Source organism: Nicotiana tomentosiformis, chromosome 12 (genome assembly GCF_000390325.3).
Source record: "Nicotiana tomentosiformis chromosome 12, ASM39032v3, whole genome shotgun sequence".
NCBI classification, from domain to species: domain Eukaryota; kingdom Viridiplantae; phylum Streptophyta; class Magnoliopsida; order Solanales; family Solanaceae; genus Nicotiana; species Nicotiana tomentosiformis.
The window spans coordinates 129,948,896-130,074,123 of record NC_090823.1 but is presented as its reverse complement, the minus strand read 5'-3'; the positions used below and the strand labels follow the sequence as shown (position 1 = coordinate 130,074,123).

Sequence of the window (125,228 nt, the reverse complement as noted above, 5' to 3'; positions counted from 1 at the left end):
TTTGGGAATGGTTGTGAATTGTTTAGAAATTTAGTTGCTAAAAATATTTATCATTTACTCTATGAGTTTTATCTTTACTATTTCATTGAAGAAATTTTTATTTCAAAAATACTAAAATGGGTAATTAAGTTAATTGTTTATGGTTGGCTTGCCTGACAGTGGTGTCCGGCGCCATCACGATCTTTTTGAATTTTGGATCGTGACAACATGGTATCAGAGTACTAGGTTCACGTAGGTCTCACGAGTCATGATCAAGTCTAGTAGAGTCTTGCGGATCGGTACGGAGACATTTGTGCTTATCTTCGAGAGGCTACAGGGCTGTTAGGAATACTTCCCTTTTTGATTTCTCATCGTGCGATTCGATTCCTTTGAGGCTTATGCCTACATTTTCTTCCTGTTCAATCTTATGCGACGTGAAGCGCTTGTTATTAATTGGGGATCGAGGAAATTTTTAATGGTACTACAGATGTAGTACAGGATGCTTCTCCCTGTGTAGTTAATTCGGCTATTGTCGTCGCCTTGCGAAAGGCCGCTCTGTCATTCCAAATTAAGTATCAGTACTACCTAAGGTTTTGAGATTTGGCATTGATTGTTATGACGATTCGTGCATTGTTATCGCATAGTGTTTATGAAATGGTAAAATGCCCGTCTATGTGTCAGGGCAGTAAACGACTTGAAAGAAGGTTTTCTAAGTACATGATTAAGAGGTTCCATGTTTTAATTCCAGCGGAGAAAAGGCAATCGGACTATGAATGTTCAGGTTTGGGGTTGATGGAGTAACGAAGCTTCATATTTTCGAGTGTGGTAGAGTTTTCAATTTTGATGTGGTGTCATCGCCTTGTAAAATGCGTTAAGGTTCACCAGTGTTATGGTTTTCTTCAACTCGCCTTCACGACAGGGTGTTAGGAATTGGTATAGGGGAAGCACTCATTAGAGATCGCGGTGTGCAGTGATTCAGGATCGGAGCAGCGTTTCTAGTATTGATGTCTCTAGAAGGATGATCGTTAGAAAGGTTTAAAGCTGGTAACAAGCTATTGGTTCAAGTGCTACAGATACGGATTTTGAGTTAAGGCAACAACTGGGTAGCGAATGATGAGGAAGGACATGTGGAAGGTGCCTTGCGGTGGTTAGGTTTCGAAAAGGCCAAGTGTAAGAAAACAGAAGTAGAGTAGTTGCTTAAAGGAGATGGTTGACCAAAGTGGGAGAGTGGAAAGGTAGCACATGGGTTATGTGGTAGGATGATTACACGTCTTGAGGAACGTTTGGAGTAATTTGGGATGTAGAATGGACAGTGACTAGGTCTACGGACTTAAGTTATAATATTAGCTGCTATATTGAGGAAGATTAGATACAACATGAGGGAGTTGCTTGATATGAAGAAGGATACAACATAACTTTGGATTGGAATGTATTGTCGCACCTCTAGTTGACGTCTATGAGGAGTGAAACGGACTGGTGCAGCTGGTGAATGAGCTTGGACTCAGGATGATCTACTGATTTCGTAGTAATTGCACCCAGTGCAGCGGCGTTGGAATATGTCGGCATGTAATTTCCACAGGTGGGTTATCTCATGTGAGCAGGTTAACGGTCGTGTAGTGTTGACGAAGCTTCTGTGAAGAATTTTACTGGCTACCTGGTAAGAGATTTAATATGTAAATGTGGCTAGTGGTTCGGAGTGTTTATTAAAGGTTAATAGAAGGATTTCGAGAAAATTTGGCGAGTTGCGTGTGCAGGATCATGTCAACGATGAAGAAAGAATCTCGGTGGATTCCAAAATTTTGTAATTGTAGCTTCAAGCTAAGTGGGAGAGCCCCACCGTCTATGATTGGATTGCGTAGTGTCCACTTGTGTGGTTTCTGGTTATTGGTGTATTTGTGGGTCATTGCAACTAAGGAAAGAAAATATCAGTGGTAATTTGAGCAAAGGATTTGGGGAATGTGTGCCATATTTGGCCTTATCAATTCATATTCAGGTTTTTGGGAGACTCAGAGTTTATGCTTCGTGTAGATGTAATGCACAGGAAAGTGAAACAGTCGGATGTTTCCTTGATAAAGTGTCCATGTGCTAGCAGGGCCTTGGAATTGATCATGTTTGGGAACAAGTCAGAGCAAGTGACTCTCAATAACGGTCCTAGTGGATTCAAAAATTTAAAGTGTGGTGTCTAAGGATCTCGAGTCTATGGTATGGTTGAGTATCGAGCTTTTGCAGCAGATTATGAAATGGGGCTTGGAGTACTCTATGTTATCTTCAGGTTGTGGTGTAGCATTAGAGAAACGGAAGAAAATAACTTCAGATTCATAAAAGAAGTATCAGAATGGGTGTACCAGTTGAAGATGTAAAAAGTGCGCACAAGAAGGGATATGAGATATTTAGTGGGTTTTGAAATAGCGTGGTCTCGTGAAATAAGGTCACTTGGGATGAGTGCAGATTTGAGTTCGTGATGTAATGAATGGAGCTATTATTATTTCTAAGGCAAGTTGAGAGTAAATTGAGAAAAGACAGATCAGCTAACAATGGTTGAATCGACACGATGATGGCAATGATCAGTTCCTTCAGCGCATTGAATTATGCATGTTATTTGTGGCGGTACGTGCGAGGCTTGACGGCCGCCATAATTGATTTTATTTGGAGGAATTCAAGTATTATGACATGTTATATGTTGAGGGATCTCAGAAGAGCTATGGTAGTTTAGACCACTACTTGAGGCTGGTATTTTCTACGTATATGGGGATTCAGTCACGTATTGCAATGGTTCTCTTGAAATGAGTTAAGAAGAAGGTTTCTATACGATGAAGTATTTACCCTATTAGTGGTTCGGGAGTTATGATGGAATTCTTGTACTCCTGCGCATTGGCGTGGCTAAGTGCACTAAGTAGCATGGGATTCGAAAGTTGAGGATTTAAGATTTCAGTTCGGTATTGACAAGGATGTCATGAGCTCGGATAAGCATGAAAGGGATTTAGATGTTTAAAGTAAGATGGTATTGTTTTTGCCATCATCTAAGGTCGATGTCAGGTGTAAGAGACCTTGTGTATTGATTTATGGATTCTTGATATGCTTTACAACATTAGGGTAACTGGTAGCATGGATGTGCAGACTTATTACATGGTGCGGAAGGTCGTGGGAGTGTGTCTCACGGAAAGATTGTGTAAGAGTGACATGTAATCACTTGATTGAGTGAAGATTGAAACCAAGTATGAAGATTATGGTAATATCGCTGATTTGAGAATTTGTGCCTGGAGGGCGCTCGGTTCATTTGGTTGTGGATTGTGGAAGTTTGTTCTGATTATGATGTCTATTATTGTGTGTTATGGGGAAAAGGGTTATTGTGGATCCTTGAAAGGTTATTAGCCTAGTACGGTGCAATCAGAATCGGCTTGAGGTTTGTGGATGAATTTAAATATGAATACGGGCTATATATCAGGCCGGATGTGTTTATTTCAGCATAAAAGCTCCCTATGGAGGAGTATTCGGACGTTGGATGTCGTTTCATCGTCAGTTATTTCATGTAATACTATATTATGCCGTGTGAGTTATGAAACGGATTGATAAATTTCTTATGTATTGAGGTTCCGCGTAGCGATGGTGTTATGTGAGCAGGATAGCTCTCGAGATTCAGATCATATATCGTACCTTAGTTGTGCTTGAGTTTTGTAGCGTATGGCGTTGTCGGTCCTTCCAGGGATGATACTATGCACTGAGCGTGCTTGTGTTCGATATTCGGATATTTTATAGTAATGAGCATTCTAGATCGGTAAGTATTTTCTTATAGATTCTTTTTGTGCGGATCGGGTGGCACGCCGCCATGGGTATGTTGTTTGGATCAGGTTGCACGCCGCAACGGTATCATGTGTGGATCGGGTTGCACTCCGCAATAGTGTGATGTCGAGTATAGTCACCTATATTCTATTTTGTGTGTTTTGTGTCCCGTTTTCTGACGAAGGTTCATGACACCTTTTCAGTTGTCTAATTAGTCACGTGGGTTGAGTAATCCTTTCCAAAGTTCGTTTTCCTTATGTATCGTAATCGAGTCCGTAACTTATTAGCTAATTGTGGTGTCATATGAGGCTTTTTGATCGTGTCTGAGGTGGCTTATTGCCTGAGCAACTTATACTTGGTGAGATGAGATTATTGGATTCGGGATCAGTGCAATCGGATTATATGGAGTGTAATAAAGAGCAAATACCATTATTTAGTTATAATGAGGCAATGGTTCTTGCCAGAAGGAGAAACTCAATAATTGTTGACTCGACAGTTGGTTATGAATTTCTACACGTTTCTTCCATCGTGGAAGCATTTCAAGAGTTGGAACAAGACTTATATGTATCATGAGGTGTGTTGTGAACATCAGATTCGTGAAATTTTGGCTATTGTTATCGGAGGATGTTATTATAGTCATGTGAATGATGCGGTGCATGGTCTAAATTCAACAAAGGTATGCAATCCTGTACTGGTGCATCGTGTAGTGATTGATACGACATTCACAGGTTGGAAACAGACATGGTGGAGAATTCTGGATGTTAGAATTGGGTTCTAAGGCTTATTTGCCCAAATAAAGGGGAGAATTTTTAGATTGGCTCGAGTTAATGTGCTCAACTGGGTGTGGTAGTACGGGTAGGTGTACGAGGTGTTAAACAGTAATTTTGGATAACTCTGGAACACTCCTTAGCACGTTCGAGGACGAACGTATATTTAAGTGGGAGAGAATGTAACGACCCAACCGGTCGTTTTGACTTTTAGAACCTCATTCCCCTAAATACAACTTCCCGTATATGCTTCAATGATTTATGACTTGTGGGGATAGTTGGTTCGGGATTTGGAAGTATTTGATTTAAAATCGGAATACTTGGTTCCTTAAGTTGGCTTTAAAATGCCAAGTTTGACTTTGGTCAATATTTTGAGTAAACGGACTCGGATTAGTATTTTGACAGTTTCGGTAGGTCCGTATCGTGATTTGGGACTTGGGCGTATGTCCAGATTCAAATTCCGAGGTCCCTTGCCCGAGATATGGAATTTTGATGAAACAATTAAAAAGTTTAAGTTCAAATAGTGACCGGATGTTGAATTATGTACAAACGACCCCCGGAATAGAATTTTGATAATTCCAACAGCTCCGTATGGTGATTTTGGACTTAGGAGCGTGATCGAAATTTTATTTTAAAATGTAGTAATTTCTTATAGAATCGATTCCTATAATTTTTAGTGATTGTATCGAATTATTTTGGCTAAATTCGAGCGAGACAGAGTTGGATAATCGTGGAAAGGGCCTTCTAGTGGATTAAACTGGAGCAAAACGAGGCAAGTCTCTTGTCTAATCTTGTGAGGGAAAAATTACCCCATGGGGATTAAATTAAATAATTGTTGCTAATTGCTGGGGCTACGTACGCACGAGGTGACGAGAGTCCGTGCGTAGCTACTATTAATGCTAAAGTTCGGGTAGTTTAGGACTCAAAGCATGAATTTATCTTATTTAAATAAATTATAAAAAAAAAATTTCATCCTCTCAAATTTATCTTATAATAAACATACTCTCATTCCCGGAGGTACATAAGAAAAATGTCCTCCTTTCTTGTGGAGCGGGCCGAACGCCTCGGCAGGATAGATGCATTTATGGATCGTGCCGCACGTCCCTCGGTAGTGTACACGACACTCTGGATCAGTCCGTACGTCCTCGGCAGAAATCATGCTTAATAATAATAATAATTACACGATACATTAATAGTTTATTTCAGCTTGCGAAGCTAATTGATGAATTGGAGAATCCTTGAAATTTAATGAATTATTATTCCTTCTTGTTAAGGAATTAATTGTTATTCCTGTAAATGAGATTAATTGATAAATTAAAAATTATTTGAATTGAAGGAATTTAATTAATATATTGTGAATTGTTGCATTTAAAAGAATTTTATTATTTATGTTGATTAAATAAATTATTGTAAATTCTGTGAATCATGCTGATTTAGATATTCTAGTTTTATTTCAATTATTATTATTGACCTATAGTGAGTGTCAAAGTCGGCTATCTCGTCTCTACCACTTCGAGATTAGGCTTGATACTTACTGGGTACACATTATTTTCGTACTCATACTGCACTTGCTGCACATTTTATTGTGCAGGTACATATATGTATAGCGGTCTTGTGGGCGCAGAGGTGTGGTTAATAATTGTGGGGACATAGGTGAGCTGCATTCTATATTACGATCCGCAGCTAACAAAGTCTCATTCAGAGTTATTATATTTTCCTGTCTAATTTGTATTTTAGACAGATGCTGTATTTTATTTTAATTCCCTAGTAAATGTTCATGCACTTGTGACACCGGGTTTTGGGAATGATTGTGAATTGTTTAGAAATTTAGTTGCTAAAAATATTTATCATTTACCCTATGAGTTTTATCTTTACTATTTCATTGAAGAAATTTTTATTTCAAAAATACTAAAATGGGTAATTAAGTTAATTGATTATGGTTGGCTTGCCTGACAGTGGTATCCGGCGCCATCACAGCCTTTTTGAAACACGGGGATAAAAATATACTTAGAAGTACATTGACCAATATTATAATTTTTGCATGTATGACGTTATTGTCAAAACTTCTATATACCATCTATGTGCTATTATATAATCTATTCGGCGAATCTAAGATTTTCAGTAGCATGACAGACATATTTGTTTCAAAATCAATCTATATGCAATGAAAGATCAATTTTAACTTAATTTATTGTATATACGGTGGCACCATACGTAAGAAAAAATAAACTTGACAATAAACCTGTGTGGGAGAAGGCCATTTGATATTAAAATATTTAAATATTATTCTTGGTAGTAATTATTGTTATCATCTTCCCTAAGTCAAAAACTGAAAAATATTTATTTTTACCATAAAATTTCGCAATCAATCTTTTATTCAGTTGATCGACATATTCATTTCTGCTAGCTAAGATAGCTTTTTAATTTCTATCATGCAATTTCTACAATTGCGTTTTAATCTAATGATAGAAATATATTCCTTAATAAATGCACTATTATTACCATTGGGATTGATAATCAAGTATTGAAGAACCTAATTATTTTTTATTAGATGCTCTTCTTCATTTCCGACATGAAGCAAGAAGTCATTAAATATTGGATCTGTTCTTACTTTATATTTTTTATCAGTTGAAACTTTTTCTTTTCAGCCCATTAGTATAATTTTGGCAAGCTAGTTTTTACCGTCACTGCTTTCGTTGATTTTGGAATTATTGGTAGTACTTGATAGAAATCACCTTCCAAACCATTAATTTTTCACCAAACGGTTCATTGATATTCAATATAACTCTAAAACTCTGGGCAATTGTTTCGATCATTTGACACTTAGCCATAAGCGCTTCATCCCATATTATCAATTTTGCTTTCATTATAAATTTAGCAGCATTATTATGTTTTGATATATTTGTGATGGTTATTTTAATTGTTTGAAGAGGTATATCAAATCTAAAGTGAGTGACCTCATAATAAAATCGTTGTTGGTACACCATTTGTTATTATTGCTAATAATATCATGCATCTTGATTTAACATTTGTAAGTAATTAATGATATAAAAATATTATTACGATTCCGCCGAAGGTATTTAAAAGGACAATCTCGCTATACTAGAGTCGACTCTTTATAATATAGTCTTGAAAGCTTTTTCTTATTTAGGATTTAGCTTTGATTGTGACTCAACAAATAATTGTATGGCTATTTGATTCTTAATACTATGCTAACCTTTTTTATTTTGTGTTCTAACCTAAAAGTAATAGGATTACATGCATGACTAAAAATATGTCTCTACCCCGAAAGTAATTATACTAATAGGAAACCTAACGTGTTCCTAAAGGTATTAGGTTTACATACTAACATGTAATATTATATGTCTATGCTCGAAAGTAATTATACTAATAGAATTCCTAACGGTAATCATGTAGGATTCCTAATATATAGTATTATGTCTTAAAACCAATTGGATTACAATGCTAATATCTAGAATTTTGGTTATATTTTTTTTTATTGTGAGTTATTATACTTAATATTATAAGATTAATTTTTGAAACCAATAGTATGCATGCTAAATATTAGATGATGCAAGAATCAAGGCCTATGTTAGATGATATAACATTCTCTTAGGTTGGTTTTTTGTTTTGGCACATGCATTATTCTAACGTGTAGTATTCCACTTGTATCCTTTCCTTGTGAGTTCTTGTGTTCAATATTTTTAAGTTTATTTTGGTCCATCAACATTATACTCATGCTTTAAAGCATATTTGCAGCAGGTTAATGAACGCGAATGTAGTCAAACGTGAGTTAAAATCAAACAAGCATTCTATCCTAAATATTAGATGATATAACATTTAGGTTGGTTTTTGGTTTTTTGTTTTTGCATAGGCATTATTCTAACGTGTAGCATTTCCTAACGTGTAGTATCATATCCTAAAATTATAGGATTACACGGCTAATGTCTAGAATTCCGGTTATGTCCTTTTTATTGTGAGTTATTATTCTTAATATTATAAGATTATTTTTGTAAACGACATTGTATTCATACTTTTATAATAGGAATTTTTACCTTCCTATACACTATTTGAAACTTTATTACCCTCCCTACTCAAGTTTCAATTTAATTACATAGGCATATACAATTTACCAATTATATACACTTTAGGAATTAAACGAGCATCCCTTTATATTAGGAATTGAATAAGGAATCAATTATTTCCCATCCTTATTCTCTCTCCCTCGCTCTCTCCGTCTCTCTCTCTCCTGCCTCTCTCTCTGTGTCTCTCAATCTCTCATTCTCTGTTCTTTCCCCAATTTTTCTTCCTCTGATGTCCTCTATTTTTTATTCTTTCATGTTGTATATATTTTTAATGAAATTCATCAATGGATTTCAATCGTTTTACTATAGAGTTTTAACTTAGCAATTTTCTTTCATGTTGCACAATTGATGTTCAAATTGAAATTGTCAATCAATAAATTTTGAAGGAGTTTGACTCTCCGCCATTGACAGCCATTAAAAAGCTTTGAAGCTTTGAAATTGAATTTGAATTTGAATTTAGATTTTCAAAAACCATTATTTGTTTGGATTGGGTGTAGTTGCAAACAATTGAAAATATTGTTTGGAGTTTATATCTCAATTTTGAGGGTGTTTGGTGAAGATTCGACTTGATTTTGGCTGAATATCAGATTGAAACTCGAAGAAGAAGAAAAAAAAGAACAAGAACACATGACATACTTACGAAATTGTAGTAAAGTTATGTCGCGACCCAGTTTTCCCTCTGTATGATGTCGTGACGGCACCTAGTCTCTATGACTAGGTAAGCCTAACATTTTACGGAACAAATAATATGAAAATATAAATTTAACCACTAACTCCTCATTATACTACACATCATTTCCAAAACCCGAAACATCGTGAATCATACACTACAGAAGGAAAATCTAGTGTCTCTATACATCAGAGTCTATCAAAAGAAAATACAGAAGATAATAGACACGGGGAAGAGTAGAAGGGGAATCCGAGGCCTGCGGACGCGGCAGATATACTTTGAAGTCTCCAAAGATATCCCGACTCGCCGATAGTGCAGCTGATAAGGGGTACCTGGATCTGCACACGAAAAACATGTGCAGAAGAGTAGCATGAGTACACCACAATCGGTATCCAGTAAGCGCCAAGCCTAACCTCGGTTGAATAGTGACGAGGTCAGGTCAGGACCCTACTAGTATAAATAATAATAAGGCAAGGGAAGAATGAAATATCGCAGAAAAATAAAGACTGAAATTTAACAAGAAAGAATTCATAGAAGATAGCAGCTCAGTGCATTGAAATACAACAGGGGATCTCCCGAGATACCGTCTCGTAGTCCCAAACGTAAATGTGCAGGAGGATCTCCCGAAATACTGTTTCGTAGTCCCAAAGTAAATATGCAAAGACAGGGGGATCTCCCGGAATATCGCTCCGTAGTCCCAAAATAAATATGCAGTACAGGGGAATCACCCGGAATACAGTTCCGTAGTCCCAAAGTAAATATGCAGCCAAACAATAGAATTCAATAGTTACGGCACGAAATTCTACAGTTCAACCTAAGTACCAGTTACGGAAAGACAGGTAAATTCACTAAACATGCTGCACGTAGTTCAAGTAAATAGTTAAGGGAGTAGGCATGCTATTCTAGTCTAGCAGGATACTACACATGTTGATGAAACTCAAATAAGAAGGAAATCAGGTTATTACTTAGTAGAAAAATTGGGTTTTTACACAATTAGCCCGTGTATGTACTCGTCACCTCACGTACACGACGCTTATATATCAAAAACAGTACAAATCCTCTGGGGAGTTCCCCCCCACAAAGTTAGGTAAGCCACTTACCTCGAACCAAGCTCAATCAATCGGTCAAAATGCCTTTCCCACGGATATCCGATTCTGAATGGCTCAAATCTAGCCAAAAGTAATTACATATCATAAATACAATCATAATAGACTCATATGATTAATGAAATCAATATTTTAACAAAAATTCTGAAATTCGCCCCAAAAAGTCTACCAGGGCCCATGTCTTGAAATCGGGTAAAAGTCACAAAATACGAACTTAGTCGAGCCCTCAAACCACATAAAACAATGCTAAAATCACAAATCATCCTCCGATTCAAGCTTAAAGAAACATGAAACTTCCAAATCCGACAACCGATGCCGAAACCAACCAAACCACGTCCGATTGACCCCAAATTTTACACACAAGTCATATTCAACATTACAGACCTACTCCAACTTTCGGAATCGAAAACTGACCCCGATATCATAATTCTCACTACCGGTCCAAATCTCCAAAAATTCGACTTTCGCCATTTCAAGCCTAAATAAGCTACGGACCTCCAAAACACAATCCGGGCACGCTCCTAAGTCCAAAATCACCCAACGGAGCTAACAGAATTGACGAAACTCCATTCCGGAGTCGTCTTCACATAGTTTCAACTATGGTCAAAATCCTAAGACTTAAGCTCCCGTTGTAGGGACTAAGTATCCCCAAATACTCCGAAACCAAAAACAAAACCTCCCGCAAGTCACATAAGAAAAAAAAAGGGCTATTACTCTCAAAACGACCTTCCGGGTCGTTACATCCTCTCCCTCTTAAAACAATCGTTCGTCCTCGAACGAGCATAGAGACATACCTGAAGTGGTGAAAAGATGAGGATAACGGTTGCGCATATCCTGTTCGGTTTCCCAAGTTGCCTCTTCGACCCGCTATCCCCTCTACTGAACCTTCACAGAAGCAATATTCTTTGACCTTAGCTTTCTGACCTGCATGTCTAAAATAGCCACTGGCTCCTCAACATAAGATAGATCCATGTCCAACTGGACTGAGCTAAAATCCAATACATGAGCCGGATCACCTTGATACTTCCGGATCATCGAAACATGAAATACCGGATGAACTCCTGCTAGGCTGGGAGGTAAGGCAAGATCATAAGCAACCTCCCCAATATGCCGCAACACCTCAAAAGGACCAATGAACCTTGGGCTCAGCTTGCCCTTCTTTCTGAATCTCATAACGCCCTTCATAGGCGAAACCCGGAGCAAGACCCGCTCTCCAACCATGAATGCAACATCGCGAACCTTTCGGTCTGCATAACTCTTCTGTCTGGACTGGGCTGTGCGAAGTCTATCCTGAATCACCTTAACCTTTTCCAAGGCATCCTGAACCAAGTACGTACCCAATAATCTAGCCTCGCCCAGCTTGAAACAACCCACTGGGGACCGACACCGCCTACCATACATAGCCTCATACAGTGCCATCTGAATGCTGGACTGATAACTGTTGTTGTAAGCAAACTCCGCAAGTGGCAAAAACTGGTCCCAAGCACCCCTAAAATCTATCACACAACCGCGGAGCATATCCTCCAGTATCTGAATAGTGCGCTCGGACTGTCCGTCTGTCTGAGGGTGAAATGATGTGCTCAACTCAACCCGAGTACCCAACTCATGTTGTACAGCTCTCCAAAATTGTGATGTAAACTACGTACCCTGGTCAGAGATAATAGATATCGGTATGCCATGAAGCCTGACAATCTCACAAATGTAGATTCGAGCTAGCTTCTCGGAAGAATAGGTAGTCATCACAGGAATGAAATGAGCCGACTTGGTCAGCCAATCCACAATCACCCAAACTACATCAAACCTCCGCTGAGTCTGTGGGAGCCCAACAACGAAATCCATAGTGATTCGCTTCCATTTCTACTCCGGAATCTCCAACTTCTGAAGCAACCCACCTGGCCACTGATGCTCATACTTCTCCTACTGGTAATTTAGACATCTGGCCACATACTCTACTATGTACTTCTTCATCCTCCTCCACCAGTAATGTTGCCTCAAGTCCTGATACATCTTTGCGATACCCAGATGAATAGAGTACCGCGAACTGTGAGCCTCCTGGAGAATCAACTCACGCAGACCATTTATATTGGGCACACATAGCCTGCCCTACATCCCCAATGCACCATCATCTCCAATAGTGACTTCCTTAGCATCACCGTGCTGGACCGTGTCCTTAAGGACAAGCAGATAGGGGTCATCATACTGACACTCCCTGATATGATCATAAAGAGAAGACCGAGAGACCACACAAGCCAATACTCGACTCGGCTCAGAAATATCTAATCTCATAAACTGGCTGGCTAAGGCCTGAACATCCAACGCCAATGGCCTCTCTACTGCTGGTAGATATGCTAAACTCCCCAAACTCTCTTCCCGATGACTCAAAGCATCGGCCACCACATTGGCCTTCCCCTAATGGTACAAAATAGTGATATCATAATCTTTAAGCAGCTCCAACCACCTCCTCTGACGCAAATTAAGATCCTTCTGCTTGAACAGATGCTGCAAACTCCGGTGATTGGTGTAAATCTCACAAGGAACACCGTACAAATAATGCCGCCAAATCTTTAGGGCATGAACAATAGCTTCTAACTCAAGGTCATGGACATGATAGTTCTTTTCATGCACCTTCAGCTATCTGGACGCGTAGGCAATCACCCTACCATCCTGCATCAACATCGCGCTGAGACTAATCCGCGATGCATCACAATATACAATATTAGACCCCGAACCTGTAGGCAATACCAATACTGGGACTGTAGTCAAAACTGTCTTGAGCTTCTGAAAGCTCTCCTCACATTCCTCTGTCTACCTGAACGGAGCACCCTTCTGGGTCAGCCTGGTAATAGGAGTTGCAATAGATGAGAAACCCTCTACAAATCGATGGTAATACCCCGCCAAACCAAGAAAACTCCGGATCTCTGTAGCTAAGGACGGTCTGGGCCAACTCTGCACTGCTTCAATCTTATTTGGATCCACCTGGATCCCCTCACTCGATACTATATAACCCAAGAATGCCATCTAGTCTAGCCAAAACGCATACTTTAAATTTTTTGCATATAACTTCTTTTCTCTCAAGGTCTGAAGCGCAGTCCTCAGGTGCTGCTCATGATCCTCCCGAGTCCGAGAGTACACCAGAATGTCATCAATAAACACAATGACGAATGAGTCAAGATAAGGCCGGAATACACTGTGCATCAAGTGCATAAAAGCTGTTGGGGCATTGGTCAGCCCAAAAAACATAACAAGAAACTCATAGTGACCATATCTGGTCCTGAAAGCAGTCTTCGGGATATATGGCTCCCGAATCTTCAACTGATGATAACCTGAACGCAAGTCAATCTTGGCACCCTGTAACTGATCAAATAAGTCATCAATACGAGGCAATGGATACATGTTCTTCACTGTGACTTTGTTCAACTGGCAGTAATCAATACACATCCGCATAGAACTATCCTTCTTCTTCACAAATAAGACAGGAGCACCCCAAGGTGACACACTGGGCCAAATGAAACCCTTATCAAGCAACTCCTATAACTGCTCCTTCAACTCCTTCAATGCAGGATGAGCCATACGATATGGAGGAATAGAGATGGGCTGAGTGCCCGGTAATAAATCAATGCCAAAATCAATATCTCTGTCGGCGGCATGCCCGAAAGGTCAGCTGGGAACACATCTGGAAAGTCCCTCACTACTAGAACTGACTCAACTGTAGGGGTATCAATACTGACATCTCTCACATAAGCTAGATACGCGTCACACCCCTTCTCAACCATTCATTAAGCTTTAAGAAATGAAATAACTCTGCTGGGAGTATACTCTAAGGTACCTCTCCACTCTAATCGTGGTAAACCTGGCATAGCCAGCGTCACGGTCTTAGCGTAATAATCAAGAATAGCATAATGGGGTGACAACCAGTCCATGCCCAAAATAATATCAAAGTCCGCCATGCTGAGTAATAATAAATTTGCTCTGGTCTCAAAACCACTAAGAGTAATCAAACACGACCGTTGCAAGCGGTCCACAACAAGAGAATGTCCCACAAGAGTAGACATATAAACAGGGGAACTTAAAGAGTCCCGCGATACGCCCAAATATGAGGCAAAATAAGAGGACACATAGGAATATGTAGAGCATGGGTCAAATAATACCGACGCATCTGTATGTCAGACCGGGACAATACCTATAATGACAGAATCAGAAGTGACTGCCTCTGTACGAGCAGGAAGGGCATAATATCTGGCCTGGCCTCCCCCTCTAGGGCGACCTCTACCTCCCCGACCTCCACCTCGAACTGTCTGAGCAGGTGGGGTGGCAGCTGGTGCTGAAATCATAGCCTGAGGACCCGTGGAGCACGCTGTGGCTGAAAAGTCTGTGGAGGTGCACCCCTCCTAAATTTGGGGAAATCCCTCACCATATGGAGAGTGTCGCCACATTCAAAACAAGCTCTGGGAGGGCGTGGCTGTTGTGGCTGGCTCGGGCCAGATCTGCTAGACTAGCCTCTAGGAACACCCCGTGCAGGAGGCACACTAAATACTGACGATGCATAATAAGGCGCCTGGGGCCTAGAAGGCAGGAGGCACACTAAATACTGACGATGCATAATTAGGCTCCTGGGGCCTAGAAGGGGCTGGAACACCATTGGCGGCTGGAAGAGCTGAATGAACGGGGAGGCTCATGTAACCCCTACCATGGCGAGTTGCTGGGACACGAGCTCCAGAATAATAACCAGTCTCTCGAGACCTATTGGCCTCCATCTCCTCTCTATCCCGGGCAAGCATGCCCTCCAATCTCCTGGCAATACTCACCACCTGATGATAAGAAATATCTATCTCCAACTCCCAGGCCATACTAATCCGGATGCTGGGGTGGAGTCCCTCAATAAACCGCCAAACCCTCTCTCGAACTGTGGCAACCAAGGCCGGTGCATGTCGGGCCAAATCACTGAAGTGAACTGCATACTCTGACGTAGTCATAGCACCCTGACGCAGCTGCTCAAACTCCGCGCGCCATGAGTCCCTGAGGCTCTGAGGGACATACTCTCTCAAAAATATATCTGAGAACTGAGTCCATGTAAGTGAAGCTGCCTCAGCCGGACTACTCAACTCATAAGCACGCCACTACTGATAGGCTGCTCCTCTAAGCTGGAATGTAGTAAAAGAAACCCCGCTCGTCTCCGCTATGCCCATAGAATGGAGAATACAATGACACTCCTCTAGAAAATCCTGAGCATCATCTGTAGCCAATCCGTTGAAGGTAGGTGGGTGGTACTTCTTGTACCTCTCAAGTCTGAGCTGCTCCACCTCAGAAGTTGCTTCCCTAACCTCGGGCTGAGCTGGAGCTACCGGCTACATTGGTACAATCTCTGGAACCTAGTCGACCTGAACCCGCTGCTCTGGAGTACCGACGACGAGAGTCTGTGCTCCTCCCCGGCCTAAGATGTGGCAGGAGCAAGTGGAATCAATCCAGCCTGAGCTAAGGTGCTGAACATGCTCAGAAACTGGGCTAGAGTCTCCTGGAGGGCTGGTGCAGAAACAGGTACCTCAGGTGTCTGCCTTCTAGCTGGAGCTATTGGGGGCTCCTCTGTAGTAGCTCGTGCGGGTGCTCTGGCTGCACCACATGGACGTCCTCAGCCTCTACCCCGGGCCCGAACTCTCGCGGCTCTAGCAGGGGGCGCGAGTGCCTGGTCATCAGATCCGCTTGTACGTGTCCTCATCATCTATGAGAGAATAAAATACAAAAGTTTAGAATTTTTTGAAGTCAACAATTTTTCTCACGACAAAGAATCAAAGGAGTGAAATTTTCCTAATAGTTCCATAGCCTCCCGAAGATAAGTACAGACGTCTCCGTACCGATCTGCGAGACTCTAATAAATCGGCTTGTAACTCACGACACCTATGAACCTAGAGCTCTGATACCAACTTGTCACGACCCAGTTTTCCCTCCATATGACGTCGTGACGGCACCTAGTCTCTATGACTAGGTAAGCCTAACATTTTACGGAATAAATGAAATGAAAATATAAATTTAACCACTAACTCCTCATTATACTATACAGCATTTCCAAAATCCGGAACATCGTGAATCACAAACTACAGAAGGAAATTCTAGTGTCTATATACATCAGAGTCTATCAAAAGAAAATACAGAAGATAATGGACATGGGAAAGAGTAGAAGGGGACTCCGAGGTCTGCGGACGCAATAGATATACCTTGAAGTCTCCAAAGCTATCCCGGCTCATCGATAGTGCAGCTGATAAGGGGTATCTGGATCTGCACATGAAAAACATGTGCAGAAGAGTAGCATGAGTACACTACAATCGGTACCTAATAAGCGCCAAGCCTAACCTCGATCGAATAGTGACGAGGTCAGGTCAGGACCCTACTAGTATAAATAATAATAAGGCAAGGGAAGAATGAAATATTGCAGAAAAATAAAGACTGAAATTTAACAAGAAAGAATTCATAGAAGATAGAAGCTCAGTACATTGAAATACAACAGGGGATCTCCCGAGATACCGTCTCGTAGTCCCAAACGTAAATGTGGAGGGAGATCTCTCGGAATACCGTTCTGTAGTCCCAAAGTAAATATGCAAGACATGGGGATCTCCCAGAATGCCATTCCGTAGTCCCAAAATAAATATGCAGTACAGGGGGATCTCCCGGAATACCGTTCCGTAGTCCCAAAGTAAATATGCAAGATAGGGGGATCTCCAGGAATACCGTTCCGTAGTCCCAAAGTAAATATGAGGTACAAGGAGATCTCCCAGAATACCGTTCCGTAGTCCCAAAGTAAATATGTAGCCAAACAATAGAATTCAATAGTTACGGCACGAAATTCTACAGTTCAACCTAAGTACCAGTAAAGAAAAGATAGGTAAATTCACTAAACATGCTGTACGTAGTTCAAGTAAACAGTTAAGACGAGTAGGCATGCTATTCTAGTCTAGCAGAATACTACATATGCTGATGAAACTCAAGTAAGAAGGAAATCATGTTATTACTTAGTAGAAAAATAGGATTTTTACATAATTAGCCTGTGTAAGTACTCGTCACCTCACGTACACGGCGCTCATATATCAAAAACAGTACAAATCCTACGGGGAGTTCCCCCCCACAAAGTTAGGCAAGCCACTTACCTCGAACCAAGCCCAATCAATCGGTCAAAATGCCTTTTCCACGAATATCCGGTTCCGAATGGCCTAAATCTAGCCAAAAGTAATTACATATCATAAATACAATCATAATAGTCTCATCTGATTAATGAAATCAATATTTTAATAAAAATTTCGAAATTCGCCCCAAAAGGTCGACCCGGGCCCACGTCTCAGAATCAGGTAAAAGTCACAAAATACGAACTTAGTCGAGCCCTCAAACTACATCAAACAACGGTTAAATCACAAATCATCCTCCGATTCAAGCTTAAAGAAACTTGAAACTTTCAAATCCGACAACCGACGCCGAAACCAACAAACCACGTCCGATTGACCCCAAATTTTGCACACAAGTCATATCTAACATTACGGACCTACTCCAACTTCCGAAATCGAAAACCGATCCTGATATCAAAATTCCCACTACCGGTCCAAATCTCCAAAAATTTGACTTTCGCCATTTCAAGCCTAAATAAGCTACGGACCTCCAAAATACAATTCGGACACGCTCCTAAGTCCAAAATCACCCAACGGAGCTAACGGAACCGACGAAACTTCATTCCGGAGTTGTCTTCACACAGTTCGAACTACGGTTAAAATTCTAAGACTTAAGCTCCTGTTTTAGGGACTAAGTGTCCCAAAACACTCCGAAACCAAAAACAAAATCTCCCGCAAGTCACATAAGCAGAAAAAGGTACGGGAGAAACAGTAAATAGGGGATCAGGGCTATTACTCTCAAAACGACCGGCTGGGTCATTACAAGTTGTAGTATAATTGTATGTAAATTGTATTCTGTTGTAGTTATATATATTTTTTATTTGAATGTTATATGAAAGTTGAAAAATAGTTGTATAATGTATGAATCGTTCTATAAAATTTTTATTTAAGTTATCAATACAATCTTTTTACATAAAGTTATTGATATGTATCAAAATTGTAGTAAGAGAGAAAGTTTTGATTAGAATTTTAGAGAGGAAGAAACACACACCAGATACAAAATATACAAAAAGACATATTATATAAAATTTGTATGAAAATTATATTTAAGTTGTATGATGTTGTATATGTATATTAACTGGGTAAAAATAATGTATGAAAGTTGTAGATAAGTTATAAATAAGTATATATTGTATAATAAGTTGTATGAAATTTATTTTTAGTATGTATGTTGTTGTATATATATCAATTTGTATTAAATTTGTACGAAATTTGTTTTTAAATATGTATGTTGTTGTACCATCAAATTGTATAATATTAATTGTAAGTACGATGTATCCATTTTTGTGCTGATTTAAATAGGTTTCATTAATTTATGATAGATTAGTGTATTATCTAAGTTAACCAATCAAGTGAAGCAGGATACTTTACAAGCCCCGCACGATAGTTATTAACCTCGTAAAATCTTTGGACAAAATTTTGATACATATCAACAATTTTATGTAAAAAGATAGTATTGATAACTTAAATACAAATTTTATTCAATGATTCATACATTATACAACTATTTTTCAACTTTCATACAACATTCAAATAAAAATATATATATATATATATATATATATATATATATATATATATATATATATATATATATATATATATATATATATATAAGTACAACAAAATACAATTTACATATAATTATACTACAATTTTACAACAATTTCGTAAGTATATGGTATGTCATGTGTTCTTCTTTTTCTTCTTCGAGTTTCAATCTGAAATTCAGCCAAAATCAAGTCTAATTTTCACCAAACACCCTCAAAATTGAGATATAAACTCCAAATAATATTCTCAATTATTTGCAACAACACCCAATCCAAACAAAAATAATGGCTTTTGAAAACCCAAATTCGAATTCAAAACTTCAAAGCTTTTTAATGGGTGTCAATGGTGGAGAGTCAAACACCTGAATACTAAAAACTCTTTACTGCTCATCGTCGAGGAGGATTTTCATCTAACTCATTTCAAACCTCTCCAGTTACCGTCATGATATGATGACAAGCTAAAAAGCTTGTTGATAAGGAAAAGAGATAGTTATCTCCTAACACTACGCTAACACTAAAAAACTGTTAGATACCAAAAGTATCTACTCAACTAATAAAGCTATATATGGCTTAAAATAAGTAATACACATTTGGAAGGAGTTTTATTGAAAGAGGGGTGGAGAGAAAATAGGAAAACGATGTAACCAAATCTCCTAATTTAAGGCACTAATAATGGATTGTATATAATTTATAAGTAATTCTTGTTTAGGGCGGGTAATATACAAAATTAGGATAATTTTAGTAAATAAGTTTCAAATATTGTATAGGAAGAAAAAAATCCCTTTATAATAATATAGATAATATTATACGATTCGAATTTGAATTAGTGGGAAAAAAAAGAATAAGAAGTTGAGTAACAAGATCATAAAGAATTTGAACAAGTGCAATGTAGTCTCAAACTTTTGATTTGTGGCTACAAAATTACAAATATACTATTTGTGTCAATCAGTGGCAGAGCTAGGGACGGAGAGGGATTTTCAACCACCTTCATCTGTAATTTTTTTTTTATATATGGATATATGAGATGCTGAATCTCCTTAGTTTTTCATGTATTTAATTTTTGTTATTTTTTGAATCCCTTAATTGAAAATTCTAACTCCGCCGCTGGTGTCAATACAACTGATCATTGGTACCATTATGATTTAAGGACAAATTATGCATGAATAGAATACTTAATTTACCCTAAGTTAAGTTATGAGTCCTTTAAATATTCATTTATTCCTGCATAGGTAACTATTTTAACCCCAACCAATTGGTATAGCTTATAACTAATCATTTGCTTCCAATGCATAATATCTTAAATAAAATATTGTTTTCTAGAGATTTTATGTTTTCTGATTGATTTCTAAAGATTTTATGTTTTCTTAGACTATTTTTCTTCATGTGATTTTAGGCGTGAAGTAAGATAAATCAAGTAAACTTATGTAGGAGGCATTTGCACAAATAGCCTTTTTGAGGTCAATATTTAAATTTTGTCCCCATTAGTTCAAGCACTATAAAAGCCAAGTTTTTCTCAAAATCGATTTTTTAAGTTATATTTTACCTCTCTATAACAGCAACAACCATATTTATAGCAGAATGCTCTTTGTAAAATTACCCATCTATAACGGCCATATAGAATCTTTAGGGTTATTAATAATAATTCTAAAGATATGCACATAATCTTTTCCATTGAACAAAGTTTTTATTTTGCATAAGACATAAGATGTCAAGATTTGCACATGATATCTTTTTCATTGGACAAATGCCAACAAATATTTAGATAGATTTAACCGTTAATCTCTTAGATTGTCTTCAAGAGAAAACGATTGGATACCTTTTTGCTGAAAATTTGGACACAAATCTTTGCCAAATCAAACATTGTATCGTCAATAAGATAATAAAATCTACGAAACAAGCTACAATTATAAAGTTCTTCCATTAATCTTGAAAGAGTTTATTTTTTTTAAGTAGATTTAAAATATGCGCCTTAGAAGTTTAAATCTTTATACGTTTAGTTATGAATTTATTAATAATGTATTAATTTTCTTCAATATTTAACAAGTGAAATATGCATATCTTTTGAGATTTTAAATTTGAATAATTTGGCCTCGTTAAATTACAATCAGATTCCTAGAATTCTACGCGTACTAGATAAAATTACCAAACATATATTAGATTAATAACACAATAATCAAATTGCTATTAAAGTAACTAATTTACCATATATATACAATAATATCATATTAATTCAATGATCAAATTGATATTCAAAGATAATTAATTGTTTGAAACGTACACTTCTTTGAAGCGCATGGTTTCACTCATGAAATGATAATTAATTCCTTGTTTTACATTGTTTCATTGCTTTAAGCTAATTTTGATAACACTAGTCTTTAAAATCCCAAAATAAAGCTTTCAATTTGTTACAAAACTGCACTAAGTTAAGTCCTCATTCTAGGACCAAGAATGCCTACAAATGTTGAAAAATATGAAGGAAGAGAAGCATCAAATATGGTGGAACTAAGCTTGCCATTGTCCAAAACTTGGGAGAAGTTGCTTTAGAATCTTGAGAATTGGGAATGTCCGATCCATTACCGTACACGACGTTTATATTTGTTGGTGGTGGCGGATACAAAATTGGGATGATCGAGATTCCTCCACTTGTATTGTTGCGTCCTACCGCCTCGGGAGGAATCAGCCCACCAGCAGCCCTAGAAGAGAGATGGCAAATTAATGTGATGGCTAACGTATTTGACAAGGCTATATTGACAATCACATCCATATAAATTAAAACTCAAGTTTAAATAACGGTAATATTGTGAATATTTTAACTTCTTTTATACTAGCTAATAGTTTAAACGAAATTTTCGTTTAAACTTTCAGATCACCTAAAATATGTTATATACAGGTAAACCATTCGTAATAAGTTGGACTAGCAACCTGAAAAGTCAGGCAAGAATTATATAATGTTATAACAAGTTAAATTACATTTATTTTTACAGTGTTAGTGTATATATAATTAAATTATATTATAAATAAAAAACAAAAATTAAAAAGAAAGACAACCCAAGAACAGCAGGAACATCATCAATACAATCCCAGTCACGCACACTAAGAAAGCACTAATATATATAAAAGGAAGGAAGAAAAAAGTTTGCTCATGCCGTTCTACTTTTAAAAAAAAAGAAAAGAAAAGTAGCATTATTTAGGGAGATAAAGTGGAAGAAAAAGCACTTTTTTTTAAGGAAACAATTTTTTTCCTATTGTCTTTTCTCTTCATATTTGACGGTGTATTCTATACCTCTTTTTCCCTTTAAATTTTGAACACCAATATGTTAATGTATGTTCAAAAATTCAACACTAAAAAGAAGTAAAAAGATAAGAAATCCAGTAAATTTTCATAAGTGGAGTCTGGAATCAAAGATAATGGGTACTAAAAGGAAATATAAAACTGAAACACAACTCTGAGAAGAAAAGGTAATAGAAAATCACGAATGATAAAAATAACTCAGAGAAATATGGAAAATAAATGACTAATAAAGCAAGTTTAATTAAAACAACATACCTCGGAGAAGCTGGGTAAACACAAGATCCATAGCCTAAGAAAATACAGAATAAATCACAACTCAGCCCATTAATGCCTCTGTTCTAGCTATTTTGTATAGATTTTAACTTTTATATAATATAGTAAGAGAATTTTTATTCTATGAAATTACCTAAAAATAACAACATAAATAATATTTATTCGTACCCAATGTTTACATGCATCAAATCAAATAATTAAACCTTTAGCGGTTAAAAATTAAAGGGACAATACAATCACTTAACCATAGTTAAATACATTCATTTGTTTGCTATAAATACTGGATGCTGAGTAAGTTTTTACATTATTCATAATAGGTGGAGCTGGTTAAAAGGTATCCTGATGCACAATGTATCTCGCGTTCGCGCAAGGTCCGGGAAAGGGCCGTACCCTAAGGGTGTGTGATGTAGACAACCTACCCTATTGCAGGCATTAATGACTGATTTCACTACTCGAACTCGTGACCTATAGGTCATATGGAGACAACTTTACCGTTGCTCCAAGGCTCCGTCTTCAATAGGTGGAGCTAGTTATAGGAAAAAAAAACAGATAATTAACCAACTATTAATTACATATCAAACTACTGAGAATGTAAAAATTATTTTTGCTATCATTATGCATTAGAGATGGAGAAAGAGATTACTTGGATCAGTTTTGGCAATAGTAGCAGTGCCAGAAAATTCACAAGAGCCAGGGGCTTCATTCTTCCTCTGATAGAAACTATTATAAGCATAAGAAGCATGATTTTGAATAGTATTTGGGAGATAACAAAGGCCAGAAGATTGAATAGGTGCACAATCAGCACCATAGCTACAAGCATAATCTAAACCTCTTTGCAAAGCTTGTGCACTTGCATCACTTCTAACAACACACCATGTTGCTTCTATTGTCACAATAATAATATTTAGGCTGCAAAATATGACTACAAGTATGGATATTTGTGGTGCTAATTCCATGAACTTATATACAGTGACGGATCCAACCACGGGTTTAGGGTCGATAAAATAAGTGTTTCAGACCTAAAGATAAGAGTTAGATATATATTTCAGAATCTCTACTCTCAACTTAAAACTCATTACGTTTAAATTTTGAATCTATCAGTGTAGTGTATGTTATGAGAGTTGGGAAATGATGAGCAGGGATTTGGTAAAGAAAGAAAGAGAGGGAAAAAGGAGAGGAATGATTTACAATTGTGGACAAAGCAGACTGAGAATTAAGTGGAATGGAGATATATATTGAGTTCTTTATTTATTTTCTTTGCATGTTTATGTAATTTTCTTTTTTACTTTTATGGGTGTTGTGCGCTGTGTCATCTTTTTCTTTTTATCTTTTCAAATTATTGCTTTTCCGCGTTGGGAGTTTGAACCTTTAGGAGCTTTTACTTTCCAATCAGATTATACACATATTACTAAAGTAATATGACAGAGATATTGTAAAATTTTATACTGTCTTGGATATAAGCTAAACTCTTATAATATACTGTAAACATAGTACATAATAATACAAATAAACATTGGATTTTTCAGTTTGTTAGAGTGATTGTTTTATTATTTTTTTAAAAATTTAAATGGCCTGGATATAAAACTTGAGTTTGGTTTTGAGTTAAGATATAATAAATTATTTTACATAGTAGCATTGACCTATATTATATCATTTTATTCAATTCAATAATTGTGGTTTTAGTTTGAACTACCACTGAAGCTCCAAGCCTCCAATGCTCTCATTAGCAATAATTTTTGTCTATATATTAAGTATTCAATTAACAAAAACAAAAAAAAAAATGAAACTTGATTGCACTTTCTGCTTTCACAATCACAGTTAAAGTCGTTTAAATAATTGAAGCTTTTTTACAAATCCGAACACGCTAATCTTGGAGACGTCACTTTGACCCAATTAGTTATGGCATAAAATATTGTTCCGATAAAAGTATTTCTATGTATTATATTGAAGAATATTTCGTAGAAGCAGAATTCGTATTTTATGAAGCATAAAAGAGTAAGGTGAAATGGGACATCGCGACATTACACGATGAAGATAGTCATTAAAAGTAATGTTTTTACGTGGTAGAGCATACTGTACTAACAGTGTAGTACTTGTAGAACACTACATGACAGAGAATAAATTATCCCGGGATTATAATATAAAAATTAAATAGTGATGAGATTATTTAGTCAATATATTTTTATTGGAAGATGTTTGGTTCATTTGACTAAAAATGAGATATATAATATAAATATGTGTTTGGTATATATTAGATAAGTTAGGATACACTTTTTTTTTCTTATTTTAACCTTGGATTGTTTAAATACTTTGGAGAAGAGCCTTGGAGAATGACATCTTTGTCATTTAATTATTTATTTCACGATTAATTAATCCCGAGATTATTATTGGACTAATTAATCCGGGATTGCTAATCCCAGATATAGAAATTCAATCAAATGCGAGATAAAATAATCATAAATTTAATCCCGATATTATTACCCTTTATCCCACGTACTAAACGACCCCTACGTTTAGTGACTATTTACATCCCGTTGACCCTTTTCACCTTTACTTTACGACCACATGTCATACATACAATAATAGTAGTAGTAGTAGAATATTTTTATCAGAACAACATTTTATGTCATACCTAATTTGGGTCGAAATGATTTCTCCAAGACTTTTAACGACTTTCACTATGATTTTGAAAGCAGAACCAATCAAGTTGTTAAACTCGTTCTTTAATGAAGTCAAAACTATTTAAAACATGTCAAAATAAGACAAAATTGATTTAAGTACCTAATATATTAGAAAGAATGAAATAAACGAATAGTAGCATAAAGTATAGGAAGGATGCACATTCCTTACTCATTCACTCACAACATTTGCCCAATTCAACAGTTCAGTGGATTTCGACACGTATTATAGATGTATACATATGAAAAATTATTAAAAATGTAACAACTAGTAAACTCTAAACCGATATTTCAAAAGTGTAATCAGTTCTGTGGTAAGAAACTAAAGGTTGAACCAGTTTGGATTTGCCTCTGCAGCAGTTGGTTTTTGACAATCAGCGATATTCTTGTCTTTGCGTATGAACTATGATAGTTTTGCCAGAAAATTCCAGTAGCTGAAATGACTATTGGAGCTTCTTCAAATCCTAATCATTCTGAATTCAAAGCCGGCAATATAGTCCTTTGTTACATGCCAAGGCTTCAGAAGCCAACCAAACTGCGGCCAAAGCATGTTTCAAAATTGAACTTGTTGAAGATATGATCAAGGCTCAAAAGAATGGTGTATGTACAAGCAAAAGTACTTTTTTGAAAAGCTCTCGTCGATATTTTCTTAATCTGAAAGCAACATGTCCAACTCCGGATTCTCAGATATGTCAATGTCATAGTCAGTACTTGTAACCTTAGGCAAAGTTTCGAGTCGAGACGTACTATGCGAAGTCTCTGCTGTAGCGTTATCTACTTTCTCACATATGCATGAAGATGGATTTTCATGAAATACGCCCCAGCTTGGTCCGACCTCCTTAGGCTCTCCCATGAAACCTCTCTGATATTTACAAACTCTATATACAAACTCCTTCTCTGTCATGTAATTTCTGTTTAAAAACAAGCGATATAGTTTCCTACCATTCGGGCGAATGGTAGGCTTATGACCAAAATATCTCCTGTATCCAAAAGAAAAAAACATAGTCAGCCTCCAGAATACCTATTAAAGGGTAGTCCGGTGCACTAAGCTCCCGCTATGTGCGGGGTCCGGGAAAGGGCCGGACCATAAGGGTCTATTATACGTAGCCTTACCCTGCATTTCTGCAAGAGGTTGTTTCCACAGCTTGAACCCGTGACCTCGAGAATACCTATTGCACAACAAAATTGAAATAGCAGAAAGGGAAGCATCAGACCTTCGCCCTGCTAAAATTTTCGCCATGTTTCCGTGGTTGTTGGTGACAAATACATCACTTTCATCACAAACTATGAAGTCAAGAGCGGCCATTCTAGACGAAAACGAAGAAAATGGTTCTAACTCATCCTTGGTGGCAAGGGTGTCCTTTGTGTAGAAGTTTGGAAAGAGGGCTTTCAATGGAGTTAATGTCTCTTCTCCTCCGTATATTTCACCGGATGCTACATATATATGAACATCTTCGCCATATCCAAGTGATCTCAGCATCAAGCCGACTTCTTCAGGAGTTAGAGGGCATCTTCCATGCCTCCTTGCCTTATCTGGGTCACTGTCCTGAAAGTATATTGGAAATAGAGTTCACATATCACATTGTATGAAAGTAGGGCTAAAAATTGGCTCGTAGCGTAAGAACATGTTCTTTACACTGCAAACTGTATGTATCTCTGTGTGTGTGTATATACAAAGACAAGGATAACTAAAATCAAGTTTACTACACTAGACTATGTAGCATAGTCGCTTCACACATCAAAAACAGGCTTAACACTGTACAAGAGGCTAACGCGCAATGGCTTTCTCTGATAGAGGCTCGCTTCTTCAAGTCTCGCTTGCTGCTTTTCCTTTTGATAGGAGTAGGTGGTTGCAGATTGCTCGCCGTCCACTAAATGAGCTTTCACTCCCCTGTCTCTAATCTTAAGTAAAGTGAAGTCAAATCAATGAAGTGAACAGCCCAACCTCTTTGTTTAAAGCTTTGACAGGAAGCTTCTACTCGTTGAAGCTTTGTTTCCCTTAATTCCGAAACATAACAATACCGTTGTGTTGGACTCTTCTCTTTCTGATAGGTAGTTCCCTCTTTCTACACAATTGAAAATCTGAACCAAAAGTGCTTTTTTCTTTCTTTTTGATAGAGAAAGATATGAACCTAAAAATTGCAGCACCGGGCATAGGTTCAACAGTAAAGGAACTAGAGCACGGGATGTGTGGCAAGCGCACATCACAAGTTCGAACTCTGCCAGATATAAGTGGAAGGAGGGTAGAGGGGAAGACACATATCCCCCGAGTTTCTAACTTGTGTGCAAACGAGAGACGGGCTAACTACAGGGGATTTAAACTATCCAAAGAAGAGAAAGAACCAAAATTCAGATATAGATCGACAAAACTTCAGTGCATAAACGGAACAATCAAATATTTGAAGCTCACAATTACGACGATTACTTACATGTAAAGTTTTCCACTTCTTCCGTATCTTGCCCAATTCTCTCCTCTCCTTATCCCCCCCTCCATAGTAGCATCCTGAGAATGCAAGCATATCGGGTTCAAACCTGTTAATGGAAGTATATTCACCATCAGCACCTAAGTTGTGCGGACTCTCCAAAATGCTGCTACACCCATGTCGGATCCTCCAAAAATACACTACTTTTGGAGGATCCAACACACACCCGGCGACATTTTCGGAGGGTCCGAGCAACATAGATCAGCACACTATTTCTTCTTCTAATATTAGTTAAAACATCCATCAAACGTTAAAAATAAATTGCCGTAATCAAAATAATATGGTGCTTCTTATCAACATTCCTTGCCACAATTCTCATGTATGATAAATGTTCCTGCAATGTCAATCATAACTTATACCCAAGAACCTACATGCTAGACTCTTGGCAATGCATTTAACTTCCTGAAGAGGCAATAGACAAATTAAATAGCACAACACTTATAGTAAACATAAGAAATCAAACAGGACAAAGGAAAGTGGAAAACCATAACATTAACAAGGATCAAATACTAACTGTATATATGTGACATAAATGAGAAAAATAAATAAAAGTCTAACCTTAGGTGAAGAGCGATAAAATGGCCGCTCCTCATCCTCATTCGCTGGACCAATTTCTCACCCATTCCAAGTATAGGGTCAGCAAACTTCAATGCATGATAATTAACTCTGCATCTAAGCTTTTGCAAATCTGTATCCAGCTTATTTGCAAGTCGATTGTCAAACTTGGTGATCTGTACAGCCTGTTACAGAAGCAGATGCTATATAGGTCTAGAAATATCAGCATTCAAACATATCATATCTTATATACAGCATAGAAATATCCGTATCCAGGATGATTTATACAGTTGAAGAATGAATTTGCTATTTTGGCAGTGTATCTAGGTCTGAATATCAAATTTCAAAAACTAACTTGAAGACCAGTAAACCTGATTCAACTAAGCGCAACAACAATCTCCTCAACCTCTAACCTACAGAGATATAAAGAATAAAAGTGGATATTTGGAAACGATTGTCTTTTGACATGCATCTAGTAGTATCCTCACTTGACGAAGAGCTTATACTCGCATCCAAGCTAAATGATATTCCACCAAAAGTTCCAACATATTTTACTATCACATGGATCAGTGATTACTATTCACAAAGTGTATGCATTTGGATGATATTTATATTGAAGTTGAGAAAAGAGTATTTGAAGTTAAAGTATTGGTATACTCACATGTTTCTTGTTAAGTACAGGCAATACACGATTTATATAGCATCGGTCAGTGCACTTTCTAGGAACTCGCATTCTATAAGGTGACCAGATTTGCCCTCTTCTGAGTGGGAGTTCCTTTACAATTGAAACATCTTTTGCTAGATATTTTATAAACCAATCAACATCAAAAATATCAGAGAAGCCGCTGCAAGGAAAAGGCATAGTTCACTTTGCAGTTACTTGTACGATTACCAGCTCTAAAATATATATAAACAATAAGCTAAAAGATGATTAAAAGTAACCAACTATACAAAGTAAAAGTAAAAGTAGAGTATCATTTTCAGCTGCTCACCTTGAGTCTTTCCAGTAAGAACTCTTGTCCAGCTTCGGAACAACAAGAGTAGCATTTAAAATGCGAGCTGCAACAACAGCATCAGTTATCTGTCATTGAGATGAGAGAGTTTACACCATTAAAATACAGAACCATTTTACATTCCGTTTGATCATTGTTTTTCGATGTGAGTAGAAGTTAAACTATGCAGTAGTTAATGGCAGGAATGCTATAGAAAATGCTACACATTACAAAGGCATACATGTGTGTCATTCTTCAATCAGTAATATTATCTCTCTTTCAAGTTAAAATAGAAGAGTCAATTGCTCAAAATGTACAAATATTTCCAACCATAGACTCATAAGTTATGGTTTATACAATTCCTCTAGGATGAGTTTGATAAACAACAATCAAATTTCTTATTGAGAGCCAGTGCAAAGCACGTTTGCTTACCCCGGTTCTTTGTTGGTTAAGACCTCCACTTGTTACAATCGACAAGTAACGATTTGGATGAGTGATGTCCTGTGCTTCTGCAAATTTTACAATGACTCTAATTAAGAAATCGCAGAGTAAAATGAGATTACCAAAAATACAGTACGGATTAGTTTCTTCCAAAAGCTAAAGCAATACAACAACAACCTAAATTCCACTAATTGAAAGAGGGATGAAGTTTTACGCACTTAGGAATTCGTTGCTAGCATTACTGCATCCATAAAAGAACTTGGAATTTCTGGAACTCCAGATATCCCCATCGGATAGTCCTCCTGATCTAGCCTTGATCTCAAGAACCAATCACACAAAAATTTAGAAAACTTAGATCCAATAAATAAATAGAAACTGTAGAGAAAACAAGAAGACAGGAGATTAACCGGAACATGAGATTGAGAATCTTCAAAATCATTATCAGCATCATTTTCTCCCTGCAAATACAAAATTACAATCAAATTAATACTTCAAAACACACACACATATCGATACATAATACACACACATTGCATATATTGTTGTGTGGTAATTAGCTATCTCGACTATTCCGTTGTATCGCCAAAAATCTACCGAGAAAATGGACATGCATTACATATGTATCATTGTCTGCGAAGCTATTTCGACTATTCCATCAGATACCTGCTACTCGAAAATTCTACCAAGAAAATGGACATGCATTATGTGTGTGCGCACGCGCTTATGTATATGTAGACACACACAAATATATCATCGTCTAGAAAGCTATCTCGGCTATTCCATCAGATACAAAAATTCTACCGAGAAAATTAATGGACATGCATTATATGTGACTATATATAAATATAATATATAGAGCTATCTCGGCTATTCCATTTAATACATCGAGAAAATTAATGGACGTGCGTTATATGTGACTATATATAAATATAATATATAGGGCTATATCGGCTATTCCATCAAATACCTGATACATGGAAATTCTACCGAGAAAATGGACATGCAATAACAGGTCAAATATAAATAATATAGGGAGAAACTAGAGTGAGTTGAATGCCATACCGAGGAACGACGACGGGGAAGATGAAAGAGACGATTGCCATTGGGAGAAGGAGCGAGAATGGAGAGGAAAAAGATAAATAGGAGAAGAAAACCAGAGGCAGCGGAGATGGCCGGGATTAGCCACCGTCTACGGCTATAATGGTGGTGGCGCCGCCGAGAGAAGGCCATGGGAACGGTGGTGGAAGAAGGAAGTATAGTATTGATTCACCTCCAGTTTCCCTTAATTTGCCGATGAAGATGAGAGGGAATTGCTGTGTTAATCTCTAGACTGCTTATACGAGTGTCATCGCACGTACTACATTGCTGTGTTATTATGTGTACATATCCCCAAAAAATCCAAACTATACTACTTACATATATGGTTAAGTAGTATAAAATAGAGTGAAAATATAAATTAATTGATAATAAATTTTGTAATAAAATATATATAAAAATATGTATCATGTATTCATTAGGTTAATATAAAAGCTAGCTATGCTTGACATATCTATATTGAAAATAATTGCAATGTTATAAAGAAGAGAGATACATAGTCTATGCTTGATATTTCTAGGGGGTAAACCTAAAAAAGAATCCTTATATATATATATATATATATATATATATATATATATATATATATATATATATATCCCTCGGCCGTGTCATTCAATTCGCTCCAATAGGCATGCAAGGTTCTGTAATTAAAACAACTAATTCCTTCTTAGTATTAAGACTTCATTTTATAAGTTCAGGTAATTATGATTTTCAACCCATTTTTTGATTATTCACTTTGTATTATCTTGATGATTAGTTTAATCCAATTGATGGTTTTCGCTAGGGGTGTTCATGGTTCTGTTTGGGCCGGTTTTTTCCTAAAAAGAAACTAAACCAAGTAAGTCGGTTTTTCAAATATGGGAACCAAACCAAACCAATTAAGTCGGTTTTTTATCTATTCGGTTTTTGTTGGTTTTTGTCGGTTTTTCTGTTTTTTCGGTTATTTATCGGTTTTTTCTTAAATATGAGACATACACTACCAAACGCATATTACGGCGACTAATTTTCAACGTAACACTATCAAACTAATTGCCCTTTGAGAAATCTATCATTTACCAAGATATATTGATGATAATTGACTCAAATAGTGATGAATAATTTAAGTACTCAATTAAAAATCGATTATTTTTAACATGAAATAAATTATTGTACTTAGCAAAAGAAAACTACCAATCAAACTAGAAGACAAAGAATTAGATTATTATAATAACAAAGAACTAGACTAAAAATACAAATGACTAATATGTACCATAAAATTTCAGAAACTTTATAAAAATATACATATATATATATATATATATATATATATATATATATATATATATATATATATATATATATATATATATATATATATATATATATAATAATAAATTTATATAGCTACTTTTATAGTCGGTTTGGTTCGGTTTTTTTTTATTTTTTTTTTATTAAAATCAAAATCAAACCAAATTTGATCGATTTTTAAAATTTAAATCAAAACCAAACCAAACCTGAAAAGTGTCGATTTTTTTAGTCAATTTGGTTCGATTTTCGGTTTGGTTCGATTTTTCGGGTTTTTATGAACACCCCCAGTTTACGCTTTCTCACTTTCTCATTGTTAGGTCTACTGTGTAGCGCATTATCACTTATTTTTTTCTCAGCTTGTGATATTATACTGTATGTGTGACTGAGTTGAACTTTCTAAAATCTCAATATATATATATATATATATATATATATATATATATATATATATATATATATATATATATATATATATATATATATAATATACTTTGTGATGTATACCGTCAAAGTTTAGGGTAGGATCCACTTCCATCAGTTTTTTCGACCAAAGTCCAAACAATACTTTGCACATCATGGACATTATTTAAAGCATGTTAACTAAAATAAAAAAGTAATGAGATGTTAAATTTTGGTCCTTTGGATATATAGTAGTATTTTCCTTGACCAAACACTACCTAATAGCAAAACATAGAGGAAGTATTTGAGGCACGTCAAGACTCGAGACCCCTTCCAACCAAGAAAAATAGTATTACGCCTCAGTACCAAACAAGTTAGGATAGATACAGAGGTGCTTTTGCATATGATACAACAGCATATATACTAAGTGAATATTATGCACATTTCAACTTCCCAGAATTGAAGAATCAATTAAAGGCTAATAACTCCATGAATGGTACAATAGCTGCCCTTCTCGAGTCGAAAATAAGAGCCATTTCTGCTAGTAATTTGGAAAAGAAGAATTAACCCAAATAGCCGTTCACTCAATTCGTTTAAATTAAAAATAGTCAATTGAGGTATAATGTATACATAATTTATGTGTTATATGTGTATAATCAACATATAATATATGTATATGGAATATGGTCAAGATTCAAGAAGGGTTATTAGAAAATGACGGTCTTGATCAAATGAGTAGAATGCCATCTTTGGATATGGACATTATATTAGATGCACTTCATTGAAAATAATCTGATCAAATATTTATAACTAAGGATGTATCCATTTACAAGATTGGGTTGCTCTAGTGGTGAGCACCCTCCACTTCCAACTAAGAGGCTGCGAGTTCGAGTCACCCCAAGAGCAAGGTAAAGAGTTCTTGGAGGGAGGAGCCGAGGGTCTATCGGAAACAATCTCTCTACCTAAGGGTAGGGGTAAGGTCTGCGTACAAACTACCCTCCCCAAACTCCACTAGTGGGATTATATTGGATTGTTGTTGTTGATGTATCCATTTACATTTGGCTGAAGGTTATTACAAGATCAAGAACACACATACTTGGTGTTTTCCCTTTCTTTCTTTTTTGCTTTTATGATATCAAAACACAGCTTGGATGATCTGTTTTTGTTATCTACTAGGTTTTGCATCTTTTTTTGGTTATGTAACCTCTAGCTATATATAGAGAGGGGATAACTATTAACTTTCTTTTTGCGTTATCCTTGAATATAATTTAATTCTTTTTCTCGGTCATTTTAAGAGACGTTTTGATCTTAACATTCCACATGGACAAAAAACTCACGTGACAACGTGGCCCTCGTCTTCATTGGGTGAGATTGATTAGGGGGTCGAGGCTATCAAATAGTCAAATATAAGAGGGCACTTAGGACCAAAAATAATTCAAATGCACACTGAATAAGCAATTCCAAACTTCAGGGTTCCGTGTTATGCGGGTGAAATTCAAAAATAGTCAGATTTACAAATGGTAATTGAAAAATAGTCATAGCTTCAAAAGTAATCGAAATTTAGCCATTTTTCATGTAAAGATAAATCTGAACGAAAACACTGTTCAAAATCCGGAAAATATTTTAGCATAATATACTGAAATTCGAATTTTAAATGTGAACTTCCAGCATAATATACTGGAATCCCAACATAATATATTGGTCCAGCATAATATACTGGAATCCCAACATAATATATTGGTCCAGCATAATATGCTGGAAGTTCATACACAGGTGCTCCAATCTCTACTATATTATGCTGGAACTTTTCGTGTGCTGGAGTTCCAACATAATATGCTGGAAGTTCATATACAGGTACACCAATCTCCAGTATATTATGCTGGAACTTTCCGTGTTGCAGTAAAATAGTGGTTATTTTTTAATGACTTTGCAAACGCTGACTATTTTTTAATTATCAGTCCGAAAATTAGTTAGCCCGTGCTATTTTTATGTGTTATGCCTCTCTTCAACTATCCAATCTATGGGCTTTGTTTTGTGTTGGCCTCCGATTCTGGCTTGGACTTTAGATGCAACTGGCCTATAAACAACAATCCAATTCTAGCTTGGACTTAGATGCAAGTGGTCCATAAATGTATTTGGGTGACTTCTGGTTTAACCAAAATAACGGTTGAAGTTAAGGGTGGCAAGTGGGCCGGTTCAGGTCCGGGATCGCGGGTTAAATGGGCTAAACGGGCCAGGATCGTTTGGCCCGATTTTAATGGACCTGGGTCGGTCTTATGTTTTGGGCCCGCCAGGTTCGAGACAATTTAACCCGCCAGGGACCGGGACCGGTCCCTTAGCAGGCCAAACGGTCCCAACGGCTATATTTTAAAAAATAAATAAATATAGCCGTTGGGCTGTCAAAAATAGCCGTTAGCTATTTATAAAATAGTCATTTAACCCCTCCCCCTTCTCCCACAACTTTGTTTTAACCTCAAACGTTTTATAATTACACTTTTTCCCTATTTTTAACTATAAATACCCCCCCATTCTTTCATTTTTCTTACAAAATTATCAATCTATCACAATCTCTCTCCAATTTTTTTCTATAATTGTTACTATTACTTACTTTATTGTAACATGAAAGGACCAAAGTATGGTACTTTTTAGCTAGTATAAATATGAGATGATAGAAGATCAAGTTTTAGCTCAACTCATATTACAGTTTTAACTAATTTCTCACTCTTAGATATATTATCCTATCTATCGGCTAGCTACACCAGTAACATAGCTAAATATAATGTCGCTTAAAATCACAGCAGAGAATTTGGCAGCTGGTGACCCCATTAGCCATATTATATATAGTATAATACGATATAAGATTGTATATCTTTTAGCTATGCTACTGGTATAGCTAGCCGATAGAGAGGATAATATATCTAAGAGTGGGAAATTAGTTAAAACTGTAATCTGAGTTGAGCTAAAACTTGATCTTCCATCATCTCATATTTATACCAGCTAAAAAGTACCATACTTTGGTCCTTTCATGTTACTACTAAGAAGTGTGTGTATATATATATACTATAGTATAGTATAGTGTGTGTGTATATATATATATATATATAAGCTATATTCGTAATTAAATATTGAATATTAAAATTTAGGATGTTAAATAAAATTTAGGTCACAATTCTATAATAAAATTTACAAAGCATTGTCTTAGATATTTTTTTTAACATCCTTTTGTCTCTAATATCTATTTATTTATTTATTTATTTAAAAACTGTTGGGCCCACTTAGCCCATTTAGCGGGCGGGCCAGGACCGTTTAGCCCGGGACTAAACGGTCCTGGTCCCGGTCCCGGTCCCGGACCTGTCCCTACAAAAAGACCACTTAGCCTGGGACCATTTAGCCCGTTTAATTTGGGACCGGTCCGGGACCGGGACCGTTTGGATCGGCCCACTTGGCCGGTTTAGGCCCGAGACCGGCCCACTTGCCACCCTTAGTTAAAGTACACAAATAGTCCTCAAAGTAGATGGTCTTGAATTTTTGTTTTCGCTTGCTCAATGAACAGAACTTTAGGTTTAATTAGTATTACCCCTCGATTGGCTCATGAGCAATACTTTTAACTCTTGACCTTAAAGTTAGCGGAGACCAAAAGTTAAAAAACCACCCTAAAAAGTGTTTCTTCTTCTTCTTCTTCTTTTTTGTGCAAAATAACCATCTCGATAACTTTTGGTTTTAATAACCAAAAAATTTCAATGTATTGTCTTTGCATGACCATTTAGAAGTATTGTGTTTGCATTAGAATTACAGCTTGTTGTACATACGCAAGTGGTGGGTTAGAATTAGAAACACTCACTAATACTTATATTATGGTAGGTTCTCTATCTCACATTTCTTGGGGTGCGACCCTTACTCAGATTCTACGTGAATGCCGAAATGTATTTTGCACCAAATTGCCCTTTTTATATTTATGTCTCACATAAAAAATACTACAGAAAAGCTACATCCGCCGCTAAGTACGGGTCCTTCAATATTACTAATCATTTGCTTTCAATAACTTCATTTATTCTTTCCTTTCACATCAAGAATTGTAAAAAAGAAGAAGAGGATACTACAATGATGTTAACCTATGGACATTCTAAAGGGAAAAAAAGCAAGTGAATATTGAGAGTTCTAGCTCCATATATCTCTTTTTTACTATGTGTTTGGAATGACATAAAATGTTTCTCCAAAAATTAAGTACAATAATATTTTGTTGTTTGAAGGGAACTTTCAACCAACGATAGCATTATCTCCCGAATGACTTATAGATCACGAGTTCGAAATGTGAAAACAGTCACTATACGACCTTTCACCCGGTCCTACGTGAACGTGGAATGCCTTATGTACCGGGCTGCCTTTAAATTAATATTTTGCTGTTTAATTGACAAAAGAAATTTTTCTCACAAGATGATAAATGACTTTTTGGAAGGAAAATCATTTTTTCCGCGGTTATCTCAACTCTTAACTTCAGATTATCACTAATTAATCAACCCTGAATATTTATTATCAAACTACTCAAAAGTGTCGTCAAAACGTTATCCAATTTGCTAAACATTATTAACAATCTCTACTACACGTTTTTCTCCAGAAATATTTCCCATTCCCCAAATACCGGGAAATGTTCTTCTCAAACACATTTGGATCCTTTGCTCCTTACTTAAAAAAGCTAAATATCAGATAAAATGAATGCTCCTTAATCCTTTACCGGACAAATTCAAAAATAGCCAAATTTACAAGTAGTAATTGTAAAATAGTCACAATTTCAAAAGTAATCGAAATTTAGTCACTTTTTATGTAAATATAAATCTGAACGAAAACACTGTTCAAAATCCGAAAAATATTCTAGCATAATATATTGGAGTTCCGTATATTATACTGGAACTCCAGCATATTATACTGGAAGTTCATACATGGGTGCTCCAATTTCCAGTATATTATGCTGGAACTTTTCGCGTGTTGGAGTTCCAACATAATATGCTGAAAGTTCATACATAGGTGCACAAATCTCCAGTATATTATGCTAGACCGGTCCGTGTTGCAGCAAAATAGTAGCTATTTTTTAATGACTTTGCAAATGTTGGCTATTTTTGAATTACCGGTCCGAAAACTGGCTAGCCCATGATATTTTTACACAAAAAAGGTTAACTCTAGAAATACAAGAAAATAATTACTAACGTCACAGGAAAAAAAGTGCAGCCAAAGTGTTCAAACTCGACATTTACGATACTTAAAGTAAAGGAAAATGTAGAGAAAGGAACTAAAAGGAGAATAGCATTACATTTGAGCAAAGAATATACCAAATAGAATGCATATCTTTATGTCCAAAATCCAGTTTTGGCCCTGCCACATTATGGATTTACAAACTAAAAGATAAAAAATAATAATAATTAAAAAAAAGTAATCCCATGAGATTCACGAGTCACACAATTTGTACATTGATACTTGTCAACCGATAAATTTTCATTTTTGTATGGTTCTTGTCAATAGACATAATATAAAAATCTTTGTATTTTTCAACTCTTACTGGAAACGACTTTCTCGAATTCCACCGGTGCAAGATTAAATTAATGTAATCTTGTAAGTTGCAATCATAAAGGAGAATATTTTATCAGACGAGTAGAGTAATTAGATCACTGTGTATCGTGGGAAGATGATAGTGTATACGCAGACCTTACCCTTACTTTGGAAGGTAGAGAGATTGTTTTGTAAACTCTCGACTCAAAGAAAGATGAAAAAAGAACGGTAGCAACAAGTAAGGCTGTGCATAATTTGGTAAATACCGAATTACCATACCGAAATCAAAAATTTTGGTATTTGGTATGGTATTTGGTTTATATTTTAAAAAATATTTGGTATTTTTTTAAAAAAATACTTAAATACCTATATCGTACCGAAATATATATTGGATTAATTTTAAATATCATGTCATCCTTGATGTTTCTAGTTTCATGTTCTTTTGTTAAAGCATGTGCACCACCTATTTTTGTCTATGTGGTTAATGGATGTTACCCGAATGGTTTCTGTAAACAACACTTGTGAAAAACTTATTTTGGTCACAATTTGAGAAGCTTACGGGTGTCTCTTGCATTATGGAGATGTTTATGAAGTTTGTAAACGTTATTCTAATCTTATGCTCCTGTTTATATAAGTCCCATATATGATGTGTAGTGGTGTTGCATTCATAAGATTGATTTTGCTGGCTAGTTATAATTTTAAATTTGCTGGCTAGTTAAGATGTTATTCTCTCCTAAATATAACATTTAGAAACTGCTTTAGAACCGAACAAACTAAAGTTACCGTACCAAATAAACTGAAACTGAAAGACGAAAAATCGAAACATACCGAATTTAATTAGGTACGATATTGATATAACATTTTAGGATACTGAATACCGAAAATCGAAATATCTAAATATAATACCGTACCGACCGACGAACACTCCTAGCAACATGCTGTAACACCAACTATCAAGTTATAAAAACATCGAAGTGAAATCAGTAACAAGTTATTATTCTAAGACAATAAGATGAAAATGCAAGAAAGACTTATGATTCAAGCACGACAAAGAATAAAAGAATTTCTACAGGAGTAGCAATTCTAGTGTACTATAAAGTCAAGAGGCAAAAGAGAGATGCTTTGGTTATAGCAGCAAGAAGGGAACAAATGACTAGAGGTCTTGCTTCAAAGAGATAGGAGATTACCCTTGAGTTTTGCATGACAAAAGTGTAAAGAAAATGAACAGGACCTAACTCATCCCCAACAAGTAGCTCGTGATGCGAGGATTGTCGGATACAAGACCTCACAGCTTCAACCAATATAGAACACTTGACAATGTTGAAGATAAAATTAAGAAAATAGAAAGTATACCATCACGATTGTCATGTGATCAGGAGGCGAGTTTGAGCCGTGGAAACAGTCTCTTGCAGAAATGCAGGGTAAGATTGCGTATATATGATAAGACCCTTGTGGTAACGCCCTTCCCCGAACTCCGCGCATAGCGAAAGCTTAGTGCACCGGATTACCTTTTTTTTTTACCGATTTTGAAATGGCCAGCCAAGAATTTGGATGAAATGAAGACCATCACGATTGTCGAAGACAACTCCTCGTATCTTCAACCAATGTAGAACACTTAATAATGTTGGAAGATAAAATTAAATAAATAGAAAGAATACCATCTTTGGCGACTTAAACATTTAGATAAGATTGTCACATAATTCAATATGATATAATAGCAAGCAGACGTCCCAGATTCAAGTCTCACCGCCACCCATTATCACAAAGAATTTTCACGTGATAAAGCGTGTGTTTAAGCCATAAGTAAACTAAAATGTACGCTCTTTAACAACTTTTAGATAAATAGCCACACAGTGTCACAAAAAAGAAGTCATGCAAGCTTTTCGTCTGCACGAGGAATCTTTCAGTGAAAAACTATAAGGCATTCTGATAATTTTCATTGTATTCAACGTACTTTTTTGCTTTTCTTCGCCAAAAGTTAATTAGACGACAAGTATTTTCGTGATTTTGTCCAACGCCTATTATCGGATTTAACTTATATACAATGACTATATGTATAAAGTTATATTATCATTTCACCTAAAATCTATTGTAAGAGGTACCCGACAATATATGAAAATTTTACATAATCATGTCTTCAAACCCGTGGTAAGAGATAACCTGTTTTACTTTCATATCACCAATTTCACCTAGAGTTTTAATTTATGTGCACGGACGGCATAAGACTTTTTTCCTACCCCATCAAGGTCAAAGTGACATACAACATGTAACGGACTATAAAAACACTTAAAGTATTTATCAACTTAGAAATAAAGTAATCATTTGTAATAATAGATAGTGTTAAAATCTGGTATATGAGATAAATTCAGCTCACTTATTATGAGCAGTTATTAGCAGACGCGGACCTATGCAATAGGTGAGGGGTCAAGCAAAAATTTCATGTATACATGTATATATTTTTAGAAAATAGTGATATATTAATAATGGTTTACCCTAATACAAAACAAATTTTGGTTGAATCAAAAAGTATATCTACGACCTTCAATTCTTGAGTCCGCCTCTAACTATTAGTAACTATTTTTTAGGTGATATGATAGAATAAAAGTTATTGTACACCACCATGAGTGTAGAAACATTAGATTCTTTAATACTTTGGGTATTAGAAAGCCATTACACATGCACCAGTATAGAGGCTTGTGAACAAATATTTCTCAAGAATATGCCCCTCCTAGCAGTATAAATTAAAGCCATTGGTGACTGGTGAGTGGCATCAAACATAATCTGCAGTTATAACAAGTAGTGAGAATGGAGCCTTTAGGTGGGCTGAGCAAAAGAGGAAAACAAGAAATTCAACCACAGATTTCGGTACTAGGAATGGAATTGGGACGACCTTCCGATGAGGAAGAAAAGGAGAAAAAAAGAATTAAAGATCAATTATTTCAAGCCTGCATGGAGAATAGGTGGACAGGAGTTAAGCAACTGTACATCAACGACAAGTTTGCCCAAGAATCCAAACTCACTAAATCTGAAGATACTGTTCTTCACTTAGCTATCTCTTCTTACCAGCCACATCGAGATGACTCTTTACAGAAAACTCATCTTGATTGTATTAAGGATATGGTAAATAAAATACCAAAGGAAAATCGATTGTGTATCTTAAAACAAAAGAACGAAAAAGGAAACACACCTCTTCACCTTGCAGCAGAACTCGGAAGTGTCTCCATAATTGCGTGTTTGGTAAACCCACAAGAACCTGAACTCATCTGGGAGATCAATTCAAAAGGGGAAACCCCTTTATTCGTTGCTGCTTATCGTGGCAGGCTAGATGCTTTTCTCTACCTAGATGAGTGTTGTCAAAATGAAAAGAGCAGAAAAGATCCAATTGTACTTTGCAGGAGGGGAGATGGGGATAACATTCTACATGCAGCCATCTCTGGCGAGTACTTTAGTAAGAGCCAAATCCCCTTTTCTTGTTAATTATCAAACATTTTGTTACATAAGTTTGCATACAATGTCTTCTTTCTTGTGGGATAGTGATATTAACAACTTAATTTCTTGTAACAGAGTTGGCTTTTCAGATAATAAAGCGCTATGAGCTACTTGTCAACCGTTTAAACTCAGAGGGCATGTCTCCTCTACACTTTCTATCTAGGATGCCTCAAGTATTCAAAAGTGGAAGCCATTTTCGGTACATAGATAGCATTATCTACTACTGTAAGTATCTATAGTCTTTTTGGTCAAAAAGTGGCATAGATAAGCCCTTTTAACAAGGATTTAAATGCACCGACACATATCGGGGTTCTTTTTGTCCAGGCATAACTGTCGAAGAGCTAAAGATAGAGAAATATAAAACTGAAGGCATAGAAGACACATATCGTAGACTCCCAGATAACTGGAAACTCCCAGATAACTACCAAACACTGGTGGACTTCTTGGAACTACTTTGGAATGGGACTGCAAATTTTCTTGGTGGGTAGATTTACCGCACATGATCAATGTCTTATATTTAATCTATATCGTACATTATACTTGTACAAAAATTGTTAGGGAGGAAATGCCAAACACTCAAATCAAAACGAGAATGGTTCACTTGCTTTTGGGGTTTCACTAAACCAATCTCCTTTTGAAAATGCACTAACAAAGTGTTTGATAGACTGTTGTTGGCACTTTCTACCTAAGAATTTTACATTACCAAGACTGATTCTCTTCTCTATCTAGATTACATTAAGGAAATCTGGAAGCAAGCAAACAAGTCTAAAGGTAAGTGATTACATAGAAACATCTTAACTCATTCATGTTGACTTAAATAATTGACCAATCACTTTTTGAAAATGAACTAACCAAATGGTTCAAGCGCCTCAGGAGAGTCCTGTTGGCATTCTGTACCTAAGAATTTTACATGGTCAGAGACTAATTCTCATTTCTATCCAGCTCTTACTGAAGAAACTAAAGTGAAGCGAGATAAGAAGTCTCCAGGTATGTGACTATGTAATAAACTTTTCAGGTTGTATGGACTTAACCAGGTTATTTAAGTGGCCATAAGGCCGAAACTATGATATATAATATTTTTTCATGAGGAAAACTCTTACTAGTGCTAACTTATTTTTCTTTTTTCTTCGCACCAAGGCAATCAAGATGATCCTGAGAATCCCCCAATTCCAGGTGAAGGCATACACATGTATACACTGCAGTTGAAACTAAATGGTACCTCCAACTATGATAACTAAATATAAAGGGCAGCCCGGTGCACTACGCTCCCGCTAAGCGCGGGGTTCGGAGAAGGGCCGGACCACAAGGGTCTATTGTACACAGTCTTACCCTACATTTGTGCAAGATGTTGTTTCCACGGCTCGAACCTGTGACCTCCTGGTCACATGGCAGCAACTTTACCAGTTATGCCAAGGCTCCCCTTCTATGATAACTAAATATAAATCATCAAAATATGTACACAAATAATCAAGAAGAAAAGGTGCATCTGATTAAGCAGGAACCTTCCAGTTTATTAACTCATTATATCAATATTAAGAAGTAGACCAATCTCTTTTGAGCATCTCATCAGGAGTACGTTGTTGCCACTTTGTACCTAAGAATTTTACACATTCAAACACTGATTCTCTTTTCTATTCCAGCAACTACTGGAGTAACCAATGTGAATCAAGACAAGAAGTCTAGAGGTATGTGATTACGTATAAACCTTTCAGGTTACGTCGACTTAACCAGGTGTTTGTCAAACAAATTGAGGAGCCGGAGTAAATCCACCAAGAATTAAAATGAACATCTATTGGAAGAATAAAAAATCTATTACTAAATGGATTACTAGATTAGTAGCACACTAATTAAAACAAGAAGAGTGTATATATGTATGTATGTGTGTGTGTGTGTTACTTCTTGAGCCTCTTCATATGGTTACACCAATAATTCTTTACATGCCATTTTTCAAAACATATTCCCTTCAACTTTTCTTTTGGGAAAGGCTTTTCGTTGCTTATTCTGTTTTAGAGTATTCTTTAGCTTCCAATAATTGAAATCAAAGCATTGAGCTAACTTATTTCCAATTTATGTGAACATTTTCTAGGTGAAGAGCAATGATAAAAAAAATCAAGAAATTCTCCAACATATTTGTGCTAATAACTAATCTCTGGAATTTCAGCTCAAGGGAAGAGAAATGGCAACTTATTTCCAGCCAACTACACCACCTTTATCAATTTCGTCAAATTACTAATGAAGATTTTGCTAATTGTAATGGGTATTGGTAAGATTTTCTTAAAACATTTCTCTTCAATCATGCATACATTTCTTAACTATTGAGTGCAGATTACAGTTGCAGATTAGAACATAAACTTCAATGAGAAAGTAAGAAAGAAAGTGGTTTGACAAATTCAAAGGCCTAGACCCCCCCCCCCCCCCCTCCCCTTTTTTTAATAACCGTAGTGTCCGGACCAGCTTACGCGCACCTCGACTAATTCCACGGGATACCTGCTACCTCCCATCAGCAACAAATATCATGTAACTCTATCCACCAGGACTTGGACAAGATGGAAAGAAATCACTTACGGTTTTTAGCCTCCGCTGGGAACTGAACCTGAGACCTCATGATTCTTCACTTCTTTGACCACTATTCTTGGGTGTAAGGCCTAGACCCTTAAAAATGATTCTTCAGCAATCCCATCCTTTTTCACATTTTAAATTTGTTCATGAAACTTTAACAAGTTTGCCTTTCCTTTTCTGTTCTTTTCTTTCCACATCATGTCATAAGGTTTCATCCTCACAAGGTAGGGGTAAGGTTTGCGTACACACTAACCTTCCTGAGACCCCACGGTGTGGGATATTACTGGGTATATTGTTGTTATTGTCATAAGGTCTCAAATCTTGTTGCATGCAGGGCTCCAAAGGACAAAGAAATTAGAGGAAAAGAAGAAGCACCATCAATGGGCAGTTAAAATTATGAAGTTGATGATTGAGAAAGAAGAAAGTTACAAATTCTATGAAAATACTGGGGAGAAGCCTGAAGATAAGGACCTCTATGATCAAGGCCTCTATAAACAAATTGGAAAACCTCCTCCAGCACCTCCTCCAACAGATATTAATTTAGAAAAAGCAGAAGAACCTAGTGACATTGCACAGATCAAGCAACCAGCAACCTCAAGCACAGATAACAAAAAGAAAGATGATATCAAATCTGGTAAAGAATCTCGTCTCTTTCTGGTCATACCTGTGTGGCACTGAAAACTTTTGTTCTGTGTCATCAAGATTCTGCAATTTTAAAAACTCAAAATCTATCATGTCAAAATGCTGTAAATTTTGTTCTAATATTCCAAGTTAGGATCAATTTTCTTTGAAGCTATATGTTCCCTAAAAGCAACTAGAGTAACTATAGTTCTAAATACAGAGTTGTCGAAGACCAAAGCGACACCCCTATTAGTGGCATCAAAGATGGGTATCGTAGAGATGGTGAAGGAGATCCTTAAAAAGTTCCCCATAGCCATTCAAGATACGGATTCTGACGAGAAGAATATCTTGCTTTTGGCTGTAGAGCATAGGCAAACAGCCGTCTATAACTGGTTAATAGGACAAAAGTATCCAGAGCGCGTGTTTTACCATGTGGACAAACAAGAAAACAATGCAGTACACTTAGCTGCATTGTTTCAGAAGCACGAGTTGTGGCGCATCCCTGGTACTGCGTTACAGTTGCAAGGCGAAAGGAAGTGGTACAAGGTAAGAGATCTCTAACAACCATCCTTTTTTATATCATTAAGGATTAAACTTACATACGTTAAAAGAATTTTACCCGTCATAATGCAGTATGTGAAGCACACTTTGCCAAAGCAATCATACGTCCGTTATAATAAAAAAGGTCAGACACCAAGAGAGATCTTCAGAGAGACGCATGCAAAGTTACTCAAAGATGGCACTGAGTGGCTTGTCACAACCTCAAATTCGTTCTCTGTCGTTGCAGCACTGATTGCTACAGTTGCATTTGCTACAGCTTCTGCAGTCCCAGGCGGAGCCGATGATTTTGGCCGTCCATACCTTGAAAGTCAACCTGCTTTTTCAGTATTTTCTATCTCATCACTTGTTTCTCTTTGCTTCTCTGTCACGGCCCTGGTGTTTTTTCTAGCTATCCTCACATCTCGATGCCAGCACAGTGATTTCGAGAAAGACTTGCCAAGAAAGTTGCTCCTAGGATTAACTTCGCTTTTTGCATCAATAACTGCTATCTTGGTCTCATTCTGCGCTGCGCATTTCTTTGTCCTCCAGGATAACTTAAGGAGAGCAGCATTTCCAATATACGGGGTGACATGCATACCTGTGGTGTTTTTTGCATTTAATCAATTCCCTCTCTATTTTGATCTCATAAGGTCATACATCCAACAGCTACCACTTCGTAGCTATAAGGTGTTTTATAACGAGTCCTCAGGCGCAAGTAGCTCAGATCAGACGAAAGAAGGTAAAGAGAAGGATGATTGAAACAGGTAGAGATTATGACAAGAGGTGAGCGTTTACTTTAGTTTTCCAAATAAGACTGGGTTGTTGTGTTCCAAAAAATGTGGAATTCCAGGAAAGGTTTCCCTTCGCTGAGAGGAGGCGAGGTGGAGATATCATTTTTCTGTGTTTCCTGAATAAACTTGTACTCTCTAACTAAGAGTTACATGGTTTCATATACGTTGTTTCTGTACTAAAGCTAGTTAAAAATGTTTTTTGATCCCTTAATTTATATGAACTTGAGGGAATCTTTGGGAACTCACCATGTCTAGATAGCGCAAAAAATGTATGTTCCTGTTTGTAATCCTTATTCGGAAGAAGAAAAGGCTCAGCTTTTCAAGGTTCAATTTTCATTCACTTATGAGTAAATCCAAATTAAAAGATTACTCTTAGGCTACCTCGCTCAAACTTTAACCAAATATGGATAAGAAATCAATGTTCTTCTTCAGTAAACTTTAGAACCCAAGCAGATTCAACTAAGAAAAAGGAGAGGACAAGATATTCAGCAGACCTAATAAAGACACAGGAGTTTAAATAGCAAAAGGAATGTTGCAACAACTAGCCTATGCAAAAATAGAAGCGGAACATGCTAAGAGCGACTAATCTGCCAAGCTGGTGTGGTTCCTCAAAAGTATTACTCTTTAACCAGATTCTTTTAAATTGTGGTTTTTGTCTCATAATATGTTAACCACTGCTAACAGATCGTTGAACCTGTGGTATAGTCGATGAATAAAGCATATGGAACAATAGAACACACATACACACACATCATATATGTGTGTGTATATATATATGTATATATATATCAGTGTTGTCAAAGGCGCGCTTAAGCCCTGAAGCGAGGCTCAAAACACGTTGAGCGCTTCGCCTCGCTTTGTGGGCGCTTTAGTATCACATCAAATCTCTAAGGCATAGTTTTCCTTGCCAATGAGTGTAATCCTAAAAAGGCGACCTTAAACAATTGATATTTCACTTTATCGTGAATTGTTTTTCAATTTCTTTTTCCATATATTTGTTATTCATGCTTATAATGATTAGTCTTGGACTACATGCATATTTTTACTTTTTTCTCTCGTTGCGCCTTTTTTAATTAAAGCTCACGCTTTATTTGCGCTTTGCACTTAAAGCCCCAACGGACTTTAGAGCTTTTTTTGCGTTTTTCGCCTTTAATAACACTGATATATATATATATATATATATATATATATATATATATATATATATATAAGAGAGAGAGAGAGAGAGAGAGAGAGAGAGGATGCATTTTTCCTACTCAAGCAGTAACTTGGGCCATTTGTGATATGGCTATGTTTTGGAGACGAATTATTAGGTAAAGTACTTATTCAACATGTCCACTAATATATTATTAGAAAGAAAACATAAAACTTTTTGTACAAGTAGCTAACATTCAATGCCTTACTATCTAATGATCCACAAAAGATGGAAGAAACAGCAGAGGTTTAACAACAGGGACCTTACATCTGAACACTGGGTAGAGGTCAATAAATAGCAGAGTGATAAGTTGTTACCAGCAGTGAAAAGATAACAATTGTTGTGCCTTCTTACTCATAATCTTCCATATTATCCAATAGAGGATCAATCCCAGTTTGTCCTCAGCGGTTGCACATTAATACCGTCAGCTGCATGCTTTAAAGAGGTCATTTGCCCAGCAAAACTTGTTCTCAAATAACTGCACAACATCTCTTCAGAAAACAATATGGGGCATTAATTGGATTGTCTTCCTCGGATAGGAGCAACTGTGATGGAAGATCCAAGGCACAGTATTAGGAACTCCAAGCTCAGAACCATTTGAACCCCTGTATTTTGTTTATCGGTAAATTCACAGTTCAAAGTTTTATGATGTCACAAGGGGAAAAATTATAGTAATCGTCATGTAGATTTACCATACCTCAAGAGCTTTGTTGCATTCCTACAGAAACACTTCGAGAACGCCTTTTCTTTGACATGCCCTGAAACACAACTTTCATACCATTACTTCTTTGCTCAAGGAACAGATGATGCAAGAACAGCATGGTGATTACACTTAAAATTTGAAAAAGAACAGCATAGATAAGGTCAAAAAACAACTCTCAAGGTACTATGTAAACTAAAGAAAAAACAAGCAATTTGTCCTGAGCACCAAACTTTTGGAAGTACCATTCAAATTCCACAAAGATGAACAGATCAACTTTCTTTCTTTTTTTCTTTTTGTAGGGCCTAAATTGTAGGATGACAGCACTAAATGAGTGCTTATCTCGCGTCATCAAGACACCATCAACAAACAAGGTCAATTTTTAGAATAGGTGGAAGAAATGGACGCAGAAAAGCAATTTGGAGTGATCATAGGTGGACAATCAAGTGGTCAACACAAAATAACCACAAAGCCAGGCCCAAGAAAATGTCAAGCAGAGGCCACAAATAAACAATCACACGATGACTTGTTGACATTCATTTATAAATAACAATTCCGCGACAATACAAGACAATATTAATTAAAAGAAATATGTATAAACTTATTAATAATGACATGAACATCATAAACATGAGGTTCTTTATCCAAGGTCAAATTACATGGACATTTTAATCCCTGATATCCATCCGTCTCATGATACTTCAAACACTTGTCTTTTCCAGAAACATTAATACAAGCTCTTTCACAGGTTTCTGTATCTGGATTTTCTTTTAGCACTTCCCCTCCAAGCGAAATGGCATGATCAGGAAGCTTCTGGTTTACATCAGAGGTGTTAACCATAAGCACCATCTCTTTCTCCTGAAATTCTTGGCTGCTATAAGAATGCTCTCTTAGGTCAACTTGCTTTTGGGAGCTGGCATCTTTATTCTGTTTTTGTATTGGTGCCTTTCCCCCCAAAGCAGTATAACTTTTATTATCAACAGAAATTACCTCCACGGAATTCCTGTTTTCTGCCTCAAACGATGTACTAATCTGATGAAGCATAAGAACTGGATCCTCAGTAGGATCGGATGAAGCATCAGCACGTCTTAGAGCATCCGCTAAAATCCCACTATCAACTGTTGATTCCTCATTTCCAAGATAAGACATCTGCCTATACACTTCAAGTTCCTTCTCCAAAAAGTGTTTCTCCCTCTCTGTCCGCACCAGGATCTCCGTTAGAACGTTCATTTCCTCTTCAATTAATCTCTGGTATTGCCGGGCGTCCATTTCAATAGATGCCTTCTCCTCTTGTAGACGTAAGATCATAGCCATAGCCTCATGTGATTTCTTTCCTTCTCAAGCTCAAGGGAAAGAGCAGCTCGAGCATCTTGTTCGTATTCTAAGGCTCGTTCCAAAAGTCTTAATCTCTTTTTCTCATCGAAGTTGGAACCGAGTTCGCCATTATATCTCAGTTCTTCAACGGATGCAAAGTTCTTTCGGATGTGCTCAACTTTGAGAAGATGGTATAGAATTGGAACGAGGAGAGTCAAATATTTGAAACAAGTTAGGGGAGTAAAATACCTATACTCTTTTTCCGCACTCTTTTTCCGCCTTACTAACGTTTTCGTACCGGGTTTTCTTATAAATTTTTTAGCGAGACAATTAGCTATGCTTCATACTAAATATGTTTACTCTTTTTTTTTCACTAGAATTTTTTTCTCACGGGTTTTTTTCCTAGTAAAGTTTTAATGAGGCACATTGTTATAAATATATTAAATTATTGATGTTTATTTAGTAGTCCGTTGTAAATAAGTTTCATGAAAAAGCTTATCCATATGAGATTCCGCCGTAATTATGTTTATCCATTTAGTACTCTATTGAAAATAAGATTCCTGAAGAAGCTTATCATTTTGATACCCCGTTATGGATAAACATTACTCTGGTAGAAGATTATCTATATCTGGTACAGTAGCAGCTTACAAGCAACTTACAGAGCAGCTTGTAGTAGCAGTTTGTAGTAGTAGCTTGCAGCAGTAACTTACACAACAACTTTCTTTTTTCTATAAATAGAGGAGATTTCAGTTCATTATGTAAATCAGTTTAAAGTTGAATAATGAAAGGCTTACGGAAAGGCTTACGTGAAAGGCTTGAAATACATCTAATGGATGTGGTTACAGCTTATCTGTACGGGTCACTTGATAATGAAATTTACATGAAAATCTCTAAATGATTTAAAATGCCTAAAGCATATTCAAAATCTCGGAAAATGTACTCAATCAGATTACAAAGAACTTTGTACGATTTAAAGTAATCTGGGCGCATATGGTATAATCGCCTGAGTGAATATTTGCTGAAAGAGGGTTACATAAATGATGTTATATGTCCATGTATTTTTATAAAGAAAATGACTTCAGAATTTGTTATTACCCGAATTGTATATTTTGCAAGTGTTGATTATGGAAGACGATGAATAGTAACTTGGAGGCAATGGACAATTGATGTAGTATTATTAACGACTTCGAATGGGTATTAAAACATAAGAATGAAGTTGAATGGTCTAGCATGTAAAACTATTTGGCGATTTGAGTTGTTGGAGGCTTGTAGCCAACTTATGAGCCATATATGGAGGTTGATCAATATCTTAGATCATATATTGATGTAATAAGGATATCTAATTATAGATATCGACTTGTTGGTGATGTTGAGCATTTTAATCAACATTGGAATGATGGAGGAGGATTGAAAGCTTGTGAATGTTAATAAAGCAAAAGCGAGGTAAGTTGATTAAAACTTACTCTTCTTGGGGAACTTTCTCTAAAAGCATGTTTCAAGTTAATACTTAAGTTGTTTGCAAATGTGCTTTCGTGCTTGTGGGGACAAACAAGTACGGATGTCTCCATGTATTAAAATATTATGTTGCATATGTAGTGTCATGCTGTTTTATAAAAAAATTATTTGAAATCTTGTTGGCAAAATGACACTCTAGGTAAATGTTATAAGTTTTTATCAAAACTTACGTATTTACAAGAGTATACATATTTGAGTACTAAAGATAAGTTTTCGTGAAAAGTATTTCTTTTGGAAATTGACGAACAGAATGGCACTTGTGGTATCTTTTAAATATTGATGTTAAATTTTTAAAGGCTTTAGTATGAAAAAGATTATTTATTTAAATTTTATTCAAGTGATTTAGATTTTCTATAAATTCAATAATTTGATATAAATAGATCCTTTGAGGCTACTATGCTATGAATTTATTTTTGAAGTATCAAATATTTTGGGAGTTACTTGTGTTCGCCAAGATTGGCTTCAAATATATCTTGTTCGTTGTCATGAAACTATACGTGCTGATGTAGGCGTAGATTGTCACTTTGTGGTATAGACTATGACAGAGTATTCTCCCTCGAGAGAGTACTATTTTGTGCTATTATTAGCATGTCTGAGTCGATTTGTACGGCACTACGATGAGACGACCTGAGCAAGTAGGGTATATGATAATTGCCGCTAGGTACATAACATAGTTGACCTTCTTATGTCGGTGATGGTATAGTACTCCCAGTGAAAGGTAAGGATGATTTTCTTATGTTTAGGCCCAAGGAGCTAAAACAGATTTCGATGACTTAAAGCAAATAGAATGATTTTATATGATTTTATCCAAAATCTTGGATTGATGTAAATGCTTTAAAAGTTTATATTGTGGGTTATATTTTACTTGATTATTATTTAAAATAACAAGGGTCATGAATTGATAAAATATCTTATTATTTTTTTATCAAATATTGGTGCATTATTTTTATAAAGTTTGTCCCAAGAACTTAAGTTAGAGAGAGTCTATGACACTTATTGAGTACCGTTCTGGTGTACTCAACCCTTAGTGGGCCCCCTCTAGGACCCTACTTACTTTACATGTTTCAAGATGATGTACGATACGTGCCATGCGGTCAGGTTTGGATGACTCTCTTTCCTAGGTATTATGAAGCACCACTTTTATTGTGTGGTAGCTATCATGTTCGTTCTTATTTTATTTTGTTGGAATTACTCCAACCGTTGGTTTTATTCTTTAATATAGAGGCTCCATAAATAGTTGTGAAAGGTTATAGTAACGGGGTTGTACACGACATATATGAAAGTATATTTATTATACTTAGTCTCATTGTTATTATCATGAAATACGTCATGTGTGATTTTGAATTAGAAAAGATTTTTATCATTTAATTTGAAAATGTGTATGATTTTCAAGGAGCTTCCGCAATTAAATTGGTTTTCATGCATATAATTTGGGTGCATCACATGGTTTGGTTCGCTCGGATCGTGTAGTGTGCCGGGTGCCGGTCACGTAATTTTGGGTCGTGACAAACTTGGTATCAGAGCACTAGGTTCTAAGTCGAGTCCTAGGAAGTCTATGGAGTCGTGTCAAGTAGAGTCCCTCTTATCGGTCTGTTGCCGGCCACACTTATATCGGGGAGGCTACAATGACATATAAGGTGTTTCACTTTCTGCATACTCCAGATCATGCGTTTGTGTCTGAAGTGAGAGTACGTATTCTCGATCTTATTAATTACCTGTTGTGTGAGATATAGAAGTGATGAGAATAAAGCTCAAGGTTCAAGTAATAATACAAGATGTTTAGGCTAATTAGCCAAGAAGTGTCAGATGTTTTCAAAATGGAAGGATAAGTTGAGAATAAATTGGGATTGATACAGTCAACACGTATGACTTTGGTGAATAAGAATTATCAGTCGAATACTGAGAGATCATGGAAGAAAATAAGGTGATGATGTCAGCTAGTATTGTCAGGATGGTGTCCTGACTTAAAAAGAATTTTACTAAAGGATGCGAATAAAGTCATCTATGTTAGACCCTAGATTTAAGTTCAGGATTTTTGGTCAAGATGTTGGAGCGACTGTTTACTATGGTAATCACCACTAACAAGTTTAACAAAGGTACAAAAAAAGAATATTGTAAATGAAGATGTTGCATCTTAAATTATCATGACAAGATATAGAGAGGTGATATGGATCTAATTGATAAGTGAATGAGAATTAGTCAAGTTTGTGGTAAACATAATATGACTCATAAGAAGTATGGCATAGTTAAGACAGTGTCAATAATGACCAAAGACACCTTCCCCAAAAAAAATAGGGACTTCTTGATCATCTGAAAAGGGAATATTATAAGACGAGAGAGATGACCCTTAATTGTACTTGACACCGGATTTTCCCTAAGCATGATAGGTTATCGTCATGATGGTGTCATATGTAATTGAGGTGGCACACAAAAAATAAAGTGTCATGTGTAAGTACGAGTTGAGGATAAACGAAGCATGCCATATGTAAAAGATGGGCATGACAAACTTGAGTTACTCCAGCTATACAAATAAAAGTCAATCTTTAATTATGCATACCAAGGTATGCGAGGATAAAGTATGTAAACTTAATTGGGTAAGCGTAAAAATAGTAAGGCATGAGATACACAAAAGGCGTAATCTTGGAGGTTATAAGAAACAATATAGGTTATTAGAGAAGGGGAAAAAATGATGTGGAATGATAATCTTGAGTTTTTTTTTTCTAGTCAAGGTATGTCTTATTTTATTCTGTTGAAATGATAAAAAATTGAGAATTTCCAAGAATGATCTCAAACCAACTCTACATGTACCCAATATTGAAATGGCTCATGGGCTAAGTTAAAGTTGTTGGAAATTTATACATATAAGGTGTACGATGTAAGGCTCAAAACAAAGATTGAAAATGGTTATGGTACGGATTTGGAGATTGAGAAGTACAAGAATTCTAAGACTACATATTTATCATATGAAACGTGTTGATGTAAATATATGGTAGTAGCTATGGCTAAAAGAGTTCGCATTATGATAAAGACATGAGGTGATAAGGCCCTACAAGCATGACATCTTTATCATAAGTATTAGCCTACTAGGTGGGATACCATCAAAATAAAGTTTTATGAAAGGACTTAATAGCAAGGGATATAATTTCAGAGATATATACTACGGAATCTCATATATATATATATATATATATATATATATGCGACTTGAGAACATGATGTTGGCATAAAGATAGAATGTGTAATTCTTACATGTAGCATTGTGAATATGGTATATGTTGTGAAAAGTTATATAATGATATATGGATTTAGCCTAAGGGAGTCACACTTATTCAACATATTTAAGCATGAGATGAGAGGCGCAAGGTATTTGTACTTGCTAGAATTGTATTAGAGCATGGATTGAAGGGTGAAATATTAGAAGAGATTTCAACGGTAGAATTAACATGAAAGAGTGAAGTGTTAACTATAAAGATGCCGTAAGGGCAGAAAATAATGGCCCTTAGCAATATATGTTGCAGCTAGTAGTGACGTGATACTTGGATACGAAAATGAACAAAGAAAGTTCCTACGAGTATAACCAATATATCATATTTTCTGAATAATGAGCATATCGGTATAATGATGAAACAAAAGACAATGTATGATGAAAGATTGAAGCGGTAAAATAGAGATTTTTAATTGGGGGATAAATAGCCCGTAAAAGCAGGTGAGCATGTAAATGGCCCAAAAAAATTTGTCCGAAATTTCAGTTAACTCTTTAAGTGGTAGGTAAGAGTTTCAAATTTCATTTGCTCCTAAGTAGAGGAGCGTCTGAGTAAGCAGATGTCACCTTTAAAGTGATGGTTTATTAAAAAAAGGAGAAAAGGTTATAGTTATTAAAAACAAGGCGAATGAGGTATTATCACTAACCTTTTATGATCAGGAGGGTACAATTTTTATGAAGTGCTTGTACGACAATTACAAACTAAATATTAGCAATAGTTACGATGTTCTGCATCAAGGATGTTGAAAGTTATGTCTGATAGTCAAGGATTTAATAGGCAACTTGAATGTATTCCTACAACTTGGGGACATGTGCGATTTGAATTAAATTCAAGTATTGTGAAGAACGAGGGAGTACTTATACGTGTAATTGTATGGAATAAGAGAGTCCTTTTAATATGTGCATACTTTGCACGGAATAAAATAGAAAGGGTTAATGCAATGCATATTCTTAAATGAGAAGATACTTCTATACAAAAATAAAGTATGTCAGTAAAAAGCACGGGTTCAAAGAAGAGCACTAATATTAAAAGGGTGCAAGTACCATCGTGGTAACCATGACTCTTGACTGTTGAAATTTTAAGGGCTACGATAGCATGTCTACGGTGCGCATGAAAATAAAAGCAATCTCAAAATTTTTGGTAGAAAAATATCACAAGATACTCAATGGTGTCAAGGAATTGGTAAAAGTTAAAGAAATAAAACTAGAACGCGGATGTCCGCGAGTAGGTGGCAAACTAGTGTCATGAACTCAAATGAAGTGAATTGAATTACTTTTAGAGCAAACTTGTTGGTATCAAATTATGGATCTAACATGAGCTCTAAAGGAATGAGCGAAAGTGGGGGTATAAAATTATCATATGATAGAGAAATTTAAAACAAATATCTTATTAATCTTTGGAAGGAATAAAAAAACATTCTAAAATATTTTTGATGATTAGCGAATATTAAAAGTTTTAAGCTGGAAGACTTTTCCTGGAAACAGGATTCATAAAGGACAACATACTAATTTGAAAGTATTCGTTATAAGGAAATTTTGAGACTACGAGTCGTAATGAACAAGTTTTACAGATACCAAGTGGGCAATATAACTTCGATCTCATAAACTATGAGATATTGCCTTGAGCAAGCTAAGAAATTAAGGGGGCATGAAAATAAGTTATTGTTCATTAAGGAAATCCAATCACAGAGAGATTTTTGATTTATTTGAAGATACTTTTCAGGTACAACTTGACGTATGCATGACTAAAAAAAATGCAGGCATGTATAATAGTGATATGGGAGCTATGTATAGTAGAAATTATTGATATTGAATGGAATTTATATATGTTACAAGTTAAAAGTTTTAAAGATTTACATTTGATGCATTTATGGTATATGTACGGCCGAGTGGGGTCAAGATGGTATATTATATTGTGTATTGTTGATTGTTGAGCGATATTGTTATTGGTTCCCGTGTGGGGTTTCTGGACAGATTAAAGTTTTTGGATAGTCCTAGTTATAGGGGACGCTCTGCCGAAATTTATAAGAATTTGTAAAAGATAGCCAAATTTTTAGGGCCATAAGTAAGTTGAAATTTTGGAAAGAAAGTATAAGACTCATGTAGTCATAAGTGCCTATGCATAATGGTTGGAGGTAAAAGAATGGTAACTCTATTCTTAGAAGTGACTTGAAAAACATTCGAAGACGAATGTTCTTAAGTGGGGGAGAATGTAGCACACCGGAAAGTTTTGAAGTACTTAAGCGCTATTAAGAAAGTTGATATGCGCTAATTATATTATTTTGTGTGCAGACGAGGGCTATTAATATGATGGATATCAATTGGATATGATAATAAGTGTACGAGACATATTATAAGTGATTTGGGGTCTAAGGATAGCCCTAAATTCAAGTCAAATCGAAAATTACATGATAGACTAAAATTCCAAATGAGTACGCACAAGACCAAACTTTGGACGAGCGTATATATATATATATATATATATATATATATATATATATAAAGTATTTATGTGATATACAACCTATCAAATGAAATATCCTCGATCCTAGTTTCTAATGCTTCAAACCGTTTGTCATTTGTACATTCCTACAAGAAGTTATGACCAAATTACCAAAAGCTGGCGGAGGAGTCTGCGGATGCGAAGCATCCGAGGCCGCGTCCGAAAGAAAGGCTGGCAGTGAAGTGTTGCCATAGCGTCTAGGTCTGCATTCGAACTTCAAAGAGGAGTGAAGTGGGGATGCGAATCATCCGAGGCCGCATCCAAAATCCAGAAATCTGGGCCTATAAATACAAAGTCGGGGGAGGGGAGTATTTTGAGTATTTGGGGGTTAGGGTTCTTGAGGTGAAGGGGCGATTTTGACCTCAAATCAAATCCAATCAACTAGGGTAAGTTGTTAATAATGTTTTGGGTTGATTCTTACTTAATATACATGAGTTCTAACATCATTCTTGCATCCAAATGCTAGATTTCATCATCAAATCCTCAAGAACACTAAAATCATCAAAGTTGTGATTTTTCAAGAGATATGTACTAGAGGTAATTCCAATGCCTCACACTCATTTATTATGAGTAGTTAGAAGTATTTGAAGCATTTGTTACAAGTTTTAAATGGTTGAAATATTGGATTATAAAACTCTAGTTCATGGCATGAATAGTACTTTTGAGAAAATAAGGGAGAAGATGAATGGTAGTTTTGGCGATGAAATTTATGAATACAATGAACCTATGAAATTATTTGTTAGCAAAATATGGAAGTGATCAACTAAGTAATCACCCGAATTATATATTTTGCAAGTGTTGATTGTGGAAGACGATGAATAGTAACTTGGCGGCAATGGACAATTGATGTAGTAGCATTAATGATTTCGAATGGGTATTAAAACATAAGAATGAAGTTGAATGGTCTAGCATGTAAAACTATTTGGCAATTTGAGTTGTTGGAGGCTTGTAGCCAACTTATGAGCCATATATGGAGGTTGATCAATATCTTAGATCATATTTTGATGTAACAAGGATATCTAATTATAGATATCGACTTGTTGGTAATGTTGAGCATTTTAATCAACATTGGAATGATGGAAGAGGATTGAAAGCTTGTGAATGTTAATAAAGCAAAAGCGAGGTAAGTTGATTAAAACTTACTCTTCTTGAGTGACTTTCTCTAAAAGCATGTTTCGAGTTAATACTTAAGTTGTTTGCAAATGTGCTTTTGTACTTGTGGGGACAAACAAGTACGAATGTCTCCATGTATTAAAATATTATGTTGCATATGTAGTGTCATGATGTTTTATAAAAAAAATTATTTGAAATCTTGTTGGCAAAATGACACTCAAGGTAAATGTTATAAGTTTTTTTTATCAAAACTTACGTATTTACAAGAGTACATATTTGAGTGCTAAAGATAAGTTTTCGTGGAAAGTATTTCTTTTGGAAATTGACGAACAAAATGGCACTTGTGGTATCTTTTAAATATTGATGTTAAATTGCTAAAGGCTTTAGCATGAAAAGGGTTATTTATTTAAATTTTATTCTAATGATTTAGATTTTCTATAAATGCAATAATTTGATAAAAATAGATCCTTTGAGGCTACTATGCTATGAATTTATTTTTGAAGTATCAAATATTTTGGGAGTTACTTGTGCTCACCAAGATTGGCTTCGAATATATCTTGTTCGTTGTCATGAAACTACACGTGCTGGTGTAGGTGTAGATAGACCCTTTGTGGTATAGACTACGATAGAGTGCTCTCCTCGAGAGAGTACTATTTTGTGCTATTATTAGCATGTCTGAGTTGATTCGTACGACACTACGATAAGACGATCTAAGCAAGTAGGGTATATGATAATTGTCGCTAGGTACATAACCTAGTTGACATTCTTATGTCGGTGATGGTATAGTACTCCTAGTGAAAGGTAAGGATGATTTTCTTATGTTTAGGCCTAAGGAGCCAAAAGAGATTTCGATGACTTAAAGCGAATGGAATGATTTTGTATGATTTTATCCAAACTCTTGGATTGAGGTAAATGCTTTAAAAGTTTATATTGTGGGTTATATTTCACTTGGTTGTTATTTAAAATAACAAGGGTCGTGAATTGATAAAATATCTTATCATTTTATATCAAATATTGGTGCCTTGTTTTTATAAAGTTTGTCCCAAGAACTTAAGTTAGAAAGAGTCTATGACACTTATTGAGTATCGTTGTGGTGTACACAGCCTTTTGGGGGGGGAGGGGGGGACCTCCAGGACCCTGCTTACTTTAGTGGTTTCAGGATTATGTACGATACGTGGCATGCGGTCATGCTCGGATGACTCTCTTTCCGAGGTATTATGAAGCATCACTTTTTATTTTGTGGTAGCTATCATGTTCGTTCTTATTTTATTTTGTCGGAATTACTACAATCGTTGGTTCTATTCTTTGATATACATACTCCATAGATAATTGTGAAATATTGTAGTAACGGGATTGTACACGACATACATGAAAGTATATTTATTTTACTTAGTGTCATTGTTATTATCATATGATTTTGAATTGGAAAATATTTTTATCATTTAATTTGAAAATGTATATGATTTTCAAGGTGCTTCCGCAATTAAATTGGTTTTCATGCATATGATTTAGGTGCATCACATGGTTTGGTTTGCTCGGGTTGGGTAGTGTGCCGGGTTTCGGTCACGTGGTTTTGGGTCGTGACACAATTGGTGCACTAATGTATCTTGCTAATGCTACAAGGCCTAACATAGCATTTTACTAGGAAGATATAGTTCTTCTCCTACACGGAGACATTGAAACGGGATTAAGCATATATTGCGATATTTAAAGGGAACTCTAGATATGGATTTGTTTTATGCTAACAAAGATAGTGTAGATCTTGTTGGTTATGCATATAGAGATTATTTATCTGATCCTCATAAAGTTAGATCTCAAGCCAGGTACGTATTTATATGTGGAGGTATCGTTATATCATGGCGCTCCACAAAGTAATCTATTGTTGCTACTTCTTCAAATCATGCTGAGATAATAACTATTCATGAAGCATGTAGGGAATGCGAATGGTTGAGATCAATAATTCATTTTATTCGAGAAAAATGTGATTTGGAATGTGAGAAAAGACCTACAATTTCATATGAAAACAATGCTACATGCATAGCCCAATTCAAGGGAGGATTTATAAAAGGAGATAGAGCGAAACACATTTCACCAAAATTATTCTACACACACGATCTTCAGAAAAATGGTGACATGTATATGCAACAAATCCTTTCAAGTGACAATCCGGCATATTTATTCAGTAAATCTATAACGACCCAAACCGACGGGTCGCGACACCCGGTGCCTTACTCAACCGAGTACCAACGTTACATATCCTTATTATCGTACTGTCATTGGCAAATGGGCCAAACGAGCCGTCATGGGCTAACCAGAATAAACATAAGGGAATACTCAATATAAGACGACCCAACCTGATATAAAAACTTATACATTTGACATACGGGCCTATAAGGCCACAATGAACACTCGTATATTGAACATAGGCCGACAAGGCCATACAACCTTTCATATACATGACATCTGTCTACAAGCCTTTAAGAATACATAATTGTCATAAAGGTCAGGACTGAGCCTCTCCATACCAATCAATACATATCTTAATCATACTGACCAAATAGCAACTCCGAAGTAAATGAAGTGCAGCAAAACCTTTCGCTGAGCTGATAGCCTACTTGGAGAACTCTCGACCTATCTATCGGGACCTGCGGGCATGAAACACATTGTCCCCAAGCAAAAGGGACGTTAGTACAAATAATCTACCGTGTATGTAAAGAATGAAATTCATTAATTAATAGTCTTAAGAGAAACATGGAGTAAGAGACTCAATATGTAAGTCTGAACAACTCTGTGAATCATTAATATTTACAATATCATGCATATGTGTATAAATGTCATACCATGCTTAGGTATATGTTATAACATCATCAAGCCTCTGAGGGCATCCCATTATATCATCTCGGCCACTGTGGGCAAATCATCAATGTATACCAGCTAATCAGGTGGTGGTGTGTATATAACGTCGTAACCTTTTCCCATATCCCATATACATATAATATACGCATATATAACGTCATCTGGTCATGGGTCAATTTCATGTATAAATGAATGAAATGCATAAAAATATGTTAATAAGAAGAGACCCATGATAAACTTTATCAACTACATATTATTCTGAGACCCATGAACAGAAGATATAATAATATGTCACATGGGGAATCAAGAACATAGACACCCCTAGTACTTCTATGAATAGAGTCATTTATGAAAGTTGTGCATTTGCTCATTTTGCTTGTATTATTTGGATAATGCCAAAAAGAAAGAAGGGATAGCCTTAACATACATGAGTCAATTCTCTTGACAATCCCTTTAACACACGTTAATTGCGACAAAACACGTGACGACAAGTTCAGAGTAGGGAAATATCGGTATGATATTCTTGAGAAAGATTGTACCGTACTCCCCTATAATTGCAAAATCTCACATTTTGAAAAGTTGAAGATGCTATGAAATCTCACGTTGAATTCTTGAAGATCCATATTTTGGCATTTGACATATGCTTAAAGTAGAGATGCCCTCATGTTGAATTCTTGAAGATCCATATTTTAGCATTTGATATATGTTTAAAGTACAGATGCCCTCATGTTACATATGATTTCTCTTTGTTAGAGATGTCTTTTGTTCAAATTGATGTGGGCCCCACCTTATGTGGTGGCTTAACCACATATCCTTAATCTTGCCACGTAATTCCTATGACTTAAGAGTCATATATTTAGGGTGTCTTGCTGCCACGTAGGGGGTGTGTCTAATCTTATCCCATTCTTTAATTATCCAAATTTTAATTAATCTCCCACTAAAAATTATTAATTACCCAATTATCCATATAATTAAGAATTATTTTAAATTACTTAAAAATACTACTCACTTTTAACACACTTTATGTACCCTACTATCGCGTTCATGTGGTATGTTATATGGCACTAGTCCATAAATACCGGGTATTATCGCTCGGACCGTATTTTAACCCAAATCGACAACCTTCAACGAAAATCATTTTTTTTGATTCGTTTACCCTTTTTCCTTCGCGAATTTACTTATCACTTGTTTGAAATAGCATAATCCTTATAATCCCAAAATAATCTCATTCCCGAACTTACGTCGATTAACTTACGACGAAGCTTTAATGTACGAAAATGCGGAATGTAACATCGATGTAATACTGCGGGGCATAATATCATTCCCCCCTTTGGAACATTCATTCTCAAATGTTGACTGATACACTTATCATTTTGGGATCTAGGCAACTGTTTTGTGAATAAATCCAAAGGCCAGGGCATTCCCTCCTTTAGGCCTCTTTCTCATACCACGACTTGTAGTCGGAATCCTTCCAATCTCGTAACTGTTGCTACCTTCTATCATGCAGCCTGTACCACTTTTTCCTTATATGTGCGCCTATGCGACTCTTCCCTCCAGCTTTTTCCTCTAGTTTTTAGCAAATCTCTAGGCCTTACCTTGTAAACATATACAGAGCTTGACATGATGTCCCTCTGGGCATCTATAGGTATACTGAAGTTCTTCGCTCGGTACTTTGTCGAACTTACGAATATTGCTATATCTCATTTCATAGGCCCGATTATCTATCCACATGACTTTACTACATCTAGGTGGATCATACTATACCATAACTCTTACTTCGATTTATCATTACTGAGGTCTGCTACCAAACTTCAGGTTATTTTCGCTGCTTATCCCATATGTATAAATCTAAGTCCTTTACTGCTTCCTCATTACTATTTATCTTAAGAATGACGGCCTAATCTCATCTCATACTTTGTGACTTTTGTCCATTCATTGTTAATTCACCTCAATATTGATCTACAATCTACCACTGATAACTTGAAACCTCTTACTTAATCACTAGGGCTCACATTGCATCGTGGAACATTTGAAGTGATTTTCCTGATCCACATGGGGGCGATACGATACTATACTTACACAATCGTATTTCATAACATCCCAATGTGGCTTACCTTGCGTGGGTATTTTAATCCTGTACAATTCATGAAATCATTACTCAATCGAAGGCCTAAACGTTATCCTTCATTTATCATAATTACACCTTCATTTTACTATCAGGGCAGCATTCCATCTCTTCTAAATGCTACTAGTCTTAGACTCCTTTGAGTTTATTCAGGCTATACTGAGTTTTCTATAACTTAGAGAAACCATTAGCTCTCTTGTTTTCATGGGCTTAATCCTGAAGACTTATCCATTCTTGTCACCTTCTCACTCACCCTTTCTTATCCTTACTCTTGTCTTCTAGAACCTTGTCGCTTTACCATACAATAGCTTGCGACCTACACATATCTATTTATCTTACTCGCAACCTTTCAACTTGTTTGCATCATAGATTTCCTGTCATTCTGGAACATCAAGTGAGACATCACATTGTCTCTAACTCTTCTTTACTCTCTTAATCAGGCTTCTCGATACCTAGAAACCATAGGCTGGAAGACATGCTACTGACGCCGCCGCTATTATTACTGGATATTGAATCCCTGCGCTTCTAGCCTTCAATCCAAAGTATAGACTATTCACAATCTTCTGCACTTGAGTATCTCGTACGTTTTTCATCATTACCTTACTTACCTTAAAATCTCACATCACATCTTCTATTCTTTTCATAACCTCCATTCCACATAGGTATGATTCACACTCACAACTTGAAGCTCTATTATAATACTTGCAACTTTGGTGCATACACAATCCGGTGAGAGCTTCATACTGACTTCTTATGCGGATGGTACTCTCCTAATTGGCTTTATCGTAGAGCCATTATAGAATATGGCTATTGTACTATCTCTCTTGTACCTTTGATATTAAAAGTGATTCTGCTATGTTCCCAATCACGATTCCTGTAATTTCCCGGGTCCAATAATCAGACTCCTGATTTACTTTGTTGATGTAACTCTTTAGTTTCCTCTTCCTTATGATCAGCCTTTATGTAAGCTTAAGCTATCTTCCGATCTGCGGCTCATGGCATTTGGTTATTGCTTTAGCCCTTCATGGACTCTATGGAATATCCATGATACAATTTTCTAATATTTCAATCCCTTATCTATGACCTGGACTCAATTCTTTCTTTTAACTTATACCAGAGTCTTCTACGACTGTATGATTGTCAACATATATGTTGCATGGATAATACTACAAACTCTTAAGTGCGTTCATAACGTAGCTAACTCTGGATCATTGATCGAATAGTTCCTTTCGTTCAATCTCAGCTTTCCTTAAACGTAGGTAATTACTTTTCCTGGTCTTTCTACCCCCTTGTTGCGTGCATACTTAGCTTATCTTAGTTCCCACGCATGCCAGAATGTTTGTACAACTCATATGGTCTCGAATATTACTTCTGATTTTTACTCCCCGTTCATTAGCCATGGTAGGTGCCACTTTCTTTTGGAGTGCATACAATTTTGTAGGGAGACTGTTTTTACATTACTATTTCTCCTTCAAGTTACCATGTTTAGGTTGAAGTCTTCTTCCTTATTTCCTCAGCTAGTCTTTTATTGTAGTACTTAGGGAGAGCTTCTGGCTCTTGTTAAGTTACAAGCTTATCACATCGTATACTTGACGGAATTTTTGATGTTCTTCCCCGCCTATAATCATCAGTAGTTACTTATTTCCACGTTCTTGTGCTTGTAGGGTTGTTTCTAAACTAATATTTTGACTGTATTCCCAGTGACATTCTCTTTTATTTACCTTTAACTACCCCAACTCATATCTGAATATATCTCAAGGATCACGATGTCATATCTGCGAGAATGAATTCCCCATGTTGGGGTTCACTATGTTCATCTTACACAATCTGTTGATTTGTCTGTATCCTCTTGTCTAGCCATAATTGGGCTCTTCCTGAATCAACTACTAACTATTCGTTGGCTCATCCTCATATCAATATTTTGCGTAATCTTTCTTGGGTTATTTCCTTTGTTCTAACTTATGTCTCTCACAGGCTCCTTATTTATCATTAACATCTCGGGCATGAACTCTTACTTCCTCTCCCTGACGTCATGTTTGCATAATGTTATGGAATCGTAGCATATCAGTAGGATTTGAGTAAGTGCAATCTCATCCCTTTCTCATTTTTATCGTATTCTTACTTTACCATTCCATAGTTACTAGAACCACTTAATTCTGACTTAAATACCACATCACCCCATATTCCCCCCTTTAGGAGAGTACTAAGATTTAGTGCTACGACGATCTTCCTATAGATGTTTTATCTCTTCATCCTTGGCGTCTTTTCACATCATCGATGACCCTTACTCGCTTTGCGGTAATCCTTCTGTACCAAGGATAACAAAATTCCTTACTCACGAGGGTGACACCTAGTATAACTGGCACATACAAAGCTTAACTTTGCTCACACTTCTTGCTTTAGGAAAGCGTCTTCCTGAATGACCTTTAAAGGTTATTCTTCTGTCGTCCATTCTATTATCGCTGGAACGCAATCTGAAATTCTCATGATACCGACCATTATCAAATCACTCAATCCCTAATTCATGTTTAGTTTATCTTGTTCACCAGTCCATACTGATTTCTATTACTCTAGGGTCTAACTTTTTCTTTTGGTAATCACGTTAGAGTCACGAACTTATTTTTCGAAATGAGGATATGACTTTATGGCCTATACTCTTTTGTTGCCTCTAGGCCTGTCGCCTCTCGTATTTTCCTTTACTTGACTATAGACTCTGTAATACTGTCATTCTTTTTATTTACCGTTGTCATCCATGTATCACATCTTACTCATAATGCTTCATTAGCTCTCTTCTTATTTCCCTACTAACATCTTTGTCTATCACTTTATTTTGAAAATTCCAACAAGACATTCTTTTGCTTTTAGCTCCCGTTGCTCCATCCCCTGGATCTTTGGGTTGCCTAACATTCTTACTCTACTAGGGACGGGAGCCACACTAAGGTAATATTTATCCCTTCAAGGATTCCAGTGCCTATCTTTGTAGTACTCATATCCAATTGTACTATTTTAGAGTGTACCATCTGGGTGTCTCACTAGGAGATCTATTAGCATATTTGCAATATTTTTCGGAAATGTCAACTAACACAAACAATACATTCACCACTTTGGGTTACTCTAACCCCAACTGGATCGTGATATCCCGTCCTTTTCTTAAACTACACTTGTTAGCACCCAATAGGGTATAACTGAGATGAGTGTGGCCAATTATAGATACCTCTGTTGTTGTTGTTGAAGGTAACTCTTATATCTCCCTTCCTAAGTGGTAAGTAATGATAATCTTCTTTAGCTGATTACCTCGTACCCTTCTTCATCTTGCTTCTTTTACTTGTTGAAACTTGTATCTACCTTCTGATTCTCTCGTTGCTTTTTACCATATAGGTGGATAGATATTCATGCTTTAGGGCTTCTTTTCCATAAGCTCACACGTCTTAGTACACATATGATCTGCTGGAGACCTTACATTTACTCATCATAAGCATGATGAAAAATCGAGCTCATTTCACTCAACTATATCTCTTACCAACTGTCTTTCTAGATGTAGGCATCGTCATATTATGAATAAGATAGAGTTTAGAAAATTAAATTCTTACAACTGAGCTCTACCACATGATCTAGAGTAAGTAAAAGAGTGACAGTCCTAAATGCCCTGTAGCCTCCTTCTTATAAGTGTGGTGCACAACACACTCATAAAAAAGACTCTACTAGACACAGCTTGTAGATTCCCTAGGACAAAACTACTCTGATACCACTTTTGTCACGACCCAAACCGATGGGCCGTGACGGGCACTCGGTGCCTTACTCAACCGAGTACCAACATTACATATATCGTATTGTCATTGGAAAATGGGCCAAACGGACCGTCATGGGCTAACCAGAATAAACATAAGGGAATACTCAATATAAGACGACCCAACCTGATATAAAAACTTATACATTTGACATACGGGCCTATAAGGCCGTAATGAGCACTCGTACACTGAACATAGGCCGACAAGGCCATATAATATTTCATATACATGACATATGTCTACAAGCCTCTAAGAATACATAATTGTCATAAAGGTCGGGACAGATCCCCACCATACCAATCAATACATATCTTAATCATACTGACCAAATAGCCACTCCGGAGCAAATGGATCGCACCAACACGTTCCGCTGAGCTGATAGCCTACTTGGGGGACTCTCGACCTGTCTATCGGGACCTGCGGGCATGAAACACAGCATCCCCAGAAAAAAGAAATGTCAGTACAAATAATGTACCGAGTATGTAAGGAATGAAATTCATTAAATAATAGTCATGAGAGAAACATGGAGTAAAAGACTCAATATGTAAGTCTGAACAACTCTGTGAATCATTAATATTTACAATGTCATGCATATGCGTATAAATATCATACCATGCTTAGGTATATGTCATAATATCATCAAGCCTTTGAGGGCATCCCATCATATCATCTCGGCCACTGTGGGCAAATCATCAATGTATACCAGCTGATCAGGTGGTGGTGCGTATATAACGCTGTAACTTTTTTTCATATCCCATATACATATAATATACGCGTATATAACGCCATCTGGTCATGGGTCAATGTCATGTATAAATGAATGAAATGCATAAAAAATATGTTAATAAGATCAATATACCTTTCGGATAAATTTTATCAACTACATATTATTCTGAGACCCATGAACAAAAGATATAATAATATGTCACATGGGGAATCAAGAACATAGACACCCCTAGTACTTCTATGAATAGAGTCGTTTGTGAAAGCTGTGCATTTGCTCGTTTCGCTTGTATCATTTGGATCATGCCAAAAAGAAAGAAGGGATAGCCTTAACATACCTGAGTCAATTCTCTTGACAATCCCTCTAACACACGTTAATTGCGATAAAACATGTGACGACAAGTTCAGAGTAGGAAAATATCCGTATGATATTCTTGAGAAAGATTGCACCGTACTCCCCTATAATTGCAAAATCTCACGTTTTGAACAGTTGAAGATGCTATGAAATCTCACGTTGAATTCTTGAAGATCCATATTTTGGCATTTGACATATGCTTAAAGTAGAGATGCCCTCACGTTGAATTCTTGAAGATCCATATTTTAGCATTTGATATATGCTTAAAGTATAGATGCCCTCACGTCTACATATGATTTCTCTTTGTTAGAGATGTCTTTTGTTCAAATTGATGTGGGCCCCACCTTATGTGGTGGCTTAACCACATATCCTTAATCTTGCCACATAATTCCTATGACTTAAGAGTCATATATTTAGGGTGCCTTGCTACCACGTAGGGGGGTGTCTAATCTTATCCCATTCTTTAATTATCCAAATTTTAATTAATCTCCCACTAAAAATTATTAATTACCTAATTATCCACATAATTAAGAATTATTTTAAATTACTTAAAAATACTACTCACTTTTAACACACTTTATGTACCTTACTATCGCGGTCATATGGTATCTTGTATGACACTAGTCCATAAATACCGGGTATTATCGCTCGGATCGTATTTTAAACCAAACCGACAACCTTCAATGAAACTCAATTTCTTTGATTTGTTTACCATTTCTTCTTCGCGAATTTACTTATCACTTGTTTGAAATAGCATAATCCTTATAATCCCAAAATAATCTCATTCCCGAACTTACGTCGATTAACTTACGACGAAGCTTTAACGTACGAAAATGCGGAATGTAACATCGACGTAATACTGCGGGGCGTAACAAAATCTTTGCCAACTTCAACTTTTGAGAAGATGCTATACAAGATTGGAATGCGGTGACTCAAATATTTGAAACAAGGTTTTCATTAGGGGGAGTAAAATACGCGATGTACTCTTTTTTTTCTTACTAAGGTTTTTTCCTACGGGGTTTTCCTTATAAGGTTTTTAATGAGATAACTAGCAATGCGTATTACTAAATATGTGTACTCTTTTTCTCTCACTAAGATTTTTTTCCCATAGGGTTTTTCCTAGTAAAGTTTTAATAAGGCACATTATCTTTTAATGAACATCCAAGGGGGAGTGTTATAAATATATTATATTATGGATGTTCATTTAGTACTCCGTTGTAAATAAGTTTCCTGAAGAAGCTTATCCATATGAGACTCCGCCGTAAATATGTTTGTCTGTTTAGTACTCTATTGGAAATAAGCCTCCTAAAGAAGCTTATCATTTTAGTACTCCATTATGGATAAACATTACCTCCGGTAGAAGATTATTTATATCTGGTACAGTAGCAGCTTACAGAGCATCTTTCAGTAGCAGCTTACAGAGCATCTTCCAGTAGCAGCTTACACAACAACTTTTTTTCTTCTATAAATAGAGGAAATTTCAGTTCATTATGTACATCAATTTGAAATTGAATAATATATCAGTTTCTCTCTATACTTATTTTTATTTTACAGTCTTTATTTCATAACACACATCATCTTTTAATGAATATCTAAGAGGTGTTATAAATATATTATATTATAGATGTTCATTTAGTACTCCGTTGTAAATAAGCTTTCTAAAGAAACTTGTCACTTCGGTACTCCGTTATGGATAAAAATTATCCTGGTAGAAGATTATCTATATCTAATACAATAAGCTTATCCTTTCGGTACTCCGTTATGAATAAATATTACCCCTGGTAGAAGATTATCTATATCTGATACAATAAGCTTATCCTTTCGGTACTCTATTATGGATAAATATTACCCCCGGTAGAATATTATCTATATCTGGTACAGTAGTAGCTTACACAACAACTTGCAGTAACAACTTTTTTTCTTCTATAAATAGAGGAGATTTCAATTCATTATATACATTAGTTTTGAAATTGAATAATATATCAGTTTCTCTCCATACTTATCTTTATTTTACGGTCTTTATTCTATAACATCTCTTTTATTATTAAAGTATTTCATATTTTATCCAAATTAGAGCACTTGCAACCCTTGTTGTTAGCTCAACGCATTGGAAAAGATTTGTCAATTATATATACCGTCAAATCTCTCTATAACAACCTTGTTTGTTCCAAATATTTTTGGTTGTTATAGCGAGGTGTTATTTTAGAAAATATATATTATAACATAACATGAAAGTTAGTTTTGAAAAAAAATTTGATTTTTATAGTGGAGTGTTGTTATATAAGGATGTTGTTATAGAGGAGTATGCCTGTATACTCAAAATTCATTATTTTAGAGACGACTTTTCTTTGATGAGTTTTATTTTAATGGCAGACAGCTAATAAGCATCTTTAGATTGACCTTAAAGTTTAAATGATGATATCTTGGAAGATAAGATTGAGATTTTAAAATTTGGATATAAGTTATATATACCAATAATTTCGAACTTATTTTTATAGTGAATTTTTTATATGGAAAATAGTAGCTTTGCCTCAAAATTTATTGATATTTTAAAAAGTTGACTAAATAAGTATAAATGATAGATTGAACCCAACAAATCAAACTGACATGGAAAGAATTTTGACTCAAACACATAAAATTTAAATTTTGAATCGCCTATGCCTGTTTTTTTTATTCCCTTTTCTATTAGGGCTATATAAAAGTGAGGTTGTCCCATGTAAAAGACAACGAATTTTAAGGCCGTATATAAGGAAGAGATGGATAGTCTCGGAACAATTACGAGAGAGGGCTCGTAGCTCTCCCTCTCACTCTTCGCTTTTCTGCCTATTTGTTACCTTAGATGCATAACTCTTTTTATTGTTTTTAATAAATTGATAGATTCATTACATATTCCGAAATAATATTGTAAAGGTAAATAGACTTTTTCACGTTTTTTTCCATGAGGACCTATGTTAAGATTTTGGAAAGTGGATGTTCTAATTTTCTAACAAAAACCAAAAGCCCCCCCCCCCCCCACAAAAAAAGAATTTAAACTCGAATTTATAGATCAGTGTTGGGTTTTTCATAAAATAAGATGACTATTATGAATAGCCTTCTTTTGACTCTATGAATGAAAAATGACTAGGTAAATTTGCAGTATACATAGAGTAACAACGTTGTATTCTGAATAGACTTATTATCTATAACTTTTTCTTAAGATAGTATACGGGCAATATCTTAATTATTGTCACACCTCAAAGCTTTTCAGAATTTTGTCTTTCTTCTATTATTTTTCTTCTAATAACAACATAATTGCCACAAGGGAACTTTACCGAGGAGCAGCACCCTCCACTTCCAATCAAGAGGTTGTCAGTTCGAGTCACCCCAAAAGCAAGGTGGAGAGTTCTTGGAGGGAGGGAGCCGAGGGTCTATCGGAAACAGCCTCTTTACCCCAGAGTAGGGGTAAGGTCTGCATACATACTACCCTCCCAAGACCCCACTAGTGGGATTATACTGGGTTGTTGTTGTTGTTATTGTTGTTAAGGCAAAGGGGTTGGGGACAATTAGTGGCAGAAATAAGGTTATCAAGAAACAGAACAAGGGTATAGTTTTGCATATTTTGTTAGTGAAAGTACTAGCTTGTATTGAAAGCATAAGACTAAAAAAAATTGGCATTACGTAATACAATATTTAGACTTTTTGGAGGTTTTGATGAGCAAGAAAGTGCACTCTCGTATAGATAATTAAGGCGTTAGAAGTTAGAACTTTGCTTTTTTTTATAAATCCATCCACCCAGGCTTTCACCTCATGCAGTGCCATATATATTAACATCCAAAATGGTACAAATGAGGGGGACATGTGACCTTACCTCTTAACTTCCTAAAACAGAGAGTTGGACATCTCCAAACTCTTAGATATTCTAGACTAGGACTACTATTACAGTACTAGCCTGTGCAAAAAAATGTGAGATAAATTAAGTATCCAATCTCCCTCCAAACATCTACAAAATACAAGTCAATGTACATCATAGACATTATTTGAGTTGATCCTATGGTTTGTGGGAGAAAGTGATACTTCTTCTGTGCTCCTATAATACTGTGGTGTTGTTAGAGGATTAGTTACACCAAACTGATGCGAGAGGTTGTATCCTGCTACATTTTTGTAGCTTTGCAACTGTTCAGGTCTGGAGGGATGATTGAATCCACCTGAAATGGAGACTTGAGTATTTCTGGCATTTCCTTGCACTTGCTCTTTACTTAAGTTGCAAACTGCATGTTTCCTATTACTTTGTCTGATTCTAAAGTTAGGCATTTGCATCTTGTCCATTTTATATGCTCCTCTTGCTTCTCTAGGCATCTCTTGAACCTCATAGTACATTGTAGGAATAGGTGCTAAAGGGAGTTCCAGTATTGAACCTCCATGCTTGGCAAGTACATCTGCCACTTCGTTACCTTCTCTATAACAGTGCATTACTCTGTAATGGCATTCATGAATAATATTTTTCATCTTCCTAATTTCATCTCACATTCCCCAAGGAGGATTAATATTGTTCTCCAATAAGTTAACTACCAATAGTTAGTCCATCTCCAATAGGACATGAGTGAAATTATTAGCCCTACATAATGATAGAGCCAAAGATGCAACATGTACTTCAGCTGAGTTTTTAGTGCAGAATTGAAGAGGCTTTGCAAAGGCAAAAACTAAATCTCCATTTCTATTCCTAACAATCCGTCCCATCCCTACAGTCTTCATATTACTGTTTCTAGAAGGTCTGTAACATATGTATGAGATTTTGAGCATTTCTGTTAATGCTTAAAGGATCACAGAAACGTTTCCAAATTGCTGAGGCATTTTCTACAAGAATAAAAATGTGGTCAATAGTTTCCTCCTGAGGACTTTTGCAACAACTACATTTGGACATAGTCATTTGACCAAACCTGGAGAGGATTTCATCTACATGTATCTTCCTTTTAAGTGTCCTCCATAGAAGAAATGACATCTTGAAAGGAATATTTTTCCTCCATACATTCCTCCACATAGTATTAGATTGTCTTCTTTGTCTCAGGTGTTATAAGGCTGAGGCACAAGTGAAGTTGTCGTCAGAGGTCAACTTCCATGTTGCCTGATCCTTCTGATTTCTATCTCCAATGGTAATTTGAATTATCTTGTTCTCTATGTGTTCTGGCACCAGAATGCTAAGAAAATCCCTATCCCATCCACCAATGTAGTCCTCCTCTATGCAATCTTCTACTAGCAGGTTTCCTGGTTTTTCTCTTTGGGGGTAGAACTGAGCCATTGAACCTAAATCGCTCCAATTGTCCCACCAAAAGTCCAAGTTTGCTGCATTAATTTTCCACAGTATGTTAGGCTCTGCTTGCTTCTTAATGCTCATCAAGTCTTTCTAGCTACTAGAATGGCATGCAACACATAATTTAGCAACTGGATGTGATCTATGGCAATATTTGGCCTTCATGAACTTTGACCAAAGATTATCAACTACTCTTAATCTCCACCATATTTTTGCAATAAAATCTCTGCTTATGTCTTCAAGTCTTTTAAAACATGTTCCTCCCTCACTTGTAGGATAGCACATATTGCGCCATGAACTCCAATGATATCTATTTTGGCCTCTGGTTGACCCCAGAAAAAATCCGAGAAATGCTTTTCCAGTTGCTTGATCACTGTTTTTGGAGGTGATATAGCTGCTAGAGTATGCAAAGTTTGCGATTGTAGTACATGCTTTATGAGAGTAGCTCTTCCTCCTGGAGATAGAAGGTTTCCTTGCCAAGCCTGAATTTTATTCATAACATTAGCAGTTATATCAGAGAAGTAGGCAATTTTCTTTCTACCAGCATAGATGGGGGATCCAAGATATTTAAAAGGAAAATGTTGATGTTTAAAGCCAGTCACTTTTTGAAGCATTCTTCTCTTTGTTTCTGATGTGTGCCTCACTGTCAAGAACACACTCTTCTCATTGTTGATTTTTTGCCCTGATGCTCTTTCATATTGGTGAAGGCTCTTCGTGATCATTTTCACATTCCTTTTATCTCCAGAAGTGAAAATCACCAAGTCATCTACATAACTCAAGTGATTAATCTGAGGACCTTGTTGGTGCATTGAGAAACCTATATATCCTTCTTTATCATGTAAATGATCTAGAGATCTTGTGAGGGCTTCTGCAGCCAAGACAAACAATCCTGGGGATAGAGGGTCTCCTTTTTTTAATCCTTTGGTGGACTGAAAGAAACCATACCTTGACCCATTAATAAAGATAGAGTACCACACATTGGAGATCAACCTCTAAATCATAGCAATGAAGTCTTCTCTAAATCCCATACTACTCAAAACAGCATAGAGGAATGACCAAGACAATCTATTATAGGGTTAGAACTTTACTTATAACATCTATATAGGCTTACTTTTATCTTCTTCTTGTTTGCGTTATCCTTGAATGTGATTTAAATCCATTTTTCGGTCGGTCATTTTAAGAAACCTTTTAATCTTAACATGCCAGATGAACAAAAAATTCGCGTGACAGCACGTGGCTCTCATCTTCATTAGGTGAGATTAATTAGGGACCGAGGCTATCAAATAGCCAAATATAAGAAGGGTTCATGAGTTATGCCTCTCTTTAACTATACAATCGATGGGCTTTGCTCTGTGTTGGCCTCTAATTCTGGCTTGGACTTAGATGCAACTGGCCAATAAACAACAATATATTTCAGTGGCTTCTACTTTAACCAAAATAACCATCTTGATAACTTTAGGTTTTAATAACCAAAATCTTTGAATGTATTGTCTTTGCATGAGTTCTAGGGATGGCAATTGGGTAGGACAGTCCATGGCAAGGCAAGTTGTGGCCTGCTAAGCTTTTGATCCGTCCTACGCTGCCCTATTTGGCTTTTCCAAATGTTGCCCTGTTTACGCTCTCCTCTTTTTCTTTTCTTTTTTAACTTTTTCATTTTACAAGATTCTATTTAAGTTATTGATCTTTTTAATGAAGTTAAAACTCTTTACTTATCTTTGTCCTGTCCTATTTAAAATTTTCTAAAATGCTTTTGACCCGCCCTGCCCTTGCCCCGTTTAAGTATTGTTCTGTCCTGCCCTACTTTTGCCCTGCCCTGCCCCGCATGCACGTCTAGATGTGATTTGTGTTATTTCACTACCAAGAATGAAACAAAAAAAAATGAAGAAAAAAAAGTTTACAAGTTTCAAAGTATGATAGTCAAGATTCTACAATTCTTGCCTCTACCTCTACTAGACACGGGATGAGGGAGATTAATCAATTTCCACTTATATATTTATGTCCCGCATTAAAAATACTAGGTAGAGCTACATCCGCCACCACTAATCATTTACTTTTAACAACTTCATTTACTCTTTCCTTTCATATCAAGAATTGTAAAAAAAGAAGAGGATACTAGAATGATGTTAACCTATGGACATTCTAAAGGCAAAAAAAGTAAGTGAATATTAAGAGTTCTTACATCCATATCTCTCTTTATTATTACTGTGTTTGGAATGACTGACAATGTTTGTCGAAAAAATAAGTACAGTAATATTTTACTGTTCAATTGCCAGAAGAAATTTTTCTCGAAAGATGGTAAATGACTTTTTGGAAGGAAAAATCATTTTTTTCGCAATTATCTCCAATCTTAACTTCACGTCTAATTAATCAACCCTGAATATTTATTATCAAACTGCTCAAAAGTGTCGTCAAAACATTATCCAATTTGCTAAACATTATTAACAATCTCTACTACACATTTTTCTCCAGAAATATTTCCCATTCTCCAAATACCGGGAAATGTTCTATTGTTAAAAAGAGTTAAATTGCAGATAAAATAGATGTTCCTTAACCCTTTACGCAGACAAAAAAGGTAAACTCTAGAAATACAATAAAATAATTACTAACGTCACAGGAAAAAAGGTGCAGCCAAAGTGTTCAAACTCGACATTTAAGATACTTAAAGTAAAGGAAAATGTAGAGAAAGAAACTAAAAGGAGAATAGCATTACATTTGAGCAAAGAATATACCAAATAAAATGCATATCTTTATGTCCAAAATCCAGTTTTGGCCCTGCCACATTATGGATTTACAAACTAAAAGACAAAAAAATAATAATAACTTTAAAAAAAAAAAAGTAATCCCATGAGATTCTAAGAGACACACAATTTGCACATTGATACTTGTCAACCAATAAATTTTCATTTTTATATGGTTCTTGTCAATAGATATAATATAAAAAATCTTTGTATTTTTCAACTCTTACGGGAAACGACTTTCTCGAATTCCACCGGTGCAAGATTATACTAATATAATCTTGTAAGTTGCAATCATAAAGGATAATATTTTATCAGACGAGAAGAGTAATTAGATCATTGTGAGGTTAAACCAGTATCGTCTAGAGAGGGTAATATGTAGGCAAACCTTACCCTAAACTTGAGAAGGTAGATAGAGAGAGGTTGTTATCGGTAAACCCTCGACTCAAAGAAAGATGAAAAAAGAACGGTAGCAACACGTAATAACACCAGCTATCAAGTTATAAGAACATCGAAGCGAAATCAGTAACAAGTTATTATTCTAAGACAATAAGATGAAAATGCAAGAAAGACTTATGATTCAAGCAGGACAAAAAATAAAAGAATTTCTACTGGAGTAGCAATTCTAGTGTACTATAAAGTCAAGAGGCAAAAGAGAGATGCTTTGGTGATAGCAGCAAGAAGGGAACAAATGACTAGAGGTCTTGCTTCAAAGAGAAAGGAGATTACCCTTGAGTTTTGCATGACAAAAGTGTAAAGAAAATGAACATGGACCTAACTCATCCCCAACAAGTAGCTCGTGATGCGAGGATTGTCGGAGACAACATCTCATATCTTCAACCAATATAGAACACTTAACAATGTTGAAGAAAAAATTTAAAAAATAGAAAGTATACCATCACGATTGTCATATGATCAGGAAACGAGTTTGAGCCGTGGAAACAGCCTCTTGCAGAAATACAAGGTAAGACTGCGTATATATGATAAGACCCTTGTGGTAACTCCCTTCCCTGAACTCCGCGCATAGCGAAAACTTAGTGCACCGGACTGTCCTTTTTTTTTTTATACCATCACGATTGTCGAAGTCAACCCCTCATATCTTCAACCAATGTAGAACACTTAACAATGTTAGAAGATAAAATTAAGTAAATAAAAAGTATACCATCTTTAACAGCTTAAACGTGTAGGTGAGATTGTCACACAATTCAATATGATATAATAGCAGGCAGACGTCTCACGTTCAAATCTCACCGCCACCCATTATCACAAAAAAAATTCACGTGATGAAAGCGTGTGTTTAAGCCATAAGTAATACGCTCTTTAACAACTTAAACTTTTAGATAAATAGCCACGCAGTGTCACAAAAAAAGAAGTCATGCGAGCTTTTCGTCTGCACGAGGAATCTTTCAGTGAAAAACTATAAGGCATTCTGATAATTTCCATTGTATTCAACGTACTTTTTTGCTTTTCTTCGTCAAAAGTTAATTAGGCGACAAGTATTTTCGTGATTTTGTCCAACACCTATTATCGGATTTAACTTATATGCAATGACAATATGTATAAAGTTATACTATCATTTCACCTAAAATCTATTGTAAGAGGTACCTGACAATATATGAAAAGTTTACATAATCATGTCCTCAAACCCGTGGTAAGAGATCACCTGTTTTACTTTCATATCACCAATTTCACCTAGAGTTTTAACTTAAGTGCACTGACGGCATAAGACTTTTTTCCTACACCATCAAGGCCAAAGTAACATACAACATGTAACGGACTATAATAACACTTAACAATATTTATCAACTTAGAAATAAAGTAATCACTTGGAGTAATAGATTAAAGTACATTGATAGTGTTAAACTAAATTTCTGGTGTATGAGCTAAATTCAGCTCACTTATTATGAACAATTATTAGCAGAGGCGGACCTATGCAATAGGCAGGTAGAGGGGTCACCGACACCCGTAAAGTTCGACAAAAATTTCATATATACATGTATATGTTTTTAGGAACTAGTGATATATTAATAGGGGTTTACCTTATATACAAAACAGATTTTAGTTTAATCAAAAAGTACATCAACGACCTTCAAATCTTGGGTCCGCCTCTGACTATTAGTAACTATTTTTTAGGTGATATGATAGAATAAAAGTTATTTTACACCACCATGAGTGTAGAAACATTAGATTCTTTAATACTTTGGGTATTAGAAAGGCATTACACATGCACAAGTAGAGGTTTGTGAACAAATATTTCTCAAGAATATGCCCCTCCTAGCAGTATAAATTAAAGCCATTGGTGACTGGTGAGTGGCATCAAACATAATCTGCAGTTATAACAAGTAGTGAGAATGGAGCCTTTAGGTGGGCTGAGCAAAAGAGGAAAACAAGAAATTCAACCACAGATTTCGGTACTAGGAATGGAATTGGGACGACCTTCCGATGAGGAAGAAAAGGAGAAAAAAAGAATTAAAGATCAATTATTTCAAGCCTGCATGGAGAATAGGTGGACAGGAGTTAAGCAACTGTACATCAACGACAAGTTTGCCCAAGAATCCAAACTCACTAAATCTGAGGATACTGTTCTTCACTTAGCTATCTCTTCTTACCATCCACATCGAGATGACTCTTTACAGAAAACTCATCTTGATTGTATTAAGGATATGGTAGTTAAAATACCAAAGGAAAATCGATTGTGTATCTTAAAACAGAAGAATGAAAAAGGGAACACACCTCTTCACCTTGCAGCAGAACTCGGAAGTGTCTCCATAATTGCGTGTTTGGTAAACCCACAAGAACCTGAACTCATCTGGGAGACCAATTCAAAAGGTGAAACCCCTTTATTCGTTGCTGCTTATCGTGGCAGGCTAGATGCTTTTCTCTACCTACATGAGTGTTGTCAAAATGAAAAGAGCGGAAAAGATCCAATTGTACTTTGCAGGAGGGGAGATGGGGATAACATTCTACACGCAGCTATCTCTGGCGAGTACTTTAGTAAGAGCCAAATCCCCTTTTCTTGTTAATTATCAAACATTTTGTTACATAAGTTTGCATACAATGTCTTCTTTCTTGTGGGATAGTGATATTAACAACTTAATTTCTTGTAACAGAGTTGGCTTTTCAGATAATAAAGCGCTATGAGCTACTTGTCAACCGTTTAAACTCAGAGGGCATGTCTCCTCTACACTTTCTATCTAGGATGCCTCAAGTATTCAAAAGTGGAAGCCATTTTCGGTACATAGATAGCATTATCTACTACTGTAAGTATCTATAGTCTTTTTGGTCAAAAAGTGGCATAGATAAGCCCTTTTAACAAGGATTTAAATGCACCGACACATATCGGGGTTCTTTTTGTCCAGGCATAACTGTCGAAGAGCTAAAGATAGAGAAATATAAAACTGAAGGCATAGAAGACACATATCGTAGACTCCCAGATAACTGGAAACTCCCAGATAACTACCAAACACTGGTGGACTTCTTGGAACTACTTTGGAATGGGACTGCAAATTTTCTTGGTGGGTAGATTTACCGCACATGATCAATGTCTTATATTTAATCTATATCGTACATTATACTTGTACAAAAATTGTTAGGGAGGAAATGCCAAACACTCAAATCAAAACGAGAATGGTTCACTTGCTTTTGGGGTTTCACTAAACCAATCTCCTTTTGAAAATGCACTAACAAAGTGTTTGATAGACTGTTGTTGGCACTTTCTACCTAAGAATTTTACATTACCAAGACTGATTCTCTTCTCTATCTAGATTACATTAAGGAAATCTGGAAGCAAGCAAACAAGTCTAAAGGTAAGTGATTACATTACCAATCTCTTTTTGAAAATGAACTAACCAAATGGTTCGAGCGCCTCAGGAGAGTCCTGTTGGCATTCTGTACCTAAGAATTTTACATTGTCAAAGACTAATTCTCATTTCTATCCAGCTCCTACTGAAGAAACTAATGAGAAGCGAGATAAGAAGTCTACAGGTACGTGACTATGTAATAAACTTTTCAGGTTATATGGACTTAACCAGGTTACTTAAGCGGCTAGAATACAGAAACTATGATATATAATATATTTTCATGAGGAAAACTCATACTAGTACTAACTTATTTTTCTTTTTTCTTCGCACCAAGGCAATCAAGATGATCCTGAGAATCCCCCAATTCCAGGTGAATGCATACACATGTATACACTGCAGTTGAAGCTAAATGTTACCCTTAACTATGATAATAACTAAATACAAATCATCAGAATATGCATACAACAAATAATCAAGAAGATAAGGTGCATTTGATTACGCAGGAACCTTCCAGTTTATTAACTCATTATATCAAAATTAGGAAGTAGACCAATCTCTTTTGGAAAATGAACTAACCAAATGATTTGAGCATCTCATCAGGAGTGTGTTGTTGACACTTTGTACCTAAGAATTTTACACATTCAAAGACTGATTTGATTTGATTCTCTATTCCAGTAACTACTGGAGTAACTAATGTGAATCAAGACAAGAAGTCTCCAGGTATGTGATTACGTACAAACCTTTCAGGTTATGTCAACTTAAGCAGGTTACTTAAGAGGCAAGAAATCTATGGTATATGATTTTTATCACGGGGATAACTCTTATTAGTATTAACGTATTTTCCGACACCAAGGCCATCAAAATGATCCCAAGAATCCTCCAATTCAAGGTAAATACGAACACTTGTACATGTAGCATGGTTGAAAATAAATATGACCTCCAACTACAATGATTAGATGTAATTCCTCTAAACATACATGCACAAAGTATCAAAAAGATATAATGTGGCATTTTCAAAAGCATGATATGGTAAATTATTCTATGTCATGAGAAAACTTAAAGCTTTATTAATAGCTGCTCTTTACGAGCACCGATGTGTGCCGTAACTAGTGAGGTACACACCCTTAAAGGTTTGATCATAATCACACTTAAGCCATCACTTAAAGATCCATCAGACCACATTTGACAAGTTTTGAAATTGAGACTAGATATTTGGCAGACAGATATAAATATATTTGTGAAAATAATTTTTATTTGTTTTCTAAAGTAACTCAAGAGATCAGACATATTCAACTTTAAAGCAAGTCCTAATAGAAGTTATGTTCATTTCTCTCTGTCTTCCCTATTTTGGAAGCGTTGGGTGGTGTTTGTCAAACAAATTGAGGAGCCGGAGTAAATCCACCATGAATTAGAATGAACATCTATTGGAAAAATAAAAATCTATTATTAAATGGATTAGTAGCACACTAATTAAAACAAGAAGAGTGTATGTATGTATGTGTGTTACTTCTTGAGCCTCTTCATATGGTTACACCAATAATTCTTTACATGCCATTTTCAAAATATATTTCCTTCAACTTTTCTTTTAGAAAAGCTTTTCGTTGCTTATTCTGTTTTAGAGTATTCTTTAGCTTCCAATAATTGAAATCAAAGCATTGAACTAACTTATTTCCAATTTATGTGAACATTTTCTAGGTGAAGAGCAATGATAAAAAAAATGCAAGAAATTCTCCAACATATTTGTGCTAACAACTAATCTCTGGAATTTCAGCTGAAGGGAAGAGAAATGGCAACTTATTTCCAGCCAATTACACCACCTTTATCAATTTCGTCAAATTACTAATGAAGATTTTGCTAATCGTAATTGGTATTGGTAAGATTTTCTTAAAACATTTCTCTTCAATCATGCATACATTTCGTAAGAAAGAACGTGGTTTTTTAGCCCCCCCCCCCCCTCAAAAACCTTTTTTTAAATAACCGTGGTGTTCGAGCCAGCCAGTGTGCGCCCGCTCCTTTAAAGGGCGGCGGCTTGAAAGCTTACCTTATTATTAGAGAAAGGTTTGGAACTCTAACCAACGTTTTGGATTTTGGAGTTTTCGCCCCAACCTAGGCTGAAGAGCGTGAAGCGGGGAAAAGCGACAAGCCCCTTTTCGCTTAAAGCGAGAAGCGAAGCACTCGCTTTTTTGAAGTGAAGCGGAATTTTAAAAAAAATATTAAAATAAATACTGCACAGACAATACATGTAACTGTAAGAAAAAATGGGCAGCATTTCAACTTTTTTCACTCAAACAGTGCAACAAAATGAAGAAGAATGAGAAAGAAGAACTGAAGGGAAAAAAAAAATTCGCTAGCATTTCGCTGCTATTTGGACGCTGAAACAGTGAAAGAAAAAAAAAGGGAGGAAATCACATACGTGGGACCAAACTTGATGATTTTGAAGTTGAAAAGTGTAGAAAACTTAAACCCTAGGTCGCCTCTTTCTTTCTCTGTTGCTGCTGCTCGATAGTGTTTTGAAAAAAGACAGCTTTTTTAATTAAATACGTTGGCAGCTCAGTTATAAAGAGAAGCGCTCGCTTCTTACGCTTCATCGCTTCTGCTTTTTCAGGGGAAGCGAGCGCTTTTGTAAATCTGCTACGCTTCAGCTACCAGAAGCACCAGATACCTCGCCTCGCTTCGCTTCTCGCTTTAAGCGAGGAAGTGCTCGCTTTTTACAACCCTGAGGCCAGCTTACACGCACCTCGACTAAATCCACGGGATACCTGCTACCTCCCACCAGCAACAAATACCAGGTAATTCTGTCCATCAAAACTTGGACATATGAAAAGAAATCACTCAGTATTTTTTGCCTCCGCTGGGAACTGAACCCGAGACTTCATGATTCTTAACTCACTTCATTGACCACTATCCTTGGGTGCAAAGCCTGGACCCTTAAAAATGATTCTTCAGCAATCCTATCCTTTTTCACATTTTAAATTTGTTTATGAATCTTTAACAAGTAAGCCTTTTCTTTTCCGTTCTTTTCTTTCCACATCATGCCATAAGGTCTCAAATCTTGTTGCATGCAGGACTCCAAAGGATAAAGAAATTAGAGGTAAAGAAGAAGCACCATCAATGGGCAGTTAAAATTATGAAGTTGATGATTGAGAAAGAAGAAAGTTACAAATTCTATGAAAATACTGGGGAGAAGCCTGAAGATAAGGACCTCTATGATCAAGGCCTCTATAAGCAAATTGGAAAACCTCCTCCAGCACCCCCTCCAACAGATATTAATTTAGAAAAAGCAGAAGAACCTAGTAAAATTTCACAGATCAAGCAACCAGCAACCTCAAGCACAGATAACAAAAAGAAAGATGATATCAAGTCTGGTAAAGAATCTCTCGTCTCTTTCTGGTCATACTTGTGTGGCACTGAAAACTTTTGTTCTGTGTCATCAAGATTCTGCAATTTTAAAAACACAAAATCTATCACGCAAAATGCTGTAAATTTTGTTCTAATATTCCAAGTTAGGATCAATTTTCTTTGAAGCTATATGTTCCCTAAAAGCAACTAATAACTATAGTTCTTTTATTTTATTTTTTTGAGGGGTAGATGAACTGGTAACTATAGGTCTAAATACAGAGTTGTCAAAGACCAAGGCGACACCCCTATTGGTGGCATCAAAGATGGGTATCGTAGAGATGGTGAAGGAGATCCTTGAAAAGTTCCCAATAGCCATTCAAGATACGGATTCTGACGAGAAGAATATCTTGCTTTTGGCAGTAGAGCATAGGCAAACAGCCGTCTATAACTGGTTAATAGGACAAAAGTATCCAGAGTGCGTGTTTTATCATGTGGACAAACAAGAAAACAATGCCGTACACTTAGCTGCATTGTTTCAGAAGAACGAGTTGTGGCGCATCCCTGGTACTGCGTTACAGTTGCAAGGCGAAAGGAAGTGGTACAAGGTAAGAGATCTCTAACAACCATCCTTTTTTATATCAGTAAGGATTAAACTTAGATATGTTGAAAGAATTTTACCCATCATAATGCAGTATGTAAAGCACACTTTGCCAAAACAATCATATGTCCGTTATAATAAAAAAGGTCAGACACCAAGAGAGATCTTCAGAGAGACGCATGCAAAGTTACTCAAAGATGGCACTGAGTGGCTTGTCACAACCTCAAATTCGTTCTCTGTCGTTGCAGCACTGATTGCTACAGTTGCATTTGCTACAGCTTCTGCAGTCCCAGGTGGAGCCGATGATTCTGGCCGTCCATACCTTGAAAGTCAACCTGCTTTTTCAGTATTTTCTATCTCATCACTTGTTTCTCTTTGCTTCTCTGTCACGGCCCTGGTGTTTTTTCTAGCTATCCTCACATCTCGATGCCAACACAGTGATTTCGAGAAAGACTTGCCAAGAAAGTTGCTCCTAGGATTAACTTCGCTTTTTGCATCAATAACTGCTATCTTGGTCTCATTCTGCGCTGCACATTTCTTTGTCCTCCAGGATAACTTAAGGAGAGCAGCATTTCCAATATACGGGGTGACATGCATACCTGTGGTGTTTTTTGCATTTAATCAATTCCCTCTCTATTTTGATCTCATAAGGTCATACATCCAACAGCTACCACTTCGTAGCTATAAGGTGTTTTATACCGAGTCCTCAGGCGCAAGTAGCTCAGATCAGAAGAATGAAGGTAAAGAGAAGGATGATTGAAACAGGTAGAGATTATGACAAGAGGTGAGCGTTTACTTTAGTTTTCCAAATAAGACTGGAATTCCAGGAAAGGTTTCCCTTCGCTGAGAGGAGGCGAGGTGGAGATATCATTTTTCTGTGTTTCCTGAATAAACTTGTACTCTCTTAAGAGTTACATGGTTTTCATATACGTTGTTTCTGTACTAAAGCTAGTTAAAATGCTTTTTGATCCCTTAATTTATATGAGCTTGAGGGAATCTTTGGGAACTCACCATGTCTAGATAGCGCAAAACAATGTATGTTCCTGTTTGTAATCCTTATTCGGAAGAAGAAAAGGCTCAGCTTTTCAAGGTTCAATTTTCATTCACTTATGAGTAAATCCAAATTAAAAGATTACTCTTAGGCTACCTCGCTCAAACTTTAACCAAATATGGATAAGAAATCAATGTTCTTCTTCAGTAAACTTTAGAACCCAAGCAAATTCCACTAAGAAAAAGGAGAGGACAAGATATTCAGCAGACCCTAATAAAGACACAGGAGTTTAAATAGAAAAAGGAATGTTGCAACAACTAGCCTATGCAAAAATAGAAGCCGAACATGCTAAGAGCGACTAGTCTGCCAAGCTGCTGTGGTTCCTCAAAAGTATTACTCTTTAACCAGATTCTTTTAAATTGTGGTCTTTGTCTCATAATATGTTAACCACTGCTAACAGATCGTTGAACCTGTGGTATAGTCGATGAATAAAGCATATGGAACAATAGAACACACACACACACACACACACATCATATATGTGTGTGTGTATATATGTATGTATGTATATATATATATATATAAAGAGAGAGAGAGAGAGAGAGGATGCATTTTTTCCTACTCAAGCAGTAACTTGGGTCATTTGTGAAATGGCTGTGTTTTGGAGACGAATTATTAGGTAAAGTACTTATTCAACATGTCCACTAATATATTATTAGAAAGAAAACATAAAACTTTTTGTACAAGTAGCTAACATTCAATGCCTTACTATCTAATGATCCACAAAAGATGGAAGAAACAGCAGAGGTTTAACAACAGGGACCTTACATCTGAACACTGGGTAGAGGTCAATAAATAGCAGAGTGATAAGTTGTTACCAGCAGTGAAAAGATAACAATTGTTGTGCCTTCTTACTCATAATCTTCCATATTATCCAATAGAGGATCAATCCCAGTTTGTCCTCAGCGGTTGCACATTAATACCGTCAGCTGCATGCTTTAAAGAGGTCATTTGCCCAGCAAAACTTGTTCTCAAATAACTGCACAACATCTCTTCAGAAAACAATATGGGGCATTAATTGGATTGTCTTCCTCGGATAGGAGCAACTGTGATGGAAGATCCAAGGCACAGTATTAGGAACTCCAAGCTCAGAACCATTTGAACCCCTGTATTTTGTTTATCGGTAAATTCACAGTTCAAAGTTTTATGATGTCACAAGGGGAAAAATTATAGTAATCGTCATGTAGATTTACCATACCTCAAGAGCTTTGTTGCATTCCTACAGAAACACTTCGAGAACGCCTTTTCTTTGACATGCCCTGAAACACAACTTTCATACCATTACTTCTTTGCTCAAGGAACAGATGATGCAAGAACAGCATGGTGATTACACTTAAAATTTGAAAAAGAACAGCATAGATAAGGTCAAAAAACAACTCTCAAGGTACTATGTAAACTAAAGAAAAAACAAGCAATTTGTCCTGAGCACCAAACTTTTGGAAGTACCATTCAAATTCCACAAAGATGAACAGATCAACTTTCTTTCTTTTTTTCTTTTTGTAGGGCCTAAATTGTAGGATGACAGCACTAAATGAGTGCTTATCTCGCGTCATCAAGACACCAACAACAAACAAGGTCAATTTTTAGAATAGGTGGATCATAGGTGGACGCAGAAAAGCAATTTGGAGTGATCATAGGTGGACAATCAAGTGGTCAACACAAAATAACCACAAAGCCAGGCCCAAGAAAATGTCAAGCAGAGGCCACAAATAAACAATCACACGATGACTTGTTGACATTCATTTATAAATAACAATTCCGCGACAATACAAGACAATATTAATTAAAAGAAATATGTATAAACTTATTAATAATCACAACAACAATATATTTGAACATGCTAGTCTCATACCTTAGAGGACGGCAGGGGCAAGGAAGCCTGTCGTACAGCCTTCTCAGGTTCATTAAGCTGCCGAATCTCTTGAAGTTGGTATGCTATATCCTTCAGAAGCTTTAACTGCATCTTTTCTCTTTCTCTATGCTCTGAAGTCAAGTCAAGTTTCTCTCTTCCCTCTTGCACAATCTTTAACCTCTCACGAAGCCGTCCCACTTCAGTTTCAATTTTCAGTCTTTCATTGTCTACTGAGGACATGGGATTTCGCCGCAAATCACATAGCAAAGGTTTACCACGTGGCCCCACTGGTGGAAGCCCACAAGACGTGTCTGCACTGCTTTTAAGATCCACTTGAGTATACAACGTGCTAGTACTTGGACGATCTCTAATTACATTAATCCTCTGTGCAGGAGAAGCTTCAGTAGGGACACTAGTTTTTCCAGAAAATTCTAATGCACTATTCGTAGATTCACCACTATTGACTTCGTTGCAAAAGTTGGATCCATCAACAATGACATGAACATCATAAACATGAGGTTCTTTATCCAAGGTCAAATTACACGGACATTTTAATCCATGATATCCATCTGTCTCATGATACTTCAAACACTTGTCTTTTCCAGAAACATTAATACAAGCTCTTTCACAGGTTTCTGTATATGGATTTTCTTTTAGCACTTCCTCTCCAAGCGAAATGGCATGATCAGGAAGCTTCTGGTTTACATCAGAGGTGTTAACCATAAGCACCATCTCTTTCTCCTGAAATTCTTGGCTGCTATAAGAATGCTCTCTTAGGTCAACTTGCTTTTGGGAGCTGGCATCTTTATTCTGTTTTTGTATTGGTGCCTTTCCCCCCAAAGCAGTATAACTTTTATTATCAACAGAAATTACCTCCACGGAATTCCTGTTTTCTGCCTCAAACGATGTACTAATCTGATGAAGCATAAGAACTGGATCCTCAGTAGGATCGGATGAAGCATCAGCACGTCTTAGAGCATCCGCTAAAATCCCACTATCAACTATTGATTCCTCATTTCCAAGATAAGACATCTGCCTATACACTTCAAGTTCCTTCTCCAAAAAGTGTTTCTCCCTCTCTGTCCGCACCAGGATCTCCGTTAGAACGTTCATTTCCTCTGCTTCATAAGCAGATTTCTCTTCAATTAATCTATGGTATTGCCGGGCGTCCATTTCAATAGATGCCTTCTCCTCTTGTAGACGTAAGATCATAGCCATAGCCTCATCTGCGGCCGATGCGGCAGCATTTCTTTCCTTCTCAAGCTCAAGGGAAAGAGCAGCTCGAGCTTCTTGTTCGTGTTCTAAGGCTCGTTCCAAAAGTCTTAATCTTTTTTTCTCATCGAAGTTGGAACCGAGTTCCCCATTATGTCTCAGTTCTTCAACGGATGCAAAGTTCTTTCCGATGTGCTCAACTTCATCAGGAAATCCATTCAATTCAAAGCTGTCTCTCTCACCCAATCTCATAACAAGTGGAGGGTGGCAACCATCTGTATTCACCGTAAAGAGAAGCATTTAGTTTCATACATATTAGAAAACCAAGGCTTTAATGCTAGTAAAATAAGGGAGGCTACAAATTGTGGAAATTAAAATTTTGAAAATATTTAATTTGAGGTATCTTCTTTTAAGCCCCAACTAGTCTGGGTTGAAGCTTAGGTTGTTGCAAAAGTAGTAACTGATTCTGCTCAAACATATTGAATATTACCAAAAATTTCTTCCTTTTGTTTTATCCATAACGAATTGTACCAAAAATATCTTCGGCATAAGAGGCAAAATACTCGCTTGAAATCATTTGATTGATAGTAAAAAAAACCATTTCTTGACACCATTTACACCCAAAAAGGGCTGTTTAAATTACGTAACTATACGGTATCTTTCAACATTTTGTTTTGGAAATAAAAAGGCAGACACATGTTCTAAGTCAACCAACATGTCTCCAGATTTTCTTCCCTTATCAGCGGAATAAGGGCTCATATAGTGACATTCAGGAATATTAGAATGCAACCATAACAGCCAGAGGCGGATCTAGAATTTCAAGAGGATGGGTGTCCTATTGTGAAGAGGTGGATCTAGAATTTACATTTGACGTGTTTGACTTTAGTCTCTTACCATGAACCCACTACACTTTTGAAATTATAGGTTCAAAATTATATTTTTTCTAAGTCTTTTTAGTGATTTTCACGCGTATATCTATACTCCGTGCTGAAAAGAAGACCGTCCGAAGTGGGATTTGAACCGTTAATTTTACTCGTAGAGGTGCACCCAATAATTATTGTACTATAGGAGTCTTTGAGCATGGGTGCACACACATATATTAAAGTAATTTTGAAGAAATATAACATTATTATACATGGTTTAAAGAGAGCAGTATGGGTTCACGTGAACCCATATCCTAAGACCTAGATACGTCCCTGATAACAACAACAACAACTACTACTACAACTCAATCTCAAGCTAGTCCCGTGCAGCTAAGGATGCAATAATAAGCTGAAAGTACACAGAAAATCAGTGACTAAACATCAAACATACAAAGGAGAGCATTAGCATCTCTAAAATCAAAAATACATTGTGTCATCTTCAATCAATCATTTACCTTCTTTATTAATACTAGGCGGAGATGGAGGATCAAGCGGAAACTCTTCACATGGAGGATCATATGATGAAACTGATGAAAATCTCCCAAAATCAACAGCTGCTTTACGCCTTCTTCGACGAATCCCTCCTCTTTGTTTCAGATTCATCACCCCTTTCCCCTTTATCCCAAGCCTTCCTCCACTCGCACCCAATGGATTCACTGCCCCAAATTCATTCCTTGGACTTAACTCAATCCTAGCAATATTATTATGTGACTTTCTTGCATCTGATACTGAACTACATGAAGCCTCATCGCCCATTTCAAGATACTTATTAGGACTATTCTCCCTTTCACCAATTAATCTCCAATTCAAATTACAATTCTGGTCCTTTCCCCACATGGTATCATTAAAAGGGAAATTTGCTTTTACAGAAAGTTGAACATTAGACACTTTCTCAGCTGGGAAATCAATCAAAAGTCTATGAAAACATAAATTCCCATTACCAAAAAGTTCATCACAAGGACATGGCAATCTTAAACCAAAAAAACCAAGAAACTTTGATGCTAAATAAGCTACTGTTGCTGCGCAAAGCAAGAAATATGCTATAGCTAGATCAACAAAAGCTGCCACAATACCACTCAAACTCCACATATAGCTACCCTCACAAGCCATTTTTTCACCCCAAAATACTAGTAAAATTTCAAACTTTACTATTTAAGAAAAGGGTCCACCTTTTTTATGATAAACTTACAATAAAAAATGAACTTTCTCCACTTAGAGATCACCAATTGATTCCTTCAAGAAAACCTAGGCCAAACAAACCAGAAAAAATATCTCATCAAATTTTTTACCACAAAATACAAGTAAAAATTCAAACTTTACTACTAAACAAAGTAAAGGGTCCACCTTTTTACAGATAAACTTACAAAAAAATTGAACTTTCTCCCCTTAGAGATCACCAATTGATTCCTTCATGAAAATTCAAGAGCAGACCAACCAGAAAAAATATCCCATCAAATTTTTTACCCCAAAATTCTAGTAAAAAATCCAACTTTACTACTAAACAAAGTAAAGGGTCCAGTTTTTCTGAGAAACTTGCACAAAAATTGAAAGATCCCCAATTAATTCATTCAAGAAAACCCTAGAGCAAACCAATCAGAAAAAATAATCCCATAAAATTTTAGACCTTGTAATATAGTGGAAGCTGTTGTTTCTTGATTTAGGTACCTCTAATAATGAATGTTTTGAAGTAGACATAGGACTTTTCTCACATGTGAAAGTGTTGTGTACAGATTTTTATTGTTTTTCTGTAGGCTTTTACGCTGTCGTATTACGGCTTTGAGTGTTTCATTAGTCACAATTGTCAACTGAATGTAGCTTCAGCAGACACCACGTGGATTTTTCAACGTTACATTATTGTTGTCATCATTTTAGTAGTAGTACAACATAGCCAACTTCTATCCGTTTATAACTTTATATACTTTTTATATTATAAAATTTCTTGTTAAATGGTTTTGGGAAAAAAACTTTTTAGATACCTTTTTGAATTAGTAAGGTTTGTTGACATCAAAATTCAAACCATTCTAGATGTCTAAATTTCTACTACCCTCTAAGTTTGACTTCGTTTTATTTTTTGAAGTTTCCGATCTGGTGTCCGGTATCCGTATTTGGGCTCGACTAAATTCGGATTCGCGCCGGAAAGACCCACATTGGGGTTAAAGTGTTTCCTAACAAAGGCGACTCAATAACCAGAGCTCGAACCCGAAACCTCTGATTAAGGATTACTTATCACCACCACAACACTTGTTGGTGACTTCGTTTATTTTGTATATGTTTGACCAAAAAACGTAGACGTTTGATTAACCTAATTTGTATGATGAAGGGCTAAACCTAGTTAATGATAATAACTTCAAATTTATAATCGATTAACATAAATAATGCAAGAGCAGTGTTGAGAGAAGATTAAATGTGATGTACATTCAATGTTTTAAGATCATTAATGATGGGGGAATATCAAGCAATAAATAACGACAAATGGCATTAAAGTAAATACGAAGAATGATTCACCCAATATTGAATTAGGTGGATGATTCTTCTTTCTGACAATGATGAATGATAGACAAATACTAGAATGTTGTCATGCCCCGAACCTAGGGGCAAGACCGGTACCCGGTGCCTCACCTATCCTTGCGTACCAACTTGCGACTAAGGGACTCTGAACATATAATATTATAATTTGGATGTGGCCACATTGCACGACAATTTGCGAAGCAAAATATAAAATTGAACGGAAGCTAACGCTGACTAAACGTCAATATAATGCTGGGCCGATAAGGCCGTCACAACTACTATAGCTGACAAACCAATAAAATATACATAGAAGGCCTACAAGCCCAACATACTGCACTAACTGAAAGGATATGTCTACAAGTCTCTACTGATGGATGTATTGTGATCGGAACAGGGCCCCGATCTACCCATAACTTATATACATATATACACAAGATGTACACAAAACTCTAGACCCGGCAACTCTGAAGGATGTGGAGCTTACCGATAAAGCTGAACTCGGGCAACACCTACTAAGGAGGTCTACCCGTCTGTCTGTCTGAACCTGCACGCATGAAATGCAGCGTCCCCAAAAAAAGGGACGTCAGTACGAAATAACGTACCGAGTATGCAAGGCAATAAAATAACTGAAAGTTGAAACTGAACTGATAATATAATAACTGAAAGTATCTGGGAGTCAAAGATGATCTGGAGATATACTTACCTGCTGATACTGACTCATACCACGACTTGTGGTCACGACCCAAAATCTAATCATGGTCGTGATGGCGCCTATCGTGTTATAAGGCAAGCCTATTTCCCAAAATATTACTACTAAATCGATTATAAGAATTTAATGAAACATTTCCAACATTTGAACTTTTCATAAACTAAATCAACCCTAAATATAATTATAGAAAAATACGGAAACGAGCCCCAAACATCGAGGTGTCACTAAATCATGAGCGTCTAAAACTATGAACTAGGATATATAACTGTCTAACTGTCAATACAGTCTCAAAAGAAGAAATGATAAAAGGAGTAACAAGGTCTTGCGGACGCTAACAGCTACCTTGCAGTCTCCAAAGTTAGTCGGCCTGAACTCAACGATCACCGCCCTCTAACTCATACTATACCCTGTACTTTATGTGCAGATCCAGGTGAGTTAGAAGGCGGCGATCGTTGAGTTCAGGCCGGCTAACTTTGGAGACTGCAAGGTAGTTGTTAGCGTCTGCAAGACCTTGTTACTCCTTTTATCATTTCTTCTTTTGAGACTGTATTGACAGTTAGATAGTTATATATGCTAGTTCATAGTTTTAGACGCTCTTGACTTAGTGACACTCCGATGTTTGGGGCTCGTTTCCGTATTTTCTATATTATATTTAGAGTTGATTTAGTTTATGAGAAATTCAAATGTTGGTATTATTTTATTAAATTCTTATAATCGATTTAGTAGTAATATTTTGGGAAATAGGCTTGCCTTGTAACACGATAGGCGCCATCACGACTATGGTTACATTTTGGGTCGTGACAGAAATCCTTCCAATCTCGTAACTGTTGTTACCTTCTATCATGCAGCATGTACGACTCTGACCTTGTAAGTGCACCTATGTGACTTTTCTTTTCTTTTTCCCTCTGATTTGTTTTTCTTCAAATCATAACTCAATTGAAAGCCCAAACGTCATTCTTTAGCTATCACAATTACACCCGTAATCTACTGCCAGGAAAGCATTCCATCACTTCTAAATGTTAGTAGTTTTAGACTCCTTTGAGTTCATTCAGGCTATACTGAGCTTTCTATAACTTAGAGAAACCATCAGCTCTCTTGTTTTCATGGGTTTAATCCTGAGGACTTATTCATTCTCATCACCTTCTCCTAAAACCTTGTCGCTTTACCATACTTTTGCTTGTGACCTACACATATCTATTTATATTACGGAAAAGGGCCAAAAATGCCCCTAACGTATTGAAAATGGCTCAATTTTGCCCTCTTTCCACCTATTGGGCCATAAATGCCCTTAACGTTAGTTTTTGGGCTCAAACTTACCCTTATATATAACATAACTAACATGGTCAATTTTTTGACTTTAACTTCGCCATGTGGTATTTTCTTAATCCGCCACGTGTATTATTTGTATTAAATAAACCCACCTGTATCTTTTAAAATACCCAACGACCTTGACCCACTCCTATATATTTGGACGGTCAGCTAAAAATAATTATATTCGCTAGTTAAATATATAAAAAATATACATTAATTATATATAAAAATATGTATATTATACATTAATACTTTAATATATATTTTACATGATATTATTTTTAGGAGAAATTATACGGTATAGTTTTCTCTTCAAATTTTGCAAATCTTAACAAGTTTAACAAATATAAATTTTAATTTGCAAACATAAAAATGATAATGTTCTATTTATATGATTCTAAAGGAGAAACAAAGAAACATATGGAAATGAAATTATTTAAAACCTTTAATTATATACATATCCAACTGCTTAGCACATTAATGGACTTCACATGATCTTTTCAATATGAACTAATAGTGTTTTAATATATAACGATAGAGCTAAAATATTCGCAAAAATTACCGTTCCATTGTCATATTTGCTTAATAAATTCGAGTTATAGATCATAATTGATAGGGAAAACTACATTGTATAATTTCTCCTAAAAATAATATGATGAAAAATATATATTAAAATATTAATGTATAATATATATATATTTTTATATATAATCAATGTATTTTTTTTTTTATATTTAACTAGAGAATGTAATTATTTTTAGCCGACCGTCCAAATATATAGGAGCGGGCCAAGGTCGTTGGATATTTTAAAAGATACAGGTGGACTTATTTAATACAAATAATACACGTGACGGATTAATAAAATGTCACATGGCAAATTTAAAGTCAAAACATTGACCAGGTTAGTTCTTTTATATATAGGGGTAAGTTTGAGCCCAAAAATAAACTTTAGGGGCATTTGCGGACCAAAAGGTTAACAAAGGGTATTTCTGAGCCATTTTCGTTAGGGATATTGTTGGCCCTTCTGTTAGATATAAGGGTAAGTTTGAGCCCAAAAACTAACGTTAAGGGCATTTATGGCCCAATAGGTGGAAGGAGGGCAAAATTGAGCCATTTTCAATACCTTAGGGGCATTTTTGGCCCTTTTCCGTTTATATTATTCGCCATCTTCCTTTAACTTGCTTGCACCATAGATTTCCTTATGTTATTCTGGAATATCAAGCGAGACATCACATCGTTTCCAACTATTCTTTGCTATCTTGTCTAGATCTCTCGGTACCTAGAAACCATAGGCTGGAAGATATGTCACTGACGACACCGCTATCATTCCTGGATACTGAATCCCCGCGCTTCTAGATTTTTATTCAAAGTATGGACTATTCACACCCTTCTGCACTGCAGTATCTCATACGTTGTTCACCTTTACCTTACTTACCTTAAAATATCGCCTCACCTCTTTTATCTCTTTCATGACCTCCTTTCCATATAGGTATAATTCACATCCACGAGTTGAAGCTCTATTATAATACTTGCACCTCTGGTGCATACACAACCTGGTGGGAGTTTCATACTGACTTCTTATGAGGCTGGTACTTCTTCTAACTGGCTTTATCGTAGAGCCATTATAGAATATGGCTACTGTATTATCTCTCTTGTACCTCTAATATCTAAGAGTAATCCTGTAATGTTCTCAATCACGAGGTCTATAATTTTCTGGGTCCAATAATCAGACTCCTGATTTACTTTGTTGGTGTAACTTTTTAGTTTCCTCCTCCTTCTGATCAGTATATTTATGTATGCTTAAGCTATCTCTCGATCTGCGACTCATGGTATCAGTTATTACTTTTAGTCTTTCATGGGCGCTATGGAATATCCATGATACAATCTTCTAACAATTCAATCCTTTGTCTATGACCTGGACTTAATTATTTCTTGTAACTTATACCAGAATCTTCTACGGCTATATGATTGTCATCATATACGTTGTATGGATAGTACTTCGAAATACTCTTGATCATTAATCGAATAATTCTTTTCGTTCCTTTTTAGATTTCTTTAAATGTAAGACATTACTTTTCCTAATCTTCTGCCCCCGTGTTGCGTGCATACTTATCTTAGTTCCCATGCATGTTGGAATTCCATACCACTCATATGATCTTGAATATCACTTCTGATTTTACTTCCCATTTATTAGCCACGGTAGGTGCCACTTTCTTATGGAGTACATACAATGTTGTTGTGACTGCTGTTATAAGATCATTCCCTCTTTAGGTCACTAAGCTTAGGTTGGAGCCTTCTTTCTTATTTCCTTAGCAAATCTTTTGTTGTAGTACTTAGGGATACCTTCTGGCCCTAGTAAAGCTACGAGCTTATTACATCGTATACCCAATGGAATTCTTGGTGTTCGTACTCACCTATAAAATTCCTTAGTTACTTACCTCCATACTTATGTGCTCGTACGGTTTCTCCTGAACTGAAGTTTTGACTATCTTTCCATAACACTCATACAGTATCTTTAACTACCCCAACTCCTATCTGAGTACTTCTCAAGGTCACGATGTCATATCTGCGAGATTGAATTCCCCATGTTAGGGTTCACTCTGTTTATCTTGCACGATCTATTGATTTGTATGTATCCTCTTACCTAGTCATAACTAGGCTCTTCCTGAATCGACTACTAACTAATCGTTGGCCCACTCTCATATCAATATTCCGCGCAATCTTTCTTCGATTATTTCCTTTGTCTTAACTTATGTCCCGTACTGGCTCCTTATTTATCAATAACATCCCAGGCAGGAACCCTCACTTCCTATCCTTGACGTCGTGTTTGCATAATATTCTAGTATCGTAGCCTATCTGTAGGCTTTGAATAAGTGCAATCTCATCCCTTTTTCATTTTTGTCGCATTCTTCCTTTACCATTCCATAATTACTTGAACCACTTAATTCTGACTTAATACCACATTACTCCATATTACCCCCCCTCCCCCCAGGGGGATTACTAAGAGTTGGAGCTACGACGATCTACCTATAGATATTTAACCTCTTCAACTTTGGCGTCTTTTCACATCATCGATGACCCTTACTCGCCTTGCAGAAATCCTTTTGTACCAAGGATAACAAAATTTCTTACTCACGAGGGAGACACCTAGTGTAACTAGCACACACAATCCCTTAAGCTTAACTTTGCTCACATTTTTTGCTTTAGGAAAGCATCTTCCTGAATGTCCATTCTCTGAATTTCTCATGAATCTTCTTCTGTTGTCCATTCTATTATCGCCAGAACGAAATATGAAATTCTCACGATACCGATTATTATCAAATCACTCAGTCCCTAATTCATGTTTAGTTTATCTTGTTCATCAATCCATACTAATTTCTATTATTCTTGGGTCTAACTTTTCCTTTTGGTAATCACGTTAGAGTCACGAACTTATTTTTCAAAATGAGGATATGACTTTATGGCCTATATTCTTTTGTTGTCTCAAGGCCTGTCACCTCTCGTATTTTCCTTCACTTGACTATAGACTCTGTAATACTGTCATCTTTTTTATCTACCGTTGTCATCCATGTATCATATCTTACTCATAATGCTTCATTGACTCTCTTCTTATTTCCCTCCAACATCTATGTGTATCACTTTATTCTGAAAACTCGAACAAGATATTCTTTTGCTTCTAGCTCTCCTTGCTTCATTCACTAGCTCTTCGGGTTGGCTAACATTCTCTCTTTACTAGGGACGGGCGCCATACTAAGGTAATATTTATCCCTTCAAGGCTTCCAGTGCTTGTCTTTGCAAATAAAAAAAATCTAGTATTCATATCTAGTTGTACTATTCTAGAATGCACCATCTGGGTGTATCACAAAGAGATCTATTAGCACCTTTGTAATATCCTTCAGAAATGTCAACTAATATAAACAATCCATTCATCATTTTGGGTTACTCTAATCCCAACTGGATCCTGATATCCTGTCCTGTCTTAAACCATATCTGCTAGCTCCCATAGGACATGTGGCCAATTGTACATACCTCTGTTACTGTCGAAGGTAACTCAAAATTCTTATATCTCTTTTACTGAATTATAGATAATGATCATCTTCACTAACTCGATACCTCATTCCCTTCTTCACCTTGCTTTTTTTACTTTTTGAAACTTGTATCTATCTTCTGAATCTCTTATTGCTTTTCACCATATGGGTGGATAGATATTCTTTCCTTAAGGCTCCTTATCAAGAAGTTTATATATCTTAGTACGCACATGATCTACTGAAGACCTTACATTTACTCATCATAAGCATGATGCAAAATCGAGTTCCTCTGACTCAACTCCTCCACAACGATATCTCTTACCAACCGTCTTTATGGATAAATGTATTGTCGTATTATGAATAAGATAGGGTTTAGAAAATTGAGTTCTTACAACTGAGCTCTACCACCCGATCTAGAGTAAGAAGAAAGAGTGACAGTCCGGAATACCCTATAGCCTCCTGCTTATAAGTGTGGTGCACAACACACCCATAAATAGGTGAGACACGACTTGTAGACTCCCTAGGACAGAACTACTCTGATATCATTTTTGTCACGCCTCGAACCTGGGGGGCGAGACCGGCACCCGGTGCCTCACATATCCTTGCGTACCAACTTGCAACAAGGGACGATGAACATATTTGGCCGTGGCCACATTGCAAGACAATTTGCGAAGCAAAATATAAAACTGAATGGAAGCTAACACTTACTAAACATCAATATAAAGTTGGGCCGACAAGGCCGTCACAACTACTATAGCTGACAAACCAACAAAATATACTTACAAGGCCTACAAGCCTAACATACTACACTAACTGACAGGATATGTCTACAAGCCTCTACTGATGGTTGTATTGTGATCGGAACAGGGCCTCGATCTACCCATAACCTATATACATATATACACAAGATGTACACAAAACACTAGACCCGGTAACTCCGAAGGACGCGGAGCTTACCAATAAATCTGAACTCGGGCAACACTTACTAAGGAGGTCTACCCGTCTGTCTGTCTAAACCTACACGCATGAAATGCAGCGTCCCCAGAAAAAAGGGACGTTAGTACGAAATAACGTACCGAGTATGCAAGGCAGTAAAATAACTGAAAGCTGGAACTGAACTGATAATATAATAACTGAAAGTAACTGGGAGTCAAAGATGATCTGTAACTGCTCCGCCGTAGTAGGCTCTCTCATAGGCGCTCGACCATATTAGGCTTTGTATCTCGGCCATGCTGGGCTCGCTTATAGGCGCTCGGCCACAGTAGGATCGGTATATAACTTACCATCTGATCAGAGATTGCCCAATAGGGGCCAGCCTACCCATTATAGCTTGATGGTGGGGAAAATACTGTAATACTGTATATATATAGACCCTCTGCTCTCTTAACTGGAAGAAGACAATACTCAATTGAATATGAAGTCTCGATAAGGGAAAATACTGTAACTTATGAGACTAGGATAATGTATATAAATTCGGTAGTATGAACTTCTCTTTATGCCTCGTTATCAAACGCATGTAGTTACGAGATCATGGCAAAATAAAAGAAGGGCTTAACCTTAACATACCTGAGCCGATTCTTTTGATAATCCCTCTAACGCACGTCAATTGTGACAACACATAACGACGAATCGAAGTAGAAAAAAATACGTATGATATTATTGAGAATGATTACGTCGTACTCCTTTATAATCGTAAAATCCCGTTGCTAATTTTCTAAGAAGTCTCGTAGTATATCCTCAGATAAATTATTTTGCTGAAGGCTCGTTACTTGGAGATTGGATGTAAGCATCTCCATTTTATATTAAAGAAGCCTTTTAGTGAATTTGATCATAATCTTGCATGACCTTTGTAGAAAATTACGTTGCTAACACTTTGAATGAGTTTGCTGAAACATTAAGGAGTTTCAAGTGAATTTTTGTTTGAGACATCACCCGTTGCTTAGCAACATAAGTATCTTACTTTAAAGATGTATGAAAGTCTTCTTATCTATGAGGTTTGTGGGGCCCCACTTTTGGGGATGACATTTGCCCAAAACTTCCCTAATTAAGCCACCTAGATACCTAATTTACCTAGTCACTATAAGGCATGTCTAACAATCCAACTTGCTGCCACATTTTGGGAGGTATCTCCATTAAGCTTATCTACCAATTTCTAGTTAATTAATTAGGTAATCTCTCATTACTCAATAATTAACCAATTACCCACATAATTAAGAATTATCTCAAACTACTTAAAATACTATTTACTTTTAACATACTTTATATACCTTACTATCATGGTCATGTGGTAATTTGTATGGCACTAGTCCATAAATACCGGGTATTATATCTCGGACCGTATTTTATTCCAAAATGTCAAACTTCGACGAAATTCATTTTCTTCGATTTTCTTACCTTCTCACCTTCATGAATTTACTCATCACTTGTTTGAAAATAACATAATACTTATAATCTCCAAATAATCTTGTCAAGACAGTGATATAATACTGCAATTGTCAATTGTCTTACGATAAATTCAACGTATAATACTATATGGTGCAACATCGTCATAATATAATATTGTAGAGCGTAACATCATCGTAATATAATATTGCGGAGCGTAACATCGACGTAATGCTGCGGGGCATAACAAATGTTGGGACCCTTCTTGGATCTAATGGAAAAAGTGTGGAATAACAGACAATCGAATCTCTTTAGAAAGGTAGTGGTTGTCTTTTTTCTAGAGAGAGTCTGCTTTTCAAAGAGTGTTCTTATTAGAGAATATTTCCCTTTTCTTACCTATCTTCTTTTTTATTTATATGGGACATTCCCCAATGAACCCTAAAAGTACAAACACCATAGAATATTCAAGAGAATATTCTGTTATGAAAACTAGACGTTAGTACTACTCTTGTTACACCCATGTTTTTGTACGTGAAAGTCGTAAGTCAATTGATGTAAGCTTGCAAATGAGATCCTCTTTGAAAGTATATAAAGTGATTTAATGATGTTACGTACCATTTTAGCAAGTCTTTAAGAGTTATCATTCAGGGACATGTTGTTACAACCCGTATTTCAGACATCACTGTCATTATAGGATTATCTTATGTAAGCTCAAAAAGGACGAACTCATTCTACAAGGATAAGAAAGGTTTACCGAAGTCTTAAATAAGTTAAGATGAATATGAGACTTTCTAATCATGATTTAAATGATTTTAAAGTCATGATATGACAATATATGATGTTTGGATATAATATATAAAGTTTGGGAAAAGTCGGATTTAAGTTACCGAAAAATTGAGCTAAGATTTGTTTTGTAACGAGCCATTTTGAGAAATTAATTCGTAAGCTTTATGATATTATTTTGGGACATATATCATACAAAAATGAAGGTATTTGAACCTAGTTTCCAATGGTCTAAAAGATTTATTCATACTATATCGGGGTAGAGAATTATGAATTTTTAAAGTAGGGTCGCCAAGTCACGTCTCCGCACTTCGGAGTTACAGGTATATTTTTATATTGAATTAAATACCCAATGTGTATAGTTTCTAACTCTTCAAACCGTTCAACAATACGACATCGACGTAGAGAGATATTTGCGTTTTCGCGAGACTGCGCAGGAGGGGACCGACTTTCACTTATTCTTATCTCGTTTTTGGGATGCGCTTTGCTCATTTTTCGTCCTCCTTCCATACTCACACTCTCCAAACTCTCCCAAACAGTTCTACAAAGGCTCCAAACAAATTCTAAAGGAATACACCATAATCAAACATCAAAAGTTAGCCTAAGTGAAGAAGAGAGTCTCTATGGTGTCGTGATATGATTAAGGGATGTTGTATGATATGGGAAGCTTTGGTTCGAGTTGTTCCAGATTATTTAAGGTATGTATAACACCCTAATTCTTGGGATTAATATTATCTATATGCTGGTTAAGTTATTGGATGAAGATTACAAGATAACACTTGAAAGGAGAAGAGTTGTTGATATCTTTTGTTGGGTTGTTTTAAGGCTCTCTCTCTCTCTCTCTCTCTCTCTCTCTCTCTCTCTCTCTCTCTCTCTCTATATATATATATATATATATATATATTGTTATGGCTGAAATTTCAAGTTGTATCTACTGCCTAAGGTATGCAAATCATGTTATTGGTTATGCTTAAGCTTAATCAGGTATTGTTTGAGTTAAAATCTTCAAGATAGTAATTGACATGGCATAAGGAATCGTTATCTTTTTTTTTGTGGGATGTGTTGAGGCTATATATATGGTTGGTTGTGGCTGAAAATTGTTATAAATAGTTTGATTATGTTGTGGCTGCTTTTGTTAAGCTTATCTATGTGCTAATTCAGCGGATTGAAGAAGATAACATGAAAAACAAGCGATTGACGATAAATGTTAAGGTGCTAGGCGTGTGGACTATTTTTGAAAATTATTCTTATGATGTTTTGGGATGAAAATGATATGGTAATCATAAGTATGATGTTATACATATTGTAGGCAGATTCATGGAAAATGAATTGGATTAAATTATATTTTTTGTTAATTGTAAATCGAGATTGCCGCTCAAAATGGTTGTTGAAGTAATCAGAGAGCTTATTGTGAATTATATTGTTGTTGTTTGGGCTGTTTGGTGACTTTTAGTAACTTATTGGATGTTGTAAAAACAGGGGAGGTGCTGTCCGTTTTCTTGTAAAATATTAGTTTTGAAATATGAGAGTTACAATGCTGTCATGACCCGAAATTCCCTCCTTCGGACAGTGATGGCGCCTAACATTTCACTTGCTAGGCAAGCCAATGTTAGAATAATATTATCCATTTTTAAAATAATTTTAAATTTATTAATAACAAGAAAATAAATGCGAAAGCAAAATTTGAAATATAGTGAATAATCCATAAAAACAACGTGTCTAAATACTATCCCAGAATTGGTGTCACAAGTGCACGAGCTTCTAAAATAATACAAATAAAGATTTGAATAAAATAAAGCTGTCTGGAAAAAAATACACAACTAAAGTAAAATTGGCGGGGACTTCAGAACTGCGGACGCTATGCAGTTATACCTCAAGTCTCCTCCGAGTAGCTGAAATCCGAGCAAGTCTATGGTACGCCGCTGGGACCAACTCCAAAATCTGCACAAGAAGTGTAGAGTGTAGTATCAGTATAACCGACCCCATGTACTAGTAAGTCCTGAGCCTAACCTCGATGAAGTACTGACGAGGTTAAGGCGGTTCACTTACATTAACCTGTACACAATATTAATAACAACAACAAATAATAAAAATAAATAAGGTAACTCAATTATAATAATTGAAGCCAACTCAGCTGTCATAATCCATTATTATTTCACTCAATTCTGTTGCAGCGTGCAACCCGCTCTCACAATATATTCACATTCAATTCTGTTGCAGCGTACAACCCGCTTTCACAATATATTCACATTCAATTCTGTTGTAGCGTGCAACCCGCTCTCCCAATATATTCCTTTTAATCAAGTCTGTCATATATTTATTTCAATCAAGTATATATATAGACTTTTAAATAAGTCTGTTGCGGCGTGCAATCCGATCCCCCAATATTGACTTTTAATAAGTCTGTTGCGGCGTGCAACCCGATCCTCCAATATTTACTTTTAATAAGTCTGTTGCGGCGTGCAATCTGATCCCCCAATATTGACTTTTAATAAGTCTGTTGCGGCATGCAATCCGATCCTCCAATATTGACTTTTAATAAGTCTATTGCGGTGTGTAATTGATCCCCCAATATTGATTTTTAATAAGTCTGTTGCGGCATGCAATCTAATCCCCCAATATATCCATTTACAAATTCTTATAGAAGAAATTTCCCCAATAAATGCAACAATTAATATAAAATTATAAGACAACAAGCATACAATACTTATGATTTAATTACGAAACAAACAATGACTAATAGCAAATTATTATGGAAATCAGGGAGAAAATAGGCAGTTTAATATTTAATATGCTAAATGTCAAATAACAATTAAAACACATAATTCAAATAGCATGTAACAATTAATGCAGGAATTCAAGAATTAATATTTGACAAAGAATAGGAGAGAAACAATCATTATAATAATTAATTTATGATTTAAAACAATTTATGGGTTTTCAAGTAAGCAGGCAAATAATTAATTTCACGACGTATAGACACTCGTCACCTCGTCTATACGTCGTTCACATGCATGTCATATAACAAATAATTTAAGGGTTCTATTCCCTCAAGTTAAGGTTAACTACGACACTTACCTCACTTTGCAAATTTCAATCAATTATTCAACCACAACTTTTCCTTTTAAATTTATCTCCGAAAGCTTCAAATCTATTCATAAACAATTCAATATACTCAATACGAATCATAGGAATTAATTTCATATGAATTTACTAATTTTCCGGATAAAATCCGATATTCATTAAAATATTCGACAGTGGAACCCACGTCTCAAATCTCGAAAAAACTTACGAAATCCGAACACCCATTCCGAGATGCGTCCGGATATACAATTGGTTTTGGAATCCGACCTCAATTCGAGGTCTAAATCCCCAAATTTCAAAATTCCTAAGTTCTACCTAAAAATCCTAATTCACCATAAAAATTCTAGATTCTAGGTTGAAATCTTGTTATAAGATGTAAAAGATTGAAAGTGACTAGTTTAGAATCACTTACCTATGATTTGGGGAAGGAATGATCTTTGGAAAATTGTCTCTTGTGTTTTAGGTCTTGAAAATTTAGGAAATTAATGAAAATTCCCATACAAAAGTCATTTTAATCAGCTGCAGATGTCGCATTTGCGACCTGAGCTTCGCAATTGCGAAGCTTGCAAATGCGAAGGGTTCATCGCAAATGCGAGAACCTACACAATTCCGCTGCCTTCGCAATTGCGAAGATAAACTCGCAATTGCGAGATCTCCTGCCTAGGCTTTCTTCACAATTGCGATAAAAACCTCGCAATTGTCATACTTGCTTGGTTCGCATTTGCAATGCTTGATCTCGCAATTGCGAGATCAGAGGCCTGCAACAGGTTCAGTTATACCAACAAAAGTTTCTAAGTTCAAAATATCTCGTGGCCTATCGGAAACTCACCCGAGCCCTCGGGAATCCAAACCAAACATGAACGCAAGTCTAAAAACATCATAAGAACTTGCTCGTGCGATCAAATCACAAAAATAACACCTAAAACTATGGATTTAGCACCAAAACTCATGAATTCCTCGAGAACATTTCAAAACTACTATCTTCTCAACCGGACATCCGAATCACGTCAAATCAACTTCGATTTCTACCAAATTTCATAGACATGACTTATATATTATATTAAACCTGTACCGGGATCCGAAACCAAAATATGGACCCGATACCAACGAGATCAAACATTAATCAATTTCTTTAAATCCATAGAATTTTAGTCTTACAATTTTCATCAAAAATTTATTTCTTGAGCTAGGGACCTCGGAATTCGATTTCGGGCATACGTCCAGGTCCCATATTTTACTACGGACCTTCCGGGAATGTCGGAACACGGATACGAGTCCGTTTACTCAATACGTTGACCAAAGTCAATTAAAAATCATTTTTAAATCCCAAAAATTATTACTTCATAAATTTCCACATAAAGGCTTTCCGGATTTACGCCTGGACTGTGCACGCAAGTCGAGGAATGATAAATGGTGCTTTTCAAGGTCTTAGAACATAGAATTACTTATTAAATTTAAAGATGATATTTTGGGTCATCACATTCTCCACCTTTAAAACAAACGTTCGTCCTCGAACGAAGTTAGAAAACAAATACCTTTGCTGGAGAAAAGGTGTGGCTATTTACTCCGCATGTCCGACTCGGACTCCCAGGTAGATGCCTCTACCAGATGATCTCTCCATTGCATACGAACTGAAGGATAACTCTTAGACCTCAACTGTCGGACCTGCCGGGCTATAATAGCCACCAGCTCCTCCTCGTAAGTCAAATCTTTATCCAATTGGACTGAGCTGAAATTTAACACATGGGACGGATCACCATGATATTTCTGAAGCATAGACACATGGAACACTGGATGAACCACTGATAAACTAGGTGGTAATGCAAGCTTGTAGGCTACTTCACCCACCCTTTCAAGAATTTCAAAGGGTCCGATATACCTAGGGCTCAACTTGCCCTTCTTTCCGAACCTCATTACACCTTTCATAGGTGAAACCCAGAGCAATATTTTTTCTCCAACCATGAATGCAATATCACTAACTTTACGATTGGCATAACTCTTTTGCCTAGACTGAGCTGTGCGAAGTCGATCCTGAATAATCTTGACCTTATCCAAGGCATCCTGTACCAAATTGGTACCCAACAACCGAGCCTCTCCCAATTCAAAACAACCAACTGGCAATCAGCATCGCCTTCCCTATAATGCCTCATATGGAGCCATCCGAATGCTCGACTGGTAGCTATTATTATAAGCAAACTCCGCAAGTGGCAAGAATTGATCCCAAGAGACTACAAAGTCTATAACACAAGCGCGAAGCATATCTTCCAATATCTGAATAGTGCGCTCTGACTGTCCGTCTGTATGTGGATGAAATATTGTACTCAACTCCACCCGCGTGCCTAACTCACGCTGTACAACCCTCCAGAAATGTGAGGTAAACTGCGTACCTCGATCTGAAATAATAGACACGGGCACACCGTGAAGGCGGACAATCTCACGAATGTAAATTTTAGCTAACCTCTCTGAAGAATAGGTTACTGCCACTGGAATGAAATGTGCTGAATTGGTCAACCTGTCCACAATGACCCAAACTGCGTCAAATTTTCTCGGAGTCCGTGGGAGCCCAACAACAAAATCCATAGTGATATGCTCCCACTTCCACTCAGGAATTTCTAACTTCTGAATCAAACCACCAGGTCTTTGATGCTCGTACTTAACTTGCTGACAATTCAGACACCGAGCTACATATGCAACTATATCCTTTTTCATTCTCCTCCACCAATAATGTTGCCGCAAATCTTGATACATTTTGGCGGTACGTGGATGAATAGAATACCCAGAACTGTATGCTTCTTCAAGAATTAATTCACGAAGCCCATCCACATTAAGCACACAAATACGACCTTGCATTTGTAGAACCCCATCTTCCCCCACATCAACATGTTTTGCATCATCGTGCCGCACCGTGTCCTTAAGGACAAGTAAATGAGGATCATCATACTGCCTCTCTCTGATGCGTTCATATAAAGAAGACCGAGCGACTGTGCAATCTAGAACCCAACTGGGTTCTGAAACATCTAACCTCACGAACTGATTAGCCAAAGTCTGAACATCTGCAGCTAATGCCCTCTCACTAACCGGAATATACGCAAGACTGCCCATACTCACAACCTTTCTACTCAAAGCATCGCCCACCACATTGGCCTTTCTGAGGTGATACAAAATGGTGATATCATAGTCTTTCAACAACTCCAACCATCTTTTCTGCCTAAAATTAATATCCTTTTGTTTGAACAGATACTGAAGGCTACGATGATCAGTAAATACCTCACACGAGACACCGTAGAGGTAATGCCTCCAAATTTTCAGCGCATGAACAATGTCTGCCAATTCTAAGTCATGAACAGGATAATTCTTCTCGTGAACTTTCAACTGCCGCGACGCATATGCAATTACCTTGCCATCTTGCATTAATATTGCACCAAGCCCAATGTGAGATGCGTCACAATACACCGTATACGATCCTGAACCTGTAGGTAATACCAACACTGGCGTCGTAGTCAAAGCGGTCTTGAGCTTCTGAAAGCTCAACTCACACTCGTCTTACCATCTGAATGGGACACCTTTCTGGGTCAATCTGGTCAATGGGCTTGCTATAGATGAAAACCCTTCCACGAACCGACAATAATAACCTGCTAAACCTAGGAAACTCCGGATCTTTGTAACTGAAGTAGGTATAGGCCAATTATGAACAACCTCAATCTTCTTAGGATCCACCTTTATGCCTTTTGCCGATACAGCAATCCCCAAAAAGGAAACCGAGTCTAACCAAAACTCACATTTTGAAAACTTGGCATATAACTGATTATTCTTCAAGGTGTGAAGCACACTTCAAAGATGCTACTCATGTCCCTCTCGACTGCTGGAGTAAATCAAGATATCATCAATGAATACAACTACAAAATAATCCAAATAAGGTTTGAACACCTGATTCATCAAATCCATAAATAATGCTGGGGCATTTGTCAACCCAAATGACATCACTAGGAATACGTAATGCCCATACCGAATTCGAAAAGCTATTTTAGGGACATCAGATGCCCTAATCTTCAATTGATGGTAACCAAACCTCAAATTGATCTTCAAAAATACCTTGGCACCCTGAAGTTGATCAAATAAATCATCAATTCTTGGCAGCAGATATTTGTTTTGATAGTGGCTTTGTTCAACTGTTGATAATCTATACACATCCGCATATAGTCATCTTTCTTCTTTACAAATAATAATGGTGCACCCCAGGGCGAGACATTGGGTCTAATGAATCCCTGATCAAGCAAGTCTTGTAGCTACTCTTTCAATTCTTTAAACTCTGACAGGGCCATACGGTATGGTGGAATAGAAATAGGCTGAGTGCCTGGAGCCAAATCAATACAGAAGTCAATATATTTGTCGGGTGGCATCCCCGACAAATATGCATTAAATACTTCTGGAAATTCATGAAAAACTGGTACTGAGTCCATAGAAGGAGCATCCGCACTGGGATCGCGAATGTAAGCCAAATAGGCTAGACACCCTTTCTCTACCATACGTCGAGCTTTCATATAAAAAATAACCATGCTGGCAGAATGACCATGAGTTCCTTTCCACTCTAACCGAGGTAACCCCGACATAGCTAGGGTCACTATCTTGGCATGACAATCCAATATAGCATGATAAGGTGACAGCCAATCCATACCTAAGATGACATCAAAATCTACCATATCAAGAAGTAGAAGATTCACACTAGTCTCAATATTACCAATAGTAATCCTATACGAATGATAGACATGATCTACTACAACAGAGTCTCCCACCAATGTAGATACACACATAGAAGCACTCAGAGAATTACAAGGCACAACCAAATATGAAGCAAAATAGGAGGACATATAGGAATAAGTAGATCCTGGATCAAATAGAACAGAAGCATCTCTATGGCAAACTAGAATAATACATGTGATCACATCATTAGATGACTCGGCCTCAGGCCTAGCTGGAAAAGCATAAAATTGGGCCTAGGCCCCACCAATATGAACTGCATTTCTGGGACAGCCTCTAACTGACTGGCCTCCACCTCTAACGATCTGACCTCCACCTCTAATAGCCTGACCTTCACCTCTAATGTCTTGACCTCCACCTCTAGCTGGTTGAGCAGGCGGTGAAGCAACCGGTGCCGGTATGATGGCACGCGAATCCTGCCAAGATCTGGTACTCGACAATTTAGGACAATGCCTCCTAATGTGACTAATGTTTCCACACTCGTAACACCCATCCTGATGTCGTGGCTGCTGAAGCTGACCCAAATGGGCCGGATAACCGCTGTAGTAACTCTGGAGTGGTGATGCACTGATATGAGCTGAATGTGCACTGAATACTGGCTGCCTAGAGTAAGGCATAATAGGACTGTGACTCCCTGAAGCACCGGGAGATACATGAAGTGCTGAATAAAACGGTCTGGAAGGATGACCCCTACCAAATTTACCTCTGTCTCCAGACGAGGCACCATTGAAACCACTGAACTAACGAGGCCTCTTATCGGACCTCTGCCCTCTCTCCTGTGTAAGAACCATCTCGATCCTCCTTGCGACATTAGTGGCCGCTTGAAAAGAAATCTCACTTCTGGTCTCCTTGGCCATCTGAAGTCTGATAGGGTGAGTGAGTCCCTCAATAAACCTCCTCACTCTCTCTCTCCTTCCGTAAGTAGTAAAAGGAGAGCATGACGGGCAAAATCCACAAAACGGGACTCATACTGAGTAACAATCATGCTGCCCTGCTGTAGACGCTCAAATTGCTTGCAGAATTCTTCTCTCAGTGTGATAGGGAGGAACTTTTCCAGAAATAGCTGAGAGAACTGCTCCCAGGTAAGTGCTGACGATCAGACAGGTCGGGTCAATGTATAATCTCTCCACCACCCCTTGGCGGAACCCGTCATCTAAAATACAGCAAAATCGACCCCATTGGTCTCAACTATACCCATGTTCCGCAGCATCTCATGGCAGCGTTCAAGATAATCCTGTGGGTCCTCAGAAGGTGTACCACTGAAGTGAACTGGAAAGAGCTTGGTAAACTTATCGAGTCTCAATAAGGCCTTAAAATACATGGCAGGCCTATCACTGATCTGTGCCGTGATAACTGGCTGAACTACCCCAACTGACGGGGCTGTTGGAGCCTGATTCTAGGGAGCCATCTGCTCCAGAGTGGGAGTAGTGGGAGTTTGTGCTCCCCCCAACATGTGAGACGGTTGGTGCCACTGGAAATGTACCATTCTTATAAGCTTTAAAGCAAAATCCCTAACTCTCCAATCATTTCCAAAATGCCCGATTTTTACTTCGACATACGATATTAGTCTCAACTGACTATAACAACTCATGCCTACGCACACATCAACTTTCTTGATAGTGTTGAAGTACTCCGGGGTGTTACATTCTCTCTCGCTTAGGATCATTTACACTTGAATGAGAAGTAGAGCTCGCCCTCAAACACATAACATAACTTTTCTCTTCTTTCGCACATAAAGGCTTTCCAGATTTATGCCCGGACTGCGCACGCAAGTCGAGGAATGATAAATGGTGCTTTTCGATGTCTTAGAACACAGAATTACTTATTAAATTTAAAGATGACATTTTGGGTCATCACAAATGCTTATATGATGACGACGAAGTCGGGTTACTCAATGTAGACATAAGAAGATTATATTGAGCTTGTTTGACGATTGGAGAGAAGATTGTGATAAGGTATGTTAAGGCTAAGCCTTTCCTTCATTTTGGCATGATCCCGTAACTACATATGTTTGATAACGAGACATAAAGAGAAGTTCGTATTCATGAATTTATTCACATTATCCTAGTTTGAGAAGTTACAGTATTCTCCCTTATCGAGACTTTATATTCAGTTAAGTATTATTTTCTTCCAGTGAAAAGAGTAGAGGGCCTCTCTCTCTCTCTCTCTCTCTCTCTCTCTCTCTCATATATATATATATATATATATATATATATATATATATATATATATATATATATAAAGTATTACAGTATTTTCACCACCATCAAGCTATAATCGATGGGCAGGCCCTTATTGGGCAACCTCTAATCATATGGTAAGTTATATACCGAGCCTACTGTGGCCGAGCGCCTATGAGCGAGGCTAGGATGACCGAAATACAGAGCCTAGTGTGGCCGAGCGCCTATGAGCGAGCCTACTATGGTCGAGCAGTTACACGTACCGAGCCTTATAGGGCCGAACATTTATTTTACTTACTATATTAAAGGAGTTGAGTTAGTATCAACAGGTAAGTATATCTCCAGATCATCTTTGACTCCCAGTTACTTTCAGCTATTATATTATCAATTGAGTTCAACTTTCAATTATGTTATTGCCTTATATACTCAGTACATTATTTCGTACAGACGTCTTTTTTCTGGGGATGCTGCATTTCATGTGTGCTAGTTCAGATAGACAAACATGTAGACCTCCTCAGTAGGTGTTTCCCGAGTTCAGCCTGATCAGTAAGCTCCACGTCCTTCGGAGTTGTCGGGTCTAGGGTTTTGTGTACATCTTCTGTATGTATATATGTTATGGGTAGGTCAGGGCCCTGTTCCGATCATAATACATCCATCAGTAGAGGCTTGTAGACGAGTCTTGTATATTTTGTATATGAGTAGATGTTCATGGCGGCTTCGTCTTCCTGCAGAGTTATATATATCAGCTTTTATGTATGTTTACCCCACAGATAAGAGAGATGTTATTTTTAGACGATTCAGAATATGACCTCATCGGTTGAAGTTGAGGGTTACCAGTTCACAGTTACAGAGTGGTACGCTCGGGCCGAGTATGGCACCGGGTGCTGGCCACGCCTCTTCAGGTTTGGGGCGTGACAAACTCTGTATCAGACCAGTTCTGTCCTAGGGAATCTATAAGCCGTGTCTAGTAGAGTTTTGTTTATGGGTGTGTTGTGCACCACACTTATAAGCATGAGGCTACATGGCATTTAGGACTGTCACTTTTTTCTTATTACTCTAGATCGTGTGGTAGAGCTCAGTTGTAAGAATTCAAACTCCTAAATTTTATTTTATTTATAATACAACGATACCTACATCCAGAAAGACAGTTGGCAAGAGATTGAATGTAGTTGTGGAAGAGTTGAGTCATAGGAACTCAATTTTGCATTATGCTTATGATGAGTAAATGTGAGGTCTTAAGAAGATCATGTGTGGACTAAGATGTGTAAGCTTCTTGATAAGGAGACCTAAGGCAAGAGTATCATTCCACCTATATGGTCAAAAGAAATAAGGGAATGAGAAGGTAGATACACATTCTGGCAAGTAAAAGAAGCAAGATGAAGAAGGGCACGAGGTACCTAGTTAATGAAGATTATCAGTATTTGCAAATCAGACAGAGAAATACAAGCATTATGAGTTACTTTCAACAGTAATAGAGTTATATACAATTGGCCACACTCATCTTAATTATGCCTTATGGGACCCAACATATATAGTTTAAGAGAAGGATAGGATATCAGGATCCAGCTGGGGTTAGAGTAACCCAATAATAGTGGATGGATTGCTATCATTAGCTAACATTTCCGAAGATAGTGCAAATATTGTAATAGATCTCCTTGTGAGACACCTAGATAGTGAACTCTAGAATAGTACAGTCAGATATGAATATTAGAATTTTCAGACATTTCAGAAGATAGGCAGTAGAATCCTAAAAGGGATAAATATTTACCTTAGTATGACTCCAACCCTGAGTAAAAATAAGAGGAGAATGTTAGACATTTCAAAGAGCCAGTAAGATGAAGCAAGGGGAGCTAAAAGTGAAAAAACGTTTTGTTGAAATTTTAGAATAAAGTGAAAGACAAAAATACTATTCGGAGAATAAGAAGAGAGTAAATGAAGCATCACGAGTAAGATGTGATATATGGGTGATAACGGTAAATCAAAATATAACACGATGACAAAGTCTATAGTCAAGTGAAGGAAAAGACAATAGGAGACATGCCTTGAAACAATAAAAGAGTATAAGCCATAAAGTCATATCCCTATTTCGAGAAATGAGTTGGTGACTCCAACGTTATTACCAGAAGGAAAAGTTAGACCCCTAGAGTAATAGAAATCAGTATGGGCGGGTGAACAAGATAAAATGAATATGAATAAAGTACTGAAGGATTTTATAATAGTCGGCATCGTGAGAATAGCCTTTAAAGTTCATTCAGGAAGACGTTTCCCTAAAGCATGCACGGTGAGCAGAGTTAAGCTTAAGGGACTAAGTGTGCCAGTTACACTAAGTGTCACCCTCGTGCGTACGAACTTTAGTTATCCTTGGTACATAAGGGTTACCGCAAGGACGATATCAATAAATGTGTGAAAAGACTCCAAAGATGAAAAGGTAACTATGGAATAGTAAAGAAAGAATGAGGTAAAAGGGTGAAAGGAATGCGATTGCATTTATTCAGATTCTACAAATATGATACGACTCCAGAACATTATGCAAACATGATGCTGTGGAGAGGCAATAAGGGTTCCGTACCAGATGATACTGATAAATAAGTGGGAATGAACACTCGATACATAAGGTGAAAGTACGAGAGGTAAGTTAAGACAAAGGACATAACCCAAAAGGGGTTACGTAGAATATAGATACGAGAATGGATCAACGAGTAGTCTATAGTGAATTCAGGAAGAGTCTAGTTATGGCTACACAAAAGGATACAAATAAATCAACAGATAGTGAAAGATAAACATAGTGAACCCCAACATAGGTAATCCAGTCTCGCAGATACAAGATCGCAATTTTTGAAAAATTCTTAGATTGGAGTTAGGGTAGTTAATGGTACTGTATAAGTGTTCTAGCAATAAAAGAGAGTGCCACTGGGGAGACATTCAAAAATTCAGTTCAGAAGCAACCTTACGAGCACAAGGGCGCTGAGGTATGTAACTAAGGATAATTATAGGCGAGTAAGAACATCAAAGATTCCTTCGGGTATGCGATGTAATAAGCTTGTAGTTTTACAGGAGTCAGAGGGTCTCCACTATGTACTACCCCGAAAGACTAACTGAGAAAATAAGGAAGAAGGCTTCAACTTAAGCATAGTGACACAAAGAAGAAATGGTCTTGTAACAACAGTCCCACTACAATATAGTATACACTCCATAAGAAAGTGCCACCATCGTGGCTAATAAACGAGAAGTAAAAATCAAAGGTGATATTTGAGATCATATGAGTTACAGGAAACTCCTGTATTTGTGGGCAATAAGATAAGCTAAGTGTTCATACAACAAGTAGCAGAACGACCAGGAAAAGTAATTGATTACATTTAAAGACAATTAAGAAGGCACGAAAGGAAATCTATGGTGCTAGCAATTTAAAGGAAGATTGTGAGTAGTATAAATAGATACATGTAGGTCGCAAGCTAAAGTATGATAGAGCGACAAGGTTTTAGGTAGACAAGAGTAAGGTTATGAAAATGTGAGTGAGAAGGTGACGAGAACAGGTAAGGCCTCGAGATTAAGCCTATCAAAATAAGAGAGTTGATGGTTTTCATAAGTTATAGAAAGCTCGGTTGTAATGACCCAACCGATCATTTTGACTGTTAGAACTATATTTCCCTAAATAAGACTTTCCGTATGTGCTTTTAATGATTTATGACTTGCAGGGATGGTTGGTTCAGGATTTAGAAGTGTTCGGGTTGGATTCGGAACACTTGGTTCCTTAAGTTAGCCTTAAAAGGCCAAGTTTGACTTCGGTCAATATTTTTGAGAAAACAACCCCGAAATCAGGATTTGATGGTTCCAATAGCTCCGTATGGTAATTTTGGACTTAGGAGCACGTTCGGAATTTTAGTTGGAAGTCCGTAGTTAAATTAGGCTTGAAATGACTAAAACAAGAATTTAAGTTTGGAAGTTTGACCGGGGAGTTGACTTTTTGATATCGGGGTCAGAATCCAGTTCTGAAAATTTTCATAGCTCCATTATGTCATTTATGACTTGTGTGCAAAATTTGAGGTCAATCGGCCTTGATTTGATAGGTTTCGGTACCGAATGTAGAAGTTGGAAATCTTATATTTCATTAAGCTTGAAATGGGTGATAATTCATGATTTTAGCGTTGTTTGATGTGATTTGAGGTTCGACTAAGTTCGTATGATGTATTGGAACTTGTTGATATATTTGGTTGAGGTCCTGAGGGGTTCGGGTGAGTTTCGGACGACTAACGGATCACTTTTTGCCTTCAAAAGACTGCTGATATCTGCGGGAAATATTATTCTGATATTCTTATACGCGATCGCGTAAGTTGGTATGCGATCATGTAGAGTAATTTGGGCAGATGGAATTTGTTCTCTGCGATCGCGAGGGCATGTCCGCGATCGCATAGGTTAGACCAGCTTGTGCATCACGATCGCGTGTCGTTGTTTGCGATTGCGTAGGGGAAACTTGGGAGGAGCTGGGCTACGCGCTTAATGCATCGCTATCGCGTGAGGAGGTTCACGATTGCGTAGGTTTGCAGAATCAGTGCTTCGCGATCACGTGGGACTTTAGGCGATCGCGTAGGGTTATTTTCTGGGTAGAAAAATTTGTGCTCCGCGATCGCGTGAGGAAGTCCGTGATCGCGTAAAAAATATCACTGGGCAGAGAGTTTAAGTTCTGAAAATGGGACTTCATCCCATTTTCCATTTTTAACGATTTGGAGCTCGGATTTAGATGATTTTAGGAGAAAACAACGGGATAAGTGTTCTTAACTCAATATTGGTTAAATTACCCGAATCCATCACTATTTTTATCATTTAATTGGTGAATTAAGTTGGAAAAAGTTTGAAAACCCTCTTGGATAGATTTGAGGATTTGAGGGCTGCATTGTTATCGGAATTTAGTGGTTTTGGTATGGGTAGACTCGTGGTTGACTGGACGTTCATATTTCGTAACTTTTGCCGAATTTCGAGACGTGGGCCTCACAAACGATTTTTGAATCAATTTTGGATTTTTATTGAAAAATATAGTATTTTCTAATGAAATTGATTCGTGTAATTTTTAGTGACTGTATTGAATTATTTCGGCTAGATTCGAGCCATACAAAGTTGGATAATCGAGGAAAAGGCCTACCAGTGGATTAAATTGGAGCAAGTTGAGGTAAGTCTCTTGTCTAATCTTATGAGGGGGAAATTACCCCATAGGAATTAAATTGAATAATTGTTGCTAATTGTGGGGGCTACGTTCGCACGAGGTGCGAGAGTCCGTGCGTAGCTACTATTAATGCTAAAGTCCGGGTAGTTTAGGACTCAAAGCATGAATTACTTGTGTAAATTGTATTCTTTGTTTAATTAATATTATTTGGTATATATATATATATTGTGGATTGTTAGATAAAGATATTAAAGGATGGAAATCTCATATGCTTGATTTTATTTTTAAATTAACTAATTGCTAAGAGAAATTGTTCATCCTCCCGAATTTATCTTACAATAAATACTCTTATTCCGGAGGTGCATAAAAAAATATCTTCTTTTTTTGTGGAGCGGGCCGAACGCCTCGGCATGAGAGATGCATATATGGATTGTGCCGCACAACCCTCGGCAGTGTACACGAAACTCTGGATCGAGCCGTACGACCTTGACAGAAATCGTGCTTAATAATAATAATAATTACACGATACTTGGACAGTTTATTGCAGCTTGTAAAGCTAATTGATAAATTGGAATTTTTATTAAAATTGAAGGATTTAATTAATAGATTGGAAATTGTTGCATTTGAAGGAATTTAATTGATAAATTGGAAACTATTGAAAATTGAAAGAATTAATTATCTCTGCTTGTTAAGGAAATTATGGTTATTCCTGTGACTGAGGCTAATTGATAAATTAGAAATTTATTGGAATTGAAGGAATTTAATTACTTCTACTGGTTCAATAAAATTATTGTTAACTCTGTGAATTACGTTGATATAAATATTTCTATTTTTATGACTATTTAATATTATTGACCCGTAGTGAGTGTCAAAGTCGGCCATCTCGTCTCTACCTCTTCGAGATTAGGCTTGATACTTATTGGGTACACGTTTTCGTACTCATGTTTCACTTGCTGCATATTTTATTGTGCAGGTACATATATGTCTAGCGGCCTTGTGGGCGCAAAGGTGTGGTTAATAATAGTGGGGACATAGGTGAGGTGCATTCTGTATTACGATCCGCAGCCAACAGAGTCTCCTTCAGAGTTGTTATATTTTCCTATCTAATTGGTATTCTGGACAAATATTGTATTTTATTCTAAATTCCACAGTGAAAGCTCATGCACTTGTGAAACTGGGTTTTGGGAATGGTTGTGAACTGTTTAGAAATTATTTATTATGGTTGGGAATGCACTAAAATTATTTATTATTTACTCTATGAGTTTTATCTTTATTATATCATCGAAGAAGTTTTGATTTTCAAATATACTAAAATGGGCAATTAAGCTAAGTATGTATTGTTAGCTTGTCTGACAATGGTGTCAGGCGCCATCACGACCTTAAAGGATTTTGGGTCGTGACAACATGGTATCAGAGCACTAGGTTCACTTAGGTCTCACGAGTCATGAGCAAGTCTAGTAGAGTCTTGCGGATTGGTACAGAGATGTCTGTGCTTATCGTTGAGAGGCTATAGGGCTGTTAGGAATACTTCCCTTTTTGATTCCTCACTGTGCGATTTGATTCCTTTGAGGCTTGTGCCTTCATTTCCTTCCTATTCAATCTTATGCGACGTGAAGCGCTTGTTATAAATTGGGGATCGAGGAAATTTTTAATAGTACTACAGATGTAGTGCAGGATGCTTCTCCCTTGGGCTATTGGCGTCGCCTTGCGGAAGGCCGCTCTATCATTTCATATTAAGTATCAGTACTACCTAAGGTTTTGAGATCTGGCATTGATTGTTATGACGATTAGTGCGTTATTATCGCACAGTGTTTATGAAATAGTAAAATACATGTCTATGTGTCAGGGTAGTAAACGACTTGAAAGAAGGTTATTGAGTACATGATTCAGAGGTTCCATGTTTTATTTCTAGCAGAGAAAAGGCGATCATACTATGAATGTTCAGGTTTGGGGTTGATGGAGTAACGAAGCTTGATATTTTCGAACGTGATAGAGTTCTCAATTGTGATGTGGTGTCATCCCCTTGTTAAATGTGATAAGGTTCACCGGTGTTATGGTCTTATTCAACTCACCTTCACGGCGGGGTGTTAGTAATTTTTATAAGAGAAATAGTCGTTAGAGATTGTGGTGTGCAGTGATTCAGGATCGAAGCAGCATTTCTAGCATTGATGGCTCGAGAAGGATGATTCTCGAAAAGGTTTAAAGCTGGTAATGACCTATTGGTTCAAGTGCTACAGAGACGAATTTTGAGTTAAGGCAACAACTGGGCAGCGATGGATGAGGAAGGACATGTGGAAGGTGCCTTGCGGTGGTTAGGTTCTGAAAAGGCCAAGTGTAAGAAAACATAAGTCGAGTAGTTCCTTAAAGGAAATGGTTGACCAAAGTGGGAGAGTTGCAAGGTAGCACATGGGTTACGTGGTAGGATGATTACACATTTTGAGGAAAGTTTGGAGTGATTTGGGATGTAGAATGGATAGTGACTAGGTCTACGGCCTTAAGTTGTAATATTAGCTACTATATTGAGGAAGATTGGATACAATAGGAGGGAGTTGCTTGATATGAAGAAGGATACAACATGACTTTGGATTGGAATGTATTATCGCACCTCTAGTTGACGTCCATGAGGAGTAAACGAACTGGTGCAACTGGTGAATGAGCTCGGACTCAGGATGATCTACTGATTTCGTAGTGATTGCACCCAGTGTAGCGACGTTGGAATATGTCGGCATGTAATTTACACAAGTGGGTTATCTCCTATGAGCAGGTTAGCAGTCGCGTGGGGTTGACGAAGCGTATGCGAAGAATTATACTGGCTACCCAGTAAAAGATTTAATATGTAAATGTGGCTAGTGGTTCGGAGTGTTTATTAAAGGTTAATAGAAGGATTTCGAGAAAATTTGGCGAGTTGCGTGTGCAGGATCATGTCAACAATGAAGAAAGAATCTCGGTGGATTCCAGAATTTTGTAGATGTAGCTTCAAGATAAGTGGGAGAGCCCCACCGTCTATGATTGGATTACGTAGTGTCAACTTGTGCGGTTTCTGGTTATCGGTGTATTGGTGGGTCATCATTACTAAGAAAAGAAAACATCGGCGGTAATATGAGCAAAGGATTTGAGGAATGTGTGCCATATTTGGCCTTAGCGATTCATGTTCGTGCTTTGGGAAGACTCAGGGTTTATGCTTCGGGTAGATTTAATGCATAGGGAAAGTGAGACAGTCGGGTATTTCCTTGAGAAAGTGTCCATGTGCTAGCAGGGTCTTGAAGTTGATCATGTTTGGGAACAAGTCAGTGCAAGTGACTCTTAATAACGGTCTTAGTAGGTTCAAAAGGTTAAAGTGAGATGCCTAAGGATCTCTAGTCTGTAGTATGGTTGAGTATCGAGTTTTTGTAGCAGATTATGAAACGGGGCTTGGAGTACTCTGCGTTATCTTCAGGTTGTGGTGTAGCTTTAGAGAAATGGAAGAAAATAACTTCGGATTCATAAGAGAAGTATCAGAATGGGTGTACCAGTTAAAGATGTAAAAGTGCGCACAAGGAGGGGTATGAGATGATTCGCGGGTTTGGAAATAGTGTGATTTCGTGAAATAAGGTCACTCGGAATGAGTGCGTATTTGAGTTTGTAATGTAATGAATGGAGCTATTATTATTTCTAAGACAAGTTGAGAATAAATTGAGAAACACAAAACGGGTCGGTTAACAATGGTGGAACCGGCATGATGGTGGCAATGATCAGTTCCTTCAACGCATCGAGTTATGCATGTGATTTGTCGAAGTACGTGCGAGGCTTGACGGCCGCCTTAATTGATTTTATTTGGAGGAATTCAAGTATTATGGAATGTTATATGTAGAGGGATCCGAGAAGAGTTATGATGGTTTAGACCACTACTTGAGGCCGATATTTTCTACGGATATGGGAATTTTGTCACGTGTTGCAATGGTTCTCTTGAAATGAGTTAAGTAGAAGGGTTCTATATGATGAAGTGTTTACATTATTAGTGGTTCGAGAGGTATGATGAAATTATTGTACTCCTGCGCATTTGCGTGATTAAGTGCACTAAGTAGCATGTAATTCAAAAGTTGAGGATTCAAGATTTTGGTTCGGTATTGACAAGGATGTCATGAGCTCAGATGAGCAGGAAAAGGATTTAGATGTGTAAAGTAAGATGGTATTGTTTTTGGCATAACCTAAGGTCGATGTCATGTGTAAGAGACCTTGTGTATTGATTTGTGGATTCTTGATATGCTTTACAACATTAGAGTAACCGGTAGCATGGATGTGCAGATTTGTTACCTGGTGCGGAAAGTCGTGGGAGCGTGTGTCACAGAAAGATTGTGTAAGAGTGGCATGTAGTCACTTGATTGAGAGAAGATTGAAACCAAGTATGAAGATTGTGGTAATATTGTTGATTCGAGAATTTATGCCTGGAGGGCGCTCGGTTCATTTGGTTGTGGAATGTGGAAGTTTGTTCCGGTTATGATGATTGTTCATGTGTGTTATGGGAAAAAGGGTTATTATGGATCCTTGAAAGGTTATTATCCTAGTACGGTGCGATCAGAATCGGCTTGAGGTATGTGGATGGATTTAAATATGAATATGGGATCTATATCATGCTCGATGTGTTCATTTTAGCATAAGCGCTCCGTATGAAGGAGTATTCAGACGTTGGATGTTGTTTCGTCGTCAGTTATTTCATGTAATACTATATTATGCCGTGTGAGTTGTGAAGCGGCTTGATAAATTTCTTATGTGTTGAGGTTCCGCGTAGCGATGGTGTTATGTGAGCAGGATGGCTCTCAAGATTCAGATCATATATCACACCTTAGTTGTGCTTGAGTTTTGTAGCGTATGGCATTGTCGGTCCTTCCAGGGATGGTATTATGCACTTAGCGTGCTTGTTTCCAATATTCGGATATTTTGTAGTAATGAGCATTCTAGCTCGATAAATATTTCCTTATAGATTCTTTTTGTGCAGATCGGGTGACACGCCGCCACGGGTATGTTGTTTGGATCGGGTTGCACGCCGCAACAATGTGATATTGAGTACAGTTCCCTATATTTTATTTTGTGTGTTTTGTGTTCCATTTTCTGAGGAAGGTTCATGACACGTTTTAATTGTCTAATTAGTCACGTAGGTTGAGTAATAATTTCCAGAGTTCATTTTCTTTATGCATTGCAATCGAATCCGTAGCTTATTAGCTCATTGTGGCATCATATGAGGCTTTTTGATCGTGTATGAGGTGGCTTATTGCCTGAGCAGCTTATACTGGGTGAGACGAGATTATTGGATCCGGGATCAGTGCGATCGGATTATATGAAGTATAATATAGAGAAAATAGTATTATTTGGTCCATAATTAGGCAATTGTTCTTGTCACAAGGAGAAACTCAATAATTTGTTGACTCCGGAATTGGTTATGAATTTCTACACATTTCTTCCATCGTGGAAGCATTTCAAGAGTTGGAATAGGAATTATATGTATCATGAGGTGTGTTGTGAGCATCAGATTCGTGGAATTTCGGCTATTGTTATCGGAGGATGTTATCATGGTCATGTGAATGGTGCTGTGCATGGTCTAAATTCAACCAAGGTATGTAACCCTGTATTGGTGCATCGTTTAGTGATTGATACGGTGTTCGTAGGTTGAAAACAGGCATGGTGGAGAAGTCTGGATGTTAGAATTGGGCTCTAAGGCTTAATCGCCTAAATAAAGGGGAGAATATCCAGATTGGCTTGAGCTAATATGCTCAATTGGGTATGGTAGCACGGGTAGGTGCTCGAAGTGTTAAACTGTGATTTTGGACAACTCTGTAACAGTCCTTAGCACGTTCGAGGACGAACATATAATTAAGTGGGAGAGAATGTAACGGCCCACCCAGTCGTTTTGACTATTAGAATCTCGTTTCCCTAAATAAGACTTCTCGTATGTGCTTTTAATGATTAATGACTTGCGAGGATGGTTGGTTCGGGATTTGGAAGTGTTCGGGTTGGAATCAGAACACTTGGTTCCTTAAGTTAGCCTTAAAAGGCCAAGTTTGACTTCGGTCAACATTTTTGAGAAAACGACCCCGGAATCGGGATTTGACGGTTCCAATAGCTCCATATGGTGATTTTGGACTTAGGAGCGTGTTCGGATTTTTATTTGGAAGTCCGTAGTTAAATTAGGCTTGAAATGACTAAAACAAGAATTTAAGTTTGAAAGATTGACCGGGGAGTTGACTTTTTGATATCGGGGTCGGAATCCAGTTTCGAAAATTTTCTTAGCTCCTTTATGTCATTTATGACTTAAGTGCAAAATTTTAGGTCAATCGGACTTGATTTGATAGGTTTCGGTACCGAATGTAGAAGCTGGAAATCTTAAGTTTCATTAAGCTTGAAATGGAGGATAATTCGTGATTTTAGCGTTGTTTGATGTGATTTAAGGTTCGACTAAGTTCTTATGATATATTGGGACTTGTTGGTATATTTGGTTGAGGTCCCTAGGGGCTCGGGTGAGTTTCGAACGACTAACAGATCACTTTTGGCCATCGAAAAACTGCTGATATCTACTGGAAATGTTCTTATGATTTTCTTATACGCGATCGCGTAAGTTGGTCTGCGATCACGTAGAGTAATTTGGGCAGTTGGAATTTGTTCTCGGCAATCGCGTGGGCATGTAGGCCAGCTTGTGCATCGGGATCACGTGTCGTTGTTTGCGATCGTGTAGGGGAAATTGGGGAGGAGCTGGGCCACACGCTTAATGCTTCGCGATCACGTAGGTTTGCGGAATCAGTGCTTCGCGATCGCGTGGGACTTTATGCGACCGCGTAGGGTTATATTTTGGGCAGAAAATTTTTTGCTATGTGATCGCGTGAGGAAGTCCGCGACCGCGTAGAAGAAATCACTGGGCAGAGAGTTTAAGTTCTGAAAATGGGACTTCGTCCCATTTTCCATTTTTAACGATTTGGAGCTCGGATTTGGACGAAATTTGGGAGATTTTCAAAGAAAACAACGGGGTAAGTGTTCGTAACTCAATATTGGTTAAATTACCTGAATCCAACACTGTTGTTATCATTTAATTGGTGAATTAAGTTGGAAAAAGTTTGAAAACCCTCTTGGATAGATTTGAGGGCTGAATTGTTACCGGAATTTAGTGATTTTGGTATGGGTAGACTCGTGGTTGAGTGGGCGTTCATATTTCGTAACTTTCGCCGGATTCCGAGACGTGGGCCCTACGGACGAGTTTTGAATCAATTTCGAATTTTTATTGAAAAATGCAGTATTTTCTTATGAAACTGATTCCTATAATTTTTAGTGATTGTATCGAATTATTTTGGCTAGATTCGAGCCATACATAGTTGGATAATCGAGGAAAAGGCCTAGCAGTGAATTAAATTAGAGCAAGTTGAGATAAATCTCTTGTCTAATCTTGTGAGGGGAAAATTATCTCATAGGGATTAAATTGAATAATTGTTGCTAATTGCGGGGGCTACGTACGCACGAGGTGACGAGAGTCCATGTGTAGCTACTATTAATGCTAAAGTCCGGGTAGTTTAAGACTCAAAGCATGAATTATTTGTGTAAATTGTATTCTTTGTTTAATTAATATTATTTGGTATATATATATATATATTGTGAATTGTTAGATAAAGATATTAAAGGATAGAAATCTCATATGCTTGATTTTCTTTTTAAATTAACTAATTGCTAAGAGAAATTGTTCATCCTCCCGAATTTATCTTACAATAAATACTCTTATTTCGGAGGTACATAAGAAAATGTCCTTCTTTCTTGTGGAGCGGGCCAAACGCCTCGGCAGGATAGATGCATCTATGAATCGTGGCGCACGTCCCTCGGCAGTGTACACGAAACGCTAGATCGGGCCGTACGACCTCAGCAGAAATCATGCTTAATAATAATACTAATTACACGATACTTGGACAGTTTATTGCAACTTGTAAAGCTATTTGATAAATTGGAATTTTTATTGAAATTGAAGGATTTAATTAATAGATTGGAAATTATTGCATTTGAAGGAATTTAATTGATAAATTGGAAATTATTGGAAATTGAAAAAATTAATTATCTCTGCTTGTTAAGGAAATTATGTTTATTCCTGTGAATGAGGCTAATTGATAAATTGGAAATTTATTGGAATTGAAGGAATTTAATTACTTCTACTGGTTCAATAAAATTATTGTTAACTCTGTGAATTACGTTGATATAAATATTTCTATTTTCATTATTATTTAATATTATTGACCCGTAGTGAGTGTCAAAGTCGGCTATCTCGTCTCTACCTCTTCGAGATTAGGCTTGATACTTATTGGGTACACGTTATTTTCGTACTCATGCTGCACTTGCTGCATATTTTATTGTGCAGGTACATATATGTCTAGCGGCCTTGTGGGCGCAAAGGTGTGGTTAATAATAGTGGGGACATAGGTGAGCTGCATTCTGTATTACGATCCGCAGCCAACAGAGTCTCCTTCAGAGTTGTTATATTTTCCTGTCTAATTGGTATTCTGGACAAATGTTGTATTTTATTCTAAATTCCATAGTGAAAGCTCATGCACTTTGTGAAACTGAGTTTTGGGAATGGTTGTGAACTGTTTAGAAATGTAGTATCATTTACTCTATGAGTTTTATCTTTATTAGTTCATCGAAGAAGTTTTGATTTTCAAAAATACTAAAATGGGTAATTAAGCTAAGTATGTATTGTTGGTTTGCCTGACAGCGGTGTCAGGCGCTATTACGACCTTAAAGGATTTTGGGTCGTGACATCGGTACAGTCTAATGGAACTTAGAGGAGTATAAGAATATGAGCAATTAAAAGAGATGAAATACTGCCCTGGTAGTAGAATAAGGGTGTAATGGTGATAGATAAGAGGATGACGTTTAGGATTTTGAATGAGTAATGATTTTAAGAAAAGTGATTTCATGAATTGAATTGCATGGGATTAGAATACGCATATAAGATGAATCATGTCGGGATGCTATGAAATACGGTTATTGAAGTATAGTATCACCCCTAGGTGGATCAGGAAAATCACTTCAGATGTTCCCCGATGCGACGTGAGACCTAGTGACAATGTATAAGAGGAGGTTATAATGCCATTATTTAGATGAACAGTAATACGGAAGCATTAAAGGACTTAGATTTATACATATGGGATAAGCAGTGAGTAACCTAGAGTTGTGTAGCACACTTCGGTAATAATAAGCTTAAGTAAGTGTTATAGTACAGTACGACCTACCTAGATGCACTAAACCCATAAGGAGATATAACCAAGGCTAGTAAATAAAATATAGCAATAGTGGTACATTCGACAAAGTACCAAGCAAAGAACTTCAGTATACCTATATATTCCCCGAGGGACATCTTGTCATAGTTCTGTATATGTCACAAAGTGAGGCCAAGAGATTGGCAAAAAGCTGGAGATAAAAAGAAGAAGAGAAGATCTGCACATAAAAGGACAGAGTCACACGGGCTGCAACATAGAAGGTAGTCAAAGTTACGAGATTGGAAGAATTCCGATCACAAGTCGTGATGTGAGAAGAGGCCTATAGGGGAAATGCCCTGGTCTTTGAATTTATTCACAGAATAATTGCCTAGATGGCAAGGACAATATTAAAGTATTAACAAGAGCTATAGGTTATGAGAATTATAAGTGCATCAGTCAACATTCGAGGACGAATGTTCCAAATGGGGGAATGATGTTACACCCCATGTTTTGGTACGTGAAAGTCGTAAGTCAATTGATGTAAGCTTGTAAATGAGATCCTCTTTGAAAGTATATAAAGTGATTTAATGATGTTACGTCCTATTTTGGCAAGCCTTTGAGAGTTATCAATACGGGAAAAAATGTTTCTAAGGGGAAATGTTGTTACACCCCGTACTTCAGGCATCACTGTCATTATAGGATTATCTTATGTAAGCTCAAAAAGGACGAAATCCTTCTACAAGGATAAGAAAGG

The 125,228-nt window shown here is 36.7% G+C and overlaps 5 protein-coding genes and 2 long non-coding RNA genes across 15 annotated transcripts; 2 read left to right on the top strand and 5 right to left on the bottom strand.

Annotated features, from left to right (window-relative positions):
- Window positions 1-21,341: 21,341 nt before the first annotated feature.
- Window positions 21,342-23,853, bottom strand: LOC104117781 (PLASMODESMATA CALLOSE-BINDING PROTEIN 3-like). Its single transcript, XM_009628887.4, has 3 exons — window positions 23,294-23,853; window positions 22,633-22,666; window positions 21,342-21,778 (listed from the first exon to the last, which is right to left on the bottom strand). Exons 1-3 carry the CDS (start codon window positions 23,604-23,606, stop codon window positions 21,538-21,540), a joined length of 588 nt encoding a protein of 195 aa, XP_009627182.1. The 5' UTR covers window positions 23,607-23,853; the 3' UTR covers window positions 21,342-21,537.
- Window positions 23,854-25,475: 1,622 nt separating this feature from the next.
- On the bottom strand, window positions 25,476-31,198 carry LOC104117780 (O-fucosyltransferase 16-like). Of its 3 annotated transcripts, none has more exons than XM_009628882.4 (10): window positions 30,862-31,195; window positions 30,207-30,257; window positions 30,018-30,117; window positions 29,791-29,867; window positions 29,359-29,447; window positions 29,028-29,211; window positions 28,370-28,551; window positions 27,758-27,860; window positions 26,543-26,874; window positions 25,476-26,308 (listed from the first exon to the last, which is right to left on the bottom strand). In XM_009628882.4, the coding sequence occupies exons 1-10, from the start codon at window positions 31,027-31,029 to the stop codon at window positions 25,978-25,980; spliced, it is 1,617 nt and encodes a 538-aa protein (XP_009627177.1). In that variant the 5' UTR covers window positions 31,030-31,195; the 3' UTR covers window positions 25,476-25,977. The 3 variants fall into 3 exon arrangements, with proteins under 3 accessions (XP_009627177.1, XP_009627178.1, XP_018633630.1); XM_009628883.3 differs by having other exon boundaries at window positions 30,018-30,111; XM_018778114.3 differs by having other exon boundaries at window positions 26,093-26,308; window positions 26,442-26,874; window positions 30,862-31,198.
- Window positions 31,199-40,761: 9,563 nt separating this feature from the next.
- Window positions 40,762-46,454, top strand: LOC104117778 (uncharacterized). Of its 5 annotated transcripts, none has more exons than XM_070192220.1 (11): window positions 40,762-41,572; window positions 41,689-41,838; window positions 41,938-42,093; window positions 42,343-42,384; window positions 42,556-42,600; window positions 42,751-42,828; window positions 43,254-43,298; window positions 43,775-43,876; window positions 44,507-44,806; window positions 45,002-45,339; window positions 45,427-46,454. In XM_070192220.1, the coding sequence occupies exons 1-11, from the start codon at window positions 40,930-40,932 to the stop codon at window positions 46,090-46,092; spliced, it is 2,565 nt and encodes an 854-aa protein (XP_070048321.1). In that variant the 5' UTR covers window positions 40,762-40,929; the 3' UTR covers window positions 46,093-46,454. The 5 variants fall into 5 exon arrangements, with proteins under 5 accessions (XP_070048321.1, XP_070048324.1, XP_070048322.1 ...); XM_070192221.1 differs by having other exon boundaries at window positions 40,763-41,572; window positions 42,751-42,786; XM_009628879.4 differs by having other exon boundaries at window positions 40,764-41,572; window positions 45,014-45,339.
- Window positions 46,455-47,446: 992 nt separating this feature from the next.
- LOC138903479 (uncharacterized) lies at window positions 47,447-48,411 on the bottom strand. Its single transcript, XR_011412600.1, has 2 exons — window positions 48,017-48,411; window positions 47,447-47,924 (listed from the first exon to the last, which is right to left on the bottom strand). It is a non-coding gene; the product is annotated as an uncharacterized lncRNA (long non-coding RNA).
- A 27,868-nt stretch (window positions 48,412-76,279) lies between these two features.
- Window positions 76,280-78,465, bottom strand: LOC108948788 (uncharacterized). The gene is made up of 2 exons (XR_001973564.3): window positions 78,329-78,465; window positions 76,280-76,694 (listed from the first exon to the last, which is right to left on the bottom strand). It is a non-coding gene; the product is annotated as an uncharacterized lncRNA (long non-coding RNA).
- On the top strand, window positions 77,914-84,428 carry LOC104117787 (uncharacterized). The gene is made up of 11 exons (XM_018778110.3): window positions 77,914-78,589; window positions 78,706-78,855; window positions 78,955-79,110; window positions 79,360-79,401; window positions 79,535-79,579; window positions 79,730-79,765; window positions 80,071-80,115; window positions 81,167-81,268; window positions 82,461-82,760; window positions 82,978-83,339; window positions 83,427-84,428. The coding sequence occupies exons 1-11, from the start codon at window positions 77,947-77,949 to the stop codon at window positions 84,090-84,092; spliced, it is 2,547 nt and encodes an 848-aa protein (XP_018633626.2). The 5' UTR covers window positions 77,914-77,946; the 3' UTR covers window positions 84,093-84,428.
- A 583-nt stretch (window positions 84,429-85,011) lies between these two features.
- Window positions 85,012-90,086, bottom strand: LOC104117777 (uncharacterized). Of its 3 annotated transcripts, none has more exons than XM_033661676.2 (5): window positions 89,715-90,086; window positions 88,826-89,615; window positions 86,236-87,722; window positions 85,582-85,642; window positions 85,012-85,489 (listed from the first exon to the last, which is right to left on the bottom strand). In XM_033661676.2, the coding sequence occupies exons 2-4, from the start codon at window positions 89,478-89,480 to the stop codon at window positions 85,583-85,585; spliced, it is 2,202 nt and encodes a 733-aa protein (XP_033517567.1). In that variant the 5' UTR covers window positions 89,481-89,615; window positions 89,715-90,086; the 3' UTR covers window positions 85,012-85,489; window position 85,582. The 3 variants fall into 3 exon arrangements, with proteins under 3 accessions (XP_033517567.1, XP_009627170.1, XP_070048325.1); XM_009628875.4 differs by having other exon boundaries at window positions 89,735-90,086; XM_070192224.1 differs by having other exon boundaries at window positions 89,949-90,084.
- Window positions 90,087-125,228: the final 35,142 nt, after the last annotated feature.

What these genes read in the sequence shown, in the direction of transcription:
- LOC104117778 (XM_070192220.1), top strand. Translation starts at nt 40,930, where the DNA reads ATGGAGCCTTTAGGTGGGCTGAGCAAAAGAGGAAAACAAGAAATTCAA. An exon ending in GCGAGATAAGAAGTCTCCAG is followed by an intron (nt 42,601 to 42,750) that starts GTATGTGACTAT and finishes CTTCGCACCAAG; the next exon opens with GCAATCAAGATGATCCTGAG. An exon ending in ACTGCAGTTGAAACTAAATG is followed by an intron (nt 42,829 to 43,253) that starts GTACCTCCAACT and finishes TTTCTATTCCAG; the next exon opens with CAACTACTGGAGTAACCAAT.
- LOC104117787 (XM_018778110.3), top strand. Translation starts at nt 77,947, where the DNA reads ATGGAGCCTTTAGGTGGGCTGAGCAAAAGAGGAAAACAAGAAATTCAA. An exon ending in AGATAGCATTATCTACTACT is followed by an intron (nt 78,856 to 78,954) that starts GTAAGTATCTAT and finishes CTTTTTGTCCAG; the next exon opens with GCATAACTGTCGAAGAGCTA. An exon ending in GCTAATCGTAATTGGTATTG is followed by an intron (nt 81,269 to 82,460) that starts GTAAGATTTTCT and finishes TGTTGCATGCAG; the next exon opens with GACTCCAAAGGATAAAGAAA.
- LOC104117781 (XM_009628887.4), bottom strand. Translation starts at nt 23,606, where the DNA reads ATGGAATTAGCACCACAAATATCCATACTTGTAGTCATATTTTGCAGC. An exon ending in TATTGCCAAAACTGATCCAA is followed by an intron (nt 22,667 to 23,293) that starts GTAATCTCTTTC and finishes GTATTTTCTTAG; the next exon opens with GCTATGGATCTTGTGTTTAC. An exon ending in GTTTACCCAGCTTCTCCGAG is followed by an intron (nt 21,779 to 22,632) that starts GTATGTTGTTTT and finishes TCTCTCTTCTAG; the next exon opens with GGCTGCTGGTGGGCTGATTC.
- LOC104117780 (XM_009628882.4), bottom strand. Translation starts at nt 31,029, where the DNA reads ATGGCCTTCTCTCGGCGGCGCCACCACCATTATAGCCGTAGACGGTGG. An exon ending in ATTCTCAATCTCATGTTCCG is followed by an intron (nt 30,118 to 30,206) that starts GTTAATCTCCTG and finishes TTGGTTCTTGAG; the next exon opens with ATCAAGGCTAGATCAGGAGG. An exon ending in TCTTACTGGAAAGACTCAAG is followed by an intron (nt 29,212 to 29,358) that starts GTGAGCAGCTGA and finishes TTTTCCTTGCAG; the next exon opens with CGGCTTCTCTGATATTTTTG.
- LOC104117777 (XM_033661676.2), bottom strand. Translation starts at nt 89,480, where the DNA reads ATGGCTTGTGAGGGTAGCTATATGTGGAGTTTGAGTGGTATTGTGGCA. An exon ending in GCCTAGTATTAATAAAGAAG is followed by an intron (nt 87,723 to 88,825) that starts GTAAATGATTGA and finishes CGGTGAATACAG; the next exon opens with ATGGTTGCCACCCTCCACTT. An exon ending in TGCCCCTGCCGTCCTCTAAG is followed by an intron (nt 85,643 to 86,235) that starts GTATGAGACTAG and finishes GTTGTGTTTCAG; the next exon opens with GGCATGTCAAAGAAAAGGCG.